The sequence below is a fragment of the Salmo salar genome, chromosome 14, assembly GCF_965601325.2.
Source record: "Salmo salar chromosome 14, fSalSal1, whole genome shotgun sequence".
Classification (NCBI taxonomy): domain Eukaryota; kingdom Metazoa; phylum Chordata; class Actinopteri; order Salmoniformes; family Salmonidae; genus Salmo; species Salmo salar.
The window spans coordinates 15,940,095-16,052,862 of NC_138304.1; the positions used below are offsets into that span (position 1 = coordinate 15,940,095).

General features: G+C 43.5%; 4 protein-coding genes and 1 long non-coding RNA gene across 7 annotated transcripts; 2 read left to right on the forward strand and 3 right to left on the reverse strand.

The window, feature by feature from the left end:
* Positions 1 to 8,093: 8,093 nt before the first annotated feature.
* e2f5 (E2F transcription factor 5) lies at positions 8,094 to 13,486 on the forward strand. The gene is made up of 8 exons (XM_014139753.3): positions 8,094 to 8,519; positions 9,565 to 9,674; positions 9,850 to 10,011; positions 10,521 to 10,629; positions 10,885 to 11,194; positions 11,468 to 11,647; positions 11,877 to 11,915; positions 12,046 to 13,486. The coding sequence occupies exons 1-8, from the start codon at positions 8,382 to 8,384 to the stop codon at positions 12,153 to 12,155; spliced, it is 1,158 nt and encodes a 385-aa protein (XP_013995228.1). The 5' UTR covers positions 8,094 to 8,381; the 3' UTR covers positions 12,156 to 13,486.
* Positions 13,487 to 17,889: 4,403 nt separating this feature from the next.
* ackr4a (atypical chemokine receptor 4a) lies at positions 17,890 to 22,313 on the reverse strand. Its single transcript, XM_014139751.3, has 2 exons — positions 22,161 to 22,313; positions 17,890 to 19,100 (listed from the first exon to the last, which is right to left on the reverse strand). The coding sequence occupies exons 1-2, from the start codon at positions 22,241 to 22,243 to the stop codon at positions 17,975 to 17,977; spliced, it is 1,209 nt and encodes a 402-aa protein (XP_013995226.1). The 5' UTR covers positions 22,244 to 22,313; the 3' UTR covers positions 17,890 to 17,974.
* Positions 22,314 to 25,342: 3,029 nt separating this feature from the next.
* LOC106568918 (uncharacterized) lies at positions 25,343 to 27,865 on the reverse strand. The gene is made up of 5 exons (XM_014139750.3): positions 27,709 to 27,865; positions 27,220 to 27,258; positions 26,925 to 27,074; positions 26,375 to 26,470; positions 25,343 to 26,247 (listed from the first exon to the last, which is right to left on the reverse strand). The coding sequence occupies exons 1-5, from the start codon at positions 27,823 to 27,825 to the stop codon at positions 26,227 to 26,229; spliced, it is 423 nt and encodes a 140-aa protein (XP_013995225.1). The 5' UTR covers positions 27,826 to 27,865; the 3' UTR covers positions 25,343 to 26,226.
* Positions 27,866 to 33,337: 5,472 nt separating this feature from the next.
* Positions 33,338 to 37,271, reverse strand: LOC106569019 (uncharacterized). Its single transcript, XR_014380312.1, has 4 exons — positions 37,152 to 37,271; positions 36,276 to 36,468; positions 34,434 to 34,547; positions 33,338 to 33,957 (listed from the first exon to the last, which is right to left on the reverse strand). It is a non-coding gene; the product is annotated as an uncharacterized LOC106569019 (long non-coding RNA).
* A 555-nt stretch (positions 37,272 to 37,826) lies between these two features.
* On the forward strand, positions 37,827 to 101,789 carry LOC106568916 (uncharacterized). Of its 3 annotated transcripts, none has more exons than XM_014139747.3 (16): positions 37,827 to 38,838; positions 43,396 to 43,576; positions 57,310 to 57,531; positions 71,347 to 71,483; positions 78,606 to 78,683; positions 88,252 to 88,349; positions 88,435 to 88,515; positions 88,587 to 88,742; positions 90,543 to 90,690; positions 92,785 to 93,398; positions 93,519 to 95,729; positions 96,214 to 96,399; positions 97,889 to 98,050; positions 98,168 to 98,230; positions 98,455 to 98,550; positions 100,685 to 101,789. In XM_014139747.3, the coding sequence occupies exons 1-16, from the start codon at positions 38,739 to 38,741 to the stop codon at positions 100,706 to 100,708; spliced, it is 4,557 nt and encodes a 1,518-aa protein (XP_013995222.2). In that variant the 5' UTR covers positions 37,827 to 38,738; the 3' UTR covers positions 100,709 to 101,789. The 3 variants fall into 3 exon arrangements, with proteins under 3 accessions (XP_013995222.2, XP_013995223.2, XP_013995224.2); XM_014139748.3 differs by having other exon boundaries at positions 92,797 to 93,398; XM_014139749.3 differs by lacking the exon at positions 98,168 to 98,230 and having other exon boundaries at positions 37,828 to 38,838.
* The last annotated feature ends 10,979 nt before the right edge of the window (positions 101,790 to 112,768 follow it).

Sequence of the window (112,768 nt, forward strand, 5' to 3'; positions counted from 1 at the left end):
CCATAAGCATACAAGAAAATGCTTATCCAGAAGCGGCGCTCCTAGTGGCCGGAGACTTTAATGCAGGCAAACTTAAATCCGTTTTACCTCATTTCTACCAGTATGTCACGTGCAACCAGAGGGGGAAAAACTCTAGACCACCTTTACTCCACAGACACATACAAAGCTCTCCATTTGGCAAATCTGACCATAATTCTATCCTCCCGATTCCTGCTTACAAGCAAAAACTAAAGCAGGAAGTACCAGATAATGCGGATACTACGCTACAGGACTGTTTTGCTAGCACAGACTGGAATATGTTCCGGGATTCATCCAATGGCATTGAGGAGTATACCACCTCAGTCATCGGCTTCATCAATAAGTGCATCGACGATGTCATCCCCACAGGGACCGTACGTACATATCCCAAGCAGACGCCATTGGGTTACAGGCAACATCCGCATCGAGCTAAAGGCTAGAGCTGCCGCTTTCAAGGAGCGGGACACTAATCCGGACGCTTATAAGAAATCCGCTACGCCCTTCAACCATCAAACAGGCAAAGCGTCAATACAGGATTAAGACTGAATCCTACTACACCGGCTCTGACACTTGTCGGATGTGGCAGGGCTTGAAAACGGACTACAAAGGGAAACCCAGCTGCGAGCTGCCCAGTGACACGAGCATACCGGACAAGCTAAATGCCTTTTATGCTCGATTTGAGGCAAGCAACACTGAAGCATGCATGAGAGCACCAGCTGTTCCGGACGACTGTGTGATCACGCTCTCCGTAGCCGATGTGAGTAAGACCTTTAAACAGGTCAATGTTCACAAAGCCGCGAGGCCAGACGGATTACCAGGACGTGTACTCAAAGCATGCACACAGACCAACTGGCAAGTGTCTTCACTGACATTGAAGACACTTGCCAGTTGACTGACTCTCCCTGACTGAGTCTGTAATACCAGATCAAGCACACCACCATAGTCCCTGTGCCCAAGGAAGCAAAGGTAACCTGCCTAAATGATTACCACCCCGTAGCGCTCAGGTCGGTAGCCATGAAAGGCTTTGAAAGGCTGGTCATGGCTCACATCAACAGCATCATCCCAGATACCCTAGATCCACTCCAATAACGCCCCAACAGATCCACAGATGATGCAATCTCAATCACACTCCACACTGCCCTTTCTCACCTGGACAAAAGGAACACCTATGTGAGAATGCTGTTTATTGACTACAACACCATAGTGCCCACAAAGCTCATCACTAAGCTAAGGACCTTGGGACTAAACACCTCCCTCTGCAATTGGATCCTGGATTTCCTGACGGGCTGCCACCAGGTGGTAATGGTAGGCAACAACACATCTGCCACGCTGATCCTCAACACTGGAGCCCTCAGGGGTGCGTGCTTAGTCCTCTCCTGTACTCCCTGTTCACCCATGACTCCAACACCATAATTTAAGTTTGCTGACGACACAACAGTGATAGGCCTGATTTACCGACAACGATGAGACGGCTTATAGGGAGGAGGTCAGAGACCTGACAGTGTGGTGTCAGGACAACAACTTCTCCCTCAATGTGAGCAAGACAAAAGAGTTGATCGTAGACTACATGAAAAGGCGGCCCGAACAGTCCCCCATTAACATCGACAGGGCTGATGTGGAGCAGGTTGAGAGTTGCAAGTTCCTTGGTGTCCACATCACCAACAAATTATCATGGTCCAAACACACCAAGATAGTCGTGAAGAGGGCACGACAACACCTTTTCCCCCTCAGGAGACTGAAAAGATTTGGCATGGTTCCCCAGATCCTCCAAAAGTTCTTCAGCTGCACCATCGAGAGCATCCTGACCAGTTGCATCGCCACCTGGTATGGCAGCTGCTCTGCATCTGACCGTAAGGTGCTACAGAGGCTAGTGCATACGGCATAGTACCTCACTGGGACCAAGCTTCCTGCCATCCAGGACCTAGATACTAGGCGGTGTCAGAGGAAAGGCCAAAAAATTGTCAGAGTCCAGTCACCCAAGTCATAGACTCTTCTCTCTGCTACTGCACGGCAAGAGTTACCGGAGCGCCAAGTCTAGTACCAAAAGGCTTCTTAACGGCTTCTACCCCCAAGCCATAATACTGCTGAACAATGAATCAAATGGCCACCCGGACTATTTGCATTTGTTTTTACAGTGCTGCTACTCGCTGTTTATTATCTATGCATAGTCACTTTACCCCTACCTACATGTACAAATGACCTCAACTGACCTGTACCCCTGCAAATTGACTCGGTACAGGTACCCCCTGTATATAGCCTCGTTATTGTTACTTTTTTACTTTAGTTGGTAAATATTTTGTTAACCAACAATGCAGTTCAATAAAGAGTTAAGGGCTTGTAAGTAAGCATTTCACGGTATGGTCTACACCTGTTGTATTTGTTGGATGTGACAAATTAAAGTTTGGTTTTGTTTGCTGCCCCCTCTCATGGAGTATGTTAAGTTGAAGGTCGACCGGGGTACTGCAGGCTTCCATTAGCAACTAAATTGTCCTTAGAACTTTGCATGTGATTTTAAAGCAATCGGTTCAAGGACATACATTTGGTGTACTAGAAGCAGTTATTGATACCATGATTGTGTTCTGATTTAAAAAAAAATTATATCCATGAATATTGACTACGAACAAAGCTATTTCCCAATTCACTATAATGGGGGAATACTGTTTTCTGGAAACAATGCTTGCAGTACCGCCACAGATAGATGCGAACATAGAGTAGAATATCTTTGATACCGCGGTCGGCCATCAACTTGAAATCCTCTATGTGAGGGGGCAGTCGTTCTTCCCTGGTTTCTAAACCCAGAGGCGCAACATTGTGAGACTTCTGGAACGCGTGAAACAGACCAAACAGACCATGCCGGGTTTGGGATTTGAGAAGTCAAGGTAGCTAGCTATGGGGAATAATTATTCATTAGTTGTTAATTTTCTAGAAATCTAAAGCCACAACCTAGATTTGAGCCAATGTCTTAAGTGGTTGAATATGTTATTACTCCTACCTACCGGGGTGGCAGGTAGCCTAGTGGTTAGAGCATTGGGCTAGTAACCAAAAGGTTGCTAGATTGAATCCCTGAACTGACAAGGTAAAAATCTGTCGTTCTTCCCCTGTACAAGGCAGTTAACCCACTAGGCTGTCATTGTAAATAAGACTTTATTCTTAACTGACTTGCTAGTTAAAAAAAGGTTTTAAAAAATTTAAGAAATAAAAAATACTTTGTAATATCGAATTGATTTGACGCCCTGGACATGCGCAGTTCAGTGCGATCATTAGAAAATTACATGTTTCTGCGCATGATTTTATTTATATATACTTTTTTTTTTCATTGTACAAAATTATCAACAATTTACACCACTACATCAAACATTTCTAACAAAACAAAACACAGGTATAAATACGAAAATACTAAATACATACAATCAAATCAAAGTTTATTTGTCATGTGCGCCGAATACAACAGGTGTAGACCTTACAGTGAAATGCTTACTTACAGGCTCTAACCAACAGTGCAAAAAAGGTATTAGGTGAACATTAGTTAAGTAAAGAAATAAAAACAACAGAAAAAAGACTGAAAAATAACAGTAGCGAGGCTATATACAATAGCGAGGCTATAAGAGTAACGAGGCTATATACAGGCAACGGTTAGTCGGGCTGATTGAGGTAGTATGTACATGTAGATATGGTTAAAGTGACTATGCATATATGATAAACAGAGACTAGCTGTAGCGTTAAAGAGGGGTTGGTGGGTGGTGGGACACAGGGCAGATAGCCCGGTTAGCCAATGTGCGGGGGCACTGGTTGGTCGGGCCAATTGAGGTAGTATGTACATGAATGTATAGTTAAAGTGACTATGCATATATGATAAACAGAGAGTAGCAGCAGCGTAATAGAGGGGTTGGGGGGGGGGGGGCACACAATGCAAATAGTTCGGGTTACCTGTTCAGGAGTCTTATGGCTTGGGGGTACCACTTGCCATGCGGTAGTAGAGAGAACAGTCTATGACTGGGGTGGCTGGGGTTTTTGACAATTTTTAGGGCCTTCCTCTGACGCCGCCTGGTGTAGAGGTCCTGGATGGCAGGCAGCTTAGCCTCAGTGATGTACTGGGCCGTACGCACTACCCTCTGTAGTGCCTTGCGGTCGAAGGCAGAGAAATTGCCGAACCAGGCAGTGATGCAACCAGTCAGGATGCTGTCGATGTTGCAGCTGTAGAACCTTTTGAGGATCTGAGGACCCATGCCAAATCTTTTTAGTTTCCTGAGGGGGAATAGGCTTTCCCGTGCCCCCTTCACGACTGTCTTGGTGTGTTTGGACCATTCTAGTTTGTTGGTGATGTGGACACAAAGGAACTTGAAGCTCTCAACCTGCTCCACTACAGCCCCGTCGATGAGAATGGGGGCGTGCTCGGTCCTCCTTTTCCTGTAGTCCACAATCATCTCCTTAGTCTTGGTTACGTTGAGGGATGGGTTGTTATTCTGGCACCACCTGGCCAGGTCTCTGGCCTCCTTCCTATAGGCTGTCTCGTCGATGTTGGTGATCAGGCCTACCACTGTTGTGTCGTCTGCAAACATAAGGGTGTTGGAGTCGTGCCTGGCCATGCAGTCGTGGGTGAACAGGGAGTACAGGAGGGAACTGAGCACGCACCCCTGAGGGGCTCCAGTTTTGAGGATCAGCGTGGTAGATGTGTTGCTACCTACCCTCACCACTTGGGGCGGCCCATCAGGAGTCCAGGATCCAGTTGCAGAGGGAGGGTACTATGGTGTTGAACGCTGAGCTGTAGTCAATGAATAGGATTCTTGTGTAGGTGTTCCTTTTGTCCAGGTGGGAAAGGGCAGTGTGGAGTGCAATAGAGATTGCATCATCTGTGGATCTGTTTGGGCGGTATGCAAATTGGAGTGGGTCTAGGGTTTCTGGGATAATGGTGTTGATGTGAGCTGTTACCAGCCTTTCAAAGCACTTCATGGCTACGGACATGAGTGCTACGGGTCTGTAGTCATTTAGACAGGTTGCCTTCGTGTTCTTGGGCACAGGGACTATGGTATCTACTAGAAACATGTTTGTATTACAGACTCAATCAGGGACATGTTGAAAATGTCAGTGAAGACACCTGCCAGTTGGTCAGCACATGCCCGGAGCACACGTCCTGGTAATCCGTCTGGCCCCACAGCCTTGTGAATGTTGACCTGTTTAAAGGTCTTACTCACGTCGGCTACGGAGAGCGTGATCACAGTCGTCCGGAACAGCTGATGCTCTCATGCATGCCTCAGTGTTGTTTGCCTCAAAGCGAGCATAGAAGTGATTTCGTTCGTCTGGTAGGCTCGTATCACTGGGCAGATCGCGGCTGTGCTTCCCTTTGTAGTCTGTAATAGTTTGCAAGCCCTGCCACATAAGACGAGCGTAGGAGCCGGTGTAGTATGATTCAATCTTAGCCCTTTATTGACGCTTTGCCTGTTTGATGGTTCGTCGGCGGGCATAGCAGGATTTTTTTATAAGCTTTTGGGTTAGAGTCCCGCACCTTGAAAGTGGCAGCTCTACCCTTTAGCTCAGTGCGAATGTTGGCTGTAATCCATGGCTTCTGGTTGGGGTATGTACGTACAGTCACTGTGGGGACAACGTCCTCGATGCACTTATTGATAAAGCCAGTGACTGATGTGGTGTACCCTCAATGCCATCGGAAGAATCCCGGAACATGCCCCAGTCTGTGATAGCATAACAGTCCTGTAGTTTAGTATCTGCTTCACCTGACCACTTTTCTATAGACCGATTCACTGGTGCTTCCTGCTTGAATTTTTGCTTATAAGCAGGAATCAGGAGGATAGAATTGTGATCGGATTTACCAAATGGAGGGCGAGGGAGAGCTTTGTACGCTTCTCTGTGTGTGGAGTACAGGTGATCTAGAATTTTTTTTCCTCTGGTTGCACATTTAACAGGTTGATAGAAATTAGGTAGAACTGATTTAAGTTTCCCTGCATTAAAGTCTCTGGGCACTATGAGCGCCGCCTCTGGGTGAGTGGTTTCCTGTTTGCTTATTTCCTTATACAGCTGACTGAGTGCAGTCTTAGTGCCAGCATCCGTCTGTGGTGGTAAATAAACAGCCACGAAAGTATAGCTGAAAACTCTCTAGACAAATAGTGTGGTCTGAATTTTATCACAAGATACTCTACTTCAGGCGAGCAAAATGTAGAGACTTCCTTAGATTTCGTGCACCAGCTGTTGTTTACAAATATGCACAGACTTTTCCATGTGACTGCATCACTAATTGTTTTTATAAGAAACATTTATGTGTTGGAAATTCCAAATTGTTTGCATAGTCAACTTACACACAGCATTGACACACACACCCCACCAGACATACCACCAGGGGTCTTTTCAAAGTCCCCAGGTCCAGAACAAATTTAAGGAAACATAGCTCCGTATAATACTCTGAGTGCATGGAACTCCTTTCCATCTTTAAAAGTGCAAGTGAATAGCAATCCTGGTTTCAAAAAACAAATAAAACAACACCTCACGGCACAAAGCCTCTCCCCCATGTGACCTACTTGTTGTGTGTATGTACTGACATGTACAGTACCAGTAAAAGGTTGACACCCCTACTCATTCAAGGGTTTTTATTTATTTACTATTTTCTATATTGTAGAATAATAGTGAAGATATCAAAACTATGAAATAACATATATGGAATCATGTAGTAACCAAAAAGTGTTAAACAAATCAAAATATATTTTATATTTAAGATTCTTCAAAGTAGCCACACTTTGCCTTGATGACAGCTTTGCACACTCTTGGATTTCTTTCAACCAGCTTCATGAGGTAGTCACCTGGAATGCATTTCAATTAACAGGTGTGCTTTGTTAAAAGTACATTTGTGGAATTTCTTTCCTTCTTATTGCGTTTGAGGCAATCAGTTGTGTTGTGACAAGGTAGGGGTGGTATACAGAAGATAGCCCTATTTGGTAAAAATCCATATTATGGCAAGAACAGCTCAAATAAGCGAAGAGAAACGACAGTCCATCATTATTTTAAGACATGAAGGTCTGTCAATCCAGAACATTTCACCACCACAGGAAAGGAAGACAAAGAGTTACCTCTGCTGCAGAGGATAAGTTCATTAGAGTTAACTGCACCTCAGATTGCAGCCCAATAAATGCTTCACAGAGTTCAAGTAACAGACACATCTCAACATCAACTGTTCAGAGGAGACTGCGTGAATCAGGCCTTCATGGTCAAATTGCTGCAAAGAAACCACTACTAAAGGACCAATAAGAAGAAGAGACTTGCTTGGGCCAAGAAACACAAGCAATCGACATTAGACCAGTGGAAATCTGTCCTTTGGTCTGCTGAGTCCAAATTTGAGATTTTTGGTTCCAACTGTTGTCTTTGTGAGACGCAGAGTAGGTGAACAGATGATCTCTGCATGTGTGGTTCCCACCGTGAAGCATGGAGGAGGAGGTGTGGGGGTGCTTTGCTGGTGACACTGTCTGTAATTTTATTTTATTTTATTCAAGGCACACTTAACTAGCATGGCTACCACAGCATTCTGCAGCGATACACCATCCCAGTGGGACTATCATTTGTTTTTCAACAGGACAATGACCCAACACACCTCCAGGCTGTGTAAGGGCTATTTGACCAAGGAGAGTCATGGAATTTCATCAGATGACCTGGCCTCCACAATCCCCCGACCTCAGCCAAATTGAGATGGTTTGGGATAAGTCGGACCGCAGAGTAAAGGAAAAGCAGCCAACAAGTGCTCAGCATATGTGAGAACTCCTTCAAGACTGTTGGAAAAGCATTCCAGGTAAAGCTGGTTGAGAGAATGAGTGTGCAAAGCTGTCAAAGCTGTCATCAAGGCGTCATCAAGTGTGGCTATTTAACACTTTTGGTTACTAGATGATTCCATATGTTTTATTTCATAGTTTTGATGTCTTCACTATTCTACAATGTAGAAAATAGTAAAGAAAAACCCTTGAATGAGTAGGTGTTATGAAACTTTTGGAGAGAGAGAGAGAGAGAGAGAGAGAGAGAGAGAGAGAGGTGTTTCTGCGCATGAGCTTAGCTAGCCAACGTCGCTATGACATCGTTGACAAGTGTAATAGGGGATTTCTATTATCGAAGCAGTTTCTGTCTATGTTCGTACTGACTGTTTTTGCTAATATCTCTGCATGGGGTAAGGGAAGTTGCCATGGCAATTGTAATCTAACGTCACTTCCGTTCGTTTTAAAAACCTCAAACAGTGTTTGCCGTCGTCCTGACTGAGGTAAATAAACTGAATGGAGAAAATTCCCGTTTCTCTCAGCCATCACTTCACCACCCAAGAAGTGAGTTCAACAACCTAGCTAGCTATAGAAACATTTCTCACCCAGGAGCTCGAGACAATGGCTGAGTCTATGCGCTCGAGCCTGCCGAACGGCGGAGCCGCATCGAGTCGACACGAGAAAAGTTTGGGGCTCCTCACAATCAAGTTCGTGACTTTACTCCAAGAGGCGAAGGACGGCGTACTTGACCTGAAAGTGGTCAGTTGTCGAAGCTTGCTTCTCCTCATATTTGTCACTATTTATGCAATGTTATGTCGGTGTTTTCTCCATCATCCAGCTAGAGAAATTGGTGTGAAATTGAACAAAGCCAAAGCAAGGTCTTGATTCAACAGTCATTCTTCTGACCAAATCTCAGATTGTCAATGTGTTATAACGTCTCAAGGTCATTTCACAGTGAAGAAAGTTTTTACATTTTTGTTTTCAACCAAGTTTGGAAATGAACTAGCCAGAAAAGCTTGCTTGCTTGCTAGCTAGCTAGTTAGGTGCTGGCACACTTTCATTCTGCCAGTTTTCATTTCTGTCAAAATACTTACTTTATATCTCCCCACTAAAAGGCAGATACCGAGCAAGGCAGCTAACTTGTTGGCTCCATAGCTAGCTACCTGTTGTCATTGGTCCATAGCTATGAAATAATGTTTTCTTGACATGTATGTTATGCAACAAGTTACTTAAACTGTTAATGCGACCAAGATGATCACACCTGGCCACCCCCACTAACCCCACCCCCATAAGTGTCTGGTTCCTGACAATGTTTCCTTCCTTTTACAGTGATTGTAATGATTGATTGATTAATGCAGAGTAGACTAGGACCACCTAACTTACTACCCACCTGGACAGCCTGGCTGTTTGAACTGGCTGTTTTCAACTTCTTCACTGATAAGGAGTTTGGACGTTTCCCTCTCTACTTGCGCGCCACAGCAGGCTGTTTACTCAGCAGGCAGGCAGGCAGGTTCCCTCCCTCTCCTTCCATTGTATGAAGTCTACTTAGTCTTCATGTGCCAAGTTTTGGTTGGTTTGTGCCAATTCTGAGCCTGGGGGGTAGGCGTATATACACAGTACTCAGTAGTTTAATTCTACACAATAGAAAGCAGCTTCATCATTTCCACGTGTTTGCATGGGTTTTCATCCCCAATGTATTGTGACTGTACAGTTTTCCTCAAGATTAGTTTTCTCAGTAATGGTCTCTTCAGGTGTCTGTCAGTATTATCTAGTTTTTAAACACATCTGTTGTGTCCATTGACAGGCTGCAGACAGCTTGGCCGTGAGACAGAAGAGGAGGATCTATGACATCACCAACGTGCTGGAGGGAGTGGGCCTCATCGAGAAGAAAACCAAGAACATAATTCAGTGGAGGTGAGTTGGGCGGCTGCCTGTTGTCTGCAGGGTCAGGGTGAGTGAAGTCAGTCACTCTGGATGGTGTTAATTTCCATGCAACACGTAAGGGAAAGGAATGCAAAAAATCACTGCACATCCAAATGCCCTACACACACATTCTCCCATTCAAACCCCTTCTCTCATCCTGTCCCAGAGGGGAGAACCTGGGCTGCCAGACAGCGGAGGTGCTGGAGCAGGTGGAGGTGCTGACAGCTCAGCTGTGTGAGCTGGAGGAGCAGGAGAAGGAGCTTGACAGCCAGAAGGCCTGGCTGGAGCAGAGCATCAAACACATGAACGATGACCCTATCGCCAGCAGATATCCTTCAACATGAACTCCCTCGCGCTGTGGGGGTGGTGGGGCACTGCCCCATTAGGTTGCGTGTGTTACTGACCGTAAGTCACTCGAGAAACTCGTGTAGCTCGAAGTTTTAGCGTGAATCATGCATTTATTGGTGGGACGTTTGTGAGAATTTGAGAAGAAGGATTCGGTCTTAAAAGACTGGGCTGAATTTTGGATTAGACAGGGTGAAATATGAGATGGGTTTTGTCTGTTTCTCTTATACCTGTGTTCAACCTCATTTATGCTGACAGTGATTATGTCCCTGAAAGGCCCCCCTACTTTTAATGATGAACTCAAAGGAGGAAATCCCTTAAATGTAAGGATGGGATTACATACATGAGTGTAATTAGCATGTCAGATCAGTTTTAGGCTCTTTGTTGTTTAATGCTCTTGGTCTAGTTTTTCCAGTTTACACTGATTATCATGTCAGTCTTTCCTGCTCCACTTCAGTCTCTCTCCCCATTTCTTTCCTTAACACCCCCCACGTATATGTATGTGACCCACGAGGACATCTGTGATGCGTTCAGTGGGGACACTCTTCTGGCGGTGGTCGCTCCCTCAGGAACACAACTGGAGGTACCGGTGCCTGAAACGGTATGTCATGTGGTGTGCTAGGGTGGATATTGGAACAAAGTCAAGCGCTTTATACCTATTTCACACTACTGAGCTAAGTCGAACCAAGCTAATCCATACTGGGCTGGACTGTTTACGCATTCACCATAGTTGGTTGAACTGTACTGGAAAGGATGATGTGGAAAGAAACTATCCGAACCAGAGAAGTTTGTTTTGGGTCGACACCATTTTATGAAAAGGCTATTTGGTGTACAAACTGTCCCCATGGTCTCCTAGGGTCAGAGAGGCCAGAAGAGGTACCAGGTGAATCTAAGGAGCACGTCAGCTCCGATCCAGGTGATGCTCATCAACAAAGAGTCTGGTTCCTCCAGACCTGTTGTGTTCTCTGTGCCTCCCCCAGAGGACCTGTCTTCCATGCCTACCCCACCCACCACCCCTGCGGACCTGCAGAGGTTCCCCCTGCCCTCTGACTCAGCCCATTTCCCCAGCCCTGTGACACACCACATCTCTGAACACAAGATGGCGCCACTGCGGAGGCACGATGAGGATCTTACACCCTCCTCCACCCCACCAGACATACACATGGGTAAGGAGGACTACTAGGCCATTCACTCAGGGCTCACATCATTTGTGAAGATATTCTACAAATTACTGGTGGTGTTATCTTAGATTCCCTTCTGATTGCTACAGGCTAAGGATTTTAGTGACTTATGACAATAACAATCTTTAAAAAAAAATCTGAAATCAACAACTGTATAGATGAGGGAGTAAGAGCAGTGGGAAGTATTTGCAGCATCAAATCCCATCATGCTCCAGACTAATGCCATGCTACTGTTTTGTCCTCCTTCCCCTCCTGTAGAATGCCACCCCCAGGCGACTACTGGTCTAGCGATGCAGCAGTTGGTCGGCACGCCAACAGGTGTCCAGCAGCAAGGGGTTCTGGGAGGACACTTGGGCCAGGACCTCCAGTCCATGCTGGACGTGGGCAGCCTTCTGAAATTAACCAACACAGGAGACCACATGAAGGAAGAGAGAGAGGGTGAGTGAGTGAGAGGGGGAAGTGCGCAGCCTGCTGAAACTAACCAACACCGGACACTAGCTGAAGGAGGAGAGAGAAATGTGAGGGAGGGGAGGTCTCTCCCTCAGGAGAGCAGCTGAGGGAGGTCTGGAACTGGGAGGGTGGCCAACTGGTTTGGATGGGGGCTTATATTAACATGGCTTTACTCCCTGTGGTGTACTTACAGATAAATGTTTTCTGTGTTCTTTAGGTGTGGCTGACCTAATAGATGAGCTGATGTCTTCTGATGGTAAGCATTAGGGCTGAGAGTCTAAAGATCCTATCTGGCTGCTCTCAGTATTCTCTCCAAAGACCATCAAGATATACAAGTTTAACAGTGTGATATTTGAGTTTTCTCCTCTCTCTATTTTGTGTTACAGTGTTCCCTCTGCTGCGACTGTCTCCCAATGCAGGGGTGGACTACAACTTCAACCTGGATGACAATGAGGGAGTCTGTGATCTGTTTGACGTCCAGATCCTCAATTACTGAGGGACGAGAGGGCGTCATGTTCGTACGAACAGCGGGGTGTTTCTTTACTTTTCCCTAGCGTAGCAGAGGTTCTTCTGTCATGTTTAAATTTCCTAATTTAATCCTACATTGAGTTATTAGTGCACTGCCTATTCTGAAGCCAATGGTTGTACTCCTAATACTATCCCTTTGGCATCAACCCTAAACACTGACATTTTCTGAGCCCCTAGATATCAGCGACCTATAATGACCTCTTATTCCCAGCCGTCAGTTATCTCTGGCTATGGCTCTACCAGCCATTACTATCTGTCCAAATGTGAATTATGAAGAATGTAGCAGCTGAACCTATCTGCCAGAGGATGATGAGGATTTGATCCGCTGTATGACAGTAATTGGTCGCCCTTTGTTTATACCAGGAGTCGCCGTGCTCAAATGGGGGTACTGAGGGAAGTTTCTCATTCATGTGTGAGGGGAATACATCGAGAGTCCAGACAATAATACAGCCATACTTGAGTCAGGTGACAGAAAACCCTGCTACATTCTAGAGTTAGATTACAGTTAGCAAAGTGCCTGAGTGGATGCAGCCATGATGTGGGGTTGTTGTTGGCTATCCAATGCACTTATTTAGATGCATCTCTGCATCGTCTTTGTTTAGACGACCAAAGTATTTTCCACAACTGAATCACATTGCGTTGACGCCAGGGTTTTTCTTTTTCTGTAGATCCTTTTGATATTTAACACCTCATAGTTATGTGATGGTGTTCATTCCTGACATGGACACAGTTATTGACGTTTCCGGTCGTGGAGATGCTTGTTGATCCAGTGTGATTGTATGTAGACCCGGATGTATGTAATTACGTCAGGTAGTATTGATTCTCACTGACTCGATGTCTTCCTCATCTCCACCATGCAATGTGAAGCGTCTTTTTCCGAACTCGATCCTACTCAGTCTTATTTAACTGAAGGCCTAACTGTATGGATGTTACTGTTTTGCTTTGTAAATTAATGTGACTGCTAATATTTTAGGCTCAAGTATGTTATTTCCCTTAACTAGTTATATTTGAATAGATGTATAGAGGTTTTTTTTTAAACTTCAATGAAAGAAAATGATTCTTGGTTGTAGTTATTTTTTGCAGGACTTGAAGCTGTTCAACTGCCTTATGATAATTTGACCTGCCGTATGACAATTGGTCTGAATTTTTATAGACCAGAATGGTGCCTTGAGTGAAGTGCTTTTGTATATTTCTAGTTTCTTGTCCTAATCAAAGGAATATTGTTTTGTGTTTTTGTTATATTTTGTATATTTGCACATTTTGTTGGACCAAAGTTTTATATTAAACACATTCAATTGCTGTGGGCTCATGGTCATGTACTGTTGAAATGAGTTCCTATGCAGTAGGTTGGATATTTGATTACCTGTCAATAACAGGAATGTTACCCTAGCATAAACATTTTACTGACGGTAATAATAAACACCATCTTAAGTATACATTTGGAGTAGATAAATTACGGTATCTGGTCCGTAGACTAGTATGACATCATTCAGCTGTCCTTGCTTACTATACACTTTCTGAGTAAGAATGGTGTTTATTTACTGACATTGTACAGAAAAAAAAGTGTAAAATGTAAAAACAAGCCATTTCAACAACAAGCTCAGATGGCAACAGATTGCAACCAAAACATTAAGACTGATAGTTATTTTATTCAAAGTGATCTTAGAGCGGGTTAAGGGTCATGAACGGTCAAAAGCATGTTTTTCACGGAATTGGATATTTGGATGAAACCAGATCGAAGTATGAACATTTGATTAGGGTGTAAGCAAATACAATTAAACGTTTAGACTAGTTACTGGCTAGCTAGGTATTCAGCCTGCATGGAATAAAAGAGGTGGAGGAGTCTTTCAGAACTCTGACACAGTTGTCATGTCAACACATCTGTCAGTGCTGCTGTGAACATCACAAGAGACATGCCGAATGGCAGATGTAAAATATTTGACGTTATTGATGCAATTTCATTGTTTGAGTTGCTTTGTGTATCACCAAATTAGCTTGAGATGATTTTACTGCAACACTGCTCACTGCATCCAAGTTTCTTGACATAGGAATTTCAGTAAGATCCCTGCCCACTCAGCCTGTGTTTTCCACATTTCTGGCAGAATGAGTACTTTTTCTCAAATTTGGAGCATTTCTATGCCAAGTATAGGTGATATTTTAGTCACTCAAAAGGCTATTTTACATGTGAATCAGAATAACTGTTCGGGACCATTAACAACTAACAAGTTTTTAAAAACCGGTCTCAATCTCGCTGCTCACCCGTAAGGGGGTGAATTTCTGAGGTGGTAGCAGACAAGGAGGTGAATAATAAATGTACCGAACAGATTTCTTGAATTCTTTAGGGTGGAAAGAGTGAGGATGTCACTCAACATTTTGTCCACAACAGAGGGTTTTGGCTAACAGCGTCGATGTAAAAAATGTGTGTAATAAACAGCAGATGTCTCAGGTTTTTTGAAAGGCTAACTGGTCTTTAGCAGGTGAAATAATATTTAGATTTTTCCTACCACACTCTTAAGGCAAATGAAACATGTTGCAAACGGAATATTACGAACAATGTCTCTGGGTCGTTGGATGATGCTGGTATTTAGTGTCTTTAGTTTTGAGACTGGGGGATTGACATTGTCCCAGGGCTGACATCTTTAGAGATTCCTCCGATCCCTAGAATAGTACTTTAGAAAATAACACCCCAATAGAGTACTTCTGTTCTGGCACCGGTGTGTCAAACTAAGTAAGATAATACAATCCCCATCAAAATCTGTCAGTTTAAGCTAGCGATATGTTTTTTTGCGTGGGCTGCGTCTCAGTTCATTTCATCCGCCTATGTCGCAGTTCTGCATCTGCAGTAGAAAGTGAGAGAGCTAACAGTGCTATTTGTCAGACCAAGAGACATCCCGGAAATTGGTCTTCTCACAAAAACGTCTTCAGTGTCTGAACAGTTTGGCCTAAAAACGAATATGACCACTCAATAAAAAGGGGAGACAGACCCTCACAAACACGTTTTGCTCTACTTCCCCCACCGGACTCGTCTAAAGGTAACCCATACAAATGAATGGAAGTATGGAGGTAGTTTTGTGCCCCCCAAAATAATATATATATATTTCCTGATCTTTCGGACAGACACTTCAAAACCTTATTCCTTATGATACATTTTTTTACTTGTCTTTTTTTTCCATTTATGAATGTGTTATTCAATGCGTTTCTATGGGCCATAGTAGTAAAGGCCAAATTGAAAATCTTTTTGGGGGATACCTAAAGGGGTCCTAAAATGCTAAATCAAATATCTAAATCATCCATGGTATGACGTTCTTAAAACAATTCCATATGTTAGCTGAGAACATTTTTTTTTTTTTTACCCATATTTAACCCCTTTTTTGGCACTAAACTAGTTCCATATACAGTGCCTTCGGAAAGTATTCAGACCCCTTGACATTTTCCACATGTTGTTACTTTACAGCCTTATTCTAAAATGGATTAATGTTTTTCCTCATCAACCTACACACAATACCCCATAGTGACGAAGCTGTTTCAACAAAGTACTGAGTGAAAGGGTCTGAATACTTACGTAAATGTTTTTGCTCTGTCATTATGAGGATATTGTGTGTAGATTGATGAGGGGAAAAAACAATTTCATATATTTTAGAATAAGGCTGTAACCTAACAGAATCTGGAAAAAGTCAAGGGATCTGAATAACACATTACTAAGTACCACTCTCCATATTTTCAAGCATAGTGGTGGCTGCCTCATGTTATGGGTATGCTTGTGAACATTAAGGACTGGGGGGTATCAGGATAAAAAATAAACAGAATGGAGCTAAGCACAGGCAAAATCCTAGAGGAAAACCTCGTTCAGTCTGCTTTCCACCAGACACTAGGAGATTAATTCACCTTTCAGCAGGACAATAACCTAAATCACAAGGCCAAATCTACACTGGAGTTGCTTACCAAGAAGACCGTGAATGTTCCTGAGAGGCTGAGTTACAGTTTTGATTTAAATCTACTTTGAAAATATATGGCAGACCTGAAAATAGTTGTCTGTCAATGATCAACAACAAATTTGACAGACCTTGAAGAATTTTGAAAAGAATAATGAGCAAATGTTGCACAATCCAGGTGTGCAAAGCTCTTAGAGACTTTTAGAGACCCAGAAAAACTCACAGCTGTAATCACTTCTACAAGGTATTGACTCAGGGGTGTGAATACTTACGTAAATGTTATATTTCTGTAGCGGGTTAGGTGAAATGGGTTACGTTTAGAATAACGGTAGGGGAAGGGTTAGCTAAGATGTTACAGTTGTCACTGACACGACTCAAAAACATGCAACCTTTTGGATTGCTAGACGGTCGCAGATTACACCTGACCAACCTCCCTAGTTTTGTTTCTGTCCAAAGTAACTAGACCATTTGTAGGTATCACGTTCTGGAGGTGGTCAAAAATACATATAATATGTTTTGTATGGCTCTGAGGTCAGGCTGACCCACCCCACATACGCAAATGTTTTTTTAGAGAGTGCAGAAGATTGATCTGTTTTGGTAAGTCGTGGCTGACATTTTGAGGAATGAGTTAATGAGATTGAAATTAGTGGCACCACCCATCCCAGAAGACTGCTATTGGCACAAGTAACTTGCTTACATTTGATATGTTTCTCCCCAAAAAATAAACATACAACTTCAAATAGCCATTTTCTTATCTCATACGATTACAATGTACCCTGGCCCCACTGACAAGTGTGAACTCCCCGACATGCTTGGCCAAACGAGAGGGTGTGGGTGCGTTCTGTGCAACACAAAGTCATCATCCCCTATAACGTCACTTTAATTAACGTCTGGAACTTGTTGTTGTTTTGATAGAAAAAGACAGGAATGTAAACACTTCGCTACCCCTAAGGTCATTGTCAACCACATGTCTGAGGACAAGGGCTGGTGTCGAAACAAAAATGTGGTTTCAAGATGCAGGGTAGAGCATGAATCTACTATTTTTTTTTAATGCTAGATCCTTTCTGATAACTGGAATGCTTCTCCTTAGCCTAATCCCATCTGTTTGTGCTGTTTTGTCACTTCCTCTTGACAATGACCATAGGAGCTGCCACGACAGCACATTTACAAACAGATCTGGGACCAGGCTGGCCCTTACCCTTCCTCTGGTTGGGCTCAATAATTCCATAGCATCAGATATATAGTATTAATGATACTAAAGCATCTGGTTATACAGCACTGATAGCTTCTTAATACACTGAAGCAAGACTATGAATGAGATCTTTTAGCCATGTTATTGCTTCCAGTCCCACTGTGTTAAGAGTAAGTAGGCCTCCGCTGAGTTTGTAGATTGGACAGAATTCAAGAACGTGGTGCAGGGTTTGCGCCACACCACAGGCATATAGTGGGCTTTCTTTCATGCCCCATTGGTGGAGGTTGGCGAGGCATGGGCCGTGGCCAGTCCTGAACCTATTGAGGGTGAATCCCTCCTTCCTGGGGAGGTTGAAACCAGGGGGCTGTTGCTTGGCGATGAGGTGATTATTTGTCAGGTCCAGTAACTCCCATTGTGTCTAGGTCAGATTTCTGTTGAAGTCATCATTGGGTGGATCTTTCCAGACTGGCCTTCTTGAGGGGAGGCGTGTATTTGGTGGGTTGAGGAGGTCCTCATGCTATAGAAGTGCTAGAATCTCATGTGATACAAAGGTGTTAGCCAAAGAGATCATCTCTCTCTCTCTTCTCTCTCTCTCTCTCTCTCTCTCTCTCTCTCTCTCTCTCTCTCTCTCTCTCTCTCTCTCTCTCTCTCTCTCTCTCTCTCTCATATGGAGAAGGTGCTGGTTTCCTGAGAGGCAGTGTTGTGAGAGTTGAAGGACATCTCCATTCCTTCGTCCTCTCTCTGCTCCCCCCTTCTCCTCTTCGTCCTTTCTCCAAATGCCTTGGCTGCTTTCAGCACATATTGTCTGAAGGAAGACCCTAGGAAGACATAGAGTAGTGGGTTGAGACAGCAGTGGGTCAGAGCCAGGCTCTCAGTGACCTGCGCCGCCCGGTCCAGGGCCTTACTCACACCACAGTGGGTCACCAGTGTGTAGACCGAGTCCATCGCCCGACACATCTTCACCGCGTTATAGGGCAACTGGGTGACCACGAACAACCCCACCACGACCAGCAACACCCGGATAGCTCTCCGCCTCCTGCCCCTGCTCTCCTCGGGCAGCCGCCTCAGCACACGCCCCACGCCGGCGTAGCACCACATCATAACCAGGAGAGGAACCAGGAACCCCAGTAAGACCTCAACCACCTCCAGGCAGGCCTTGACCTCCCGGGCCAGACTGGGCGGGTAGACGGTCATGCAGACCCTCCTCCCGGGGGTCTCCCTTACTCTGGAGAACAGAAGATCGGGAAGACCCAGGAGGAAAGCCACAGCCCACACCCCTAGGCAGACCTTCCCACAGTGCGCCCGGGTGAAGACCCTGCCCAGCCTTCCCTGGTTCCTGCCCTCCGCTCTAACAGATGCTAGGTAGCGGTCCATGCTAACACAGGCTAGCAGCAGCATGCAGCAGGTGAAGTTGATGGCGTAGCAGGCCGAGACCAGCTTACAGAGAGGCAGGCCCAGCTCCCAGCCCAGCGCCGCGTCTGCAGCCCAGAAGGGCAGGGTGAGGAGGAGGAGGAGGTCGGCTACGGCCAAGTGGGCTAGGAAGGCTTCCGTCATGGTTCTTCTCAGACGTGTGTGGTAGGCGTACACAGCTAGCACCAAGGAGTTACCGGCTAGCCCTACCACCACACAGGCTCCGTACACCACAGGGAGGAAGAGGCCAGCGAAGGAGCGCACGTCAGCCTTCTCACACACGGTGTGGTAGTCCTCGTAGCTGTAGTTCAGGGTGAGGTTGTTGTGGTAATCATAGTCATCCTCTTCGGTCAGATCCATACTGGAGGAATATCTGTATCTGTAGGACAAAGCAGGAAGATTACGATGGAGCACTGGAAGTCAGTAGTACAAAGGGTCTTTAATGGAATTCACCATGTTCAACCCAGTCTGTGCAGCAAATTCAAATCAAATCAAACTACATTGAACAAAAATATAAACGCAACATGCAACAATTTCAAAGATTTTACTGAGATACAGTTCATTTAAGGAAATCAGTCATTGAAATAAATTCATTATGCCCTAATCTATGGATTTCACATTACTGGGAGTACAGATATGCATCTGTTGGTCACAGATACCTTTTTAAAAAGGTAGGGGCGTGGATCAGAAAACCAGTCAGTATCTGGTGTGACCACCATTTGCCTCATGCAGCGCAACACATCTCCTTTTCATAGAGTTGATCAGCCTGATTTTGGCCTGTGGAATGTTGTCCCACTCCTCTTCGATGGCTGTGCGAAGTTGCTGGATATTGGCGGGAACTGGAACGCGCTGTCGTACACGTCGATCCAGAGCATCCCAAACATGCTAAATAGGTGACATGTCTGGTGAGTATAAAGGCCATGGAGGAAGTGGGACATTTTCAGCTTCCAGCAACTGTGTACAGATCCTTGCAACATGGGGCCGTGCATTATCTTGCTGATATATGAGGTGATGGCGGCGGACGAATGGCACGACAAGGGGCCTCAGGATCTCGCCACGGTATCTCTGTGCATTCAAATTTCCATTGATAAAATGCAGTTCTGTTTGTTGTCCGTAATTTATACCTGCCCATACCATAACCCCACCTCCACCATGGACCACTCTGTTTACAACGTTGACATCAGCATACCTCTCACCCACACAGCACCATACACGCTGTCTGCCATCTTCCCGGAATTTAATTTTTTTAACTAGGCAAGTCAGTTAAGAACAAATTCTTATTTACAATGACGGCCTACCCCAGCCAAACCCTAACCCGGACGACGCTGGGCCAATTTGCACGGCCCTATGGGATTCCAAATCACGGCTTGTTGTGATACAGCCTGGAATCGAACCAGGGTCTGTAGTGATGCCTCTAGCACTGAGATGCAGTGCCTTAGACCGCTGCACCACTCGGGAGACCAATTTACAGTTGAAACCAAGATTCATCAGTGAAGAGCACACTTCTCCAGTGTGCCAGTGGCCATCGAAGGTGAGTATTTGCCCACTGAAATTGGTTATGACACCGAACTGCAGTAAGGTCAAGACCCTGGTGAGGATGACGAGCATGCAGATGAGCTTCTGACAGTTTGTGCAGAAATTATTTGGTTGTGCAAACCCACAGTTTCATCAGCTCTCCGGGTGACTGGTCTCAGATGATTCTGCAGGTGAAGAAGCCGAATATGGAGGTCCTGAGGCCGGTTGGATGTACTGCCAAATTTTCTAAAACGACATTCGAGGCGGTAGAGAAATGAACATTTAGTTATCTGGCAACATCTCTGGTGCACATTCCTGCAGTCAGCATGCCAAGTGCACACTCCCTCAAAACTTGCGACATCTGTGGAATTGTGTTTTGTGACAAAACTGCAGATTTTAGAGTGGCCTTTTATTGTCCCCAGCACAAGGTGCACCTGTGTAATGACCATGCTGTTTAATCAACTTCTTGATATGCTACACCTTTCAGGTGGATGGATTAATTTGGCAAAGGAGAAATGCTCACTAACAGGGATGTAAAAAAATGTGTGCACAACATTTTAGAGAAATAAGATCTTGGAACATATAGAACATTTCTGGGATATTTTATTTCAGGTCATGACACATAGGAACAATACTTGTTGTGTTTATATTTTTGTTCAGTATACATTGAAAGGGAAAGGAAAAAGAAAGGAATGTTAACACCTCTATTTCCCTGAGTCATTATGTGTGGGGACAACGGTTTGTCACACCCCAAGAGCATGAATCTACTAGTCTTTTCATGTGAGATCCTTTCTAATAACTGGGATGCTTCACCTAGTTAGCTGGTCTCAATAGTGCACTTATTTCTTTTAAATGCACCTTTCATTGAAAGTGCATTAACATTTTAACATCTCAATGGATTTTACAGTAAAACAGATATAGTAAAATAAAATGCAAGGCATAAAAAGCAAGAATTACAACAGGCAGAGAGTGATTATATGGAGACCAGAGGCAAAGTTTGGGCCACAGTCACTTCACTATCACCTTGCTTTTTCCTCTGCTTGCTTTGAACCCTGTGTGATCTCTATGGGATCTCACTCTGACCCAGTTCAGTGCACAGTCAGAGGAAGATGAACGAACACACACACACACACACACACACACACACACACACACACACACACACACACACACACACACACACACACACACACACACACACACACACACACACACACACACACACACACACACACACACACACACACACACACACATATTCCACGGTTCCAGGTGGAGACGCTATCAAAATGACATTTGCTCAATCCATCCCAGCTCTTTGCGTTGCGTCTTTTACCTCATGAGGTATCATCCAGTAGGGTATGTGTTGCGTCTTTTACCTCATGAGGTATCATCCAGTAGGGTATGTGTGTGTTATGCCCATCCCAGACATTCTCACCAGTGATGGACCAATAATAACAGACACTAAACAGAGTTTCTCACCAAAACGCTATATATACATTTTCAGTACAAATATACAGGATACAAACATTCCATTCCAGCTGAAACAATGGGTACATAGCGTTTTGTACAAAATCGATGAATAAAAAAAATCAGAGAACGGTCATATTTTACACACATGAAGGTACCTATAAGTAATTTCTGATGAACACATACAAATTGGTGGATATAGCATTTCGGAAATAAAATAAATAAATCAAGCTGAAACATTCACCTGGATTTACTCTACACATTTGGGGAAAGTATATGACATACATAGGGTGTCTTTGTTTCTTTATACTGTATACCTGTCTCTCCACATCCAATCATATCTTCAGCCAATCTATTGTCGAATAATTTTGCTCGCTAAGGAACACATCAACCACTAACCAGCTTCACAATGTCACTACCAGGAATACTTTATCCACAAATAAGTAAGCCTTACCGCCTCTGCTTGTCTCCTCTACTGCAGTGAGCTGTAGCTACTGGTCCGTATCCTCCGCTGTGTTTTTGGGAACTCTGACTCATAGCACATCACAAGGAGGGTGTTATTTTTTGAGATTGAGGGAGGGAGGGAGAGAGAGAGAGAATGACAGAATGAGAATGAGAGGGGAGGGAGAGAGAGCGAGAGAAACACACCTAATTTGCTCAATCATAACAGAGTACAGCATTCTTACTAATATAACTGGGTTTAGAAACCATATGGGGCTTACAGGCTTGTAATTAGTGTTACCAAAACAAAAGTACCGGTAAGCAAAGTCCTAGCTTTATTTTTTGCTGCCACAAACTCTCTCAACATCTGCTGTCATGTATTTGTAGTCAGATAATTGAACAGTTCTGGAGAAGATGAATTTGAGTGATGGTGAACCACACCGCAAAATTAAAGACCTAATTCATTTCATTAGATATTACAGCATGAGCTCTTTCAAAAAGTTATTTCATAAATGAAGCGATGACAGCGAAAACGCAAATCAGATGTTAGTGCAGTGAAAAACAAGAGAGAAATAACCAACAACAAACCACAGTGTGAATGTGTGTGTGTGTAACGGCTGTCGGGAGAGAGAGTAGACCAAGGCGCAGCGGAGTTAGTGTTCATCATGATTTTAATTAACGTAAGAACACTATACAAAACTGAACAAAAACACGACAGCAAAACAGTCCTGTTAGGAAATAATCTAACAGAAACAATTACCCACCAAACCCCAACGGAAAAACAGGCACTTATGTGTGACTCCCAATCAGCAACAACCAACAACAGCTGTGCCTGATTGGAAGCCACACGGCCAAAATCAATGAAACAGACAACATAGAAAATGAACATAGAACGCCCACCCAATGTAACACCCTGGCCTAACCAAAATAAAGAACAAAAACCAGGGCGTTACAGTGTGTAAATCTACGTGCTAGCTGACAGGGATGTCAAAGCTTTCACACTAAGTTGTAGGCTACACAAGTGCAATTTTTTACTTTGTGAAAAGTTGTCAAAGTGTTTGTCTTGTTTGGAGAAAACACAATATTTCTCTCCTGTGAGTAAGGACACAGAGAAACAATTCACAGAAAATAAACCACAGTTTCCGTGACTTCATGAATTGTATAGCAATATAAAGTGCAACGTAATAATAACGGAATAGAGTTAAGCAGTACAATGCCATAATATTACATTATTGTCATCATTGATGTATGTAAACTCAGCAAAAAAAAAGAAACGTCCCTTTTTCAGGACCCTGTCTTTCAAAGATAATTCGTAAAAATCCAAATAACTTAATAGATCTTCATTGTAAAGGGTTTAACACTGTTTCCCATGCTTGTTCAATGAACCATGAACAGTTAATGAACATTCACCTGTGGAACGGTCGTTAAGACCCAGCTTACAGACAGTAGGCAATTAAGGTCACAGTTATGAAAACTTAGGACACTAAAGAGGCCTTTCTACTGACTCTGAAAAACACCAAAAGAAAGATGCCCAGGGTCCCTGCTCACCTGCGTGAACGTGCCTGGCATGAGGCATGAGGACTGCAGATGTGGCCAGGGCAATAAATTGCAATGTCTGTACTGTGAGACGCCTAAGACAGCGCTACAGGTAGACAGGATGGACAGCTGATCATCCTCGCAGTGGCAGACCACGTATAACAACACCTGCACAGGATTGGTACATCCGAACATCACACCTGCGGGACAGGTACAGGATGGCAACAACAACTGCCCGAGTTACACCAGGAACGCACAATCCCTCCATCAGTGCTCAGACTGTCCGCAATAGGATGAGAGAGGCTGGACTGAGGGCTTGTAGGCCTGTTGTAAGGCAGGTCCTCACCAGACATCACTGGCAACAACGTCACCTATGGGCACAAACCCACTGTCACTGGACCAGACAGAACTGTCAAAAAGTGCTCTTCACTGACGAGTCGTGGTTTTGTCTCACCAGGGGTGATGGTAGGATGCGCGTTTATCGTCGAAGGAATGAGCATTACACCGAGGTCTGTACTCTGGAGTGGGATCGATTTGGAGGTGGAGGGTCTGTCATGGTCTGGGGCGGTGGGTCACAGCATCATCAGACTGAGCTTGTCATTGCAGGCTATCTCAACGCTGTGCGTTACAGGAAAGACATCCTCCTCCCTCATGTGGTGACCCACCAGTATGACAATGCCACCAGCCATACTGCTCGTTTTGTGCGTGATTTCCTGCAAGACAGGAATGTCAGTGTTCTGCCATGGCCAGCGAAGAGCCCGGATCTCAATCCCATTGAGCACGTCTGGAACCTGTTGGATTGGAGGGTGAGGGCCATTCCCCCCAGAAATGTCCGGGAACTTGCAGGTGCCTTGGTGGAAGAGTGGGGTAACATCTCACAGCAAGAACTGGCAAATCTGGTGCAGTACATGAGGAGGAGATGCACTGCAGTACTTAATGCAGCTGGTGGCCACACCAGATACTGACTGTTACTTTGGATTTTGACCCCCCCCCCCTTTTGTTCAGGGACACATTATTCCATTTCTGTTAGTCACATGTCTGTGGAACTTGTTCAGTTTATGTCTCAGTTGTTCAATCTTGTTATGTTCATACAAATATTTATACGTTAAGTTTGCTGAAAATAAACGCAGTTGATAGTGAGAGGACGTTTCTTTTTTTGCTGAGTTTATGTTTTAGCCTATGAGCTAGAATTGCATTTTTAAGGATAGATATGGAGGGTTCAAAGAGTTCAGGACTTAAAATTCAGTACACGTGTTTGTTGATATTGGATCAAGTCTTTATCTGTGGGAGTACATCTTTCTGTACATTACTTTCAAGTGTAGGCTGAAGTATGTTGTTCTGTAAATATTTATATGCTAAGGTTCTGCTCTTTAGCCAAGTGTCTACACTGCACTAGTCTGGGATCCGAACTGATTCACTGGTAAAACAGAGCATATCAGCTTGGATTCCAGTCTAATACGGCACCGCCCAAAGACAGCACTGAGGTGATTCACTGCTCTGTTAAAAATTGCAGACAGCTGGTCTTCTAACTCTGTTTTCAATATGTGTATATTCTCTAACTGCCTCCCTAAATCTGCCTAAGTTTCAACTGTTGATTGGAACTTGTGGAGATATTGCAAACGTCCATGATGACCTTTTAAAAAATCAATACATCTGGGGTTTATGTTTACTGGATTTAGTCAAATCTCTCATAATAACCACAGTAGGAATACATTGGATTGTGTTCCTGTCCTGTAATATACATTTCTATTTAGTAGAACAGACATATACAACTGTTGAAACGTTTGCTATGGTAAAATATGCAGTAACATTGAGCATTTGACAAAGAATAAAGAGACATTGTGAAATGATTGACTACTGAAGCAAATACATTGAACGCGTGTCTTGAACTGTTTGTTTCCTATGTTTTAACTCGCTTTGAAAAACATTAAAATACAGAGTCGATTCCAGGAACTAACTAGATTCCAGGAAAATAACCTACAAGTTTGGTGACCCCAATGTGATTTGTCTTACAGAACAATCAGAAATGAGTGAATTGCTTTCATAGTCTAGTCCAGTCCATAGCGCGGGAGAGTTTTATTTATAATTGCGTTGCTGGAAAACTGAAAGCAAAGTCAATGAAAGTTCAGTCCCGCTTTATTTGAAATGCATCTTATGAAGGCTTCATAAAGCACCACATAGATGCTTCACATATCATCTATAGCCTTATATCTTGCTCTATAAAGATTCATAATATGGCATAACTGTATGACATAACCATACATTTATTTGTTCACATTTATAAATCACATTAAGAAATATTTTATAGAGCATGAAATACAGTTATAGATTATTTGTGTCCCATTTATGCAGTGCTTATGAAGCCTATATGAATGTTTAAAGCTTTCTCAAGATGCACTTCAAATAAAGCAGGACTGAGTGTTTTACTGTCGATACCACATCTTTTTTTTTCATGCTTATTTCACTTATGACCCAAAATAAAGCAAGTTTCAGCGGTGGGTTTCCTCTCCATGGCCTGTCTTCTGTCTCAGTACCGTCTTCTTCTATGCTGAGGATCTGTAAGGCTGAATGCACAGATCATTTTTTTTTGTACGTATGGCAGCAAAGGATTAATACAATCAGATACATATACCACCATGTAAACCTTTAGCATTCCCTTATATGGACGATTGTCGGGTACACCACACTTACAGGAACAGCTGCTTCGGAAAATGCAGCCAAGGCTCCAGGACGATAGGGTCTTTTGCGTCTGCCCTTTTTTCCCTCATGCCTCTTAGTCCTGGAACTCTGAGGTGAAAAGGATTAAGAGCGGAAAGGAGCATAGTGATTCCGATCAAATCTGTTACTGATCACAAAGTCAGGGTTTCCTTGAGAACAAATGAATTTAAGAGATTTCATATCAACCTTGCAGTATGACAGTACAATAGCATTGTTATGATATGGGCTGTCCACTCTATCAGCCAGTTTATACACTCTTAGAAAAAAAGTGCTATCTAGAACCTTAAAGGGTTCTTTGGCTGTCCCCATGGGAGAACCTTTTGAAGAACCATTTTTTTATGCAGGTGGAACCCTTTTGGAACCCTTTTTTCTAAGAGTGTAGTTTTGATACATTTAAGGTTACTTATTCCCTTGACAGAGATGTAGCACCTTAGTTAAAATCAGGTGTAAGTCTACATATCCTTTACATGTTTCAACACTATAGCGTCTCTCTCTCTGTTTTCTCTCTGTTTCTCTCTCTTACCTCGGGTGGCGGTGGAGGTCTAATAGCATTCTGCATCACTGAACAACCCCCTGGACGATGGCCGCTGCATCCCTTTACCCTGTCTCCGTCGGGGACACTCTCCTCATGTCTCTTTGCTCTGAGCTGCACAACCAGTGGCTTCATGTCTACCTGATGTCCAAATGATGATACCATTAGAATTGATCATGTCTCAAAGCAATCTTTGGTAGACTACTGACTTTGTGTTTTTTTTTTTTGTTACGTAGAAATTATGTGGAAATGTAATGTGGTAATATGAGATAAAATTGTTTCTTACCTGAGGTGGAGGTCCTGGGAGGAATGGGGAAGAGCCTCCCTGTTGAGAGTGGTTCAGAATGAACGTGATAGAACCAAATTGATTTCTATACCAATGTGCACATTCTAACTGTGTGTCATTCTAGAGCAGGGCTCTCCAACTCTGTTCCTGGAGAGTTACCGTCCTGTAGGTTTTCGCCTCAACCCTAATTTAGCACCCTTTAAAAAATGTATTTCTTTGTTTAATAATTAAATATACAATCCACCGGCCGTGAAGCCGCTCAACATTTACATTACATTCTAGTCACAGTCACCCCCACAGTCACCCCCGAAAACCTCCCCCTCTAGCGCACTTGATTCTAATAATTAGCTAGTTGAGAAACTGCACCAGGTTAGTTACAACTGGGGTTGGAGTGAAAATCTACAGGAGGGTAGCTCTCCAGGAACAGGGTTAGAATCACAGATTATAGGACAGGGAATAAACATAGTAGAATCCAGAGGAATGTCTCACCATGGCTTGGTTGGTCTGAAAGGCTGCTGTCCGTCTGTCTTGTCCAGGGAGGGCCGTGGTGGAGAGCAGACAGACCTGCAGAAACAGGACACACAACAGCCACACAGCCTGCTCCATACTGACGCACTGGATCCTGACTACGCACAAAATCCTCTTTATACTGACATGGCTAATGATTACCAGATGTAGAGCGGGAACACTGAGGAATGCCAACAATAACACACACACACACACACACACACACACACACACACACACACACACACACACACACACACACACACACACACACACACACACACACACACACACACACACACACACACACACACACACACACACACACACACACACACACACACACACACAGAGAGACAGGGCAATTTTTAACTGTGTGTGAACAAGAGGGAGGAGGTATGGACTGTATTAGGAAAATATGAGTCAGTGGTGGTCGGTGCCATTTAAAATGAGGGAGGATTGTATATTTTTTATGAGCATGGCCTTAATTCTATTACAGCATATTGGATGGCTCATTCATATTCCATTCACCCAGTTCAATGTAACATCTATAGGTATAGGCTACTACATGATACTCTAATTTTCCCTATACCCATCATGAGGTTGCTACAACCTAGCCTATGAATTAAAGCTTACAACGTAGGTGCACAGGTCGAGATAAAAAAAAAATTGTAATCAAGGTGACAGACAGTGACACATTCAATACCGCCTTGCGCACTCTTGGCTGCACCTAGCTGATCTAGGGTGTAATCATTAGTCTAACAGTTGCAAACGATAGTTTCTATTGGATAAATTCATGTATGTTTATCCCCGCTTCATTCCATTTGTTTCCGTTTAAGAAAAGTTTTTCAACAGAATCAGTGGAATGAATACACCCTGATCACACGCAAACACAGTTCCATTTCATAGCAGCCACATACAAACAGCATGATCAATTTGCTCATTGTATATATAATTCCTTCTCGCGACCTCCTCTAACCTTTTCTCTTCGCTTGTGGACTTCAACTAGATTCAACCGCGGGACAATATTTTTCTTGAGCGGATGGTCGGGGGACCGTAACATAATTATAAATAAATGTGTAGACTGCAAATTGACCACAAGAAGCCCAAACAGATGTGTTTGACTAAAACATAATAATTTCAAATCTTGCTTACATTTGTGTATGATCATGTGTTTCTCTATTATGCATGTGAAGACTTGGGAACAGATTTCATAAATTAAAATCATTTGGAGCTGATTTTCTGGTGTTTTTACATTCTTATGTACAACAATTATTATTACATTTTTAAGAAAACTTGGGTGGAAAATTAACCACCCTTGGGCCAAATTTGGTTGGGGAACCCTGGCCTATATCATTGTCACCATATTAGCTAACGTCATAGTCAACATAGCTACTAGAAGTAACGCGTTAGTAGACCCGCTACAATCATGCAGTACAGTGTACAGTCAGCAAGTAGTTTAGCAGTTACACTGGCAGGCCCCGGTAGCAATACATTTATAAAACCAAAAGCTTCCCTTGACTTGGAAGAGTTCCAGTGTTGGATAGCCATAGCCAGCTAGCTGACATAGTATCCCTTTCTGTTTGAGCCGGGTGTTTGAGTAGGCCAAACTAGCTAGCTGCATTCATTAGCTCTCTCTCTCTCTCACTCTCTCTTTTGCGTCTTCATTTTTGAAGAGTTCAAAACTGTTTAACTATTGTCTTTCTCTCTCTTTGAGTCAACTACTCAACACATTTCATGCACTGCAGTGCTAGCTAGCTGTAGCTTATGCTTTCAGTACTAGATTAATTCTCTGATCCTTTGTTTGGGTGGACACCATGTCAGTTCATGCTACAAGAGCTCTGATAGGTTGGAGGATGTCCTCCGGAAGTTCTCATAATTACTGTGGAAGTCTATGGAAGGGGTTAAGAACCACGAGCCTCCTAGGTTTTGTATCGAAGTCAATGTATCCAGAGGATGTGTCACGATCGTCGTAATGGACGGGCCAAGGCGCAGCGTGAGTTGAGTTCCACATCTTTTATTTAAAGTGAAACATAAAAAAAACAATAAACAGACAATGAACGTGATAACCGGGGTGCAACATGCACACATACAAAAACAATATCCGACAAAGCAGGTGGGAACAATGAACCACTTAAATATGATCCCCAATTAGAGACAACAATAATCAGCTGCCTCTAATTGGGAACCATACAACCAACATAGAAATATAAATCTAGAATACCCCCATGTCACGCCCTGACCTAAAGCACCATAGAGAACCCCGAGGGCTCTCCATGGTCAGGGTGTGACAGTACCCCCCCCCCCCCAAAGGTGCGGACTCCGGCCGCAACACATAAAACCAAATGGGGAGGGTTAGGGGGGGATGACTAGCATTGGTGGCGGCTCCGGTGCGGGTCTTAGCACCCGCCCAGACCATGGATCCGGCCATGGAGCGGGACTGGACCGGGACTGGACGCCGTGCCTGGACTAGGCACCGGCGCAGAGGAAGGCTCCGGCCATGGAGCAGGACTGAACCCCGTGCCTGGACTAGGCACCGGCGCAGAGGAAGGCTCCGGCCATGGAGCGGGACTGGACGCCGTGCCTGGACTGGGCACTGGCACAGAGGAAGGCTCCGGCCATGGAGTGGGACTGGATTTCTAAACAGTGTGTTTTAATCAGTTATTTGGTGATGTGAATATATTTAGTATAGTTTTATCTAAAAAAGTATAACTTTTTAAATGTTTCACCAATTTTATTTTTCTGAAATTCACTGAGGAGGATGGTCCCCTCTTTCCTCATCTAAGGAGCCTCCATTGGATTGAGTAATATACTTTCTTATTGGAACAGCTTGTCAGACAAGAGGGAGTTGATCTTGGCTTCCCTGGCTGTTGGTTTGGTTTAATATGTGATTTTGTAATAATAATAATAACAACAGCCAATTTTATTTGCCAAGACGTTTCACATAGTTTTGCAGTCTAAATGCATACAGAGAAATAAAATACCAACAAACACTGTAGTTATTATTGGTATTGATAATCCAGTAGCAATAGATGATTATGTGAATGTCTTCAGCAGCTACTGGGCTGCCTTCAAGATGGAGTCCAAGCCAATTGCGACACCTCACACTTTGTGTTATGTTCTTGTTTGTTCTTGGCTTTCTTCTGCCTCTCCTGCCTTTAAGTCCTGGAACACTAAGGCGAGATGAGAGAATGATCAGAGATGGAAACAAGCCCAGTGGCTTGTCTTAATTTGTTTGTTTCTCACCTAAGGTGGAGTGGAGGAGGAGGTTGTCTAGGAAGCAGGAAAGGGGGTACGCCTTCCTGTTGATTGTGATTAGGGGAGAGTGGGGTATGTTGAGATATTTAATATTCAGCATCACTTCGTCAAGGGAAATATAGTATTCTTTCTAACAAAAATATCTACATATATTTCAGGATGTTGTGTATCCATGGAAATAATCAGAATTCATGTCAACGTTACAGTTTTGAAAACATAGCTTGTCCAAAAAAGGTGGTCTCTTGGCACAACTTACCCCTGGGGTATGGAGTAAGTTGAGCATAGGAACAGGGTAAGTTGAGCTGCCTTGGGGTAAGTGAGTGATGATGTCCTGTGAAAGTGGGTGATGGTAGGTCAATGTTTAATTAATGGGATGGGGGTGTGGTATATTGTATATCTTAAATGTATGTCTACATTCAGATACACAGTATATACACTACCGTTCAAAAGTTTGGGGTCACTTAGAAATGTCCTTGTTTTTGAAAGAAAAGCACATTTTTTAGGCGTACAGATGCCCATTAAACAGTGAAGAGGTAACTCCGGGATGCTGGCCTTCTGGGCAGAGTTGCAAAGAAAAAGCCATATCTCTGTCACGTCCTGACCAGCAGAGGGCGTAATTGTGTTAGTCTTGGTCAGGATGTGGCAGGGGGTTTGTGTTTGTTAAATGTTGTGTGGGTGATTGGACTCCCAATTGAAGGCAGGTGTGTTGAGTTGCCTTTGATTGGGAGTCCTATATAGGAGTGTGTGTTTTTCTTTGGGGTTGTGGGTAGTTGTTCTTGCTTTGCGTTTAGTGTGCCTGCAAGACTGTTCCTGTCGTGTGTATTGTTTTTTGTCCGGTGGATGCTTTACTCTTTTTTTAAATTAAAATATGAGTATCCACATTCCCGCTGCGCCTTGGTCCTCCCTTCAACAAAACGACATTAATTATGACAATCTCACACTGACCAATAAAAAGAAAAGATTAAGATGGGCAAAAGAACACAGACACTGGACAGAGGAACTCTGCCGAGAAGGCCAGCATCTCGGAGTCGCCTCTTCACTGTTGACATTGAGACTGGTGTTTTGTGGGTACTATTTAATGAAGCTGCCAGTTGAGGACTTGTGAGGCGTCTGTTTCTCAAACTAGACACTCTAATGTACTTGTCCTCTTGTTCAGTTGTGCACTGGGGCCTCCCACTCCTCTTTCTATTCTGGTTAGAGACAGTTTTTGCTGTTCTGTGAAGGGAATATTACACAACGTTGTATGAGATCTTCAGTTTCTTGGCAATTTCTCGCATGGAATAGCCTTAATTTCTCAGAACAAGAATAGACTGACACGTTTCAGAAGAAAGGGCTTTGTTTCTAGCCATTTTGAGCCTGTAATCGAACCCACAAATGCTGATGCTCCAGATACTCAACTAGAATAAAGAAGGTCAGTTTTATTGCTTCTTTATTCAGAACAGTTTTCAGCTGTGCTAACATAATTGCAAAAGGGTTTTCTAACAATCAATTATCCTTATAAAATGATAAACTTGGATTAGCTAACACAACGTGCCATTGGAACACAGGAATGATGGTTGCTGATAATGGGCCTATATACACCTATGTAGATATTCCATTAAGAATCTGTCGTTTCCAGCTACAATAGTCATTTACAACATTAACAATGTACACACTGTATTTCTGATCAATTTGATGTTATTTTAATGGACCAAAAAATTAGCTTTTCTTTCAAAAACAAGGACATTTCTAAGTGACCCCAAACTTTTGAACGGTAGTGTATCTCTTTGCAATATCACTTACCCATGCATTTCTTGACGAGTTGTCTGGGACAGGGATGTTGTTTCGATGTGCCAATTTAGAGGCAACGTCTCTGCATTTGAGGCAACTAAGCCCATGAAACTTGTCCGCGAGATTCTTGATATGTTTATCAAGCTCAGACTCCATGTCATCAGATAATACCTTGTGTTCCTCTGCTACTCTATCATAGCCTCTCTTTCACACAGGTACATGTTCATTTTCTTTATCCTTAATGTACGTCTTCAGTGTCATTCAGTCTATTTTCTTCATCCCTTGCTGCTGCTCAAATGGCCTTTTTCCCTTTTACTTCCTTGGCGGCTCTTTCAAGAACCTCAAGGGGGTTCAAGACCCCTGCTTGTGCTTACATTTGTATACACATGCATGAATATGTCTGCTCTGTAACAATATAAATGCACTATCTTGAGTTCATATGCATGACACATTGCATGACACAAATACTATGCGTATTATGCATAAAACAGACTAAATGTAATTATCATTTGTATGGGGCAGTGGTGTAAATGTAATGCGATGCTACTGGTGGCAGAGAAGTCAGGCGCAGGAGAGCGGAAACTGATTTACAACGGTTGTGTTTAATAATCATAAACCACCGTCAACAGAACAATACAATAAATGGGTAAAACAAAACCCGGTAAAATACCAGCATACCGTGCACAAGCACTGCAACAAACAATTACGGACAAGGACATGGGGGGGAACAGAGGGTTAAATACACAACATGTAATTGATGGAATTGGAAGCAGGTGTGATGGAAGACAAGACAAAACCAATGGCTCTCGATTGTTCCTGTTTTCTTGTTTTCCTGGTTTTGACCTTTTGTGCCTGCCCTGAGCCTGCCTGCCGTCCTGTACCTTTGCCCTGTCTATCTGGATTACTGACCCCTGCATGCCTTGACCTGTCTTTTGCCTGCCCCTGTTGGATTAATAAACTGTTGTTTATTCAACATGTTCTGCATCTGGGTCTTACCTGAAACGTGATACATATTGTCAAACCATAAGAAAACATCACTTTTCTCAGCTTCTGCTTTACTAACAACCTCTTTGGTTGTTGGTGTTTTACCCAACTGCGCTCTGGAGCATTCATGAGTGTGAAGGTTCCTGGGCGGGAGCGACACATTTTCTGGTTTTTCTTGCATTCACTCCTGAATTTCTTCTGCCTCTTAATCCTTAAACTCTGAGGATAAAGGAGCGAGGGTTCAGACAGTGGAAACAAGAACAGTGGTTCTTGACCACTCAACCACTTTGATTCTTCAAGTCTTTGTTTGGTTGTCAAGGACCTAAGCCACCCAAGCCACGGCCTTTTCTCCCTGCTTCCATCACTCAGATGCGGGTAGTATAGGAGCATCATGTCAAAAACTGTAAGACTGACCAATAGCTTTTACCCACAGACCATCAGGCTCCTGAATAGCCACCACTAGGCAGTTACCTGCTCCCCCTTTCCCCCTCCTGCCCCCCTGACTTCCCACCCCCCCATGGACATTTACCCTAATAATACGTATATATTATTATTTAATATTTTCTCATTCCCTTCTCTTTTTGACCTTCATTGTTGGAGCTCTGAGCTTAAGAATTTCACTGTACCCTGCAATTACATCTGCGACCCTGTGAATGTGGCTAACAAACTCATCCAATCGAATCATCGAGTCTTACCCAACCGGTAGGAGGCCCAGGCATTCTGGAGAGTCCACTCATCTCTCCTATGAGGGAGAGACAACCGTTCTTGCATTGGCCCTCGGCCTCAGTCTGCCTCTTAGTCCTTGAACTCTGAGGCCAGATGAGAGTGGAATCAGACAGTGGTTCTTATGAAATTCAGTTTCTGAAGTTGTGGGTTAATTGTTTCTCATCTGAGGTGGTGCTCACTGTATGATTGGACATGAGCCTTCCTGTTGACTGCATATATTTTCATACCTTAGTGATGTTAGTGGAGTTCATGTATTATATAACATGTATCTTCACTAAAGTGGACAGACAGCCCAGCCAGCCTAGCTACAGTAGGCTTGGATAGCTCTCTTGTACGTGTGGATGAATAACATTACATGGGTTTTTGGTAGGGAGCTGACAGCACCATGTTACCATGACAATTGCTTCGACAACCCCAATGGCGCAATGTAACTTCTCTAGCACTGGAACTGTACCCTCAGATAAGATAAGGAGTTGGTATTATCTTTGACACCATACAATTTCTACATCAGCAGGATATTACCCAATACAACAATTGCATCCTCATTGTTAATAGGAATTAGTTATTGAGAAACGAACATCGGAAGTAAAAAAACCTTCTGAACATAAGCCTCACAGAAATATGAATATGATAGCAATTCATCTATTCGTACATTTCCATTCTCTATTACTATAATTCAATTCAAATCAAATATTATTATTCACATGCTTTGTAAACAACAGGTGTAGACTAACAGTGAAATGCTTACGGGCCCTTCCCAACAATGCAGAGAGAAAGAAAATAGAGAAATAATAGAAAAGTAATAACACTTAATAATAAAAAGGCAATAATAAATACACAATGAGTAACGATAACTTGGCTATATACACAGGGTACCAGTACCGAGTCGATGTGCAGGGGTACGAGGTAATTGAGGTAATTATGTACATATAACTAGGAATAGAGTGACTACGCAACAGGATAGATAAAAAAAACAGTAGCAGCAGCATATGTGAAGAGTAAAAAAGAGTCAACGCAGATAGTCCGGGTAGCTGTTGGTTAACTATTTAACTAACTACCGTAAAACTTCAGATAAACGCAGTCTCAAATAGCTGCCTGTTCTTTTTAATAGTCGGGCATCGACACACATACAGTATCAGCCAATAAGAGCCTGTTTCAAATAAACTCAGGGTCTAAATTCTCTTGTTTATGAGTGAACTACAGTGAGTGTGCAAAGATTGCGCAAAAGAAGAGAAAGGAGATCCACATCCTTGCCATGGATGAAACAGAAGTGTGGTGACATGGTCAGCTCAACTAGCAACGAGATCTCACGGTCTCACTTCAGTATTCAACATCTGTCCAGGGGGAGATAAATGTCTAAGAGAAAGTAGGTAAGGCTGTTAAAAGGTTGTTAAAACAGAAAAAAATTGACGGTCAATCATAATTAACTTTGATGGTTAAGTTGCCCCAAGTGGACGGTATTGAAGGCATCTCACAATGTCCTGGGGACCTGGACAAACGTTGAATAGTGAATTCTATCAGATGTGATTGGAACTACGGGGGATACAAAGCTCAACAAGGTGAAACTGGTGAGAGAATGGTGCTGAAGTGTGAAATTGGGGGTGTATGATAGGCAGCCTAGTCTTTGCAAGTCTGATCTGCGATGGATTTGTTATTATAATGTTTATACTGGTCATACTGGTCACAGTAAACAGTGCGGTGGTCTTTTCAGCATTTTATTGAGCAAAAGCTGTGTGAATTAAGGAAATAGACTCCAATAAGCGCTGTTGGTGTTCAGTGATAAATGCCTGAGCTACTAATTGAAGTTTTACCGTATTTAGCGGTCTTATGGCTTGGGGGTAGAAGCTGTTCAAGGCCCTGTTGGTTCCAGACTTGGAGCATCGGTACCGCTTGCCATGCGATAGCAGAGAGAACAGTCTATGACTCGGGTGGCTGGAGTCTTTGACAATGTTAATGGCTTTCTTCTGACACCACCTGGTATAGAGGTCCTGAATGGCAGAGGTCCTGGATAATTGAGTGAAAACATGACGTGTGTCACCCCACACAGTTGAAGCCTGCACATGCACACAGTAATATCATTGATGTGTCACAGGGGTTGTAAAATGGAGACGAAGACGCAGCGTGGATAGTGCTCATTTTCAAACTCATTAATGAACACACTTGACAAAATAACAACGACCAACACAGTCCCGTCAGGTACACTAGACTAGAACGGAAAACAACTACCCACAACCCCAAAGGAAAAACAGGCTGCCTAAGTCTGGCTTCCAATCAGAGACAACGAAAGACAACTGCCTCTGATTGGAAACCATACCCGGCCGAACATGAAAACCAACACATAGAAAATGATAACTAGAACAAACCCACATCGAAACAGAAAACCCAAAATACCTACAAAACAAACCCCCCTGCCACGCCCTGACCACTCGACTATGGCAAATGACCTCTTTCACTGGTCAGGACGTGACATGATGTGCTTTGAAGACAGAGAGCCTAAATCATGTACCGTACTGATTACTTTATTTGTGACCTTAGTGGACAAACTCTCACTGACTCACAATGTTCCCCGACTCCAAAGGTTGGTAGACCCATGGAGAAACATTTATATTAGTGTTCTAATTAACTCTGTGGGTAGAAGAACACAGTTCATTCTGACCAGTAAAGAACAGAGGATTGGAATGTCTTACCATGGCTTGGTTGGTTTGTAAGGCTGCTGTTCGTCTGTCTGGTCAGGGAGGGCTGTGGTGGAGAGCAGACAGACTTGCAGACACAGGACGCCCAGCAGCCACACAGCCTGCTCCATACTGATACACTACAACCTGCTACACACTCAACTCCCTTTTGTACTTTTATCACACGGGCGCACATGCGCAAGCACAACGCACAAATGCATTTCGCACACTCATGCACCCATGCATGCAACACACCCACTTCCCAGTTCTCTCACCATTCCTCTCTCTCTCAATTCAATTCAACTACCTGTATAGTGTACTACTTAGTGCAGTATATGGGGAATAGTGTGATTACGGTGTGATTCTGCGCTCTGATACCGAGTCTACTACAAGCATCAGAGATTAGAGACGTGCCATGGAGCAGCAGAGGCCCCCAGAGAACTTTGCCCTCCCACACCACACCACACCACACCACACCATAGCCCTGGCAGCAGCCCCAGCTGACTGGATCCTCATGTGACTGGGGTTTCACATGAAGCAATCATTAGTCCAGCTTAATTCTCCAAAGAATCCCTTTACTGGCTCCCTCAAAAAGCCTGGACTCAGATCTGTGTCCCACTAATGACCATTCACATTGGCAAGACAGCGCAAACAGATCTGGGACCAGGCTACAAAAAGCCTCCTTACCCCAGGAAACCTCACTGTGTGACTGTTCACTGTTCCAGCAGGAGCTTGCTTTTCTTTTTCTGGGATATAGTCACAGGCTGTGGAGTTTCCTGGTTATTAGTTTGTATTTATTTCACCATCTCTTGCAGTTGAGTACCTGTTTTTCTCTCTTTTTTTTCATGCTGGGCTGACACGTGTATAGAATGCATTGTTTTCTGGTTGGGTTCAGTAAGGGTATGAGGAGCATGGCTATCTGAATGGGAAAGGGATCCCAGGGTAAAAGCTTCAGAGAGCGTTAGGTTGCTCATGACATACATTAAAAATGTGCTAAAATGTGCCCATGAACAAATTTGTATTTACAAGTGTATTATTTCATCGCATTTCAGGTTTAGTGGGCCAATGTGATTATGGAGTGTTAAACTTTGTTCCATGAAAAGTTAACCTCAAAATCCAGCTATAGTTGCTCCTTAGAAATAGATGATGGAAGCTTAGAATATAATGACTTTATTCTCATTCAGTTAAAAACATTTCATGTTAAATGTATTGCTCAATTATATTAACTTTTGTCGATGAAATGAACTACTGTGGCATAGTCTTTGTTATATTACTGACGGGCTGTACAAATTAATTTACAGTTTAGCCTACTGTGCCGCGTTCATTCCAAACAGTAAAATAACGGTTTTTATGTCGCGGTCTGATAGGCTCTTTCGCCAGCAGGTGTTTGCAACTTCAACTGCGCTTGTTAGTAGCCCAGATGCCGCCCTTTCCGTACTGTACAGAGACTGAAACATAGGTTACTAGCTTTATGCATGAGTTGCCTAAAAAGTCAGTTGAAATTCTGAAGAGACTAACATGAAATGGGAATGAAATGGACTTGACTTACACGGATATGATCATGTAGGCTAGAGTGTTTCTGGTTTTTTATAAATCGTGTTAATGCGCGCACGACAGCTGACTTGCACAACATCTGGCCAGAGACCGGGATTTGCTTACTGTACCGGTGTGGAACTCAGAAGAAGACTAGGACACGGACCCGGTGAGTTACTTATTTCTCTACATTTTAATGTTCTGATATCAGCTACGTTTTTAATGACAAATTAAAATGTTATTATTACACCCCGTCAAAGTTATAGTAGTACTATACGACTGATGAAGCAGAATATCCTAATAGTAGTAGCCGATTCATTAATATTAATTGGATTTCACTGTTCATCACTATCATCACAAGGTAGTACTGGTATAATAACGAATTAATCACAAATGTACATTCAATCTCTCTCGTTCTCGTCCCCCCCCCCTCCCCACCCCCTCCAAAAGAGATACTGAATGGATTAACAGGATTGTACAGATGCAGGCAATGTTTGCTGTTAACTCCAGGAATAGGGACTCCTGTGTTCCTCCTCACATCAGCTCAACAGATTGTAAATCAGTTATTATACGCTATTATGTCAGAGTTGGAGTGAGACATCAGCTTTTGGACTGCCTACATGCGCACGCACGCCACACACACACACACACACACACACACACACACACACACACACACACACACACAGTTGAATCTCTTCTGGGACTTCTGACATACGGTATTAGAGGTCTTCACGGGTCTACCTGAACCTGGATACCCAGACCCGTCCCAGGACCTAAGCGAGTCCGGGTCCAAAAATTCAAACTTTTCCCTCAGGTCCGGGTCGGGTCTGTTTGATTGCCATCGGCTCTCGAGTCAACTACAGCTAATAGACCCGAATGGACCCGACCACAGCTCTGCATAGCCTATAGCATATTTATTTTGCACTAATAAGGTGAATTTATTGATTTATAGAAGGCCAAGCCAACATATAAAAACCTATTTGTTTACCAGAATGGCAACTTGGCGGATGTTCTTCTTTTTTTTTCTCACTCGGGTCCAATCGGGTCTGGTCTAGACCCAGACCCATTAGGATACGGGTCGGGTCTAGGTCTGGTTGTCGTTGGCTCCATTCCGGTTCGGGTCTGGTCTAGACCCAGACCCATTAGGATACGGGTCGGGTCTAGGTCTGGTTGTCGTTGGCTCCATTCCGGTTCGGGTCTGGTCTAGACCCAGACCCATTAGGGTACGGGTCGGGTCTAGGTCTGGTTGTCGTTGGCTCCATTCGGGTTCGGGTCTGACTGTCCTGATTGTCCTCTAGTTCATATACAGTTAACGTTGTTTTAAATATTGTTCTGTGAGTCAGAATGAGAGAAAAATTAACACTTGGGAAATGTAATTCAGGTCATGAGTACTAATTCTCCTTACAAAGCGGCTTGATTGTTGTGGCTTAGCAGATTGAAATGTGTGTTCTCTCACCATGGGGTTTAGGGTGCTGCTGTGCTGAGAGCAGTCCTAATCACCTGCTGTAGTTAGCACCTTAATCAGGAGTTATTAACAAGCCAGTGATAGGTGTCATACCTGGGTTCAAATACTATTTCAAATAATTTCAAATACTTTATCTAGGCTTGATTGACCTTGCCCGGTGCAATGGATCAAATGCAACAGTTGCAAAAGTGCAAAACCCACCAATCTGGCACTTCAGGCAGGCTGAAGCAAACGCTAAAAGTATTTGAAGGTTTTCAAATTGTGTTTGAACCCAGGTCTGGTGGGTATTTGGCTGCTCCTGAAGAGTCAGACAGCTCAATGTTGTTGTTCAATCTGAGACTACAAGTATCTAGCACAGTGTAGCTCACCCATGTTTTCTTTCAATCAGTCACACTTGTAATCTTGTGTTCAGTCTTGTTTTTCAGCACAGAGCGTTAGTTGAGCTTTTCATTCATCATTGTTCATATAAAATATTTAGTTTTGTGTTTCCCGTACACACACAAAATACCAACCATGATTTGTCTTTTGTCTTGGAGGAAATGAAGGACTTGGAACCAACCTAGACAATGGTATCTTGATTTAAGAGAGAGTCAGAGCCTACAGTTATATTTAATTTATGGATGATTAGGTTATATTCATTCACTCAAGTAAAGGCATCTCATTGCTAAGTGAAAAGGGACTAATTACAATTCAGTCTTCTGTAAAAGGAGATCATTTTTATAACACTTTGTAAATAAGTGTGCATTTCGGAACGCTTATGGCTCTCTTGCTGCATTGTTTGTACACAGGAAGACAAATTATGCTATGTAAGGATTGGATAGGAAGGTCTTTCTACCTGACCTGCATACCAGAAAGCTCCCACACTGACAAAACACTGCAAAGCCACCATGTATTCATTCCAGGAGCACAGACACAGAATTTCATTAGACCTTTAAAGTAAAACAGGTTTAATTTGTACAGTTGAAGTCGAAAGTTCACATACATTTAGGTTGGAGTCATTAAAACTCGTCTTTCAACCACTCCACAAATTTCTTGTTAACAAACTATAGTTTTGGCAAGTCAGTTAGGACATCTACTTTGTGCATTACACAAGTCATTTTTCCAACAATTGTTTACAGACAGATTATTTCACTTATAATTCACTGTATCACAATTCCAGTGTGTCAGAAGTTTACATACACTAAGTTGAGTGTGCCTTTAAACAGCTTAGAAAATTCCAGAAAATTATGTCATGGCTTTCCGAAGCTTCTGATAGGCAAATTGACATAATTTGAGTCAATTGGAGGTGTACCTGTGGATGTATTTCAAGGCCTACCTTCAAACTCAGTGCCTCTTTGCTTGACATCATGGGAAAATCAAAAGAAATCAGCCAAGACCTCAGAAAATAAATTGTTGACCTCCACAAGTCTGCTTCATCCTTGGGAGCAATTTCCAAACGCCTGAAGGTACCACGTTCATCTGTACAAACAATAGTACACAAGTATAAACACCATGGGACCACGCAGCCGTCATACCGCTCAGGAAGGAGACGCGTTCTGTCTCCTAGAGATGAACGTACTTTGGTGCGAAAAGTGCAAATCAATCCCAGAACAACAGCAAAGGACATTATGAAGATGCTGGAGGAAACAAGTACAAAAGTATCTATATCCACAGTAAAACGAGTCCTATATCGACATAACCTGAAAGGCCGCTCAGCAAGGAAGAAGCCACTGCTCCAAAACCGCCATAAAAAATGCCAGACTACGGTTTGCATCTGCACATGGGGACAAAGATTTCACTTTTTGGAGAAATGTCCTCTGGTCTGATGAAACAAAAATCTAACTGTTTGGCCATAATGACCATCGTTATGTTTGGAGGAAAAAGGGGGAGGCTTGCAAGCCATCCCAACCGTGAAGCCTGGGAGGGGGGGGGGGGAGGGTGCAGCATCATGTTGTGGGGGTACTTTGCTGCAGAAGGGACTGGTGCACTTCACAAAATAGATGGCATCATGAGGAAGAAAAAATATGTAGATATATTGAAGCAACATCTTAAGGCATCAGTCAGGAAGTTAAAGCTTGGTCGCCAATGGGTCTTCCAAATGGACAATGACCCAAAGCTTACTTCCAAAGTTGTGGCAAAATGGCTTAAGGACAACAAAGTCAAGGTATTGGAGTGGACGTCACAAAGCCCTGACCTCAAACCTATAGAAAATGTGCGGGCAGAACTGAAAAAGTGTGTGCGAGCAAGGAGGCCTACAAACCTGACTCAGTTACACCAGCTCTGTCAGGAGGATTGGGCCAAAATTCACCCAACTTATTGTGGGAGGCTTGTGGAAGGCTACCCAAAACGTTTGACCCAAGTTAAACAATTTAAAAGGCAATGCTACCAAATAGTAATTGAGTGTATGTAAACTTCTGAGAATGTGATAAAAGAAATAAAAGCTGAAATAAATAATTCTCTCTACTATTATTCTGACATTTCACATTCACTTCAACTGTATATCTGTTTTAGTTTAATCTTGATGTAGCTAGTTGTTAGTGATACAGCAGTGAGGTGTGTGATATACTCTTTGAAAAAAGGTGTAAAGTAGAACCATATATGGTTATTTGGGTTTGTCCCCATGGGGACACTGCTGGTTCACTCATACTCCCTTCTATTCACCTATTCTCTGCTCAATAAAAACACAGAAAATACGAATTTGAAAGACAGAAATCATGGCAAATATATAAATTGTCAGTTCTGTAAATGTAAAGTGATTAAGGGAATACCAGATGCATTCACAATATTTCCATATACATTTTAAAACATTCTCACACGTATCTTTTTAAATTGATCAGATTATTCAAACTCCTGATTTTAAAGTTTAATTACTTAGGTCAACACTAATGCTCAGGCACTATTTAAAAGAAAGAAACATAGAATGTTAAAGGTTTTAGATAGAACCCTTTGCCTTACAATGAACCATTGTTTATCAAAAAGGGTTCTTCAGACGAAAACAGTTCTTGGTAGAACCCTATTCCTCCGCAAATAACCCTTTTTAGAACCCTTTTTCAAAGAGTGTGCTCACTGAAAACGACTTTGCTGAAGGAGGAGACGACACTGAGCATAGTTCTCTGTTGTGCTGTGTTGATCTACGTTAGGCACACACTTAAGACAAACTTAACCCTCTCAAATCCAAACCTTAACCATTAGAAGAAACAACCCAAACTGTCCTTATATCATAATCTAGGAGAAACGTCATCCTTTGACCTTTTCCCAATATCTGTCATCCCCTTACAGTCTGTCCTGAGCTCAGTGGAGACAACAGATTGGGGCAGGGTGTTGGATTGACTGAGGTACCTGAGTCAGCCATGAGGCGGAAGCTGGACATGTCGGGACTGACGGACGATGAGGCAGAGCACGTTCTACAAGTGGTGCAGCGGGACATGAGGCTCCGGAAGAAAGAGGACGAGCGCCTCAGGTGAGTTTGGATCGTTGGACCATAGAGTTGGATGGAGGGCACACTTGCCACAAAGCCTGGTTTAGCATGGGTAGTGCCATTGAAGGCTTTCACTATTCTAAAGTAGTCAACTTGTTGGGACTTGCTATGGGTTATGGAGGATCACAGATTTCCATCTAGGTCAAATCAAATCATACTGTATTTGTCACATGCTTCGTAAACAACAGGTGTAGACAGGTGTAGTGAAATGCTGATTTACTGGTCCTTCCCAACAACACAGAGAGAAAAAAATAGAAAAATAGAGAGTGTGCAAATCTGTCATCAAGGCAAAGGGTGGCTACTTTGAAGAATCTCAAATATAAAACCGATTTTGATTTTTTTTTAACCTTTTTTTAACTAGGCAAGTCAGTTAAGAACAAATACTTATTTTAAATAATGGCCTAGGAACAGGGGGTTAACTGCCTTGTTCAGGGGCAGAACGACAGATTTTTACCTTGTCAGCTCAGGTATTTGATCTTGCAACCTTTCGGTTACTAGTCCAACGCTCTAACCACCAGGCTACCTGCCGCCCCACTTTTTTTGGTTACTACATGATTTCATATGGGTTATTTCATAGTTTTTATGTCTTCACTCTTATTCTACTATGTAGAAAATAGTAAAAAATAAAGAAAAACCCTTGAATGAGTAGGTGTGTTCAAACTTTTGACTGGTACTGTAGGTATGTACATATACTGTAGGTAGGGATAAAGTGACTAGGAAACAAGATAGATAACAAATAGTAACAGCAGCGTATGTGATGAGTCAAAAGAGTTAGTGCAAAAAGGGTCAATGCAGATAGTCCGGGTAGCTATTGGTTAACTATTTAACTAACTATTTAGCAGTCTCATGTCTTGGGGGTAGAAGCTCTTTAGGCTCCTGTTGGTTCCAGACTTGTTGTTTGCCATGCGGTAGCAGAGAGAACAGTCTATGACTTGGGTGGCTGGAGTCCAGGCATTGGATATCACAGGAGATTTCCCATCCTGCCTCTGGCCCACTGTGTCTCCAAAACAAGAGACAGGAAGAGCCTGCCCTTTCCTGTTTGACTATGACTCACCTCCTGCCTAAATCACCATGGAAACTGGTATAGGCCCAATCCCAAACCCCCAAGGGACCTGGGGAGATCTGAGAGGATAAGATAGGGATAATCAATATGGCCTATCAGGGGGGAAATAGAGGCATTACTGTACAGTACTATATTGCTTATACCCATCCAGTCATTACCAGTCCTTTCAGATTTGCACAATTAGGTAGGGGTGTATGAATTCCAATGACAGCTATTGAAGGTCCTTAGATACAAGAGTCAAGACCACAGTGTGCTGTTTGTGATAATTGGATACTAACTGAATGAAACTAAGAGGTGTCCTTGGTTGGTTCTGAATACCCACAATCGCAATGAATTAAATGCATCTGTTAATGGATTCATGGTCTGAGTTATGCCCTTTAGAGGGTTAAAATAACATTAGAATGTCATCACTTCAGTCCTATCTCTCTATTATGCTCCAGAACCTTCAGGGACAGTTCTCTCTCTCTCTCTCTCTATCTCTCTCTCTCTCTCTTTCTCTCTCCCTCTAATGCATGCTTATGTACATGATGCGATTGTATCTCTTTCCCTGTTGAAAACCACGTCTGAAAACCACAGTGAGTTATTCTGTCCTAATGGGCACAGAGTTGATCTAGCCTCGCAGAACCAGTCTGATAGCTGTGTTAAAATGGTGAGCTATCACGCAACCAGGCTGGTTCACGAGGCTGTTGTTGAATCAGTGGTAACTGAAATATGGGGATTTGGCCAAGATTATTAGATTGTTTTGGACTAATCAAAGTCTTGGCCTGAATCTTTGGTGTCTGGCCAGCATTCACTCGTGATCTATTGCGACACTCAGTGCAATAAGGTACGTATCAACTTTATGGAGATGTAGCTACCATGGAGGCTTGATCCACTTGACTGAGAATAGTAGAGATGTGCTGTCGCTACAACCTGGAATTTATAAACCACATAAGGAGTGTGTGCTCAGTCCTTGGAGACTCTAACTAGGTTTAGCTTAAGCTGAACCTTTTTTCATTCCTCTTTGACTGATCTCAAGATAGTGGCAACTGACAAGAGGATGACCAGTTTGTAAAGACCAAGGCTTCACTTAGTTTATATCACAACTGTACAACCTTCGCATATCCAGCATACTCTTGTTGGCGGTCTTCACCGCTCTATCTTCCAACCAGATGTTTTACCCTTCACTTCCCCAGTGATTAGGAAGTGAGTTTAGCTGCTGCTGCTGTGTTTGATTCTAGTAAACAGGGCAGGCGCTTACCATCAACTAATCTTGTTGTTTTCCATTTATGTCTGGATTTGTACAGCCAGGCTGGGGAGATTGGGCGAGCTTGATGGTGCAGTTTCAACACAGCATAATGCACTGCTGGTTTCCTGAAGTGTGGCTTGATTGAACTTCAGCTGTATTCATCATCATATTGATTATTAAGCATAATTTCCTCATTGATTCATAGGTAGTTTCAGAGATAAGACACTGGATAGTTTAGTTAGCATCAGATCCTGTGATCCTGTTTTAATCAAATGCTGGTGACATACAGTACCAGTCAAAAGTTTGGACACACCTACTCATTCAAGGGTTTTTCTTTATATTTACTATTTTCTACATTGTAGAATAATAGTGAGGTGCCGTGAGGGGAACGGCACCTCCGTACCTTCAGGCTCTGATCAGTCCCTACACCCAAACGAGGGCACTGCGGTCATCCACCTCTGGCCTGCTGGCCCCCCTACCTCTGAGGAAGCACAGTTCCCGCTCAGCCTAGTCAAAACTGTTCGCTGCTCTGGCACCCCTATGGTGGAACAAGCTCCCTCACGACGCCAGGACAGCGGAGTCAATCACCACCTTCCGGAGACACCTGAAACCCCACCTCTTTAAGGAATACCTGGGATAGGATGAAGTAATCCTTCTAACCCCCCCCCCCCCAAAAGATTTAGATGCACTATTGTAAAGTGGTTGTTCCACTGGATATCATAAGGTGAATGCACCAATTTGTAAGTCGTTCTGGATAAGAGCGTCTGCTAAATGACTTAAATGTAAATGTAAAACTATGAAATAACACATATGGAATCATGTAGTAACCAAACAAGTGTTAAACCATTCAAAACGTATTTTATATTTTAGAAACCTTCAAAGTAGCCACCCTTTGCCTTAATGACAGCTTTGTACACTTGTACACCTGGCCTTCTCACAACCAGATTCATGAGGAATGCTTTTCCAACAGTCTTGAAGGAGTTCCCACATATGCTGAGCACTTGTTGGCTGATTTTCCTTCACACTGTGGTCCAACTCATCCCAAACCATCTCAATTGGGTTGAGGATGAGTGATTGTGGATGCCAGGTCATCTGATGCAGCACTCCATCACCCTCCTTCTTGGTCAAATAGCCCTTATGCAACCTGGAGGTGTGTTTTGGGTAATTTTCCTGTTGAAAAACAAATGATAGTCCCACTAAGCTGGTTATATCTCCCTCACTAACTTTAAGCATCAGCTGTCAGAGCAGCTAACTGATCAATGCACCTGTACACAGCCCATCTGTAATTAGCCCACCCAAATACCTCATCCCCATATTGTTATTTTTTTGCGCTTTTGCACCCCAGTATCTCTAATTGCATAGCATCATCTGCACAGCTATCACTCCAGTGTTAATGCTAAATTGTAATTACTTCGCCACTATGGCCTATTTATTGCCTTACCTCCCTAATCTTACTGCATTTGCACACACTGTATAAAGATTTTTCTATTGTGTTATTGACTGTATGTTTGTTTATCCCATGTGTAACTCTGTGTTGTTGTTTTTGTCACACTGCTTTGCTTTATCTTGGCCAGGTCACAGTTGTAAATGAAAATTAGTTCTCAACTGGCCTACCTGGTTAAATAAAGGTAAAATAAAATAAAATAAATAAGCGCAAACCAGATGGGATGGCGTATCGCTGCAAAATGCTGTGGTAGCCATGCTGGTTAACTGTGACTTGAATTCTAAATAAATCACAGACAGTGTCACCAGCAAAGCACCCACACTCCATCACACCTCCGTCGCCATGCTTCACGGAGGGAACCACACATGCGCAGATCCTCCGTTCCCCTACTCTGCGTCTCACAAAGACATGGCAGTTGGAAACAAAAATCTCAAATTTGGACTCATCAGATCCAAAGGACAGATTTCCACCAGTCTAATGTCCATTGTTTCTTGGCCCAAGCAAGTTTCTTCTTTTATTGGTGTCCTTTAGAAGTGGTTTCTTTGCAGCAATTCGACCATGAAGGCCTGATTCATGTAGTCTCCTCTGAACAGTTGATGTTGAGATGTGTCTGTTACTTGAACTCTATGAAGCAATAATAAGGGCTACAATCTGAGCTGCAGTTAACTCTAATGAACTTATCCCCTGCAGCAGAGGTAACTCTGGGTCTTCTTTTCCTGTGGCGGTCCTCATGAGAGCCAGTTTCACAAAGCACTTGATGGTTTTTGCGACTGCACTTGAAGAAACTTTCAAGTTCTTGAAATTTCAGGGATTGACGGCCCTTCATGCAAGTAGCAAGTAGCCTAGTGGTTAGAGCATTGGACTAGTTACTGAAAGGTGGCAAGATCGAATCCCCGAGCTGATAAGGTAAAAATCTGGCGTTCTGCCCCTGAACAAGGGGCAGGGGCAGAACGAAGCTGTCATTGAAAATAAGAATTTGTTCTTAACTGACTTGCCTAGTTAAATAAAGGTAAAAAGTAATGGACTGTTGTTTCTCTTTGCTTATTTGAGCTGTTCTTGCCATAATATGGACTTGGTCTTTTACCAAATAGGGCTATCTTCTGTATACCACCCCTACCTTGTCACAACACAACTAATTGGCTCAAATGCATTAAGAAGGAAATAATATTGGCCAAAACTTTTAACAAGGCACAGCTGTTAATTGAAATGCATTCCAGGTGACTACCTCATGAAGCTGGTTGAGAGAATGCCAAGAGCTGTCATCAAGGCAAATGGAGGCTACTTTGGTTACTACATGATTCCATATGTGTTATTTCATAGTTTTGATGTCTTCTCTATTATTCTACAATGTAGAAAATAGTAAAAAATAAAGAAAACCCATGGAATGAGTAGGTGTGTCCAAACTTTTGACTGGTACTTTAGTTACTGTCTATTAATGACACAATGGCTTAATGACATTGAGCTATAATTTGTTTACTGCACACACACACACACACACACACACACACACACACACACACACACACACACACACACACACACACACACACACACACACACACACACACACACACACACACACACACACACACACACACACACACACACACACACACACACACACACACACACACACACCACCCTTTTCAGTTGTTATTGCATCAAGAGGCTAAACTCTCATTTCATTAAGCTAGTATACCTGGGCTAAGGCTTTCTCTCTCTCTCTCTCTCTCTCTACCCGTCTGTCCCCAAGTGCTTGCTGTTGGCTCTATGCATGCTGCTTTTCTGCTTTTCAATTTCTCCTTTGACATGCAGGAGCATCACACAATACCATATAGGGATGAGTGAGAGCCCAGAGGCACTGGAAGACACATCACACTCAGTGTGGTCTCAGAGATCCGAGTTAAGAGGGAGAAACTATATAAACTCAGAAAAAAATGAAATGTCCTCTCACTGTCAACTGCGTTTATTTTCAGCAAACTTGTGTAAATATTTCTATGAACATAACATGATTCAACAACTGAGACATAAACTGAACAAGTCCCACAGACATGTGACTAACAGAAATTGAATAATGTGTCCCGGAACAAAGGGGGTGGGGGGGTCAAAAAACGTAACAGTCAGTATCTGGTGTGGCCACCAGCTGCATTAAGTACTGCAGTGCATCTACTCATGGACTGCACCAGATTTGCCAGTTCTTACTGTGAGATGTTACCCCACTCTTCCACCAAGGCACCTGCAAGTTCCCGGACATTTCTGGGGGGAATGGCCCTAGCCCTCACCCTCCGATTCAACAGGTCCCAGACGTGCTCAATGGGACTGAGATCCGGGCTCTTCGCTGGCCATGGCAGAACACTGACATTCCTGTCTTGCAGGAAATCACGCACAGAACGAGCAGTATGGCTGGTGGCATTGTCATGCTGGAGGGTCATGTCAGGATGAGCCTGCAGGAAGGGTACTACATGAGGGAGGAGGATGTCTTCCCTGTAACGCACAGTGTTGAGATTGCCTGTAATGACAACAAGTTCAGTCCGATGATGCTGTGACACACCACCCAAGACCACGACGGACCCTCCACCTCCAAATCGATCCCACTCCAGAGTACAGGCCTCTGTGTAACGCCCATTCCTTCGACGATAAACTCGAATCCGACCATCACCCCTGGTGAGACAAAACCGCGACTCGTCAATGAAGAGCACTTTATGCCAGTCTTGTCTGGTCTAGCGACGGTGGGTTTGTGCCTATAAGCGACATTGTTGCCGGTGATGTCTGGTGAGGACCTGCTTTACAACAGGCCTACAAGCCCTCAGTCCAGCCTCTTTCAGCCGATTGCGGACAGTCTGAGCACTGATGGAGGGATTGTGCATTCCTGGTGTAACTCGTGCAGTTGTTGTTGCCATCCTGTACCTGTCCCGCAGGTGTGATGTTCGGATGTACCGATCCTGTGCAGGTGTTGTTACACGTGGTCTGCCACTGCGAGGACGATCAGCTGTCCGCCCTGTCTCCCTGTAGCACTGTCTTAGGCGTCTCACAGTACGGACATTGCAATTTATTGCCCTGGCCACATCTGCAATCCTCATGCCTCGGGCACGTTCACGCAGATGAGCAGGGACCATGGGCATCTTTCTTTTGGTGTTTTTCAGAGTCAGTAGAAAGTCCTCTTTAGTGTCCTAAGTTTTCATAACTGTGACCTTAATTGCCTACCGTCTGTAAGCTGTTGGTGTCTTAACGACTGTTCCACAGGTGCATGTTCATTAACTGTTTATGGTTCATTGAACAAGCATGGGGAACAGTGTTTAAACGATTTACAATGAAGATCTGTGAAGTTATTTTCATTTTTACGAATTATCTTTGAAAGACAGGGTCCTGAAAAAGGGACGTTTCTTTTTTTGCTGAGTTTTATGTTACCCAATACCACTGAGGTGGTTGCCATTCTATTCTCACATTCCTGCAGTACCTGGTAAAAGAGTGCTAACATGGTTGCCATGTTCTCAGAATATAAGATATTTATTTTCTAGACACGTTTCATGGGAAGGTTGCAAGAACATTCATGTGTCCAGTTTTCTGAGGGTTAGGAGAATATTCATTCAACGTCCCACCAAACATACACAGAACATGGTTGCCATGTTCTCAAATTATAAGATATTAATGTTCTAGACACATTTCATGAGAACGTTGCAAGAACATTTACATTTTACATTTTAATCATTTAGCAGACGCTCTTATCCAGAGCGACTTACAGTAGAGTGCATACATTTTATTAAATACTAACATTCCTATGTATCAGTCATCGGGATAGTCCCAAAGAAACATTCTACAAAAAAATGATTGTTTCATCATTATACATCACCCCTTGTTACTGTGGCTGAGCCCATCAAGGCTCTAATTGGTGAACCACCGATCCATTCACAGCTCTTTGTTTGTTGGCAAGGTTAGGCTCACTCATACACACACAAACAATGCTTTTTTAACACAGTGTTTTCAGCTTACATATTTAACACACATGATTACATTTTGCATGTTCATTTATAAAGTAATTATTATTCCATATGTCCACCCCTGGGATTTGAATTGACCTCTTACTTCACAGCATTCCAATCTTCCTGCTACGCCACCATGTGACCGAAAATAACTTCTGGACATCAGAACAGTGATTACTCACCTCGAACTGGACGAAGATTTTTACTTTAACGAGTCAAATGCGAAGGATATACTGCTTTCTCGGAAACGGCCCAAATCCCCGTCATTGGGGGTGGCAGGTAGGCTAGTGGTTAGTCACTACCATCCGTTCTATTGGTCAACGTGCAATCATTGGAAAATAAAATGGATGATATACGATCAAGACTACTGTAATATCTTATGTTTCACCGAGCCGTGGCTGAACGACGACACGGATAATATAGAGCTGGTGGGATTTTCCATGCATTGGCAGGACAGAGAAGCTACGTCTGGTAACATGAGGGGTGGGGGTGTGTGTCTATTTGTCAATAACAGCTGGTGCTCGATGTTTAATATTAAAGAAGTCTCAAGATATTGTTCGCTTCAGGTAGAGTATCTTATGAGAAGCTGTAGACCACACTATCTACCAAGAGAATTTGCATCTATATTATTTGTAGCCATCTATTTACCACCACAAACCTATGCTGGCACTAAGATCGCACTCAACGAGCTGTAAAAGGCCATAAGCATACAAGAAAATGCTCATCCAGAAGCGGCGCTCCAATGCAGGCAAACTTAAATCCGTTGTACCTAATTTCTACCAGCATGTCCCATGTGCAACCAGAGTAAAAAAAACTCTAGACAACCTTTACTCCACACACAGGGAATCATTCAAAGCTCTCCCTCGCACTCCATTTGACAAATCTGACCATAATTCTATCCTCCTGATTCCTGCTTACAAGCAAACACTAAAGCAGTACCAGTGACTCACTCGCTCAATACGGAAGTGGTCAGATGATGCGGATGCTACGCTACAGGATTGTTTTGCTAGCAAAGACTGGAATATGTTCCAGGATTCATCCAATGGCATTGAGGAGTATACCACCTTAGTCATCAGCTTCATCAAAAAGTGCATTGACGTCGTCCCCACAGGGACCATACATACATATCCCAACCAGAAGCCATGGATACCAGGCAACATCCGCATCGAGCTGAAGGCTAGAGCTGCCGCTTTCAAGGAGTGGGACACTAATCCGGACCCTTATAAGAAATTCCGCTACCCCCTCAGATGAACCAGCAAATAGGCAAAGCGTGAATACAGGATTAAGATTGAATCCTACTACACCGGCTCTGATGCTCGTCGGATGTCGCAGGGCTTGAAAACTATTGCGGATTACAAAAGGAAACCCAGCCGCAAACTGCCCAGTGACACGAGCTACCAGGCGAGCTAAATGCCTTTTATGCTCGCTTCGAGACAAGCAACACTGAAGCATGCATGAGAGCACCAGCTGTTCCGGACGACTGTGTGATAACGCTCTCGGTAGTCGATGTGAGCAAGACCTTTAAAACCGAACAACATTCACAAAGCCTCAGAGCCAAACGGATTACCAGGACGTGTACTCAAAGCATGCGCAGACCAACTGGCAAGTGTCTTCACTGACATTTTAAACTCTCTCTGACCGAGGCTGTAATACCTACATGTTTCAAGCAGACCACCATAATCCCTGTGCCCAAGGAAGCGAAGGTAACCTGCCTAAATGCTTACTGCCCCATAGCAATCACGTCGGTAGCCATGAAGTACTTTGAAAGGCTGGTCATGGCTCACATCAACAGCATCATCCCGGATACCCTAGACCCACTCCAATTCGCATACCATCCCAACAGATCCACAGATGATGCAATCTTAATCACACTCCACACTGCCCTTTCCCACCTGGACAAAAGGAACACCTATGCGAGAATACTGTTCATTGACTACAGCTCAGCGTTCAACACCATAGTGTCACAAAGCTCATCACTAAGCTAAAGACCCTGGGACTAAACACCTCCCTCTGCAACTGGTCCCTGAACTTCCTGACTGGCCTCCACAGGTGGTAAGGATAGGTAACAACACGTCTGCCACGCTGATCCTCAACACTGGAGCCCCTCAGGGGTGCATGCTCAGTCCCCTCCTGTACTCCCTTTTCACCCTCGACTGCATGGCAAAACATGACTCTAACACCATCATTAAGTTTGCTGATGACACAACAGTGGTAGGCCTGATTACCGACAACAATGAGACAGCCTATAGGGAGGAGGTCAGAGGCCTGGCAGTGTGGTGCTAGGACAACAACCTCTCCCTCAATATGAGCAACACAAAGGAGCTGATCGTGGACCACAGGAAAAGGCGGGTCTAACAGGCCCCCATTGACATCGATGGGGCTGTAGTGGAGCGGGTCAAGAGTTTCAAGTTCCTTGGTGTCCACATCACCAACGAACTATCATGGTCCAAACACACCAAGACAGTCGTGAAGAGGGCATGACAACACCTTTTCCCCCTCAGGAGACTGAAAAGATTTGGCGTGGGTCCCCAGATCCTCAAAAAGTTCTACAGCTGCACCATTGAGAGTATCCTGAACGGTTGTATGGCCCAGTACATCACTGCGGCCAAGCTTCCTGCCATCCAGGACCTATATACTAGGCAGTGTCAGAGGAAGTACAAAATATCTCGACTAACCTGTTCCCCCGCACATTGACTCGGTACCGGCACCCCCTGTACATAGCGTCTTTATTTTTTTGTTCATTTTTTATTATTTTTTACTTTAGTTTATTTGATAAATATATTCTTAACTCTTTTTTGAACTGCATTGTTGGTTAAGGGCTTGTATGTAAGCATTTCACGGTAAGGTCTACACCTGTTGTATTCGGCGCATGTGACAAAAAAATGTTTGGTTTGATTTTATTAAAACATTTTGTCAGTTATCAGTTCATCAGACTAGTCCCTCATCAATGAGTATGGTTACATGCACACAATAATGTGATTATTGTAGATAGTCTGATTAATATAATAGTTCAATTAAAATGTTTACATGCTTTGCAAGAAGAGTGATTCCCTAGTAATACTGTTTACGTGGACACATCTGAAATCAGGCTACCTGATGGCTGAAAATCAAATAGCCAATCAAAATAAACGTTCTACCACGGAGAACGTTATTTTTGGGAAGCATATTTGATTCTGACTTCGGACATATAAAGTTTTTATATGAAAACTACTTCTAAGATGCATACATTCAGTTGTTCCGGACATACTTCACACACACTAAAGAGGGAGGCTCACTTGGCTGGTGCTAGCACATGCACAGATCAAGTACACCGCTGGAACACCAATTAAGGTGTTTACATGTCCTAATAATTAAAAAGATTGCTCAGAAAACCAGGTGTTTTAATCGGCATATGCTTACTTCCATTTTGACCGTGCACCGATTAAGATAAGCAGAGTAAGGTAGTTCCTTTATTTCTTTAGGGATATGAATACCATGTGTGTCCACTTCATCATCAGACCATTTTATTGGTAAACTACACGGTAATGTAAGTGTTGTATTTTTTTGCAACTTAATATGTAATATGGTATACTTATCATAGTTGGGTTGTAATCCAGAGGTTAGAAACATGATCTAAATCATGAGGCTGTGCAGGGATCCAGATTGCAGATTTAAGAGGAAACTTAATTACATCGTTAGCATAAAATGACACCTTTGTTTTTAAGCCCTGGATTTTTAGCCCCTCTATATTATTGTTGGATCGGATTTTAATAGCTAACATTTTGATGGCCACAATAAATAGATATGCAGAGAGTGTACAACCTTGTTTTACTCCTTTTGACAGTTTAATACTTTCTGAGAAATAGCCATTATTTACTATTTTACACCTGGAGTTCTATACATAACTTTAACCTATTGTATAAGAGATTCACCAAAATTAAAATAGTCCAAGCATTTACTGTATATATCAATTCTAGTCATACTTTATCAAAATTACTTTAACATACCTTTTCAAAATCTTCCATGAATACCATATCTGGTTTCGTAGATTTTTTATAGTGTTCTATTGTTTTAAGTACTTGTCTTATTTATCTCCAATGTATCGTTCATTTAAAAAAAACCTGTCTAATCAGGATGAATAATATCCAACAACACCTTTGCTAGGATTTTTGCATCACAGCACTCAAGTGTAAGGGGCCTCCAGTTTTTTTAGATAGACTGCATCTTTATACTTACTACCTGGTTTCTTTTTCAGTCATAGTGAAATCAAACCTTCTCAAATCAAATCAAAGAAGGATTACTTAATCCTATCCCAGGTATTCCTTAAAGAGGTGGGGTTTCAGGTGTCTCCGGGAAGGTGGTGATTGACTCCGCTGTCCTGGCGTCGTGAGGGAGCTTGTTCTACCATTGGGGTGCTAGAGCAGCGAACAGTTTTGACTGGGCTGAGCGGGAACTGTGCTTCTGCAGCATAAATACTGGAGGCTGAGACAGGAGGGGTCGGGAGACACTGTGGCCCCATCCAACGATACCCCCGGACAGGGCCAAACAGGCAGGATATAGCTCCACCCACTTTGCCAAAGCACAGGCCCCACACCACTAGAGGGATATCTTCAAACACCAACTTACCATCCTGAGACAAGGCCGAGTATAGCCCACAAAGATCTCCGCCACGGCACAACCCAAGGGGGGGCTCTCACCCACTCAACTGACACACCCCTCCTAGGGACGGCATGGAAGAGCACCAGTAAGCCAGTGACTCAGCCCCTATAATAGGGTTAGAGGCAGAGATTCCCAGTGGAGAGAGGGGAACCGGCCAGGCAGAGACAGCAAGGGCAGATCGTTGCTCCAGTGCCTTTCCGTTCACCTTCACACTCCTGGGCCAGACTACACTCAATCATAGGACCTACTGAAGAGATGAGTCTTCAATAAAGACTTAAAGGTTGAGACCGAGTCTGCGTCTCTCACATGGGTAGGCAGACCATTCCATAAAAATTGAGCTCTATAGGAGAAAGCCCTGCCTCCAGCTGTTGGCTTAGACATTCTAGGGACAATAAGGAGGCCTGCGTCTTGTGACCGTAGCGTACGTGTAGGTATGTACGGCAGGACCAAATCGGAAAGATAGCTAGGAGCAAGCCCATGTAATGCTTTGTAGGTTAGCAGTAGAACCATGAAATCAGCCCTTGCCTTAACAGGAAGCCAGTGTAAAGAGGCTAGCACTGGAGTAATATGATCAAATGTTTTGGTTCTAGTCAAGATTCTAGTAGCCGTGTTTAGCACCAACTGAAGTTTATTTAGTGCTTTATCCGGGTAGCCGGAAAGTAGAGCATTGCAGTAGTCTAACCTAGAAGTGACAAAAGCATGCATACATTTTTCTGCATAATTTTTGGACAGAAGTTTCTGATTTTTGCAATGTTAAGTAGATGGAAAAAAGCTGTCCTTGAAACAGTCTTGATATGTTCGTCAAAAGAGAGATCAGGGTCCAGAGTAACGCCGAGGTCCTTAACAGTTTTATTTGAGATGACTGTACAACCATCAAGATTAATTGTCAGATTTAACAGAAGATCTCTTTGTTTCTTGGGACCTAGAACAAACATCTCTGTTTTGTCTGAGTTTAAAAGTAGAACATTTGCAGCCATCCACTTCCTTATGTCTGAAACACAGGCTTCCAGCAAGGGCAATTTTTGGGCTTTACCATGTTTCATCGAAATGTACAGCTGTGTGTCATCCGCATAGCAGTGAAAGTTAACATTATGTTTCCGAATAACATCACCAAGAGGTAAAGTATATAGTGAAAACAATAGTGGTCCCAAAACGAAACCTTGCTGAGTACCTGATAGTTAACCATTTTTATAGGAGTGGTTAAAACATGCTAATAATGTATCATTGAGTAGACTATAAAAGGTTTAATATACTTCAATTGGTATGCCATCCAGCCCTCAAGAACTTCCTCCTCTACAATTTGTCCCTTACACAAGTCTCCCCCCCCCCCCCCCCCCCTCCTCCTCCATCATCCTCCCTCAGTGAGCTGAAGCAGGAGCTGGACGAGGAGGGTAGTCGCTGCTCCCTGCTCTCTCGGCAGCATCGCTTCAACGAGCGCTGCTGCATCCGCTGCTGCTCTCCCTTCACATTCCTGGTCAACCCCAAGCGCACGTGTCTGGACTGCAAGTACAATGTCTGCAAGACCTGCCGCTCCTACAGCAAGAAGGACAAAGCCTGGGTTTGCTCGGCGTGTCAGAAGGGCAGGTCAGTGGGGATGGAGGAATGTGTGATTCTGTGTACAGGTATAAGCGGGGATGGAGAGGTGGAAGGAGGTGTAGTAGGATGGTAGATTGGAGATGGAAGAGAAGACTGTCAGAGAACTGTCCATGTGTGTGGGTGTGTCTACGTGTTTGGGTGTGTCAATGTGTGTGGGTGTGTCTATGTGTGTGGGTGTGTCTATGTGTGTGTGCATTTTGTATACCGTACAGCTAGCCTATTTGCCAATGGTGAATGACAGTGACAGTCTTCATCCGCTGTGTGAGCTTGTGTTGAGCCTTCGACCTCAGTGACTAACATGTATTTAGTACTGGAGATGTCAGGTAGCCACACTGTCATAAACACATGTAATCTCCACAGTCTCCTCTCTCAGACGTCACTGTTTGTGACACCTATACACCGCCTGTGTCAGCTTAGTTTATATTCACTATGGCATATACTGTACCTGCACACACACTGTCGCACCTCAACACAGCAACCACCACTCACACATTCACTAAGTTTATCACCAGTGTTGGCCTAGAGACACACATTTACTAAGTTTATCACCAGTGTCGGCCTAGAGACACACATTTACTAAGTTTATCACCAGTGTCGGCCTAGAGACACACATTTACTAAGTTTATCACCCGTGTCGGCCTAGAGACACACATTTACTAAGTTTATCACCCGTGTCGGCCTAGAGACACACATTTACTAAGTTTATCACCCGTGTAGGCCTAGAGACACACATTTACTAAGTTTATCACCCGTGTCGGCCTAGAGACACACATTTACTAAGTTTATCACCCGTGTAGGCCTAGAGACACACATTTACTAAGTTTATCACCCGTGAAGGCCTAGAAACACATACTATGAGCAAATAATTAGAGACACATACTATAAGCATATAGTTATGACCCTATAAGACTCTCTGATTACCCGTGTTTGTTGCAGTTTGTTTGCTTTAGGTAACACTGATCTTTGGTAAAGGTTTTAAAGCCACACTTCTCCCCATTGATTTGATCTTTTGTTCTGTTCAAGACATGTTGTGGTCATGCAGCACTGTTTATGTGTAAGCTATTATGTGCATATTAATGTTAACCAGTTAATGGAGCTTACCCTGGGTTGTCCAGTAATGGTTAGGTTAAATCACATCAGTCCACAGGGACCACAACCTCTGTGTTGTGTTGAAGCACTCATTAACCTCATTTATTATTCATGATCCCATGCTGCTTTGCATACAGTAAATATCTTAAGACAAGCTCATCTAGATATTGTAAATACTAAGCCAATGGTTGGTCTCTTTTGTAATATTATAGCTTATGATATAGGCCCGTATTCACACTGTGTATCAGACACTCATAGATACCTTCAGAAAGTATTCATACCCCTTGATTTATTCCACATTTTGTTGTGTTACAGCCTGAATTCAAAATTGATTAAATATATTTTTTCTTACCCATCTACACACCATATACCCCATAATAACAAAGTGAAAAAATGTTTTTAGTAATTTTAGCAAATTGATTGAAAATAAAATACAGAAATATCTAATTTACATAAGTATTCACATCCCTGAGTCAATACTTTGTAGAAGCACCTTTGGCAGTGAGTCTTTCTGGGTAAGTCTCTAAGAGCTTCCACACCTGGATTTTGCAACATTTGTCCATTATTCTTATCAAAATTCTTCAAGCTTTGTCAAATTAGTTGTTGGTCATTGCTAGACAACCATTTTCAGGTCATGCCATAGATTTTCAAGTAGATTTAAGTAAACACTGTAACTCGGGAACATTCACTGTCTTCTTGATAAGAAATTCAAGTGTACATTTGGTTATTGAAAAGTGAATTAAGGTGAATCTCCCAGTGTCTGGTGGAATGCAGACTGAACCAAATTTTCCTCTAGAATAAAAGTGTATTTTTTATCCTGAAAAACTCCCCAGTTCTTAACGATTACAAGCATACACATAACGTGATGCAGCCACGACTAAGTTTGAAAAGATGGAGTGGTACTCAGTAATGTGTTATATTGTATTTGCCCCAAACATAACACTCTGTATTCAAGACAAAAAGGGAATTGCTTTGCCACATTTTTTGCAGTATTACTTTAGTGCCTTGTTGCAAACAGGATGCATGTTTTAGAATATTTTTATTCTATACAGGCTTCTTTCTTTTCAGTCTGTCATTTGGGTTAGTATTGTGGAGTAACTACAATTATATTGATCCATCTTCAGTTTTCTATCACAGCCATTAAACTCTGTAACTGTTTTAAAGTCACCATTGGCCTCATGGTGAAATCCCTGAACAATTTCCTTCCTCTCCGGCAACTAGGAAGGACGCCTGTATCTTTGTAGTGAGTGGGTGTATTGATACACCATCCAAAGTGTAATTAATAAATTCACCATGCGCAAAGGGATTTTCAATGTCTCCTTTATTTGTGAGGCATTGGAAATCCTGCCTGGTCTTTGTGGTTGAATCTGTGTTTGAAATTCACTGCGCGACTGAGGGACCTTACAGATAATTGTATATGTGGGGTACAGAGATGAGTTATTATTGGACACAGAGTGTGTCCATGCAACTTATTATGTGACTAGTTAAGCACATTTTTACTCCTGAACATATTTACTATTGCAACAACAAAGGGGTTGAATGCTTATTCACTCAAGACATTTAACCTTTTAATTTTTAATAAAAAAATGTACATTTCTAAAAACATGATTCTACATTGACATTATGGGATATTGTGTGTAGGCCTATGACAAACCATCTCAATTTAATCCATTTTAAATTCAGGCTGTAACAATACAAAATTTGGAAAAAGTCAAGGGGTGTAAATACCTTCTGAATGTACTGTAAATATCGGGAAAATGTCTCTTTCTTTTAGAGTTGAGGATCTCATCCTCACAATTCATGTCGAACACTTCTGATTCTCTGTGGACCAACTGTATTTAATGCATCAGCTGTGGCTGAAGTGGATTGGTGCTCCTCCAGAACTCAATGCCTCTACATATGTACAGTTCTACTTTAATTTGACCAGTTTCTCACAGCAGGAAAATATTACTTCAACAACAGGAAATGTGAATTATCATGTGGATTATAATTCATGGACATTTTTGTAGGGGTTGATAAATGTTTTGACATTTTAAAGTGGAAATCACAAACTTTAGAAGCCTTTTTAAATCTCAAAATACATTACAATTTAAATTTCCTGCTGCACAGGAAAAATATCTGCAACAACAGAGTAATCAAATTAATGCAGGTGCATAATTTTGGCACCCAGAATCAAATCTTGCATGGTCTGGCCAGTAAGTCTATTTTGTCTGTCATGAGAGACTAGCAGCTTCACTACAGGTGGTGCTTTCATGCCTTAGTGAGTCTGTTCAACGAGGCAGGATGCAGAAGAACTGTGAACTATGCTTGTTGCCCTGGTTGACTTGTCCAGCATCTCTCTGGCCTTGTTTATACCTGGCGCTAACATGGGTTCTGTGTCCTGATCTTGTCCACATTCTGATTGTGCCAACATTTTCAGACATGCGTCTACTCATGGTACTAAAATGTGTCTCTTATCTGTCCTCTGTGTCCACATTGTGACCAGATGTCCTGGTCCTACCCTGGCTAAATATGTGGTTGCTTCTCCAATTCTCCAACTCCAATTCGCATGTTAGTCCATTATAGCCTAGTTTGTTAAATAGCCTACATAAACAAAATGCCAAAATGTGAGGCTATCCCATATTTTCTTAATATATTGAACAGTCCACATTGTTCTAAGTAATTGCATGGCTTTAATATGGAAATATATTGTTAAACATAGCATTCGCACTTATGTAGGCCAACTATAAAACGCATCATGAGCCATGGGCCAAACATTGCCAAAAAGCAAGATAAGTCACCATTGATAAGACCTAAAAAGACAGTGAATAATTCGAATCAAATTCTAATAAAACAAAAAAGCTACTTGTTTTAAATAAGCCACAGTATGTCTAAATAGAGTTAGGCTACAGGAACCATAATTGCGTCCCATGGGCATATAATATTAAGACAACATAGACTATGGAGTGTTTTACGCACATCCAACATTTTCGCAGGAGCTGGAAAAATATCCAATATAAAGAGAAAAGGGAAATGTCCACTCACTGTTATAGTGCTCCCAATTGTATATCTATAGCCTACCATCGCTGTTGATATGGCCAATAGTGACTTTGCCAGGTAAATTAACAGCCTACAAGCGGATTCAGCAGCATGGACAGCAATCGAAATTCCCGCGATTTGACAGTTACGTCCCTCAGAGTAAAGTTGAAGATAATAAACAAAAAACAATATCAGTCTTTTTAGTTAAATAAATGGATGCTCCTAATCAGGGTTCCTACGGTCACTGACACCCTTCATGCAATGGGCATCTGTCACGGGCTGGCTCGAGGAACAACAGGAGAGGTAGAGTCAGGCGCAGGAGACAGAGAGTTCGGGACCACACTTCTTTATTTGAAGCAACTGTATGTGGTCGACAAAGTATAGGGGCGCAGCCCTTAAAGATTCTGCGGTGGTGTACACAAATAAAATAAACCACTGGCAGAAGGAAAACTCAGTACACATTCTTTTCGCACAAAAAACCCGGACAAGCAACACAATCACGTACAACCACATACATCCTACGCTAACCTAAATAACCCCCCCTTACTAATGACTAACCCAAAACAGGTGCGTGCCTACCTAGACCTAACCAAACGAAAGTGAAACAAAAAGGGATCGATGGTAGCTAGTAGGCCGGCGACGACGACCGCCGAGCTCCGCCCGGGCGAGGAGGGGCGCCACCATCCGTCACTGTCGTGACAGTACTCCCCCCCTGACGCGCGGCTCCCGCAGCGCGCCGACGCCGGCCTCGAGGACGCCCCGGAGGGCGAGGCGCAGGGCGATCCGGATGGAGGCTGTGGAACTCCCGGGTGAGCGCTGGGTCCAGTATGTCCTCCACCGGTACCCAGTACCTCTCCTCCGGGCCGTACCCCTCCCAGTCCACAGACGCCCGGCGTCTGGAGTCCAAGATGGACCGGACTGTGTACGCCGGGGGCCTCCCGATGTCCAGGGGGGGTGGAGGGACCTCCCGTACCTCATTTTCCTGCAGCGGACCAGCTACCACCGGCCTGAGGAGAGACACATGAAACGAGGGGTTAATACGATAATAAGAAGGAAGTTGTAATCTGTAACACACCTCGTTTATTCTCCTCAGGACTTTAAATGGCCCCACAAACTGCGGACCCAGCTTCCGGCAGGGCAGGCGGAGGGGCAGGTTCCGGGTCGAGAGCCAGACTCTCTCCCCTGGGGTGAACACGGGGGCCTCGCTGCGGTGCCGGTCAGCGCTCGCTTTTTGTTGCTCCCTGGCTCGTTCCAGGGATTCCTGCACAGCGTTCCAGGTCTCCCTTGAGCGCTGAACCCATTCCTCCACCGCAGGGGCCTCCGTCTGGCTCTGATGCCATGGCCCCAGGACCGGCTGATAACCCAACACACATTGGAATGGTGACATGTTGGTGGAGGAGTGGCGCAAAGAGTTCTGAGCCATTTCGGCCCATGGCACGAACCTTGCCCACTCCCCTGGCCGGTCCTGGCAGTAAGACCGCAGGAACCTGCCCACCTCCTGGTTTACCCTTTCCACCTGCCCATTACTTTCGGGGTGAAACCCCGAGGTCAGACTGACCGAAACCCCCAGTCGCTCCATAAATGCCCGCCACACTCGGGACGTGAACTGGGGGCCTCGATCTGAGACGATATCCTCGGGCACCCCGTAGTGCCGGAAGACGTGGGTGAATAAGGCTTCCGCGGTCTGCAGGGCCGTAGGAAGACCGGGTAACGGAAGCAGACGGCAGGACTTAGAAAACCGGTCCACAACGACCAGGATCGTAGTGTTGCCCTGAGACGGCGGGAGATCGGTCAAGAAATCCACCGCCAGGTGGGACCATGGTCGTTGTGGAACCGGGAGGGGTTGTAATTTCCCTCTAGGCAGGTGCCTGGGAGCCTTACTCTGAGCGCACACCGAACAGGAGGAGACATAGTGCCTCACGTCCCTCACCAAGGTGGGCCACCAGTATCTCCCACTAAGACCACGCACTGTCCGCTCTACCCCTGGGTGACCCGAGGAGGGAAGCGTGTGAGCCCACCGAATCAGCCGATCGCGAACACCGAGCAGAACGTACTTACGACCCACTGGACACTGCGGAGGAGTAGGGTCCGTCCGTAACGCCCGCTCGATGTCCGCGTCCACCTCCCAGACCACCGGTGCCACCAGGCAGGAGGCTGGAAGTATGGGCGTGGGATCGGTGGACCGTTCCTCGGCATCATGGAGACGAGACAGTGCGTCGGCCTTAGTGTTCCGGGAACCTGGGATATACGAGATGTTAAACCGAAATCTCGTAAAGAACATCGCCCACCTGGCTTGACGCGGTTCAGTCTCCTCGCCGCCCGGATGTACTCCAGATTGCGGTGGTCAGTCCAGATGAGAAAAGGGTGACGCGCCCCCTCAAGCCAATGTCTCCACACCTTCAGGGCTCTGACCACAGCCAACAGCTCCCTGTCCCCCACATCATAGTTACGCTCCGCCGGACTCAACTTCCTAGAGAAGAAGGCGCAGGGGCGGAGCTTGGGGGGGGGCGCCCGAGCGCTGGGACAGCACGGCTCCTACCCCAGCCTCGGACGCGTCCACCTCCACTATGAAGGGCAAAGAGGGGTCCGGGTGCGCCAGCACCAGAGCGTCGGTGAACAAAACCTTCAGACGACTAAAGGCCCTGTCCGCCTCCGCGGACCACTGCAACCGCACCGGGCCCCCCTTCAACAGTGAGGTAATGGGAGCCGCCACCTGCCCAAAGCCCCGGATAAACCTCCGGTAGTAATTGGCAAATCCCAAAAACCGCTGCACCTCCTTCACCGTGGTGGGAGTCGGCCAATTACGCACGGCTGAGACGCGGTCACATTCCATCACTACCCCTGATGAGGAAATGCGATACCCCAAGAAAGAGACGGCTGGTTTGGAAAACTCACATTTCTCAGCCTGACGTATAGGTAATGCTCCACCAGTCGCCCAAGCACTTTACGCACCAGAGACACATGCTCGGCGCGTGTAGCGGAGTAGACCAGAATGTCATCGATGTACACCACTACACCCTGACCGAGCAGGTCCTGGAGAATCTCGTCCACAAAGGATTGAAAGACTGCGGGAGCATTCTTTAACCCATACGGCATGACGAGGTACTCATAATGGCCAGATGTGGTACTAAATGCAGTTTTCCACTTGTCCCCTCCTCGGATACGCACCAGATTATATGCGCTCCTGAGATCCAATTTCGTGAAGAAGCGCGCCCCGTGAAATGACTCCATCGCCGAGGCGATGAGAGGTAGTGGGTAACTGAAACCCACTGTGATGGCATTTAGACCTCTATAGTCAATGCACGGGCGCAGACCTCCCTCCTTCTTCTTCACGAAAAAGAAGCTCGAGGAGACGGGTGAGTGAGATGGCCGAATGTATCCCTGCCTCAAGGACTCAGTGACGTATGTCTCCATAGCCGCTGTTTCCTCCTGAGACAGGGGATAAACGTGACTACGAGGAAGGGCAGCGCCCACCTGGAGGTTTATCGCACAGTCTCCTCATCGATGAGGTGGTAATTGGGTCGCCTTCGTTTTACTGAAGGCGATAGCCAAATCGGCATACTCTGAGGGAATGTGCACGGTGGAGACTTGGTCTGGACTCTCCACCATAGTCGCACCGATGGAAACTCCTATGCACCTGCCCGAGCACTCATTTGACCACCCCTTAAGAGCCCTCTGTCCCCACGAAATCTTAGGGTTGTGAGTGGCTAGCCAGGGAATCCCTAGAACCACTGGAAACGCTGGGGAATCGATGAGGAAAAGACTAATCCGCTCCTCATGACCCCCCAGCATTACCATGACCAGAGGCACAGTGACCTCCCTGACCAGCCCTGACCCTAGTGGTCGACTGTCTAGGGCGTGCACGGGGAAGGGTTGGTCCAACTGGACCAGGGGAATCCCTAACTTAGCCGCGACCCCACGGTCCATAAAACTCCCTGCTGCGCCTGAATCGACTCGCGCCTTAAACCGGGAGTGAGGGGAGAAACCAGGAAAAGACACTGACACATACATGTGACAGACAGGGGGGTCTGGGTGAGTCTGCGACCACATGAGGTGCAGGAGCGACCTCCCCCTCCAGTCTTCCTGGCTGCTGCCCCCCCTATCTCCATAGGCGTGGGAGCAGGAGGGCTGGAGGGTGGAATGAGCAGGGCCCGGGTCGGACGTCCGCGGGCGGCCAGCAGATTGTCCAGTCGGATGGACAGATCCACCAGTTGGTCCAGTGTGTGGGTCGTGTCCCGACATGCTAATTCCCGGCGGACGTCCTCCCTCAAACTACAACGGTAGTGATCTATAAGGGCCCTCTCATTCCACCCTGCTCCCGCGGCCAGGGTCCGGAACTCGAGAGCGAAATCCTGCGCGCTCCTCGTCTCCTGCCTCAGGTGAAACAGCCGCTCACCCGCCGCTCTCCCCTCCGGGGGATGATCGAATACTGCCCGAAAGCGGCGGGTGAACTCTGGGTAGTTGTCCCTGGCTGAGTCCGGACTGTCCCACACGGTGTTTGCCCATTCCAGGGCCTTACCCGTGAGACAGGAGACAAGGACGCTGACGCCCTTACACCCAGCGGCCGTTCCATCGTACTCCCTGGGGGGAACGAGTTTCACCCCACTGGTACTGGGTGCTGTGGGTGCTGGTGGGGGCGCAGGCTGTTGGCCTGCCGTGTTCAGGGGGCCGAGAGCACGTCGGTCCCAGCTCTCCAGGCGCGCCAACACCTGATCCATGGCGTTCCCCAGCCGGTGGAGCAGGGTGGAGTGTTGGTCTACGGTTTCCTCCATGGACATGGCTAGCGCTGAAGCTCCTGCTGACTCCATTAAGTTGTGGTACGTGATTTCTGTCACGGGCTGGCTCGAGGAACAACTGGAGAGGTAGAGTCAGGCGCAGGAGACAGAGAGTTCGGGACCACACTTCTTTATTTGAAGCAACTGTATGTGGTCGACAAAGTATCGGGGCGCATCCCTTAAAGATTCTGCGGTGGTGTACACAAATAAAATAAACCACTGGCAGAAGGAAAACTCAGTACACGTTCTTTTCGCACAAAAAAACCCGGACAAGCAACACAATCACGTACAACCACATACATCCTACGCTAACCTAAATAACCCCCCCCTTACTATTGACTAACCCAAAACAGGTGCGTGACTACCTAGACCTAACCAAACGAAAGTGAAACAAAAAGGGATCGATGGTAGCTAGTAGGCCGGCGACGACGACCGCCGAGCTCCGCCCGGCCGAGGAGGGGCGCCACCATCCGTCACTGTCGTGACAGCATCGCACAAATGAGTCCAAACGTTTCACAGAATCTGGACAAATATACAGTGTATACATGTATATATGTCCAATATAAATTAAAAAGGGGAATATCTGTTGACTGTTTTGCTGTTCGTGATATTTTCAAAAAACATTGGTGATGTAGGCTGCTGATAAGGCTACTGTGTGTGCCTCCGTTGGCAAAATCAATGCCTTAAACAATTGTGTCACCACAAAAACCAGCTTTTGGTCGGTCTAGTTGTGCTGACTGAAATTGGCATATTGGCGCATGTTACACCTCAAATATTTCCACCCCTCCCACCTCAGCGCAATGGAGTTGATGTTAGACAGATAAATAACCAAAACTAGCGGATTGCTGGCTTTTACAAGGAGAAATTGCCAAAGAGTGTGCGTTTGACACTAGCGCCGCCTTAACGCCAGTCTAATGATGATTTATGGAATTCACTGTCCAGATTCATATACACTCGGAAGATATCCAGAACAAGTGTGTATCTGACTACCTCCGGAGGTAGGCAGGAAGATCTGATCTCGATCTGACCTGTCTTTTGATTTGTCTACACCTGTTTAAAAATGTGGGCACAATCAGAACAAAGGTCTCATGTTACCAGGTATAAACGGGACTTCTGTAAGTGAGTCAACCTGGGCAACGGTTGGCTGGGAGTAATATGTGAAGTTTGATTGTCTGAGAGTGTACAAGGGAAAGCAGGACATTGGCTGAGAGTGTACAGGGGTACGCCGTTCATTGACTAAGTCTACATGAGGCAGCAGGTGAAGTCTGATTGTGTGAGTGTACAGCGTAAAGCAGCCTATTGGCTGAGAGTGTTCAAGAGACAGTGTGTCATTGGCTTACTGGGTTCAGGAAGCAACAGGTGAGAGTAGAGGTCTTCACATGTCAAAAAAGTTGGACCTGTTCACAAAGTAGACCTGGGGCTTTCCCAGCCGGACCCGATATGCATAATTTATTTTGTATTTTTATATAGAGACCCGTTCCGAAAGTACCCGAGGAACACTAGACCCATTCCGTGTAGACCTGTTCAGATCCAGACCCGGTCCAATCCGAATGAGGGAAGCAGCAGAAAAGGCTGTAGTGCATGCAATTTCTCATAGTTACAAATAACAACTCCATTCAGGATATAAAGCAGCAGTCTGTTGGCTCTTGGTCATTGTAGACTATCCTTCTCATTTAACTTTTAACTCCGTCATTTTAATTCCATCTTCCATTGATTAGATATCTCCTAACTTTTGCCCCACAAGGAGGCTCTATGACAGTAGCCTATTGCCGCTTTGTTCACTTATGATTGGCCAACAACAACAACAAGCTACACACTCTCGTGAAAAGCAAAGAGCAGCAGCATAAATGTAACACATTTTCTCTCGCTCTTTACTGCAGCAGTCGGGTTCAGATCTATATGGTTCCTTCCGGACAAGTCATTTAAAATTACACATAACGAGACTCCTGACAATCATATCAGATCCGACCCAGACCTGTGACATTATTTAGAATTCTGAATCCGGACCCTCTCGGGTATCGGGTACAACTGGATCCGTGAAGACCTCTGGCTGAGAGTATACAGAGAAAAGCAGGCTTTTGGCTGAGAGTGTTCAAGAGACAATAGAGTCGTTTGACAGTGCAGCCTACTGCCAACTGACTGATCTACAAAGAACCTTGCATCATAAATAAATACTCATTATTATTTGTATATCAGTCAGTGTGTCATTGGTTGACAGGGTTCAGGAATTAGCATTCTTAATTCCATTCCTTTACTAGATTTGTGTGTACTTGTCACAGGTGTCAAATGGAGTAGACCAAGGCGCAGCGTGTTTAGTGCTCATCTTGAAGTTTAATGAAGAAATAGAACACTTTACAAAAGAAACAAAATGACAGCCAACAGTTCAGTCAGGTTTCCAAACTACTAAACGGAAAACAACTACCCACACAACCCTGTGGGAAAAGGCTACCTAAGTATGGTTCCCAATCAGAGACAACGATAGACAGCTGTCCCTGATTGAGAACCATACACGGCCAAAACAAAGAAATACCAAAACATAGAAAAAGGAACATAAAATGCCCACCCTAGTCACACCCTGGCCTAACCAAAATAGAGAATAAAAACCTCTCTATGGCCAGGGCGTGACAGTACCCCCCCCCCCCAGTACCCCCCCGGACTCCGGCCGCAAAACCTGAACCTATAGGGGAGGGTCTGGGTGGGCTTTTCTCCGTGGTGGCGGCTCCGGTGAGGGACGCAGACCACGCTCCACCTCTGGCACGGCCCACTTCGGTGGCGCTTCTGGAGCGGGGACCCTCGCCGCCGACCCCGGACTGGGCACCGACTCTGGCAGCTCCGGACAGGCGGGCGACTCTGGCAGCTCTGGACAGGAGTCAGGCACAGGACTCACCAAGCTGGGGAGAATTGCAGGAGGCCTGGCTCTGGGAGCAGGCACAGGACTCACCAGGCTGGGGAGACATGCAGGAGGCCTGGCTCTGGGCGCAGGCACAGGATTCACCAGGCTGAGGAGACATGCAGGAGGCCTGGCTCTGGGAGCAGGCACAGGACTCACCAGGCAGGGGAGACATGCAGGAGGCCTGGCTCTGGGCGCAGGCACAGGATAGACCGGGCTGTGGGGGAGCACTGGAGGAAGAGTGCGAGGAGCAGGCACAGGACGTACTGGGCCATGGAGGCTGACTGGAGGTCTGGAGCTCGGGGCTGACACACCCCGTCCTGGCTGGATGGTTCTTCTCGCCCAGCACGGGAGTAGCGCAGGTACAGGACAAACTGTGCTGCGCTGGTGAATGGGGGGTACCGTGCGTAGAGCAGGCGCAGGATAACCTGGGCCGAAGAGGCACACTGGAGACCAGATACGCTGAGCCGGCGCACTTCTTCCTGGCTGACGGCCCACTCTCGCACGGCAACGATGCTTGTACCGAGCCTGGCTGTAAGTGCGCATGGATGAAACAGTGCGCATCACCGCATAGCATGGTGCTTGTTCAGTCACTTGCTCCCCACGGTAAGCACGGGGAGTTGGCTCAGGTCTTACAACCGCCTTAGCTAATCTACCCGTGTGCCCCCCCCAAAAAAATATTTTTTCCGCTGCCTCTCGGCCTCCTGTTGCCTTCCTAGCCGTTCCTCCCAGAAACGCCGTTCCGCCTTCGCTGCCTCTATCTCCTCCGGCGGGCGGCAGTACTCTCCCGGCCTTGTCCACAGTCCTGCCCCATCCAGGATCTCCTCCCAGGTCCATGACTCCCTTTTACCACGCTGCTTGGTCCGTTGGTGGTGGGTAGTTCTGTCACACCGGTTGAAAGTAGAGGACCAAGGTGCAGCGTGGTGAGCGTACGTATTCTCTTTATTGGAAAGACGCCAAACAAAACAATAAACTCTACCCAACAAACCGTGAAGCTAAAGGAAAAGGAACATAGAATGCCCACATAGAAAAAGGAACATAGAATGCCCACCCTAGTCACACCCTGGCCTAACCAAAATAGAGAATAAAAACCTCTCTATGGCCAGGGCGTGACAGTTCTGGGTATATGTTGTGTAATTGTTAGATATTGTTAGATATTACTTGTTACATATTACTGCACTGTCGGGGCTAGAAGCACAAGCATTTCACTACATCTGTTAAACATGTGTATGTGACTAATAATTTGATTTCAGCAGGTCATTGGCAGGTCATTAACTGAGATTTTACAGGCCTTCTGTCTCCTCCTGTACACTCTGGACCAGCTGTTTCTAATGACAGCCCTGTTCTGCCCAGCTGTTCCACTGTAGGATTTAGACCTGTGGACTGTTGACCTACATACGCAGCTAGAATTAAGATGCTTTCCCTGGCAGACAAAATGTGTGTGTGTGTGTGTGTGTGATCTTGTTCTTCTATCCTCATGGGGACCTGAAATCCCCAAAAGGATAGTAAAACAAAGGAAAATTCTCCCTTCCTAATGGAATAGTTCGAAAAGTTACAACAAAATGGAATAGTCCCTGAATAGAATCTGTTAGAAATTCACTGCTCGACTGAGGGACCTTACAGATAATTGTTTGTGTGGTGTAAAGAGATGAGGAAGCCGTTCAAAAATCATGTTAAACATTTTTATTGCACACAGAGTCCATGCAACTTATTATGTGACTTGTTAAGCACATTTATACTCCTGAACTAATTTAGGCTTGCCATAACAAAGGGATTGAAAACTTATTGACTCAAGACATTTCAGCTTTTCATTTATTTGTAAAATATTCTAAATACATAATTCCACTTTGACATTATGCTGTATTGTCTGTAGGCCAGTGACAAAAAATCTCAATTTAGTCCATTTAAAATTCAGGCTGTAACACAACATCAGGAAAAAAATCAAGGGGTGTTAATACTTTCCAAAGCACTGTATATCACCACATCTCATCAGTCCTCTTTTCTCTCTCCTCTTTGTTGTCATTGTGCCAGGCTTCTGAAGACCCAGTCCCTGGAGTGGTACTACAACAATGTAAAGTGTCGCTTCAAGAGGTTTGGTAGTGCCAAGGTGCTGAAGACACTATACAGAAAACACCTGGCGGAGCATGGGACGCTGGGAGAACTCACAGGTACTGGACTGGACAGTTTTTTTTTACTGCTGCCACTACATTAACCGAACGTTTGCATCAACCGTAAGAGTGCAGAGACTCTCTGCTTGTGGCAAATCTTCCAGCATCTTAGCGATAAATCAACATTTCCAGAATGGTTACATGGAGGAAAATGGGGAGGGTAATGCTTTTTCAATTTCAGTCAAGGGGAGGTCTAGTAATCTAGTCCAGGGGAGGTCATGTAATTTGTAATTGATAAAATGTCAATATTTCTTAGTGTGCTGCCATCCAATGCCTGTGCTGTGTAGGCCTACAGTGTCAGTTCAGGAGGAGTGAAAGGCTTCCTCCAAATGTTTTCTTTTAAATTAGGCCTAGTCTAAAAAATATTGCACATGGACTAGCCTATACTTTATGTTCTGTTCAGTTTGAGAAGTAAGAGCGCAAAGATGAGAAGGTCAACTTTGATAGCTTGCTACTACTATAATTTATTAAAAACAATATTTTTCTTACCCATGATGTATTTATCAGAGTTATTGACCTCTCAATAAGGCAGATTCAAGTAACTTTGTGCTGCTAAAACTTGATGCAGCAGCCACAGCACAATCAATCGGAAACGGACAGCTAATGTTGCTGAAAGTAGGCAAATTTGAGTAGGCAACCGTCTTCATTTGAATTAGACTTTACTAACAACAACAAGACTTTGTGTTGGAGCCTATTTCTTCCTATTTACGAAATAAGAGGCATGCCTGCCTGTTTTACAGATTAAATTAGGCTGTAGGCTGCTATATCCATAGATTTGTCTGTCAATTCCTCCACCCACCATGCACTCTTTAAATAACCTGCCTCCCTGTCAGTGAAGGGCTGTTACTATCCAGATAAAGGTAAGACCCAGATGCAGACCGTGTCGAAGTAACAATGTTTATTACAGCAACAGGGGCAAAGGTACAGGACGGCAGGCAGGCTCAGGGTCAGGACAGGCAAGGGTCAAAACCAGGAGGACGAGAAAAGAGAGACTGGGGAAAAGCAGACGCTGATACAAAAACGCTGGTTGACTTGACAAACAAGACGAACTGGCAACAGACAAACAGAGAACACAGGTATAAATGCACAGGGGATAATGGGCAACACCTGGAGGGGGGTGGAGACAATCACAAGGACAGGTGAAAAAGATCAGGGTGTGACAGTTACATTAAAACCAAGTCTACCTTTTATTAAAGAAAATGGCCAATTGAGAACAAGTTCTCGTTTACAACTGCGACCTGGCCAAGATAAAGCAAAGCAGTGCGACAAAAACAACAACACAGAGTTACACATGGGATAAACAAACATCCAGTCGATAACACAATAGAAAAATCTGGATACAGTGTGTGCAAATGAAGTAAGGAGGTAAGGCAATAAATAGGCCATAGTTGCGAAGTAATAACAATTTAGCAATTAACACTGGAGTGATAGATGTGCAAGTAGAAATACTGGTGTGCAAAAGATCAGAAAAACAAAACCAAATATGGGGATGAGGTAGGTAGTTGGATGAGCTATTTACAGATGGGCTGTGTACAGCTGCAGAGATCAGTAAGCTGCTCTGACAGCTGATGCTTAAAGTTAGTGAGGGAGATGTAAGTCTCCAACTTCAGTGATTTTTGCAATTCGTTCCAGTCATTGGCAGCAGAGAACTGGAAGAAAAGGCGGCCAAAGGAGGTGTTGGCTTTGGGGATGACCAGTAAAATATACCTACTGGAGCGCATGCTATGGGTGGGTGTTGCTATGGTGAACAGTGAACTGAGATAAGGCGGAGCTTTACCTAGCAAAGACTTATAGATGACCTGGAGCCAATGGGTTTGACGAGGAATATGTAGCGAGGACCAGCCAACGAGAGTATACAGGTCTCAGTGGTGGGTAGTATATGGGGCTTTGGTGACAAAACGGATGGCACTGTGATACACTGCGTCCAATTTGCTGAGTAGTGTTGGAGGCTAGATTGTAAATTACATCGCCGAAGTCAAGGAAAGGTAGGTTAGTCAGTTTTACAAGGGTATATCAGGCAGCATGAGTGAAGGAAGCTTTGTTGCGAAATAGGAAGCCAATTCTAGATTTAATTTTGGATTGGAGATGCTTAATATGAGTCTGGAAAGAGAGTTTACAGTCTAGCCAGACACCTAGGTATTTATAGTTGTCCACATAAGTCAGAACCGTCCAGAGTAGTGATGCTAGTTGGGCGGGCGGGTGCGGGCAGCGATTGGTTGAAGAGCATGCATTTAGTTTTACTAGCATTTAAGAGCAGTTGGAGGCCACGGAAGGAGTGTTGTATGGCATTGAAGCTCATTTGGAGGTTTGTTAACACAGTGTCCAAAGAAAGGCCAGATGTATACAGAATGGTGTCGTCTGCGTAGAGGTGGATCAAAGAATCACTCACAGCAAGAGCGACATCATTGATATTTACAGAGAAAAGAGTTGGCCCGAGAACTGAACCTTGTGGCACCACCATAGAGACTGCCAGAGGTCCAGACAGCAGGCCCTCCAATTTGACACACTGAACTCTATCTGAGAAGTAGTTAGTGAACCAGGCGAGGCAGTCATTAGAGAAACAAAGGCTGTTGAGTCTGCCGATAAGAATATGGGGATTGACAGAGTCGAAAGCCTTCGCCAGGTCGATGAAGACGGCTGCACAGTACTGTCTTTTATCGATGGCGGTTATGATATTGTTTAGGACCTTGAGCGTGGCTGAGGTGCACCCATGACCAGCTCGGGAAACCGGACTGCATAGCGGAGAAGGTACGGTGGGATTCGAAATGGTCGGTGATCTGTTTGTTAACTTGGCTATAAAACTTCTACAGGATTGGTGGGTCCCCCGTGGGATGGTTGAGCTAACGTAGGCTAATGTGATTAGCATGAGGTTGTAAGTAACAAGAACATTTCCCAGGACATAGACATATCTGACATTGCCAGAAAGCTGCACTGTCCAATATCCAGTAGCTATTACAGTGAAATAATACCATGCTATTGTTTGAGGTGATAGCACAGTTATGAACTTGAAAATGTATTAATAAACCAATTTAGGGCAGTCTTGATACAAAATATTGAACAGAAATGCAATGGTTCATTGGATCCATCTAAAGCTTTGCACATACACTACTGTCATCTAGTGGCCAAAATCTAAATTGCGCCTGGGCTGGAATAATACATTTTGGCCTTTCTTTTGCATTTCAAAGATGATGGTTTAAATAAAAAAAATTAAAAACGCATGTTAGTCTGGGACAGTTGTGGGATGCGGTAGATGCCAAATTAATACAACCACTAGCATCAAAAAACCTTTAAGCAATGAGCCTGACGCAACAGATGAGAACGTTTAGCTTTAAATGTTGATAAACTATTAGGCTATTTCTTCACAGTATAAGTGCAGCAATGTGCACATGGCAGTAGGCTATAAGCGCAAATGTTCCATTAGCAGGAAAACACAATTCTCAAAAGTAACCACAATTGCGATTATGCATGCATTGCTTTTATTATAAAAGTGCATTTTTATGGTGAAAGTTATCTTCCCCAAACTTGAAACTCACATGCTACTTTTGGCCACTTTAGTTGTGATACACACCTTATCAAAACATATAGGCCTATGGGCTAGGCTACATGATTTTAAAAAGTAGCAAAAAAAACATGCGCTGTTTCTTGCCTTAAGCTAGGTATCATTCACAAGTGACAATATATTATTCACAAGTGATAGGCTAATATTGTCACCCATCACACTATTCTTGATTTAATCTTGTCTTTACATATACTAAATAATATATGTGTGAAATTTGTTTTGATTTAGAATGGGCCATTATCATGCACCTGTATCAAATCAGGGGCAGCGGAAAAAAATACATAAATAGCGAATGGTTCATTTTCATGCCAGCCAGGTAGGCTATACTCCTGTTGTAAAGAGAAGAAATGTGCTTAATATTAGGAAAGTTGAGTTTTAAATATTGTAAGCCTATAGAAAGCTGATGGGATCCTCCTCTTTTTAATAGAGGCCATGTTTTCTCACTCAATTGCATGACCTATTGAAATGTTGGGCAACATGGGCTCAAGACGTATTTGAATAGATTTTCGATAACATTTGCATTGATGTCAGAGTGATTAGAGGGACAATAGAGTGCTGAGTAGCATCAGAGCTTGCAGAAACTAAATGTGAAGTGGAATTTGACTGCCATCATGACTGGTGACCGTCGGTGTGGCGGTATTACAGTCACCATAGCAGCCCTAGTCATACATTCTCATTCTGCTTTGAGCTCTATTCAGGTGCTCTAAATATGCACATAAAGCTGAGGTTATTTGTTGTTATATAACTGCATTACTGAGTCTTGTGTGAGGCATTATCAGCCTTATCCCTGGACTGCGTGTGCCCAGTGTTCATGTAGTTCAGAAGTGGATTGGGGAACACTATGGTCATTTCCAGTCCTTTTAAGGAGGAAGGCAGTGAACTTGAGTGACATGAACTAGATTTGAGAACAAATAAGCCTCATCCTGTTTTCTTTGCGACTCTATTGCTAACTGGCTATGTATTGCAGTTTCTCTCTCTCTCTCTCTCTCTCTCTCTCTCTCTTTCATCAGTCAGAGTCAAAGGAATCAAAGCCAGTGACCCCTCGTCCAGTCTGTGAAGTGTGTGTTATTTTCTCCTAAATGTCCACTGAGCGGCGCAGATACACCATTCAAATGTGTACACAAACGGTGGTGTGTGTTCATGGTTGCCAAGGGAAGCCAGGCTTTCTAAAAAAAAAAAAATTTTAATGTTTTTTTATAAAAAGATACATTTTTATCTTTTGTCTCTCTGTTTTTTTATAATTTTTCTTCAATTCACAAGAGGCTGAATGTATCTCACCGGAGAAAGCATCAGAGCGAGCAAAACATATGTGTAGGCCATCTATCTGATGCTGTCTGAGCAAAAAGAGTATGACATTGTTGCTGCCCGTAGTATTGAATGCAAGGGAAGGCAGCGAGCATTTGGCCTCCCTTGATAAAATAAATATAAAATAATAGCCAATCAGCTGATGGAAGTTCAATATGTAGCTAAACATTGAAGGCTAATGTTAACTAGCTAACGTTGCCCATGAAAGTAAGTTAGACTAGTGAGCAAACATTTTAGCCAGGTGGCCTAAGAAAACAAAAAATAAAACTGTGTACTCTATGACAGAGTCATAGACCGTTTTGTCAACATAAAAGAGAAGGATTGCATTGGTGTTTCTCTAAAAGTGAGTCAATGTTTTTTTTCTACTAGCACGAACGCACACACACACACACACAGAAATCAGAACCATGGATAACTCCATCATATTTAGCTTAAGTTGATTGGACTAAATTGTTTTTGGTAATTTTTAGTTGTCACTCTATTAGACTTAGCATAGGTGATTTGATGATGTTGAAATGTTGAAGTTGAAATGGTGTTGAAATAGTGGAGGCAGCTCCTGTTTTCTTTGTGACTTGCGGTAACTTTCCATGGTATTAAATCAATAGTTGTTTAGTAGTCAGAAAATGTCGGAAACATTAATAAATCCTCTTAGATGTAAGGTCCCCCTCTGGTTCCGGTTCCGGCCGCCATTTTCACTTATAAATTGATCTGTGGACACCGTAAATCAAATTTGTGCCTATAATGACCCAAATCTAAGTGCTTGTAGCTCAGGACCTGAAGCAAGGATATGCATATTATTGATACCATTTGAAAGGAAACACTTTGAAGTTTGTGGAAATGTTAAATTAATGTAGGAGAATATAACACATTAGATCTGATAAAAGATAATACAAAGAAACAAAACATGTTTTTTGTATATTTTTTGTACCATCATCTTTGAAATGCAAGAGAAAGGCCATAATGTATTATGCCAGCCCAGGCACAATTTAGATTTTGATCACTAGATGGCAGCAGTGTATGTGCAAAGTTTTAGACTGATCCAACGAACGATTGCATTTCTGTTCAAAATGTTGTATCAAGACTGCCCAAATGTGCCTAATTGGTTTATTAATACCTTTTCAAGTTCATAACTGTGTACTCTCCTCAAACAATAGCATGTGATTATTTCATTGTAATAGCTACTGGAAATTGGACAGTGCAGTTAGATTAACAAGAATTGAAGCTTTCTGGCAGTATCAAATATATCGATGTCCTGGGAAATGTTCTTGTTATTTACAATGTCATGGTAATCACATTAGCCTACGTTACCTCAACCGTCCCGCGGGAGACCCACCGATCCAGTAGAGGATTTATCAACCGCTCAACATAAAATAGCCGCATGTCCACACTCCCTCAAATCATTTTGAGACAATATCCTTTCTATTTTATTCAGCTACGTTCAATTGTATTCTTCATACTATAAAATAACATAAAAAAATACCATGGAATTCTAAGCAAATCTTGTCTGCTAAATGAACTAGTGTAGCCCACAGCTACATGGCATAGCCAGATCAAGACCTAACATACTGTAAGGACAACTCAGGGTATGTTTTTCTGTTCTTCTGAAATAGACTACATTTTCTTCGTATCATGTACCTTTAGTCCTGTCTAAAATAAATAATGGATTTATTGTGATGGTGTAGGCTATATTACATGGATGTAGATGACCCAAATGTCTGCATCAGTGGCTTGTAGGCTATGCATGGAAGCCAGTCAATTCTAAATGTGTTTATGTTCATTAACGGTCAATTACCATGAGACCGGCAGTTGTTTGCTTGACAATCACTGGCTGACAAAATGTCATGACCGCCACAGCCCAGGCATAAGTTAACACTGCTCAGGTAAAAAAAACATCTATTCGCCTGCAGTTACTCTGAGGCCATCAGCGTGCTACAATGTTTGCTCACGTCAATAGAGTATTTTGTCACTGTTATGCTCAAAATAATTGTCAAAAAGAATTGTGGTTTAAATTGATCTGCAATATTTCTCGCTATAGCCTGCGCACTGTAGCTGTTTGTTTGAATGTTCAGTGTGTGAATGTTGTGGCCATAGTCCTCCTGTTCAGTAAGCACATCACAGGAGACAATTATTTGAAACAGACAAAGTTGTCCAACGCCTTAAGTTTTCCAATACCCATTTTATTTTCCTGTTTACACCTTTTTGCTACATTGTGACCTACTGAACATGACCCATGCCCTGTGTGTTGTATCTTTTTGCAGAGGGTAGCGCGTATGAGGAGAGCATCGGCAACGAGGGCAGCGTCTGTAGTGAAAACGCCTTCTACAGACAGAGTGAAGGTAGGCTTCCGGCTTTCCCCTTCTAAAGCATTTCATGTCTTTACTGAAAGAGCAGATACGGGGGCCGTAGGTAGCCTAGTGGTTAGAATGTTGGGCTAGTAACTGAAAAGTTGCTGGTTTGAATCCCTGTGTCGACGAGGTGAAAAATCTGTTGATCTGCCCTTGAGCAAGGCACTTAACCCTGGTTGTTGTCCATCATGGCTGATCCCTGGCTTGGACCTCACTCTCTGAGGTATCTCAAGGAGATATGCAACAAAAAAAAACATTTCCATTACATACTTGTGTATATTTGTTGACAAATATAAGCATCCCCAATCATTATTATTATTATTATTATTATTATTTTGTTCATAAAATAACTTCTGGTTCCGGTGGCATGCATTGGGAATGGTGGCTATCTCGTGGCTTTTCTTTTGCAAAATAACTATACATTTACTTATTTTCAAATTATTGTCAACATATAACATCACATTAAGGTGTGGGACGTTTACTGTATGGCAAGTAACAATAGCAAGTCTACGGGGAAAAAGTAAGGAACTTGTCTGTCTGTCCTGCATTAAAGACCAAAAATGGTTAAAGAAAATTGTGATAACAAAAAATATATACCAGTTTCATTTAAGGACCAAAAAAATTACAACTGTGCCATATAAATTGCAAAATAGTTGGGAAGAGATTTTCGATGTACCGATTCCATAGCACATGGTTTATGAATTGACACGCAAAACGACGCCGGATTCAAAACTTAGAATTTTTCCATTTAAATTATTATACAACATTCTTGCAACCAATAGAATGTTATATATATGGGGGATACAATCTTCCCAGCTCTGCAGATTTTGCTGTGAGGAGGCAGAGTCATTAGATCATTTATTTTGGTACTGTCCATATGTAGCTCGTTTTTAGTCACAGGTCCAGGAATGACTGAAGAATTGCAACATTTACCTAGAACTAACCCTGCAGATAGCAATACTGGGTGTTTTGAAAAGTCATAGTCAATCGATCAAAAATATAATAATTATTTTAGCAAAAATGTTTCTTTAATTTACAATCTGTAGAAACTATGACAATAGAAAGGTTCAGTACTTTTGTGAAGCATCACAGCACAGTTAAAAATGTATGGCAAATAGAAATCCAAAATGGATGGTTAAGAGATAGATGGGATGGGTTGAATGGAGCTGAAGGGTGGGACTGTCACGTCCTGACCATAGAAAGATGTTATTTTCTATGGTAGAGTAGGTCAGGGCGTGACAGGTTTTTCTTCTATGTTTTCTATTTCTATGTTGTCAGGGTCTAGTTTTGTATTTCTATGTTGTGGTTTTGTTTGGGATGATCTCCAATTAGAGGCAGCTGGTCCTCGTTGTCTCTAATTGGAGATCATACTTAGTTAGGGTTTTTTTCCACCTGGGTTTGTGGGAGATTTTTTTTTGAGTAGTGTATGTTTCTACTCTGTGTCACGGTTTGTTGTTTTGTTCATGTATTGCATAGTTTCACAGTGTAAATAAAATGTGGAACGACACACACACACACACACACTGCACTTTGGTCCGCTTCTCCTTACGACAACCGTGACTAATAACAACAAGATAATAAATGTAAAACATACAGGGTCTGTAAAATGTATATAGGTTCAGAACTTTTGTGAAATAGCACAGTTACAAATAGAAATCAAACTGGATTGACATTAGAAATAGAGGAAGGCCAGGACTAAAACCAAACAAAATAGAACTATTGTAAAATAGATTGTGTCTGTAAAATGTGTATAGTATGTATAAACTGAAGGTAGAAGCCAAAGTGTTATTGTTTATTAGTTTACTCCAATTGGGGGAAGGGTGGTAGGGTTTGCTGGGAATAATAAAGGTATATTAAAAGAAAGTGTATATATGTGTGTATATGTATGAATGTTTATGTATGTATATACACTACCGTTCAAAAGTTTGGGGTCACTTAGAAATGTCCTTGTTTTTGAAAGAAAAGCACATTTTTTGTCCATTAAAATAACATCAAATTGATAAGAAATACAGTGTAGACATTGTTAATGTTGTAAATGACTATTGTAGCTGGAAACGACAGATTTTTTTATGGAATATCTACATAGGCGAACAGAGGCCCATTATCAGAAACCATCACTCCTGTGTTCCAATGGCATGTTGTGTTAGCTAATCCAAGTTTATCATATTAAAAGGCCAATTGATAATTAGAAAACCCTTTTGCAATTATGTTAGCACAGCTGAAAACTGTTGTTCTGATTAAAGAAGCAATAAAACTGGCCTTTAGACTAGTTGAGTATCTGAAGCATCAGCATTTGTGGGTTTGATTACAGGCTCAAAATGGCCAGAAACAAATAACTTTCTTCTGAAACTCGTCAGACTATCCTTGTTCTTAGAAATGAAGGCTATTCCATGCGAGAAATTGACAAGAAACTGAAGGTCTCGTACAACGTTGTGTACTACTCCCTTCACAGAACAGCACAAACTGGCTCTAACCAGAATAGAAAGAGTGGGAGGCCCCGGTGCACAACTGAGCAAGGGGACAAGTACATTGGTGTGTCTAGTTTGAGAAACAGACGCCTCACAAGTCCTCAACTGGCAGCTTCATTAAATAGTACCCGCAAAACACCAGTCTCAATGTCAACAGTAAAGAGGTGACTCTGGGATGCTGGCCTTCTAGGCAGAAGGCCAGATATCACTACGCACAGTAGTGATATCACTATGCACAGTTCATACAAGGAATGTTAGCTACTGTAGCTAGCCAGCCATCTAACGTCAGCTGGCTAGCTAACAGCAAGCTTTAACTAGCAATACAAACTGATTGTCATAGCTAGCTAAAGTTAACCAATAGGTAGGCTGGACACATGACATTTGAAACAACGTTCTTTTCTGATAAAAACTAGTTCATTGCATCCGCCGTGGAGCCCAGTTTCATAATATGACCATATTTCCCAACTGCTTGCCGTCGTTTGAAGTAATCGTGAAAAAACAGGCCTTATTTTAGTGCATTTTTCACCCTGCCAGCTCCTATTAGTTCTATTGAGCACGGTGGCATCAACTCGCCTTCCGAAAACTCTATTCCCAGTATATTGTTCAACGTCACAATTCCTGCTTTGCTATTGTTGGCAATGAGACCTGCTCACGTTGTTTTATAGTTAAAATGTAAACAACAACAAAAATAATATTGGAACTCTGGGGTCTTCCCATTGTTTCCTATGGGGGAAATATAGGCATGTCTGTCTATTTTGCCAAATATCTCGCAATGTGTATATTTTTGATTTTTTCAAGTCGGATGCCATTTTAATCATGAGAATTTACATTTACATTTAAGTCATTTAGCAGACGCTCTTATCCAGAGCGACTTACAAATTGGTGCATTCACCTTATGATATCCAGTGGAACAACCACTTTACAATAGTGCATCTACATCTTTTAAGGGGGGGGGGGGGGTTAGAAGGATTACTTTATCCTATCCCAGGTATTCCTTAAAGAGGTGGGGTTTCAGGTGTCTCCGGAAGGTGGTGATTGACTCCGCTGTCCTGGCGTCGTGAGGGAGCTTGTTCCACCATTGGGGTGCCATTATGTAAGCCTGGGCAGCTAGCTTGGTTGTCATCAAATGCTAGCACCAAAATACTTTTTGCCCTCAGTAACACTGAGCACTTTTTTCCACTGTTTTCCTATGGAGAGGCATGCCGGTCTATTTCGCCAAATATCTCACTGTGTATATTTAGATTTTTTTAAAGTTACACCATTTGAATCAGGAGAATCTCCTCTTTGTAATTATGTAAATCTGGGCAGCAAACGTTTTTATTTTATTTTTTCCCTACTTTCTCATTATGCAGACATAAGCACAGTTGACACCATCGGAGTGCGGATGTTTACTTTCTACACAAGTAGTTTTTTTTTCAATTCCGTCCGATACATTTTTTTGTGCCATTTAGGCGAAATGGAATTCTAAGCATCATTCCAGTCAAAACAAGCTCTGCGAACGTTCAATTCCATTCATTTGCTATGGGCTCACGCTAGTGTTCCAGCTTAGCCAACGTTCTTAAGTCGTTTTTCAGCCTTGGGTGAATTTTGACTCGTTCTATTGTCCAGCCTACAATAGGTTCAATGCTAACATTAGGCTATAACTAGCAATGTGAAATGGCATTCTGAGAAAACTACACTAACGTTAGACACTTCATACACATAAGTTAATGTTAGCTAGCAAGCCAGCCACCTAACCTAAACTTGGGGTCTTTTGTTTAGACATGTCATGTTATAATCTATACTATAACCCCAATCCATAGAGTTACTAGCAATACAAACTGATTGTCATAGCAAGCTAAAGTTAGTTATTTTGGTTAGGTTCCTTGTTAGTTAGCAAGCCAGCCATCGAACTCCAGCTGGCTAGCTAACAGCAAGCTTTAGCTTGCAATGAAAACAACTTTGACAAAATTAGAAACGTATAATATCTGAATCTGAAACTAGATTTTTTTTATAACACATCCTGTGTTGTTTCCGTTTAGTTTGCACAGCTTGTTTGGTCGGTTGTGTTCCACTGATTTCGAAACGTGTTATTTTCAGAGTGAGAGAAAGTCAACATTGCATGGCACGATCGTCATCCAGAAAGTAGTCCATCATAACTTTTTCCCACTGACCTTTGTCGATAGCACCTGATAAATTCAAGGCAGCAATGTTATTAAGAGCAGTAGCAACATATTTGCAGTTCTCCATGGCTAAAGTTATACATTTTGAAAAAACTGCATTACGAGCAGCTCATTTTATAGACACAAGATGCAACACCGCAGACCAATCCAAACTCAACTCTCGGCATGTCCAGCCCACTCATTATCTCAGCCAATCATGGCAAGCGGGAAGGTTGCTTACTTTCTCTGTGGCTAACCAACTAGGCTCGTAATTTAACAATTTTATTCGTATTTACAGATGAAATACAAGTTTTATATTAAGGCACATGAAAGTTCACATGTTCGAGAAGGCATTTCTGCCCAAAAATGCATTTTGATTTAAAAAAATTATGTTTATGTTGAAATGCCTCTCCTGTGAAGTTATGACGTGCGACATATGCCTAGTTTCCTGAAACAAGTCACATTTGTATATTTTTTTTACACATATTTAACCCCATATTTTTGCCACTGAACACTATCCATATATACTTCCATTCATTTTTTCAACTCGTACCGGGGACCTTCAGATGATTCTTGTGAGGCCTGTGGTCGTCCTGGAGCAAAACAATGTATGTGAGAGTCTCACCTTTCCACAGAGGGGTCATATTAGCATGTAGCCTAAACACTAGAGACATAAGTTGGCAGATTGGCTGTACTGACTCCAAGCGAGTCCCAAGATGCTTGTGGGGGCCGTAGAGCAAAACAGAGAAACCCATCGTGTTCATGAGTCTCATCTTTCCATAGAGGAGTTTGTAGGCCAAACCGTTCGGACGCTACAGACGATTCTGTGAGAAGACCAATTTTTGGGGGGATGTCTGACAAACACCGCTCTAGCAACTACTGTACAATTCACATGAAACCAAGGCTCTCCAGCATATACTCTCTGATTACATTTCATTTATGCCTGGTGAGCACATAATCCTAAAGCAAAATAATACACATTCTAATCAAACAAGCATAAATCATTCTGATGAATGGATTTCATACTATTATCTACACCTCTATTTTCTTTAATCAAGAAAACAGAAATTCGACATATGAGCTTGTCTAACCACGCTTACTACTGCCAACTTCAAATGTCAGAATCTCCTAAAAGAGCCACAAGACGGCATTTTAAGAGGTCATTACTACAAAATCCTGCATTCTGTAATCAATTTGAAATGCAATAAAGATTTCGTCGATGACCCCCGGATTCTATGGGATGCCACCAAAGGTTATATAAAACATAATGCAACTACATTTGCATCTGTGTTGAATAAATTACAGTTAAAGAAGATATCAGCATTGGAAATGCTGTGTTAGAACGTTCTCAACAAACACTCTTTTCAGACCAGGTAGCTATTATTGTTCCAAAGTCAAGACAGAACATAATTTATTGATAAGACAAAGAGCAGAATTTGCCATCCATCGAGTAAGACTTAACCATTACTTTCATGGTAATCATCCCAGTCCTTTACTGACTAACAAGCTATGCAGTAATGATCAATTAGCTGACATAGTAATAGTTGCTATCAGAACCTAAATGAATCAAAGATTCCCCCGCTCCTATAAAGAACTGTACACCTCTGATTGTAAATCCACTTCAAACCAGACTTTTTTGTTAAATAATTAAAGTTGCAATATGTAAATTCTTGGGAGACCCAACCAAATTCAAATAGAAATATGAGCTATAGATCTGTCATTCTCATTGAAAGCAAGTCTAAGAACCGGTAGATCTGTTTTATTTCTATGCTTCCCGTTCTTAAGTTTTGTTTTTGCCTCTTTTACTTTAAGTTTTGTACACCAGCTTCAAACAGCTGAAAATACAATATTTTTATTAAAAAGGTATTTACATGGTACGCTTGTTTTGCCACATAAACAGAAAAGTTGGCGAACTATTCAAATTTTTGATACGAGGAAATGGCAGAGCAATTTCTGCATATTGCACCATTTAAGAACTCCTCTCAACAGAGGAAGCCACCTTGCTTGGAGCCCAAATCTGTCTCAGTGGACTCAAAGGGGCATTGGATACCAAGAACATAGGCAAATCACCTGGACGGGAAAGTATTCCAACTGAAGTCTATTTAAAATGTTGGAATCAATTAGGTCCACTATTAAATGATTAATACAGCTGTTCTTAAAGGTTAATTTGGGAGAGATGTGAACACGGCACTAATTAACGGCTCTTATTAAAAAAAGGTAAGGATGCCACCCAGTGTTTTCACTATAGTCCTCTCTTTGATAATCACAGATATTAAACTGTTTTATAAAATATTGGTGTCGCGTCTCGAGACTCACATGCTGACTACACCAGGCGTGCGCATGTTGATTTTGTCCATCCACACCAGACTTGATCAGGACACCCAGGTTGAAATATCTAAACGAACTCTGAACCAACTATATTAATTTCGGGACAGGTCGAAAAGCATTAAACAGTCATGGCAATTTAGCTAGCTAGCTTGCTGTTGCTAGCTAATTTGTCCTGGGATATAAACATTGGGTTGTTGTTTTACCTGAAATGCATAAGGTCCTCTATGACAATTAATCCACAGATAATGAGTTAGTAATCTCTCCTCTTTCAGTCTTCTTCTTTGGACTTTATATGGCAGTTGGCAAACAACTTTAATGTGCATTACTGCCTCCAACTGGACTGGAGTGTGGACCTCAGTTCATCTTTCAATCACCCATGTGGCTATATACTCCTAAAAACCAATGAGGAGATGGGAGAGGCGGGACTTGCAGCGCATCAAGCCTCACAAATAGAAGCAAGTTCTACTTTACCGCCTGGCTACACAGACTCGTTGATGTGTGCAAGCAGTGTGGATGCAATGATTGAATAACATGTATGTGTAAATTTATTTTGCAACTCTCGCGCACGCAATGCAGTGTGGTCAGCATGTTACTTACCTAAATTAATCCACACGGTCCAAAGTGGGTTTGTTAAAAAGCGTTTATCCTCGGATAACCTCCATCGACTATATCATCAGAAACAACAGCTCTTTGGGCTGTATTATCTCTCGATGCAGAAAAAGCATTTGATAGACTAGAATGGTCAGTCTTGGAACATATTGGAATTGACAACAATTTCATTAATATGATTAAAATACCATATGCCAATTCCTCAGTCATGGTTATTTTTTAATAATAAGAACAAATTCTTATTTACAATGACTTTAGGCCAAACCCTAACCCGGACAATGCTGGGCCAATTGTGCACTGTCTTATGGGACACCCAATCATGGCTGGTTGTGATACAGCCTGGAATCAAACCAGGGTCTGTAGTGACACCTCTAACACTGGGATGCAGTGCTTTAGACCGCTGCGCCACTCGAAGCAATATCTGCTCTGCTCCGTTCAGAATCACTAAAAGCAGTAGACAAGGAGATCCAACTTCACCTCTGCTGTTCTTATTATCCATGGATCCCTTGGCCCAGGCAATTTGGCAATCGATTTAAATAACACAGATTTCTCTATATTCTACTGATCATTTCATTTCCTTATACGCAAATTACATTTCACTATATCTAGACACTGTATCTCAATCGTTCCCAAATGCATTGAAGATCATAGATAAATTCAGCTTAATCTCAAGTTATAAAATGTATCTAACTAAATCTCTCTACTGCCTCTCAAGACCCCGGTGGAGGACTCCATCTCTACTTATGGAATCCCAATCGTTTCCCATTTTAAATATTTGGGAGTAGATATAGTTCCTTCTTTAGATTAAACCATTGCCAAAAACTTTAACAGAACGCTCAAATCAATTCAATCCGACATCAGTAGATGGAATGATATCCCAGTTGCTTTGACTGGCTGAATATTTGTTGTCAAAATGAATATTGCCATGGCTGAATTTCTGTACTTAAATGCATCCCATGGCTCCCCCTTCTGGCTATTGGGATAAAATTCATAGTGCAGTATTTACATTTACGTCATTTAGCAGACGCTCTTATCCAGCGCGACTTACATTAGTGAATGCATACATTTCATTTAATGCATTTTTTTTTTTTTTGTAATGGCCCCCTGTGGGAATCGAACCCACCACCCTGGCATTGCAAACACCATGCTCTACCAACTGAGCCACAGGGAAGCCATATATATATAAAAATGTATATGGCAAGGTAAACGATCTCGGATACAATTTCTACATTTACAAAGAGGTAAAGACGTAGGAGGACTATATTTTACCAAACTTTCAATTGTATTTCCTGGCTCTAGCATTTGGCTCTAGCATTCCTGGCTCTAGCATTTGGAATTGTTTCAGACATTATTATTCTGCCTCTTGGTTGAGTATATAGAGAAATATAATGTCTCCTATTGCCCTGGAAGAGGTGGTCTTCACTGATATATCCCTTAATGTAAATTACGATTTGATGCTACTATTGCTCACACTTTCTATTTGGTGCAAAATTGAAAAACAATGTAACTGGGAATCAAAATGGCATGCCCATACTCCAATATTTCACAACAATGCCTTGAGATCTTGAGGGCGGCCTTTTGCATCCCCCCAGTAGTGTGAATGTGGAATCCGGACCCTTACCGATATCATGGACAGTAATGGTTTGAGAACATTCCAAGATTTGAAAGATACATTCACATTACCAGGTAATTCCTTTTTTTCCCCATATTTACAACTTAGGTCAGCTACCGAATCATCTAATGATGGGATTTATAGATAAATTATCTGGGCTCCAGAAAGGACTGATCTCTATAATGGATCAATGGATCGAGGTTACACAATTTTTTTTGGTGTGTACATGTAACTCCCCTCTGAAAAATAACGATTACAAAAATAAATAAAAACAAAAAAATTATTCCAAAAATAGACAAACAAAACACTAAGTACTACCGCCCTCTGCTGGCTGGTGTGTGTATAGCAAGACCGACTTTACTCTAAAGAAACCTCTTGGTTATGTCCCCATCCCTTTTCAGAGCACAGCATGGCAGAGACCCTAACGGTGGCACTGAGGGTGGCAGAGGAGGCCATCGACGAGGCCATCGCCAAGGCAGAGGGACACACCGACAGTCAGGTAACATACTCTGCAGGATGGAGTTGTCTAAAAACAGTAAACATCTTATTGAGTGTCTGGCTGACTTTGTTGTTGTTCTGGCTAGGACAAGCAGAGCGAGGCAAGGTATCTGCGAGACCACAGAGAAGAGCTGATTGAGGAACTGACCACAACCATTGTGCAGAAAGTACGTCCAATTTAATTTAATTTCAATTAATTTCAATACAATTTAATTCAACTCAGTTTATTTCATGCTAGATCATCCGGCGGAGGAAGAACCTAGCTGAGATGAAGCCTGACTATGACCTGGACTGGCTCCCCGACAACCAGAGTGGTGACCAGCCCTTGGCTTCAAGCTCCCCCAGCTCCAAGATCTCCCGCACCACATCAGCCCGCGCCAAGGCCTCTATATGGGTTAGTATGGAGTGTAAGGTGGTTCAGGGAACTACCTTACGTGATCAGTAGCCTTACCTAGGCTTTAGCTCAGATGTCTAACTGCGGCATGCAGTTGACCCAGGTTCAAAACCCAGTCTGTCACATAAGACCAGTACAGAACCTTTATACACTGCTCAAAAAAATAAATGGAACACTAAAATAGCACATCCTAGATCTGAATGAATGAAATAATCTTATTAAATATTTTTTTGTTTACATAGTTGAATGTGCTGACAACAAAATCACACAAAAATAATCAATGGAAATCCAATTTATCAACCCATGGAGGTCTGGATTTGGAGTCACTCAAAATTAAAGTGTAAAACCACACTACAGGCTGATCCAACTTTGATGTAATGTCCTTAAAACAAGTCAAAATGAGGCTCAGTAGTGTGTGTGGCCTCCACGTGCCTGTATGACCTCCCTACAATGCCTGGGCATGCTCCTGATGAGGTGGCGGGTGGTCTCCTGAGGGATCTCCTCCCAGACTTGGATTAAAGCATCCGCCAACTCCTGGACAGTCTGTGGTGCAACGTGGCGTTGGTGGATGGAGCGAGACATGATGTCCCAGATGTGCTCAATTGGATTCAGGTCTGGGGAACGGGCGGGCCAGTCCATAGCATCAATGCCTTCCTCTTGCAGGAACTGCTGACACACTCCAGCCACATGAGGTCTAGCATTGTCTTGCATTAGGAGGAACCCAGGGCCAACCGCACCAGCATATGGTCTCACAAGGGGTCTGAGGATCTCATCTCGGTACCTAATGGCAGTCAGGTTACCTCTGGCGAGCACATGGAGGGCTTTGCGGCCCCCCAAAGAAATGCCACCCCACACCATGACTGACCCACCGCCAAACCGGTCATGCTGGAGGATGTTGCAGGCAGCAGAACGTTCTCCACGGCGTCTCCAGACTCTGTCACGTCTGTCACATGCTCAGTGTGAACCTGCTTTCATCTGTGAAGAGCACAGGGCGCCAGTGGCGAATTTGCCAATCTTGGTGTTCTCTGGCAAATGCCAAACGTCCTGCACGGTATTGGGCTGTAAGCACAACCCCCACCTGTGGACGTCGGGCCCTCATACCACCCTCATGGAGTCTGTTTCTGACCGTTTGAGCAGACACATGCACATTTGTGGCTTGCTGGAGGTCATTTTACAGGGCTCTGGCAGTGCTCCTCCTTGCACAAAGGCGGAGGTAGCAGTCCTGCTGCTGGGTTGTTACCCTCCTACGGCCTCCTCCACGTCTCCTGATGAACTGGCCTGTCTCCTGGTAGCGCCTCCATGCTCTGGAGACTACGCTGACAGACACAGCAAACCTTCTTGCCACAGCTCGCATTGATGTGCCATCCTGGATGAGCTGCACTACCTGAGCCACTTTTGTGGGTTGTAGTCTCCGTCTCATGCTACCACTAGAGTGAAAGCACCGCCAGCATTCAAAAGTGACTGAAACATCAGCCAGGAAGCATAGGAACTGAGAAGTGGTCTGTGGTCACCACCTGCAGAACCACTCCTTTATTGGGGGTGTCTTGCTAATTGCCTATAATTTCCACCTGTTGTCTATTCCATTTGCACAACAGCATGTGAAATTTATTGTCAATCAGTGTTGCTTCCTAAGTGGACAGTTTGATTTCACAGAAGTGTGATTGACTTGGAGTTACATTGTGTTGTTTAAGTGTTCCCTTTATTTTTTTGAGCAGTATATATATATACAGTGTGGCCTATGTTGATTATATTTACCTCTCTTTAGAGATTCAACTATTTCATTATTTGTATTTGTCTCAGCGGTCTCACTCTGCCTTCTCGCTGCTGGATGACAACGTTATGATGCAGTGCTCTGGGGTTTCCCAGGACTCTCAGCAGGGGCTGAAAAAGGAGGGAGGAGCGGCAGGATTGGCCAACTGGAAGAGTGTTGACCGCCTGGACAACTCCAGTAAGACCCTGCTGGCCACCGCAACTCTGCTAGTCATTATTCACACGCACCATTACAACGGTCTTTCCACACACCTAGTTTAGTCATTTTCAAAATTACACTTTTTTTCTCAATTATTTATTAGCTTGTCTTCCATGTCCTAGACAATTACAGTTTCAAGATACAATACAGTGGCTTCTGAAAGTATTCACCCCCCTTGGAATTATTCCTATTTTGTTGCCTTACAACCTGGAATTAAAATTGATTTTTGGGGGGTTTGTATCATTTAACTTACACAACATGCCTACCACTTTGAAGATTAAAAATATTTTTCATTGTGAAACAAACGAGAAATAAGACAAGAAACAGAAAACTTGAGGGTGCATAACTATTCACCCCCCCAAAGTCAATACTTTGTAGAGCCACCCTTTGCAGCAATTACAGCTGCAAGTCTTTTGGGGTATGTCTCTATAAACTTGGCACATCTAGCCACTGGGATTTTTGCCCATTCTTCTAGGCAAAACTGCTCCAGCTCCTTCAATTTGGATGGGTTCTGCTGATTTACAGCAATCTTTAAGTCATACCACAGATTCTCAATTGGATTAAGGTCTGGGGTTTGACTAGGCCATTCCAAGACATTTAAATGTTTCCCCTTAAACCACTCGAGTGTTGCTTTAGCAGTATGCTTACGGTCATTGTCCTGCTGGAAGGTGAACCTCCGTCCCAGTCTTAAATCTCTGGAAGACTGAAACAGGTTTCCCTCAAGAATTTCCCTGTATTTAGCGCCATCCATCATTCCTTCAATTCTGACCAGTTTCCCAGTGCCTGCCGATGAAAAACATCCCCGCAGCATGATGCTGCCATCACCATGCTTCACAGTGGGGATGGTATTCTCGGGGTGATGAGAGGTGTTGGGTTTGCGCCAGACATAGCGTTTTGCTTGATGGCCAAAAAGCTCCATTTTAGTCTCATCTGAACAGAGTACCTTCTTCCATATGTTTGGGCAGTCTCCCACATGCCTTTTGGCTAACACCAAATGTGTTTGCTTATTTTTTTCTTTAAGCAATGGCTTTTTTCTGGCCACTCTTCCGTAAAGCCCAGCTCTGTGGAGTGTACGGCTTAAAGTGGTCCTATGGACAGATACTCCAACCTCCGCTGTGAAGCTTTGCAGCTCCTTCAGGGTTATCTTTGGTCTCTTTGTTGCCTCTCTGATTAATGCCCTCCTTGCCTGGTCCGTGAGTTTTGGTGAGTGGCCCTCTCTTGGCAGGTTTGTTGTGGTGCCATATTCTTTCCATTTTTTAATAATGGATTTAAATGGTGCTTCGTGGGATGTTCAAAGTTTTGGATATTTTTTTATAACCCAACCCTGATCTGTACTTCTCCACAACTTTGTCCCTGACCTGTTTGGAGAGGTCCTTGGTCTCCATGGTGCTGCCTGCTTGGTGGTGCCCCTTGCTTAGTGGTTGCAGACTCTGGGGCCTTTCAGAACAGGTGTATATATACTGAGATCATGTAACAGATCATGTGACACTTAGATTGCACACAGGTGGACTTTATTTACCTAATTATGTGACTTCTGAAGGTAATTGGTTGCACCAGGTCTTATTTAGGGGCATCACAGCAAAGGGGGTGAATACATATGCACTCACCACTTTTCTGTTTTTTTGTAATTTTTTAAATTTCACTTCACCAATTTGGACTATTTTGTGTATGTCCATTACATGAAATCCAAATAAAAATCAATTTCAATTACAGGTTGTAATGCAACAAATTAGGAAAAACGCCAAGGGGGTTGAATACTTTTGCAAGGCACTGTACATACATGCAACTTTATACAGTCCAATATGGGGAAAACAAACAAACAAAATGACCTGTTATTGATGTACTGTAGTAAAAGACTGGTGGCTAAAGGCATCCTCCCCTGTGTTTGTGTGTCTGCCTGTCTGCCTGTCTGCTGTGTGTGTGTGTGTGTGTGTGTGTGTGTGTGTGTGTGTGTGTGTGTGTGTGTGTGTGTGTGTGTGTGTGTGTGTGTGTGTGTGTGTGTGTGTGTGTGTGTGTGTGTGTGTGTGTGTGTGTGTGTGGCATCTGTCTACCCTGATGTGTGTGTGTCCGGAGGTGCGTCCTCAGTGCTGAAGAGCCCAGACGGGAACTGGATCGCCCAGCAGAGCACACAGCTGTCTCGGCCCAGCCTGCTGACCAAGAGGAAGTCACTGGTATTCAGCGTTTTGGAGAAGGAGTCCGGTGTGATCTCCGCCTACGATGAGATGGGCTCAGACGACGCCGAGGGGGGAGAGGGGGCCTGGGGCGCCGCCCTGCTGGAGATACGCAGGAAAATGACAAAAGCCAACAACAACCAGGGGTCAGAGGCACCAGATGCCCAGGCCTCTGCCGACCAGCAGCACAGCCTCCCCTCACCCTTGCTGGACCACCACGCCAGCACGGACACCCTCAACTCTGAATCTGAGGTAGGAGAAGATCAGATTCGAGGTCAAGGGCCGAAGCCCCAGAAGCCTCTGCTCACCGTCCTGAAGAGAAAGGTGCCCGTGGAGCACCGGTGCACCCCCTCTTCACGTCGGTCGTCCCGGCCGGGCATCTTCGACGTGAACTTTAACCCTGAGGGGAAGGAGGCTGAGAGCAGCGGGGCTGATGAGCTGGAGGAGGGGTGCAAAGTCAGGAGGACGCGAAGGAGGAAGAGGACTAAGAAGGATCAGGGGGAGGGAAGAGGAGAGGTAAAGCGAGACAGTCTGTCACTTTCACTTATGACCTCAATTTCACTTATTCCCCTTATCATGTTGGACATCCATTTTATTTCTCTGATAGCTTCTATGTCTTCTATCTGCTGTTAACAGGAGAATAGCAGCATGCTACTGGATGCCCTGGCCAAGAAACTAAGTGTGAAAAAGACCAGCCAATCTGGCGCAGTCACCTCAGACACTCTGACTTTGGATGGTGGCTTGACCTCCAGGTCACTGACCCCTGAACCCCTGGGTCCTGAGGGGGAGGCCCCCGGCTGCGGGGCCCCTAAGGGCCAGGGAGGAGGGACCATGGGAGTGACCATCAATCTTGAGCAGGAACTGACCATCAGACTGAGAGAGCTGGCCAGCCAAGTCGGCTTCGCACACGTCTCATCATCTGAGGACGAACTGTACAGATCGGGAGAGGAAGAGGGAGGAAGGGAGGGAAGGAGAGAAGGAACTCAGGAGGAGGAGCGGTTATGGCATATAGAAATCGAGATGGAAGGAGGGAGAGCGGGAGAGGGTGAGGAGGAGAAGAGGACAAAAGAAAGGGAGGGAGATGGAGGAGGAGAGCTGAAGTCAACACTAATCAAGCTAGCTAGTCAGGTCAGAGGCACAGAATTCTCATCCACTGAAGATGAGTTGGACAGAGTGGGTAGGGTTGAGCGAGAATGGGAGAGAGAGCGGGTGGAGGAGAGGACAAAAAAGAGGGAGAGAGAAGGAAGAGAGGAGCACACTGTAAAGTTGCGTATGCTGGCTAGCCAAGTCACACATTTCTCATCAACAGAGGAAGAGCTTGACCGAGTCGGTGTCAGCGATGGAGAGATGGAGGAGCAGGGAGAAGGAGAGAGGGAGGGAGAGAAGGAAGAGCTAACATACAAACGGTGCAGACTGGCTAGACAGGTCAATGATGCGCAGTTGTCATCAACAGAGGACGAGCTGGATAGAGTGGGTCTCTATGATGAAGAGATGGAGAAAGGGAGGGAGGAGAGAGAAGGAGAAGGGGGTGGCGAGCGGGAGGAGATAGACGCTGAGGCACTGTGGGAGATGGAGGGAGATAAAGAGGAACTGACCTCCAAGTTGAGAGATCTGGCCAGTCTCGTTAGCGCCTCCCAATTCTCCTCTACGGAAGACGAACTGGATAGAGTGGGAAAGAACGAGGGCGAGAGGGAAGAGGGGAGCAAAGGAGACAGAATGAAGTTGTCAAATAGAGTGGCAGACTGGGTCAGAGAGAGATGTGGAGAAATGGAGGGAAAGTGGCATGGAGAGAGATGGGGAGAGATGGAGGGAGAGAAGAGGAGGGTACAGGTGGAGAGGGTGAGAGAGAAGCCCTGGTACCTGGGGGGGATGGAGGTGGAAGGGAGGATGATGAACAAGGAGAGGAGAGATAGCATCGGAGAACTAGATGTCAGACTCTTTGACTTTGAGGATGAAAGTGAGAAAGAGGGAGAGCTGCAAAGCGAAGATATGGACACAAAGGTAGAGGAAGAGGGAGTCATGAAGGTACAGAGGATGATGGAGAGGATGTTTGAAGGAGGGAAGGAAGGAAAGAGGGCAGGGGAAGCAGAGAGAAAGGTGGAAGGAGGGATGGGAGAGGCAGAAGTGGGAGGAAGAGAGCGAGAAACAACAGAAAGTGTGGACACTGTGGAGGAAGAGGTGATGTTTGACCAAATAATCAGCAACCTAGAGCACACACTGGGTGGGATGGAGGTAGAGATGGATGGAGAGATGGTGGCGGACCCCGAAAGAGAAGGGAGAGAAGAGGATAGGAACCAAACAAAGGTTAGAGAAAGCGAGTTTAAGAAAGAAGAAGAGATAGATGAATATCTAATTAATGAGATGCTAATGTTAGAACAGCTGTCAGACAGGTTTGGCACTTTAGATAAGACTGGAGTCAAACCTCAAGAGAAGGCTGGAGGGAAGGAAAGAGAAAGGGACAGTTCGGATAAGACAGTAGAGCGTGTTGTGGAGCGAGGTGAGAAAGAGGCTCGAGAGAAAGATGAGCAGACTGAAACAGAGACCCATAAAAGCATCCTACCACAGAATTTAGATGAGAGAAAGGAACAAGTATCAGACCAGACAAAGAGCGAGACATCCCGAGACCTGGAAGAAGAGAGCAAGGGAGTAGAAAGAGGGGGATATGAAGGTGGGGAGGTAGAGGAGCAAACAAGCGAGGAGGAGATGGATGATTTTGGGGAAAGAGAAGGGGAACATTTTGAGAAGAATACAGATGAGAAAGTTCGGTTGCTCTCAGTTTCTAAGGACCCAGAAGAGAGCGCCCCCTGTGTTCAGGAGGAGATACTGTCTTCAGAGGAGATCCAGAATGTAAGAAACGAAAAAAGCACCTAGCTTTACCCATAGAGATGCCTAAATTGCTATGTAATTCTGTGGATCTACCCTTTCGACATTTCTAACCTCAAAGCAACTAACAGCTGTAACACTAACTCTGTGCTTGCTCCTCTATGCCATTCTACTTTCCCTTTCTTTTTCCCCCCTCTGTCCTCCCTCGTTCCATTACTCTGTGTTAGGATAGTCCTAACAATTAGGACCTAGAAAACACACTCCAGTTCCTTTTCCGCTTTGCTACAGCAGGTGCGATGGCAAACTGATAACTTGACCGTGCTTTGGGCAACAGGGGTAGCGCTATACGCAGTCAACCAGTCAAACACTCTTTCTTTCTCTTGACTCTTTGGCTCTTCTCTGCTTGTCTACCACGGTTATTCTCACATAAATTGATGTGTGCCACACAGGGACCGTAGGCTTTTAGGGATTGCATAAAACCTGTGTAAATCCAATTGCGTGTGTGCAGAGGTACTCGGCGATGTCACTGCGCAGTATCACCACTGAGGTGCTGACGGTGTTGAATGCGACAGAGGATCTACTCCAGGGGGTGGAAGGGGGTGACTATGCTTGTTCTCCTCCCTACACACCTTCACTACCCCCCAACACTGACACCAAGAGGCTGGACGAACAACTCAGCAGACTGGAGGAGAACGTAAGACCTGTCTGTCTTTGTGTCTGTATAACCTTTAACACACAGTGCCTTTGGAAAGTATTCCGACCCCTTGACTTTTTCACACACTTTGTTTGGTTACAGCCTTATTCTAAAATGTATTAAATTGTTTTTCTACAATCTACACACAATATCCCAAAATGACAAATCAAAAACAGACATTTTTGCAAATGTATTACTAATGAAAAAACTGAAATATTACATTTACATAAGTATTCTGACCCTTTACTCAGTACTTTGTTGAAGCACCTTTGGCAGCTATTACAGCTTCGAGTCTTCTTGGGTATGACGCTACAAGCTTGGCACATCTGTATTTGGGGAGTTTCTCCCATTCTTCCCTACAGATTCTCTCAACCTCTGTCAGGTTGAATGGGGAACGTTGCTGCAGAGCTATTTTCAGGTCTCTCCAGAGATGTTCGATCAAGTTCAAGTCCGGGCTCTGGAGCAGGTTTTCATCAAGGATCTCTCTGCACTTTGCTCCGTTCATCTTTGCCTCGATCCTGACTAGTCTCCCAGTCTCTGTTGTTGAAAAACATCCCTACAGCATGATGCTGCCACCACCATACTTCACCGTAAGGATGGTGCCAGGTTTCCTCCAGACGTGATGCTTGTTTCTCATGGTCTGTGAGTCTTAAGGTGCCTTTTGGCAAACTCCAAGTGGGCTGTCATGTGCCTTTTACTGAGGAGTGGCTTCCGTCTGGCCACTCTACCATAAAGGACTGATTAGTGGAGTGCTACATAGATGGTTGTCCTTCTGGAAGGTTCTCCCATCTCCACAGAGGAACTCTAGAACTCTGTCAGAGTGACCATCGGGTTCTTGGTCACCTCCCTGATCAAGGCCCTTCTCCCCCGATTGCTCAGTTTCGGAAGAGTGTTGGTGGTTACAAACTTCTTCCATTTAAGAATGATGGAGGCCACTGTGTTCTTGGGGACCTTCAATCCTGCAGACATTTTTTGGTACCCTTCCCCAGATCTGTGCCTCGACACAATCCTGTCTCGGAGCTCTACAGACAATTCCTTTGACCCGTGGCTTGGTTTTTGCTCTGACATGCACTGTCAACTGTGGGACCTTATATAGACAGGTGTGTGCCTTTCCAAATCATGTCCAATTAATTTGATTTACCAATGGAAACAGGATTCACCTGAGCTCAATTTCGTGTCTTATAGCAATGGGTTGGAATACTTGTTTTTAATTTTTAATAAATTAGCAAACATTTCAAAAAAACTGTTTTGTCTTTGTCATTATAGGGTACTGTGTGTGTATAGATTGCTAAGGATTTTTTTTTAAATCCATTTTAGAATATGGCTGTTACGTCTCAAAATCAAGGGTTCTGAATGCTTTCCGAAGGCACTGTATTTCACAGTCCCTGTGGGTTCAAGAACACTGTGATGCTAACCTCTGCTAATGTTATAAAACTGAAATGCCAACAGTCAGTCTATCTGTCTGCACCAAATGAATTGTGCCATTCAGGTGTATGTGGCGGCGGGCACGGCGTACGGCCTGGAGGCGGAGCTGGACGACCTGGAGGAGTGTGCCCGGGCCATCGGCGATGCCACCTCTGACCTGGAGCTGTCCTACCTGGAGGAGCAGGTGGCATCGGCTGCCGCCCAGGTGCATCAGTCTGACCTCCAGGTGTGTTCAAGTCTGGATGCCCTCTGTGTCTCATAGCTAGCTAGTTAGTGTCCAAAATGGCACCCTATTCTCTATGTAGTGCACGACTTTTGACCCGAGCCCTTTGTGGCATTTCAGACGCAGACTTTTGCTTTGGAAAAAAGGAGAAAGCGGGGGATTTTACCTCTGGTTTTACCTCGGGTATGATGACATTAGAATTAGAAAATTGTATGTTTGAATGTTGGTGATTGTCACATAATGAAACTATCAAATAAAATGTTTGAAAGAAAGAATTAGAAAGATGTCCATAATGTGGATATTTGCCTGAAAACATAAAAACATATACATTCAATTGTGTTTTTAAGTCCTTTTAAGTTGATCTGAGTGAGAGAAAATTCATGTTAATGTTACGTATTTTGTTGTAGGTGTCGGACATTGCAGCCAGGATCACAGCTCTGAAGAATGCAGGTCTCAACGTGGTCCCACAGAACCGCTTCACTAAGCCCAAGAAACAGCCTAAGGTACTGGACCAGACCAGGTCACTTAGCACTAGGACCAGGAGTTTTACCTGGTCAGGTCATGTGGTCAGGAAAAACTCCTGGCCCTACTTGTCACTCAATAACAATTATAAACATATCTTGTGATTTTTGAACAACAACTTATCAAGTGTCACGTGACTCTCTGCAGCCACAAATGTTGGTCTCGTCACGGCAGAGAGGAGACGACTACTTGCTCCACCCTTGAAGGGTTAGAGATATGTGACCAGCCAGCTCAAATCAGTCTTATGTAGCAAAATTTGAAATGTGTTTTTTACATTGGATACAAGTAGAGACTCAGAGCTACAAAATGGTTTATCATACATTACAGTTGAGAACAGTGGGAAAGTCATTCTGCTTTGATCATTGATAAACTTGTAAACTCACTTTTGAGAAAATGGCCTTTGAATGTTTTGGTACTACTACTGGAGTCTTTGTCTACACCCATTCAGCACCGTTCACACCCTCTTAAGCAATAGCCCCACCCATCTCTTTAAGGGTTGATCCGAGCATTCTGTGCAAACAACAGCAGTCAAGCACCCAAGCTAACTTGTTAGCTACTTCCAGACACAAATGAGAGAACAGCTCACTTAACATTACTTGCCCTAGCAGAGCTGGTTAGGCTGTTATGTTATCCAGAGTGTTGGTGACTGCAACTGTGCTGTCAGATTGTCCGTTCGTTAATTCAGAGCGTTTCGCTCTTGGAGCATTCAGAGCGCACCAACCAGGTTCAATGTTAGCTAGCTAACATTAGGCTATATCTAGCCAAGCAAATTACTCTGAGATATGAATAATAAGATCATACATGTAATGTTACCTAGCAAGCCAGCCAGCTAACATTAGCTAGCTAGCTAGGTAAACAATGAACCATAATCCAGTCAAAAGTTTAGAAATAACTTCTCATTCAAGGGTTTTTCTTTATTTTTACTATATATTTATTTATTTATTTTTTACAATTTTTTGTTCTATTGTAGACTAATAGAAGAGCGAGTGCATTGAATTCTAAATAAATTACTGACAGTGTCACCAGCTAAACACCCACACACCACCACCTCCATGCTTCACGGTGGGAACCACAAATGCGGAGATAATCCGTTCACCTACTCTGAATCTCACAATGACACGGTGGTTGGAACCACAAATCTCAAATTTGGACTCATCAGACCAAAGGACAGATTTCCACCAGTCTAATGTCCATTGCTCATGTTTCTTCTTCTTATTGTTGTCCTTTAGTAGTGGTTTCTTTGGAGCAATTCGACCATGAAGGCCTGATTCAGGCAGTCTTATCTAAACAGTTGATGTTGAGATGTGTCTGTTACTTGAACTCTGAAGCATTTATTTGGGCTGCAATTTCTGAGGCTGGTAACTCTAATGAACTTGTCCTCTGCAGCAGAGGTAACTCTGGGTCTTCCTTTCCTGTGGCGGTCCTCATGAGAGCCAGTTTCATCATAGCCCTTGATGGGTTTTGCAACTGCACTTGAAGAAACTTGAAATGTTCTGTATTGACTGACCTTCATATCTTAAATTAATGATGGACTGTCATTTCTCTTTGCTTATTTGAGCTGTTCTTGCCATAATATGGACTTAGCCCTTTTTGGTAAAAGACCATCTTCTGTATACCACCCCTACCTTGTCACAACACAGCTGACTGGCTCAAACACATTAAGAAGGAATGACATTCCACAAATTAACTTTTAACAAGGCACATATGTTAATTGAAATGCATTCCAGGTGACTACCTGATGAAGCTGGTTGAGAGAATACCTAGAGTGTGCAAATCTGTCATCAAGGCAAAGGGTGGCTACTTTGAATAATCTCAAATATAAATATATTTTATAACACATAGTTTTGATGTCTTCACTATTAATCTACAATGTAGAAAATAGTAAAAATAAAGAAAAACCCTTGAATTAGCAGGTGTGTCCAAACTTTTGACTGGTACTGTGTATATATGTATGTATATATATATATATATATAGTACCAGTGTATATATATATATGCTGTATGCCATGATAGTCACACATGTACTACAATCACATTAGTTCCTGTATTCAATAGTGTGTGGTCTCATACTGTATATGTTCTGTATTTTGACCCACATGCCTTATCTTTTTTCAGATAAAGAAACCTAAGCCAGACTGATCAGGCATGTTGACCCCTGTCATGACCCCTAGCTTCCCCTCACACCAGTGCTACCTGCCTTTAACCAACCATCAGGACAATGTCAAGTACAGGCTGACAGTATTACCACTAATTTTGGCACTGTGGACATAGACGAGAGTTGTAGATTTTTTTATAATGAGATGAAAATAGTACATATGTATGTAAAAAAAAAAATGGATGAAGTTAAAAACAAAGATGGTTTCGTATAGACTATTTATCGTAAATATCATGTCAATAATTTCTTTATTATTGGACCTTTTAACCAATCAGTAACCATATAGCCATATAAGGTCATGAAGAGAACGGACACTAACAAGCTGTGTTGCTCCTGACTGAAAACTGTGATTAATACTACTGATTGTTTTAACATATTTTAACGGTTAAAGCCATTTTTATCTCAACGTAAAATCATTTCTGGGAAACAATTAAGCACCTAACTGTGATATTTTTTTTTACCATTTGAATTTAAAACAAACAAAAATAGCTTCTTAGCAAGAGCAATTTCTCAAGCAAGAGTTTAGCTTGGGCTGTGTGGGAGTGGAGAAAACAGAAAACTAGCTGTTATTGGCAGCTGTTAATAACTAGCTGTTATTAACTAATTTACCACCTGGTGATGCCACCAGGCAGGCCTAAACTCCATCCCACAAAAACAGGCAGAAATTGCAGGTGTTCTTTTTAAACAGCCTTTACACTAAAAGCGCATTATCATTATTTTCAGAGTATTATTCCAATCTGTGTGGAAATGCATATATAAAACACATGAAAATCACTTTTTTGACTGAACTAGGCCTTTAACATCTTTAATAGTCTATCATTGTTATGGGAACAATTACATATGAGATAGTTATTGCAAAAAGTGCCAAATTACATCCTTAATCATCAATGCTTTGTCTAATGTTAAGTATCTGTTGAATATGCATAATACATCATTTTGGATTTTCAGGTAAACAGAAAGTCCCACATTAAAGGTCTATGGTCGTTAGTTCTCTCTAACCATGTACATTTGATGTTTGATTTTTCATTGTAAATTATGGTGCACAATAAAATAATCATTCAATTACTTATGGCTTATCATTGTGCTCCTACAGACAGACATTTCAATGTGAAGGCTAGCTACTTGTCTTCCACTATTACAAGTGTGGGAACAAAGTCATGAACTAAAGCCTTTGAAGTAATCAATCTTGAGATTCATACACACACAGAGCTTGCCTAACCTTTCAGGTTAAAGAGATGGGGAAAGACGTTTGTTTGGGTTTTTGAGAGGAGGAAGTGGCACCACTGTCTGACATTCCACCTGTGTTGATGGAGCCGAGGAGCTGCACATAGGGCTTCTGGAGAAATAAAAATCCATCTTCATGGAAACAAACATTCAACAGTTTATGTTCCAGTGAGTGTTTCCTTTAACATCCACTTGTTTCCCTCAAGCAGTGCTCCTGCCTTTGTTTTCCATAGACATTCGACAGCATCCTACCTTCATCCCCTTCACTAAGGTATGCATTATAGTAAACATCACTTAATGACCTGAGAGGAATAGGTCAATTCGTCTGTCCAGTTGAATTGATTTTGTGTCCAGTCCTCTGCAGACACAGCATTCTCACACAAATTAGAAATGTTACAAATGTCATGAAAATGACAATGGGTAAAGCATATTTACAGTAGAGAATCATTAGTACATTGTTCCAGCTTTTTCTGTCACTGTTGAGTTCAGTCAACTCTGCATAGGCATGAGACTCTCTCCTGTGGCACCGCCATTTCCATCTCCAGTAGGCTGCCGTAGTGTAGTCCACCAGGAAAACAAAACCTGGTCATCATGCTGATGACATTCTTAGCTTATATCGGTCATTGCTTTTAAATCAACCTGGAGGTTGTCATATGCTGAATAAAAGGTAATTGAATAAATTCCTCAACACAGTTCTTCCACGGAAGAACTGAAGAAGGCCAAAGCGTTTTTTTTTTCTTCAAACTTCAATTTGTCCTCCAAGTGTCTGAATTTGGTCTCACAATCTCTGTCTGTTCCTCTATTCACGCACCTTCACTAGACTGCGAGGTAGCAATAGCATACAATTGCATTTCCACCGTAGAAAGTACCAGAAAGTACCAGTTTCTTACACCTTGGTTGGACTGCGAGGTAGCGGAAGCATACATTCTCCTTCCACAGTATAAAAATACTAGTTCCTCCCCAAAGCCCCCTGAATGGTCAGGTCCGGTTAGTTCCAGTCAGCACTGGTCTGACACGAAGCGTATTCTCTGGTCGGGGTCAATGAAACTGTCCTTGTCGTCTATAAAGCTCTCCCTGAGGTCTCAGTCAGAGATGATGAACGCTTGTTTGGGGTCGATGGCCACCACACCGTCCTTCTCCAGCGGCCTGCGTACCACCTCGGAGTATGCAGGGTTCCGCGAGCTGTGACAGAACGTCAGCTTTATAGCAGGCCAGCCTACCAGCCGCCTCTGGGGGAAGCACAGAACTGAAAGGAGGTTTGTGCACAAACAACTGTGTAAGAGAGGCATCCCTAAAATGTGTAACTACTCCATGTAGGCATAAACAATATCTGATGTTCTGTCTGATGAAGGTCCTAAATGTCACAATGTGTTTAGCATAAATAAAATAAAATTAGATGTGTTGTGGAGGGGGACAAGTTGGGACGTTACCTAACATGTTCAGTTTGCTGGGCTGTTGCTCAGATCTGGGTCAAAATAATATTGGCGTTCATTCAAGTACTTTCGGTGCGCTTGCTTATTGCTTGCCCAGCCTAATGGAAACAATGGAATAGTCCCAAAAGTGCACGCCCTGCCTATCGTGATCATATGCATTATTCATTAGAATAGGATTGGCAACCACTTCTTTGTGTGATCTGAAAGAACAAGAGGACATACAGATGGGTAAAGGATTTGTTTGGACACCTAGTGATCAATTCATGGCAAGTCAGAGGGCTGCAGTCAATGTTCACACCAGAGCCAAATATAGAGGCGTACCCTCGCCATCACTACGTCCCTGAGCAGCCAGAGCTAAACACAAACCTCAGCCCAACTCCTATTCTATACCTGTCTCCCTGGAGTGCGCACTCTTTTACTTCACATCATGGGTTTAGAAGCTTTGGATTGGCTTTGGCAAGCATAGACACATTTTCACACAAGAGGGATTTTCACACAATTCAGTCCTTTTACAGTGAATCCATGAGAAGGAATATAACTAGTGCACGCTTTGGGGAGAATGCGTTGGTTAGAAAGTGTGCCAGGTATGTAGTGCTACTAACACACTGGAGGAGCACTGGTGAAGGGCAGGGCGGTGGATACCGTGGTGCTGGGTCTGGTTGTAGTAGTAGTTGTGGTGGTGGAGGTAGTCGTCGTGGCGACGAAAGTGGCGGTCCGTTGTCTCACTGTGGTTGTCGTAGCAACTGGAGTGGTTGTAGTGTGAGTGAGAGTAACAATGTAAGGTGGTGTGGTGCTGGTGTTGGTGTGAACCATCTGAACTCAGCTTTGTTTTTCCCCCTGTGAAATCAAGACGGTGGGAATTTAGTTTCCAGTTTTGAATTAGTTTCCTTGAAGCAGAAGAAAACTAATGAATTGAATAGTGAATTGTTCAGTTTCTTTTCAGGGCAGCCTCTGTCAACCCAGTCCTGGCGATGTCTGTCGAAGCCACTGGAGCACCTGATTAGGAGAGAACAGGAATTATGAGAACACACAGGGCTGATATGAGAGAGAGCTTGGTATTTAGGTTGGTATTTTTTTCTTTTGGATCCTTCACAACAACATTCCGGTGTATTCTGTACCTACAAATGGCAATGACCTTTACTTGGACTTCACTGTTTACCTCCGCTGTCCGCTACACCGGCTGCAGTTAAAGCCGATCTCAGACGAGACACAAGGACCACAGCTGGTGAACTGGAAACACAATGAGAGACAAAAGAAGAAGGCATTTCCAATAGAGCAGCGTCTCCTGAAACCCAGGCCAGAGCCATATTCATTAGAGCACACTGTAGCAAAATGTTTTGCAAAAGAAAACTAAAATGTTTCTTACTGCACAAGTTCAGCTAGTCCGCCCTGTTTGTCTGTTTTGTGCCAAATAGTACCCCAAAAATGTTACATTTTCGTTCCAACCCAGCACAAACAATAACCATATGGATCTAACTGTAAAGGGCACTGCAGACTTTGACTTACTGGGCAGAAGAAGCACCTCAACTGCAGTGGAGTTGGAGATCTTGGACTTAAGGATGCTCACTTTGTGGTACTCATAGACGGTCCTCCTGCGGACATCTGGCATAATGAGTTAGGTGGTCAATGGTGGTCAGACTGCGGTCAGGCATAGTGGTCTAATCATACTGGAGGACCAGGGATGCAGGGAGAATAGACACACAGAGGCAGTAGGTTAGTAAAGTACGTTGATACTCACTGGGTATCTGCTCAATCTCATGAAGCACCACAAACGCATCAGAGACACCCACTTCGACTGGGTGGTTCACTGCACTGACCTCACTGATGTCAATAGGAACCTAAACACAAGAATAAGCACACCAAAGTCAGTCGATATGTATGACTGCCAGAGGAGAATCACCTCCTTGTAAGCGAAGACGATGCTTCCGTCACTGTGCATAGAGGTCTGGAAGGTGAACCGGCCCTGACTGACACTGTCCTGCAGGTGAACCTGGTCACGCTGGATCACCAAGGCTGTGCCTAGTGGACAGACACACACAGAGACAGGAGCTGGTTATAACCATACACTAGCACACCCAACCACACATGTAAGGTTCCAGGTTGTCCTGTTTTTTAGTAATGATGCAGCTGCACAGATAATAAGATCTCACAACGCCTGGGAGAAGTTTTTGAGAGGTGCAGCACGACTAGGAAAAAAGACCACCTAGAACCCACCAGAGACAGAACAAACATACCGGGCTGATTAAAACTTGGACAGCCTTTAGTAGCATGAGATGACAGAGTTTTGTTCTGCCAAGTCTGTCTTAACATTGTCGAAGTAAAGTAACAGTGGAGTTTGTCGACACGCAGGGGTCCAAGTTGGCTCAAGTTTTCCCAAAAAGCACCTGGAAGTACATGGATAATCATCAAGACTCTTGGAATAATGTTCTATGGACAGATGATTCAAAAGTCAAACTTTTTTTGGACAACATGGGTCCCATTATGTCTGGCGAAAACCAAACACTGCATTCCACAGTAAGAACCTCATACCAACGGTCAAGCAGGATGGTAGTGTGACGGTTGGAGGGTGCTTTGCTGCCTCAGGACCTGGACGACTTGCCTTAAAACCTCTAGGACATATGGGACGGTAGCGTCCCACCTCGCCAACAGCCATTGAAATAACAAAAATCTCATAATTCAAATTTCTCACACATACAAGTATTATACACCATTTTAAAGATAATCTTCTCGTTAATCCAACCACATTGTCTTATTTCAAAAAGGCTTTACGGCGAAAGCATAGCATTAGATTATGTTAGGACAGCACCTAGACAAGAAAAACCACACAGCCATTTTCTAAGCAAGGAGAGGCGTCACAAAAACCAGAAATACAGCTAAAATGAATCACTAACCTTTGATGATCTTCATCAGATGGCACTCATAGGACTTCATGTTACACAATACATGTATATTTTGCTCGATAAAGTTCATATTTATATCCAAAAACCCCATTTTACATTGGCGTGTAATGTTCAGAAATGTTTTGCCTCCAAAACTTCCAGTGAATGAGCACATCAATTTACAGAAATACTCATCATAAACTTTGACAAAAGATACAAGTGTTATGCACAGAATTATAGAAAAACTTCTCCTTAATGCAACCGCTGTGTCAGATTTCAAAAAAGCATTATGGCGAAAGCAAACTTTGCAATAATCTGAGTACAGCACTCAGATAGCAAAACAAGCCATACAGATACCCGCCATTTTGGAGTCAACAGAAGTCACAAATAACATTATAAATATTCACTTACCTTTGATGATTTTCATCAGAATCCACTCCCAGGAATCCCAGTTCCACTATAAATGTTTGTTTTGTTCGATAAAGTTCATATTTATGTCCAAATACCTCAATTTTGTTCGCGCGTTTAGTCCAGCACTCCAAATTCACTAAGCGGGTGAGTTTAGTCCAGACGAAAAGTCAAAATAGTTCCATTACAGTTTGTACAAACATGTCAAACGATGTATAGAATCAATCTTTAGGATGTTTTATCATAAATCTGCAATAATATTCCAACCGGACAATTCTATTGTCTTTAGAATTGAAAGGAAAGGCAGCTCGCTCTCACGGCCGTGCGAATGTTTGAGCTCATGCCAATTTTCCAGACACATTACTGAATCAGCTCTTATTCTCTTCCCATTCACAGTAGAAGCCTGAAACAAGGTTCTAAAGACTGCTGACATCTAGTGGAAGCCTTAGAAAGTGCAAAATGACCGCACAGACACTGTGTATTAGATAGGGAATCATTTGAAAAACTACAAACCTCAGATTTCCCACTTCCTGGTTGGATTTTTCTCAGGTTTTTGCCTGCCATATGAGTTCTGTTATACTCACAGACATCATTCAAACAGTTTTAGAAACTTCAGAGTGTTTTCTATCCAAATCTACTAATTATATGCATATTCTTGTGTCTGAGTAGCAGGCATTTTACTTTGGGCATGTTTTTCATCCAAGCTACTCAATACTGCCCCCCTTTCCTCAAAAAGTTAATAGAAAGAACCAGGAATTCTGCTCTATATCAGATAATTCTACGGGAGAATGTCAAGCATTCCATCTGCGAGCTGAAGCGCAGCTGGGTCACGCAAAAAGACAATGATCTAAAACACACAATCAACTCTACATGAAATGGCTAAAAAGCAACACGTTATGTTTTGGAATGGCTTAGTGAAAGTCCAGACCTAATCCCAATTGAGATGTGGCAGGACTTGAAATGAGCAGTTCATGCTTGAAAACCCACAAATGTCGCTGAGTTAAAGCAGTTCTGCGTGGAAGAGTGGGCCAAACATCATCCACAGTGACATGAGAGACTGAACAACAATTACAGGAAGCATTTGGTCGGAGTAATTGCAGCTAAAGTGGCACAACCAGTTAATGAGTGTAAGGGGGCAACTACTTTTTCACACAGAGGCATTGAGTGTTACATAACTTTGTTTATGAAATAAGTATGCAATTGTTGTGTTATTTGTTCACTCAGGTTCCCATGATCTAATATTAGGTTTTGGTTGAAGATCTGATAACATTCAGTATAAAAAGTATGCAAAAGAATAGAACATTAGAAAGGGGGCAAATACTTTATCACGGCATTGTAAGTCAAATACTTAGACCATGAAATACTTCAGATCCACTTGATTGGTACAATGGAATGAACAGAATAAGCCCAATAACACTAACTCTACCCACCTGCACATCTCTCAAGCTAAATCAAGCACACTTCCAAGTATTTAACATTATGTGTATATAACGCAGGTCTGGAACTCTCCGGGAGGACGTAGCCCCTGCACGCCAGCACGGAAAACCCCTGAGGATAGTAAAAGGTGCTCCATATGACATAGTGTAGGCTAACTGGTTAAGTTTCATCCTACCGGTGTTTGAAAACCATGTGGGGGGATGACAATAGTATGTTGAATGTCTTTTCAGAGAAGCGAGGTAAAGGCTGCCTCGTATTCTTCACACTAGCAGGCACAGCCCAAGGGGATGGTATAGGGGCAGCTATGACAGAGGAGGAGGGCGTGTTGTGATAGTGTTCTGGTAGCCACAGGAGACCTCGAAGTGTTATTGTGGTTTGGAGACATATAGAATACTTTCAAAGACCTCGGTTTCAATGGGCAATCTGCATTTCAAACGAAAGTTCTCTCCTCGCCATTGATTTGGTAAATAGCTGAGTGACGGGTCTGGAGAAATGTAACCACTCTCAAATTCATAGACAGAGCTATGGATCCAAGATCAAAATTACAGTTTTAACTGTGTTTTGAGGCTACACAGTGTTTGTTTGCACTTACTTTATTTCCAAACAAAGGAGTAAAAGAAGTTAATATCATAAAGCATTTATAAAAAGTTAAAAAATGTATGTAGTGATCGCAGACTGCCCCTTTAATGAGCTACGACTGGCACTAATAGCAGTAATAGGTCTACATTTCAGCAAGGTGACATTTATGAAGCAGGTCCTCTTATCGTGTTAAGTTGTTTTATCTCCTCGTATCTTGGGAAAGTCCCCTGGGAAGTATTATTCTATTCTATTTAATTCTATGCCAGACAAACTGTTTTCACTCTTTCATGATTCAGCATGGCAGCGATGTCGATTTTCACAGCAATTGATCCTGTTCTTTTATGGTCTAATGTTTACAGTAATTGCTTCAATATTTAAGCTAATTCTAAAAGGTGAATAACTTGCCAAAACATCAAGGATAGAAATGATAGTGCACAAGGCTGAGCGTTAAGAACAAAACACAGAGAAAAGTTGAGTATGATAATGACTTTCCACTTGCAGGCTTTAATTCCACATGGCTTATTTTATACTGGCAAACAATAAATATTTCAGTGATAAAATTGAGTCTTCGACATCGTCAGTTCCTACGTCTGTTTTTTTCCCATTTTAAATCCCCAAAGCACACTATCAAATATCAACTATTCATGTCCTCTGCACAAGGTCTTTTTGGTTTGAAGTCTCAAGGCTACACTGAAGGTTGTCCGCTTTTCAAACAAAAACCCGGAGCAAGGTACGCAATAAAAATTGAGTAGTTTAATATTTAACATCAAATACAAAACATTTCAATAGCAATACTTCCTGTATTGAATCAGAAGTTGCTATATCTATTCCTCTTGGAAAGGTTGTGTGATCAGTTGCTAGAACAAAGTAGATCTAAGATCATACGCCTGATGACAATGAGTGCGATGCTGTTATTATCGTCTCCCTCCTGCATGGTCGAGACTGGAGCCTGTCTGTAAGCGCTGGAAACTCCATGTGCACACACCCCAAAACAGTGAGTCCGTGGCCGTGCTGAGTACATAGGACCGTCTCTTTCTGTACTATTTTGTGTGTGATGGACCATACTGTACTTCTTCCCACAGCCAAACACAAAACCTCTCCACTATACTGTATCTCACTAATACTGCACGTCGGCCTTATACAGTTGTGTACTAGTGAGCAAAATACTGTAGCTTTCAAGATGAAATAAACAACATCAATATGTCAACTCTCAATTACCCAGGTTACTACATTGGAGTTATCATTGAGAGTATTTTAGTTGTGATTCTGTACATTTCCCACTGTGGTGATGAACGAGAAACAGATGTGGTTGTTCTTCTACTGCACCGTTAACAGTAGCCACATGATAAATAAGCATCGGTTGACTAGACGAAGCAACACGCCACTGAATATCACACTGCCAAGGACTGCGTTCACCCCGGAAGTCTATACCACAAATGGATTGTGTTTTTTATCATGTGTTTATGTTGTGTATTATTTCATCGTGGTACACCCCCCCCCCCCCCCCCCTCCGTCAAATACATGTGGTTCAATGTACAGTAATTAAGAAACCCACGTCTTTGATCCTCAGCCAGTTTCAGAGGCAGACAACCTACAGTAAATGTGCCTGTGCTCACAAACAATCCTTTTCCCCTCACAGCTTGAGGTTCTACGTGGAACCCAAAAGACTTCTGTCCACTATTGGGACCGCCGCAGAACCCTTTTGGAACCCGATTTTCTAAGAATGTGCCAATGTCTTGCCACTGGCATACCGGACACCCTCGCAGCTCTGGGGGCCCATGTGCCTGTCATAGATATCTATTTTCTTTAATTTAATAAATACATTTTGACAGTAACCCTTCAAAATGTCATTCATATGAACCTGTTTAAATTTCCATATGTATGTACTACTGTAGGAAGCTAAGTGTTTGTTTCCTGGGCTTTAGGAATATGACTGAAAAAGTTTCTCAGTTTCTCAGGGGATAAGGTTATTGGATATCGGTTGACAAATGTCGCGGTCAAGGCTACGACGGCGCCAGTTTAATGAGTGGAATGAGAGCCTAATGCTTCTTAGGTAGTTCTTCATGAGTTTTAGTTTAGAAAACAATCTCTCCGCAGAAGCGACAGTTACAGGATGGTAAAAACAGCTTGATTACCTTAGAAACATCAGGGAAACTAGACAGAAGGGAGTTGCGCTTCAAATAGAGCAGTTCTGCAACATCTTTAATTGAGCCGCTCATTCTCCTTAATTGCCGGCCTCAACACGTTACGGAAAGAGATTAACTGTACAGGTCGTCTGGATACTGGACAGCCAGTACATTGGCAGATGCAAATAGATGGTCATATTTAGTGGACAACATTTTTTTTGTCCATACTGGTGAACCGCCGTTTGTGTTGTGTGGTCGTAAATATCAGCAGTCCTTTATCTCTGGTATATCTTGGCACGCACCATTCAAAACTAAGTTTAAATTGTGTGCATCATAGGCCTATAATGCACAATCTCTCAGGAAAGACTGTCTGGGTTGGCAATACTCGGTATAGAAAACAGTCGGGCCTGCAACCTGGACCGACAGGGCGTGGTGAAAAAAAACTTCAGAAGACCAGGGGATTCTCTGAAGTTGAAGTTGGATTTCATTTAATTTACCTTGAATATTGCAGTCCATTTGCGTAGGCTATTAGCCAGACAAAATCGGTTGAGTTCAACAATAAAAAGTTGCTTAATTTATCCTCAAGCCAACTACTTTTTTCCTCATTGTTAGGCTATTTGTATTTATTGAGGATGACCATTAGCTGCTGTGTAATTTCTATACAAAGTTTATAAATAGCAGCTAAATACGGTAGATGGCTATGGATAGTATACTGAATTAAGAAACAATCCCTAGGAAGCTAGTGTTTTGAAGGTGGACTGACTATTATTTGGCATTGTAAGACGCACAACAGCGTTCCATCCAAGCTGGGAGAGAGCACGAGGACGGCTCATGTCATGCAAGTTCAGGTAGACTATACAGGACAGGTGCATATTATAAAACATCTAGTGGTAGCTGATTAGTATGCTGTTGCATCAAACATTTATTTTACAATTGGCAATGTTTGAATTTCCAAATTGAATTACTGAACAAGTAATTACATCATTGCCACCAGCCTGCAGTCTAAAAATGACAGCATTGAAACACCATGTACAGCTTTGTCACGCCCTGACCTTAGAGAGACGTTTTATTTCCTCTATTTTGGTTAGGTCAGGGTGTGATGTGGGGTGGGCATTCTATGTTGTGTATTTCTTTGTTTTGGCCGAGTATGGTTCCTAATCAGAGGCAGCTGTCTATCGTTGTCTCTGATTGGGAATCATACTTAGGCAGCCTTTTCCCCACCTGTGTTTGTGGGTAATTATTATTTCGGTGTGTGTTTTGTGTGCGCCTCAGTTGTGTCACGTTCTTTTCTGTTTACCTGTTTATTGTTTTGTTCGGTTTCACCTCAATAAAGGATGTGGAATTACAGGCACGCTGCGCCTTGGTTGATTTACGACAGGGAGTTTGAAGACAGCGAACGTGACATGCTTCGTGAAATGTTAGGCTTAACGAAAATGATGACCAAATAGGCCTACCAATAAACATGTATCCATTAGCTAAAGCAAATATATACATGCCCTTGCACCACAGAAAGCCTATCATCGATTCATTAGGCATGCAGCCGCATGGGGGAGTCTGGGTGTTTGCTACCATGTTTGTTCTGGATGTGCCAGGGCCTGGATGGATAGTGGGGCTGGGGCTTGGAGAGAGGTCTGGGGACTGGGGATGGGGGTGGAGAGAGGTCTGGGGAGGGGGCTTGGAGAGAGGGCTAGGGATGGGGCTTGGAGAGAGGACTGAGGCTTGGAGAGAGGACTGGGGCTTGGAGAGAGGACTGAGGCTTGGAGAGAGGACTGAGGCTTGGAGAGAGGACTGAGGCTTGGAGAGAGGGCTAGGGATGGGGCTTGGAGAGAGGACTGAGGCTTGGAGAGAGGACTGAGGCTTGGAGAGAGGACTGAGGCTTGGAGAGAGGGCTGAGGCTTGGAGAGAGGACTGAGGCTTGGAGAGAGGACTGAGGCTTGGAGAGAGGACTGAGGCTTGGA

What these genes read in the sequence shown, in the direction of transcription:
- ackr4a (XM_014139751.3), bottom strand. Translation starts at nt 22,243, where the DNA reads ATGAGTCAGAGTTCCCAAAAACACAGCGGAGGATACGGACCAGTAGCT. An exon ending in AGAGGAGACAAGCAGAGGCG is followed by an intron (nt 19,101 to 22,160) that starts GTAAGGCTTACT and finishes TTTGTCCTACAG; the next exon opens with ATACAGATATTCCTCCAGTA.
- LOC106568918 (XM_014139750.3), bottom strand. Translation starts at nt 27,825, where the DNA reads ATGGAGCAGGCTGTGTGGCTGTTGTGTGTCCTGTTTCTGCAGGTCTGT. An exon ending in TCCCAGGACCTCCACCTCAG is followed by an intron (nt 27,075 to 27,219) that starts GTAAGAAACAAT and finishes TTTGGACATCAG; the next exon opens with GTAGACATGAAGCCACTGGT. An exon ending in TTTCCGAAGCAGCTGTTCCT is followed by an intron (nt 26,248 to 26,374) that starts GTAAGTGTGGTG and finishes CTGTGCATTCAG; the next exon opens with CCTTACAGATCCTCAGCATA.
- e2f5 (XM_014139753.3), top strand. Translation starts at nt 8,382, where the DNA reads ATGGCTGAGTCTATGCGCTCGAGCCTGCCGAACGGCGGAGCCGCATCG. An exon ending in AGGTACCGGTGCCTGAAACG is followed by an intron (nt 10,630 to 10,884) that starts GTATGTCATGTG and finishes ATGGTCTCCTAG; the next exon opens with GGTCAGAGAGGCCAGAAGAG. An exon ending in CATGAAGGAAGAGAGAGAGG is followed by an intron (nt 11,648 to 11,876) that starts GTGAGTGAGTGA and finishes TGTGTTCTTTAG; the next exon opens with GTGTGGCTGACCTAATAGAT.
- LOC106568916 (XM_014139747.3), top strand. Translation starts at nt 38,739, where the DNA reads ATGCGCGCACGACAGCTGACTTGCACAACATCTGGCCAGAGACCGGGA. An exon ending in AAGACTAGGACACGGACCCG is followed by an intron (nt 38,839 to 43,395) that starts GTGAGTTACTTA and finishes ATCCCCTTACAG; the next exon opens with TCTGTCCTGAGCTCAGTGGA. An exon ending in AGCCCAAGAAACAGCCTAAG is followed by an intron (nt 98,551 to 100,684) that starts GTACTGGACCAG and finishes ATCTTTTTTCAG; the next exon opens with ATAAAGAAACCTAAGCCAGA.